Genomic DNA, 144179 nt, shown 5'->3' with positions numbered 1-144179 from the left:
GCGGGAGAAGGTAAAAAGAAGGCAGCACTCACCAAAATTTCGAGCTTCCTTGCGTTCTGCTGAAGACCCATTTTCTTCGTGAAGCTGTTTCTACTCATCCCAGGGTCGTCGGCTGATCGAACTATGTGATCCTACCTCTGGTAGGATTTATATTTTTTAATTCTCGTGAAGCTGTTTCTACTCATCCCAGGGTCGTCGGCTGATCGAACTATGTGATCCTACCTCTGGTAAAATTTATATTTGTTGATTTTGGGCTTCCTTTGCCTCTTCACTACACTCTGGTTGCTGTACTACACGTGTGCAAGTAGTGTTAGTATGCGTTTATACCAATTCAGTAGTTATGCAGTAACCAATGCATCATAGCCCTATGGAGCGCCACCTCCCAGGCACAGCTCATACAATGTCCTGGGGAGTGCATCCGCGGGACATTTATGTTTGCTATTACAGGGTGGGAGCATTGCTTCCACCCTGTGATAGTAAATTCTTGTTTGCCTCGTTGAAGCGAGCGGAGGAAAACTTTGTATCGCTTCAATAAAGCGGATCCGGATGGTAAAAATGGAGAAAAAAAAAATGAAGTGGGGTCTCACCCGTTCATTTAAATGAGCCCACTGGTGGGTAATGTTCCGGGGCCAATCCTATTCTTATATTGCAGGGTCTCTGCAGCACTGGGGACCTTAATCCCATATGTAAATTAGGCGCGGGAGGGCACAGAGACGTTTCACAGCCTAGGGGATCGACACCTCCCCGGGTATTGTTTATGAATTGTTCGGGGGGCTTCGAGGCCAACTCAAGACCGGGGATCGGCAACCCCCGGGGCTTTACTTAAATATGCAGGGTGGGCCTCGCCAGTCCTTGAAGCCTCGGTGGCCCTAGGCACTGCCTTATTGGTTCTGAAAACACACGGGCAGTACTCATGGTGTTATAAAGTGATACACTCAAAGAACCCTTGTCGTTGTAGAATTACCCAGGCTTCATTTATGTAATAGTCTGTTGGTTCATATTTGGTAGGTGCACCGCAAAATTAAAAATGTTTTCCCTCATAACCTACTATCAACTGCCGATTTTTAGAATAAACTACAGACAAGTGTTGTCAGAAAAAGAAGACCCATACACTCACTTATTTATGGTTAAAAAAAATAACTTTTATTAAAACAACACAAATAAATGGAAACGTAACTTTATTCGAACAACAGTAAAACATGAAAGAAGTGAGTGGGACTCCTCCGGAAGCAGCGTACAAAACCTGCAAGAGAAAAAAGAAACATAAGTATGTGTGCCATGTCCAAGAGAACAAGCATTTACAATGCAATAGGTCTCGCATTAACGCGAGTTTAAGCTATTGGCATTGTAAATGACTATGCCTTTTATTGATGTTTTAAAAACGAAAGCAAAAATAAGGCATTGTTATTTGCATTGTCAATAGCTCAAACTCGCGTAAATGAGAGACCTATTGTATTGCAAATGCTTGTTAATTGCTGGCAGGTCTACGACCAGGAGGGACCCGGCCTACGTAAAGCCCTGCGCACTGTACGTTTCAAGCAAGCGCCCTCTGCACGAGACTAAAGGCTCCTTGCCCTTTGACCCAAGGCACCCTGCCCAGTGACACTGGCTCCTGCTCACAGTATGAGGTTCCTATCCCTAAAACTCACCACCATTGGCTCACCGCATGAGACCAGAGGCAGCCTTAAGCCGCGCTCATGAGCAGGCATCAGAAAAGAGGCAACGCACGCGCTCTGAAGTTCTCGTAAGGCACCACTTAGGCGCTCTATAAATGTCAAAATAAATACAATGAAATAACAAGCCCGGGAGTTGTGTGTGTGCGCGCTAAAAGAGAATTTTAAAAAAGCAAGCGAGTGGTGCTCAGAGGCGTTTGAGTGAGTGCGCTGGCAATGAGCAGGTGCGTGATCGCGCATCCTGCTCTTTTTCAAAGCACATACTCGTGCTTGTGGCACGTGGCTGCGCAATCCCGCAAGCCGTATGCCGCCACAAGCACGAGTATGTGCTTTGTAAAAAGAGCTGCACGACGACTAAAGGTCTCGTATGCAGTGCATGCGCACTGCATAGGCGAGACCTAAAAAGAAAGGTAGTCAGAATGAAAGTGAGAATGGGACAGAGAGCGAGTGGGTGGAAGGGAGAAGGGGAGGGAGAGCCAAAAGAACAGAGGGAGGAGGAGAGAGAGTGTCGGCCTACTGCACCCAGCCCTCACTGTTCAACTCCTGTCACCCGTGTGTCTGGGACGCTGGGGTCCGCGAGAAAGAGTGCAGTCCAGCAAGTCTTTCAAATGAAACAGAGATATAAATGAGGCCAGAGATTATATTGTTATCTCCGGCAACATCGCTTGTCTGCACCTGTGCACGCAGGCTGCTGCTCACCTGCCACAACCGGTGTGTCCGACGTGCCGGTGGAGCTCCAACTCCAAGGTGCCACTCTTAGGGTGGCGGAGCAAGTCTCCGGTCGGGGAAGGTATCTTGATACCACGATGGAAGGCGTCAGAATGTCCAGGGTCTCATCAGGGCCCGAGCATCCGCTCCTCCGATTATGGTGCCACTAACTCAGTGTCTGAAAAGGGAGAAATAATATAATGGTGGAAACGTCTTAAGGTAAATGAAGGTTTATTTCAATCTTAAGCGAGAACACCAGTTGAGTGCATCCTTCCTTCTTGAAGTACGATCTACCAACTGTTAGTGGTAATCGTGGTTCAAATAGGAGTTGGAGTGCACGAGAATACACAAGGGTAAATAATAATATGTTATGCCAACGTTCACATACAAAGGAACAGAGCGCATGCGAGAAGCTTAATGTGCGCGTGCAATGCAGTTGGGGAAGTCTGTGTTCATGTACACTTAGTAATCAGCCCACTACAGTGCCCCAAAAGCCAACGACACGTGTTTGTAGGGCGGTGCAGCCCACTGGCTCAGGCCTACAGTACGGTCCAGCAGGTCCTTAAAATGAGACAGAGATGTGACTGAATGAGGTCAGAGATCACACCATTACGCACGGTAAGATCGCTTGTTTGTACCTGTGCACCCAGGCTGATGCACCCCATCCCTCCCACCGCAACGTGCTCAATTGCAGCCCCTGTGCACCCAGGCCCCACTGCTCACCTGCTGTCATTAGTTTGTGTCCAAACATGACGTCCAGCAGGGTTCACAATTCAGATGGAGTTTTGATTGCCAGGATAATGTACACCTCATGGATCCCTTTTTTTTATTGCGCATTCTGATATGCGAGGTGGATGCGGCCATATCTCCTGAAGCAGTGTGGAAGAACTGGGACATGTGGCGTCGTCGTTATCCTATTTATACGTACACAAAGTGGGCTGGGCTTGCGTACGGCAGGCCAGCGTAGGGGTGTGAATAATTATTCCGGGGACCTGGGCGTTGTTCAGTTCCTGCCTGGCCAGGAAGTGTACTTGTGTGTCTGTCCCTGTTGCAGTTTTGACATCGCACAATCCGTAATTTACATTAATGTAGCATGTACCGGGAGGGTGGCAACTATCGCTAATGAGATGCTGTCCGAAAACATTGAATGGACAACATCACAGGTTGTGGATATGCGCAGACACACATGTCAATGGTGTGCAGTATTATTGAAAATGTTGCTATCGCGAAGCGCACACATGTGAATGTGCTCGGATGGAGGGAGGATCAGCAGTGAGGCTACGTCATACACAGTGATAACGCTCATTACAGTTAAGCAATGCATGTAAAACGTGAATCTGAAAGTCTCACATATGACACACTACTATACTGATAAAGCCTGACAACAGAGCATACTGCAACACAAATCTACACATTTCTCTTTACTGCTTGTCACATGTGATCTAGGATGTGCACTCTGCCCGTGGCTGATGATACCCCTTCGAGCCACCAATACCCAGGCCGAAAGGCATCACAATAATGCGCGCACACACACACCAGGGGCATCGCGTAACACACATTTGTTTTTTATGTAACGTTTCAGATGCATGGGTATCACACATGGAAGGCTAGTGTACAGAGCATGATTATTGATCAAGATGATCGTTGCATGTTGTGTGTACTATAAGATATGTGTACACAGCAAAAACGTTTTCAAAAAAGCTCTGTAAGCAGAAGAGGTGTCTCTCATCAAACGGTGTAGAGAGAATGACTAAAATGGTTGGGGTCCTCCAGTTACAATGGGAAATGTTATGAACCAATCAAAAGCTTTTTTTTAAGGTCACATGGCAAGTGCACACCGAGCGCGCAAGGAGGCCGCACCCGACGCGATTTTGAGACAATTTATTTATCATAATATAAGTTTATTACAGTTAGAAATATATAAAGGTGGAAAATATTTTAGATTATCGCTTGCTCTCATATACACTTTGAACTTATTTAGATATAGTTTTAAGACAAAAAAATAAATGAGGGAATGGCGTACCCGGTGAGATACCAATACGTCTATGACGTAACACAGGACCTGGCAGCGTGCACTCGTCGCATACGGAACGCGCAGCCGGCGCGACCCTATACGTAGATGACGTAACGCGCGTATTGGTACCACGCAGCCATCGCATACAAAACTAGGAGCTGGCGCGACCTTATACGTATATGATGTGGGACACGGTGCTATGAAGCCGTCGGATACGAAATGCGCATTCTTAACGAGTTTCGCAATATCGCGGATAGGATTTGCGTGGTGATGGAGCTTGGTACATTACCGGTACGGGAGTCTAGTTTTCTAAAAAAAAAAATATATACATATATATATATATCAAGGCTCGTTGGGGTGACCAAAGGGCAAGCAGCCCTCGAACACGACACTCTTTTCCCCAGTAAAAGCATTTATTTGGTATGCTCAGCTTCGCTTCTCAGTCTATTAGCATACGACTGCCACCTGATGCGTTTCGTAGTTCACTTCCTCAGAGGCACCGCAGTCGAAGGAAGCAAGCCGGGCCACATCCTCCTTTTTAATCCAATCGTCCGCTGATATGCAGCTGCTCTGGATGAGACAAAACGCAATGATTAATGGGAGATGCACCACCCCGGAAGTCTTGGGGGCCACGAAAGTGGAACAGCAGCTGTACATAGGATCGAGGACGGGCCCACTTGCAGGGTCCATACAGGACTTGATTATGTGCTTTCCGCACTTCACTTCCCATAATGCACAGTCTCATTTGAGCCTCCCATTGGTGGGTGTGTCATATGTTAAATGGCGAAGTGGGTTAGCGGTTGTGCACACCGTTTCCGTTAAAGCCTCTGAAGAGAAGCATATGGAGCTTCGAAACGCGTCAGGCAAATCCACTACGGAGCGGCTCCTACAAGCGGATCCCCGTCCCTACCTACACATAAATCAAGCTGCTGGTCGAGTGCTACTTACAGGTGGACAACTTTGGAGCAGAATATAACACGCGGCCGTCCAGCCGCGGAGTATGCACCACCCCGGAAGTCTTGGGGGCCACGAAATTCACTGAAAAAACCATAGGTTTTACAGATGTTATAGTTAGGAATTAACATTTAAAAAACCTTAGAAATTCACTGAAAAACCATAGGTTTCAAGGACGTTATAGTTAGTTGGACATTTGACTCATATAAAACCAGAGAAATTCGCCGGTTATAGTTAGTTGAGCTAACTATAACTCGCACGCCCGCAATGCACTGATGATGATGTCACATATTACATCACTCATGACACGGTCAGTGACATGACTGATGACATCACTGATGCCAGATACTACATACCACCCACTATTTCTTAGGTCTTCACTCACAACCACTCACTTATACATGCAGTTACTCATCAATACAGTCCTATAATATGCACTCATACACCTATACATACAGTCACAGTCTGCCACTCATTCATACAGTTACTCACACACCTAGTCAGTCATGCACAGAATCATTCACCTAGGCATTTACTCATGTATACAGTTATACACACCAACTGTGTTATTTAACACCACATCACTTATTTATGCAGATACTAACACATACTTACTGTCTTATAAAATCACTGACAGAAGCAGACACTCTTTTATACACCCACTCTTCAAATAACTAACGCTCAGGTATAGTCATTTATATACTCCAATACTCACTGCCTTAAAACATATGTAGTTACTCACACATATACCAGTGAGACATTCATTCAATCACCAACTCACCCATAGACACACTAACTCACCCATACAGCCCTTCCCCAGATGCAGTTTTTAATCCATACATCCAGTGAATCACTCACTCAGACATGTATGCACAGAGTCACACACCCCCTGCACCCACCCATACAGACACTCAGGCACCCTTACAGACACTCAGAGAACAAATCAATAACCCATATAGACACTCATGTAGCTACTCACCAACACATGGAGCCGCTTATACACCAACTGAGACACTAATACAGACTTTCACACAGTTTAGTCACTAACCCATACATTCAGTTACGTCATGTTCAATCACTCACTTATACAGTCAGTCACGCACCTACTAAATAATCCATTCAGGGACTTGTAAATTCACTCTTTCTTCAATACACCTTGGCATAGATATATATGAAAAATATTTAAACTTTACAGAAACACACCTTCACACCTTCACTGGATGATGTCATCGGTGATGTCATTTGAGATGTCATCAGAGATGTCATCAGTGATGTCACTATGTTTTTTTCAGTGAATATATATACATATATATATATATATATATATATATATATATATATATATATATATTATCTACTGGCGGTTGCCAGTAGATAGTTATAGTTAGGATCGTGTTTCCATAGGAAATCCGCAACATTCTATTTGGAATAACTTTGGTGCTGATTGACGAATCCTCGCGAAATTTTCAAAATAGGTGGGGCGTTCCGCTCCTTCCCTGAAAGTCACGGGGGGATTCGTCAAGCGGGGGCTGAGAAAAAGGGGGGGTCCCAAAACGCGTTTTCCCCATGCCTTTTTCCATAGGACCTTTAGTCCAAGCTACAGCCCGAACGGCTGAACAGAATTACTTGAAATTTGGCAGAGAGGTAGTCCTCAGGTCAGGGATGTGCCTTTTGCAGGTCTGGTGTAAATCTGTTCAGTATTTCCTGAGAAAATAGCATTTAAAAGCATATATATATCTATAAGCGTGCACCGTGCGCGTACGGTAAAACTTACCGTACGCGCACGCTGCCGTGCGCGAGCGCGATTCTGATTGGTTGTTAGATCTTAGTAAACATTCGAATCGGTCGAAACCAGGAAGTGTCGGCCGCCATTTTGTCTCTCGCAGTCTGAGGGGGTGAAAAACATAGGTGGAGAATGTGAAAAGGGGGCAGGGTGGACAGTTCCTGACCCCTTAGCCTTTGTCAGGGGGTCCCAGAAGGACGCCCAAGGGCCAAAATTTCCTTTAATTTTTTTGCGAAAAATCATGGAGTACGCGTAGCATGCGCGTACGGTAGAAACGGAAAAATTCCGCGAACAGCGTAACGTGCCCACAGCGCGCGCACCGTTCGCGTACGGTACGCGAAGCGCACCGTGCGCGTACGGTACGCGCACGGTGAAAAACCTTAAAATAAAAAATACATAACTTAGCATTTAAAAAAACGTACAAATTCACTGAAAAAACCATAGGTTTCACACACGTTATAGTTAGCTGGACATTTCACTCGTGAAAAACCATTGAAATTCCCCCGTTATAGTTAGTGCAGGCAACTATAACTCACGCGACCGCAATCCTCTGCTGATGACGTCAGATATTACATCACTGATGACATATGTGTCTTTCTGAAAAAAAAATATTTGTAATATATGTATAGCTAAAAATTAATAGAAGAAGACATGGGTAAATAAGTGTCTAAATACAGTGATGTAATATCTGACGTCATCAGCAGAGAATTGCGATCGCGTGAGTTATAGTTGCCTGCACTAACTATAACGGGGGAATTTCAATGGTTTTTCACGAGTGAAATGTCCAGCTAACTATAACATGTGTGAAACCTATGGTTTTTTAAGTGAATATATATATATATATATATATATATATACACACACACACACACATATACATATATATACAGCTCCCCCATTACCTCGACATTCCGGTAAGTAATTTGTTCGCCCTACGCGTTTCAAGGCCGTTTTGCCTCTCATCAGGGGCTGGCTGCTTTCTTCACTGGCGCTTAAAAGTCTCTTATTTGCATGCATAATTGATTGATTGCACCCAGTGTGCCGCGCTGCAAGACTGATGCACGCTGGGACATGTAGTCCTTAGAGAGTCAATCTTTACCTTTAGTGGGTTCCAAGCGCCAGTTTTCTAGCATATTTATTCCTTTAGTAGGAAGGTAATCTCAAGGCAGTATCCTTGGTAGGTACTGGGCTCGCTGTGCTGTCCAGGTTGGGCATGGTCCCGACCTTCAGCCTCGTTTGTATTCACGGTGGTGCTCTCCCACACGCTGGGACAGGCGTCTCGAATTATTTTGAAACAATGGTCCGTGCCTTCAGGAGGCACTCCACAGCTCCCCCATTTCCTCGACATTCCGGTATGTAATTTGTTCGCCCTACGCGTTTTGAGGCCATTTTGCCTCTCATCAGGGGATGGCTGCTTTCTTCTCTGGCACTTCAAGTCTCTTATTTGCATGCATAATTGATTGATTTCACCCGGTGTGCCGCGCTGCGCGCGCTGTAAGGTTGATGCACGCTGGGATATGTGGTCCTTAGAGAGTCAATCTTTACCTTTAGTGGGTTCCAAGCGCCAGTCTGTCAGTTGGTGTGTAAGCGGCTGCATGGGTTGGTGAGTAGCTGCATGAGTGTCTATATGGGTTATTGATTGGTTGTATACGTATCTGTATGGGTGCCTGAGTGTCTCTGTGGGTGGGTGGGGGTGTGTGACTGTGCATAGATGTGTGAGTGGGTGATTCACTGGGTGTATGGGTTCAAGAGTGCATCTGTGAAGGGCTATATGGGTGGGTGAGTGTGTATATGGGTGTGTTGGTGATTGAATGGATGTCTCGGTGGTACATGTGTGAGTAACTACTTATGTAAAAGGCAGTATATGTGAGTGTTGGAGTATATAAATGACTATATGTGAGAGTGAGTGATTGTGAGAGTGGCTGTATGGAGGAGTGTGTGCTTGTATCAGTGATTGTATAAGAGACTAAGTCTGTGTTAGTATCTGTATGAATGAGTGAGGTTGTGTGTGTATAACTATAGGTGAATAAATGGGAGTGTGATTGATTCTTTGCATGACTGACTAGGTGTGTGAGTAACTATGGATGTGTGGTGGTGTGCAAGTGTATGTATAGGTGTATGAGTGCATATGATAGTGCTGTATTGATGAGTGACTGCAAGTATGAGTGACTGTATGGGTGAATGAGTGGGTGTGTGTGTAGATCTAGGAATCAGTGAGTGGGTATGTAGTAACTGGTGTTGGTGTGTCTATGGTTTCGAAAATGGCAGTCTGTATTTTAGCGTGGATGTATCAAGAGGTTATATTAGGGTATGAGGAGGGGCATCAGATTATTACGTGGATGATGTAATCCGTGATGTCATTTGAGATGTCATCAGTGATGTCACTGACCATGTCATAAATGATGTAATATGTGACGTCATCAGCAGTGCATTGCGGGGGCGCGAGTTATAGTTAGCTCCACTAACTATAATGGCTGAATTTCTCTGGTTTTGTATGAGTGAAATGTCCAACTAACTATAACGTCTCGAAAGCAGTGGTTTTTTTCAGTTAATTTCCAAAGTTTTTTAAATGCTAATTTTTAACTATAACGTCCCTGAAACCTATGTTTTTTTTCAGTGAATTTCAGAGGTTTTTTAAATGCTAATTTCTAACTATAACGTCCCTGAAACATATGGTTTTTTCAGTGAATTTCTAAGGTTTTTTGAATGCTAATTTCTAACTAAAAGGTAGTAGTCATGTATGCAGAGTGGTGCAGAAAGGGGCCTGGGCCTCTGACCAGCACTCAGGAATTCCACAGCGTAGGACTTACAGGAGGTACCAGGAGGGCTACTTGGCCGCGAAAGTCCCTCAGGAGTAAAGTGGACTTCATCCCCCAACCAGTACTGTGCCAGGAGGCGCGTTTGCAGAGTGGTGGAGAAAGGTGAGCGTGGCCTCCGAAGACCCCTTAGCAATCCCACTATGTGGGACTTACTGGAGGTAACAGGATGGGTAGTTGGACCTCAAGGTCAACCTTGGGGGCCAACTACCCCTCCTATTACCTCCAGTAAGTCCCATACAGCAGGATTGCCAAGTTGTCATAGCAGGCCACACCCCCTTACACCACCACTCTGCAAACGTACTACCTGGCACGCTCTTGGATGGGGATTAAAGTCCCCTTCGCTGCTGGGGGTCCTTAGGGGCCAATTAGCCTACCTGATACCTCCAGTATGCCCCAGATAGTGGGATTGCTGATAGGTGGTCACAGGACACGCCCCCTTTGTCCACCATCTCTGCTAAAACGCCTCCTGGAGCGCTCTTAGTTGGGGGATGAAGTCCCCCTGCCTCCTGAGGGTCCCCGGGGGCCAACTAGCCCACCAGGTAACTCCAGTAAGCCCCACACAGATGGATTGCTGAGAGTGGTCTGAGGCCATGCCCCCTTTTTAGACCACTCTGCAAACGCGCCTCCTGGCGTACTGCTGCTCGGGGGATGAAGTCCACTTGTGTCCTGAGGATGAAGTCCACTTGTGTCCTGAGGTCCTCAGGACACAAGAGGACCGCATCGCCCCACCAGCAGTGCGCCAAGAGGCGCGTTTGCAGAGTGGGGCATGGCCTTGGACCGCCACTCAGCAATTCCACTCTGTGGGGCTTACTGGTGGTACCTGGTGGGCTAGTTGGCCCCCAGGGACCCTCAGGAATGAAGGAGACATAATCCCCCAACTTCGAACGCGCCAGGGGGTGCGTTTGCAGTGGTGCAGGGAGGGGGCGGGGCCTCAGGCGAGATGCCGGCTTTTCTTTAAAAAAAATATTTTTAGAAGGGGGCTGTGTGGCCCCCCTTCTGGTAATATTTTTTGGGCCCTGAGGACCCCATCCCCCAGGGCCTTAGCATTTTTTTCATTTTATTTTTTTATTTTAAATGTGAAGAGGGCGCGAGGCCTCCCTTCCCTGGGCCACTATTCGCCCCGGGGACCCCATCCCCGGGCCTGGCTTGTTTTTTTTTCTTCCCCGAGGGTGTGGCCATGTAGCCCCCCTCCCCTGGGCCACTTCTGGCCCCGGGGAGCCCATCCCCTGGGCCGACCCTCAAATAGTGGACCATTGGGGTAGCCCCAATGCCCCCACGGTCCCTGCCGGATCCCCGCCTCTTGCGGGAGCCGGCATTGCTTATGGGCAAGGAGAGCTGCTAACATGCAACTCCCCTTGCCCAAAAGCAATTCTGCTTTGCTTCGTTGAAGCAAGAGCAGGTTTCCTGCTCTTGCTTCAACAAAGCAAAGCAGTGTTTGCTATGGCAGGAGCTTTGTTCCGCCCTGCCATAGCAAACGGCAATGTCACGGGGGTGGGCACCCCGGGACATTTTAAGAGCCGGCCCGGGGGGTGGCGGTCCCCAGAGCCATCGAGGGCTCAAGCAGGGGGGCAGCACGGTCCCCCTCCCAACTAATTTAAGCCCCGGGGAGGTGGTGGTCCCTGGGGCCCGGGGGTCCACAACGGAAACCCGCATTTTAATAAAGAGTGCCCCGGGGAGGTGGTGGTCCCCGGGGAAGTGTGAGGGGGCTCAGGCCCCCCCACACTTTATTATTGAAAGTAGACCTGGGGAGGTGGTGGTCCCAGAGGCTTAGGGGGGCCAAGTGGCCCCTCTGCATTTCAATCCTATAGCCCCGGGAGGTGGTGGTCCCCAGGGCTGTGTGGGGGGCTGGAGCCCCCCACCCACACTTTTTTTTTTTAAATCAGAGCTCCGGGGAAGTGGCGGTCCCCGGGACTGCGGAGGGGGGGAGCGCGCCCCCGAGTTTAATTATTAAAGCCATGGGGAGGCGGCGGCCCCCGGGGCTGCTTGGGGGGAGGCATAAGCCCCCCCATGCCTTTTCATTTTAATAAAGCCCCGGGGAGGTGGCGGTGCCAGGCGCTGCATGCCCCCTGCATATAATCAACATGGCTCTGGGGAGGAGGCGGTACCCGGAGCTGCGGGGGCCCCGCTATATAATTATACATTGCCCCCAGGACCTGGCCCACCCAGGGGCTTAATTAAACGAAGCACGGGAGACCGCGCTTCGTTTTCTTTTATTTTCGGCTGGATTCGTACACCCAGCGTGAATTCAGACAATTCTTTTTTTGTTTTATGCTTTTTTGGCCCTGGGGGTCTTTGTGGGACCCCCTGAGCAGGCCTAGGGGGTCAGGGTGTTTCTACCCTGCCTCCTTTTCTTGTTTTTCATCTTTTTTTTTACTGTTTTCTTGTGACTCGGTTACCGAGTCACAAGATGGCTGCCAACACATTCTGGTTTGGCATGTTGGCAGCCAATCAGAATGAAGCTCGGAGGAGTCGTGATTCCTCCTCGGTGCTCAGATATCGATATTTTAATTTGTTTTATTTCTCAGGAACTACTAAATGGATTTACACCATTTAAACAAAAAGTCGCTTTCTGAACCAAGAGCTACCTTTTTGCCAAATTTGGTGTAATTTCGTTCAGCAGTTCAGGCTCTAACCTGTTCCAAAATTCAAATGGAAAATAACATGGGCAAAAAAGTATTTTGGGACCCCCCCTTTTTTCTCGGTCCCCGCTTGACGAATCACCCCGAAACTTTCAAGACACGAGCTGACCTGAGCTGGTCATTAGTTTGGAAAATGTTCTCACCATTTCAGAGGACAAGGCACCAAATCACATGTGCTTGCATCCACTAGTATGTGTGACGATTGGGAAAGGGTGGGATCTATGCCTGTGAATGATGGATGGTTGTACTCACGCAGGGACGGAGTCTCCGACGCCTGAAACTATGACGCTAAAAGTGTCACTGGCCTATAGTGGATACTACCATAGACTACAATGGCAATGAAGTGCTTTAGAACGGTAAGCCCTGCGTCGTGTTTCCCAGTTCAGTAAGTTGATTTATTGCCTGGCTTCCGTCTCCTGCTGCAGAGCGGAGCGGGCAAACAGCTTGGGGCAGACAGCCCAGACTTAACTACATTGATTTGTCTACAGGTGCGATGGTATCTCTAAATAAATAAATCTTTTTAATATTTGTACAAGAATGTGTAGGAATTTCAGTGGGGCGCAGCCCCAGAGCCCTAATGAAGAACCTGCCCCTGCTTGCTGCATTACATGGCATAGCTAAAAAGAGGATACACTAAGTTGGAGAACCTGGATTTTCATAACTAGACTGAGTTATGAAAAGCCTTGATTTCATTAAACTAGCAGAGGTGAGAATTATTCTACCAGATTTGCTTTTATTAAATAAGCCAATCATTAATATATAGGCAGAAAAAATAATCTACGGGGGCAGCAAGGCCCCGAGGACCAATCAAAGACATTAACACAACACATAGACCCTGTTTGCACTGTCTACATCCATTATACAGCCTCAGAATATCATTTTGCTAATGTAATTGACAGATATGCTTTTAAAAGGATAACTGAATGTCTGACCTAAACTTGAAGGCAACACAATTGGGAACCTACATACCCGTCCTTTCAGTATATGTTACTAAACTTAGTTAAACTACTAGATACCAGGCAACATTGATTTTTTCATTTATAAAGTCACATACGCGGCCGAACTCACAAAGGACCTCCTAGGAAAGAACATACTTTGTTGCACTTACCTGCAAAGGCAGCAATGGAACATTCCCACACCAAGGTTACAAAACTGCTTTTGCAGATCTGGCTTGCCACTCGTCTGGCTCCGACTGAGTACTCTAGCTTGACAAAAGAGGTCATAAGAGTTGAAGATGAAAGAACTTTGGGTAGAGTCCTTGATAGTCCTTATTATATGGCACATGAACAGGGCCAAACTGGAAACCAAAATCAGCCCTGGCAAATCTGTTCAAACCATTCCAAAACGACACAAGGATGCAACTAAAGTATGGAATTGGGACACGGTTGGGTCAAAGCAGTACATCCTACTCTGTAAGAAGCCCCCAGCCTATGACCTACAGGGAAATGCTTGAGTGGCACAGTGGCCAGTGTCGTGGATTACACCAGCATGCATACTTTTACTACCTTGATAGAGGAGGAGCTACTAAGTCTAAAGTCTAACAGGGTCAATCTAATGAACAAATGTGTCTGCTCAGTTCAAGGAGAGAAGTAAAAGAAATGGAAAATGTTGAGTTTGACCTGGCCCCTGTTCAGCAGGAGCACCTCGTGGTCGCATATATTCTGCGGGGAGATTTAACTGCCAAAATTACCTTTAATTATGGGGAACATGAGCCTGAATCCCTTGTATAATCTTATGTGTACACTTAAACTATTAGCAGTAAATGGCCATGGAAATCATCCGGCACTAATGCTTAGGATTCCTAGAGAGTAATTAGTTCTAGGTCAATGATTAGACTTAGTAAGATCTAGGTTAAATATTTTTTTTATCAGTTCTTACTAGCACACCGCTCTGTAAAGCCGCGAAACGAGAGCAAGAACAGGTGAAAAAGTAATTTATGTAACAAGGAGCTGCTAAAAGTGATTATAGTGAATAACTTATATATATTCTATTCTCCTGACAGAAGAAAGAGTGCCCATCGGTCCTTACCCTCTTCACTCTCAGCATACTTGGTAAGGCATTATTCGATGACTGGAAATTCCGGGCAGGGCTGCAGAAATGAATTCGACAAGCCAAGTAACGTGGACCAATGATATGTAGAGTGTGAAAAGTCAGCAGTAGTGTTTTGAACAGAATTCTCTTCCTTACAAGGAGCCAGTGCAAAGAATGAAGGTGCTTAGAAACCCTGGCTCTCTGAGGAAGATGAAATAAAAGTTGAGCTGCAGCATTCTATTCCACCTAAAGCTTACGAATGGCGAGGTTCAAGATATAACGTATTGGCATAATCCAAGCAGGAGGTAATGAGAGCCTGGATAACCATTTTTCTGGCAGGAAAATACAGAAAAAAATACAACTTTTTCAATGTCCACAGGAGCCCAAAACAGATTCCAACCACTAAGCTGATCTGAGGTTGGAAAGTTAATCAATTATAAAACTTAACTCCTAAGTTCTTGGCCACCCTTGTATAAGAAGCTGGCGAAGAGACTTCTTCCAGCTAGCATGCCAACCAGTTGGTAGGAGGTAAGGTGTGAATAAAGAGTATTTCGTCTTATCGGTGTCATACATCAGCTGTTTCTGATGCAGCTAGTCAAACATAGCAGTTTGGCAAGGCTTGATTGAATCAAAGACAAGATCTTCACCATCTTCAAAGGAGAAGAGAATGTGGGTATCATCTGCATATATGATGTGATCTTGGCACCAAATGACTCGACCAAAGAGGTGAGCGGGGTAAGATAGACATTGAACAAAGTATGGCTAGGAGTGGAGCCTTGAGGAACCCCGACTGAATTTGCCTATTACCAGAACCAAAAGGAGGTAGCCATACTGCCTGTTCTTTATTGTCTAAAAAGGAGGTCAGCCACCTAAGTGCCAGCCCCTTTACTCCAATTCTGAGGAGGCCGTCCAACAGAGAGGGATGAGATATTGTGTCTTTGAAGGACTGTGTTAGAAGGGGGAACGTGGCATGCCACAGTCATCAGTTATCAGCGCTATTCGTACAGCTTGAAGAGCATTTGGGTTCGAGCTGAAGCAACCACAACAAATTTTCTGGTAAAGGTTGATGAGCAAGAATTACAATCAATTGTCAGTGCTTGGCTAAATAGTGGAAGGGTATACATTCGTAGTGTCTGGCTTTGAGACAGATAGGTCGCTTTAAGTTGTAAATATAAAGCTAACATCCTGCAGAGGAGAGGTCTTGTCTCTTAGCTTAGGTAAAAGTCAATTTTAAAAGGCAATCCTTTCTCTCTCTCTCTCAAGGTGGATAAAATCCATGGCAGCATTGGGCCTTCATTCTAAGCACACAGAAGAACAGAGCATTCCTTCTTCTTTGTTTATATCTGATGATGGACAAATGCTGCTAAGACTTTGGAGATTCCAATTAAGGAATGTTCCAATCCAATGCCTGCAGAGGGAATGGTTCGATGATTTGGATAACAGAAGATGAAATTGTGGTCTGTACCTGCTTTCATACACCATTAACTGGCCCGATACAGCGCAGAGCAAATAATGTTCTTGAATCCAGTATTTTGGGATAAGCAACGTAGCCTAGTTTCAGAAGCCCTTGATGTACTATTAGAATGGAGACAGTGGAAGTTGCTCTGATGCAAGGGCAAATTTGGGGAATGGTTATGGCCTCAAAATAGTGCTCCCATTTTGACTGAGGTCCTGTTCTTGCCAACAGTGGCAGGGGTATCTGTTCCAGAGTAGAAATTAACTCTCCATGATGGTAACTTGACGCTCCTCTGTGATGGTGTCAGGAGTAATTTATATGTGGATTGTATGCGTCAATTGTGAATAATTAATAGGTCATAACAGTGTTACATTTTTAAGCACATTCGTATTGGGTGTTTAAAGATGTGTATGCAGGTTTCATGTCTGGTAAACGCTTAAATTACTAAAACTAGTTTTAACAGTAGAAAAGTATTAGAGGCAGTGCCTAGTGAGAAGCAAATATTACTGAATAATGTATGCACTTATCAATGTTCAACCTATCGTAATAGAAGAAAACACATATTGGACACATGCTCTAATGCACAGGTAACCCAACCTCCAGCTTTTATTGAAAAAAAAGTGAAAGGTGCTGCCCAAGTAGGTGCCAGGCATATCTCATCCTCCAGTAGAAAGCTACTAGATTAGTCTCAGACGAAATCTATCCATCAATGTGTACACTATTGAGAATACAGACTGACCCACCTGCTGCTCGGTTACTTTGCCTTAAACGGAATTACACCCTTTCAGAATACCTGCTTATGGTGAAGAACTGTACAGAATGACAGCTAGCAAATGCCCAATTACCACTGCCTGGCGAGACGTGCAGAACTGCCCAGCTGAACTTTGACTGCAGAGTCAGACCACATCTTTCCGAATTCTGACCTTGGCCTAGGTGAAACCAACGTTCTCATACTTTGGACCGAATAGGAATTACTGATATTCAGAGGGGGTGGGAGTTTGTGGAGTGGTGCGGGTGGATGTATTTATGAGGGGGTCACTTATTTCATACGGTTCTAAAAAAATAATCTTAAAATCCGGAATAACCTAGACGAAAATACAGAAATGGCAGAAAGTACAGTTGAAACTATAGGGCTGTAGTTAGGCCTCTGCAGTCTTTTGGGAGATCTTACACAGGCCAAGCCCCTTTGCATCTCATCCGGGATGCCACAGTGCTAATTAATATATTTTATGGACTACCCATCTACTGGGGGGGGGGTCATTTTGCGTTGCAGCACTGCAGTCCAACAAGCGGCAGGGTCCCATACTGAAGGACCTGTGCAAAGCAAAACCGTGACGATACTTTGGAATCTCCGTAACGCTCTGGCGAAACGTGCCATCCATATATCATGCAAATACACCCTTCTTAAATTAAAATAAATTGAGAGACAGCGCCAGAAAAGAAGCAGGCTGGTTTCCGTTTCAAGCAGAGAGAAAGGCGCATGGCGGAGAACTCTGCCGTATGATTGACAGTTAATGGTCGCGCGACAGATTTTTCTCAATTAGCACCGTATTATAGGCTGCACATTCAGCCTCCCACGTGCATAGTTGGTAACGTCCTGTAATCAGATCCGCCCACGTGCCCGCCTAAGCTCCACGGCAGAGCGCCTCGCGCTCAGCTATTCTTGAGCAACTGCCAGCGTGCTCTCCTGAGGGTTTAAAAATCAGAGTTCGGGGGAGCAGTCAGGGCCAAAGGCTGCACGTTTTGAGTACTGCATTTTCTAATTAAAAAATCGAATGTCAAAAATAAACAGATGCAAATTAGTAAATGGTATACCATTTTTTTTAATTGGCAGTCACGTTATGACCAACCAAAACGAGTTGTTCTATATGAAAAACAGTTTTATGCCACTAAAACTATCTGAAACGTGTTGTATGGACTAGACGTCATTAATGCAATAACAACCAATATTTGTGAACCATCTTCAAGTCACACATACTTGCTGTTGAAACTGTGTGCAAAATGTTTTATATGCGAAGGTCAAGAAGTTATGTGAAATGTGTAAGTATTTTGTACGCAGGTGTGATTTGAGGTACCTTTCGTCATGAGTGTAGTACTGTAGAGCTACCCCCGAGAAAAAGCCAAGTTATGTACTTGTGTACAAAATGCTTGAGTGTTGCCAGCGCAACAGGGCTTCAGAGAACTTGCCAGCAAAAGATTAACAAGGTATGTATTTCACACCCAACACGCTCACGGGTTACAACACTGTTTCACAGCATTGGCGAGAATAGACGAAGCAAGCTAGGGATTAGGGTACAAAACGCTCGCAAATCCCCCGCACGAATTAAAACTTCAAAGAGAAAAAAAAACACGAATTGTGGGCACTGGAGAATGGCAATGAACTACATGAAAGCCAATTACGGAACAACGTGAAACTTCGTTTGTATTAAGAACTTATTAAGATCTTCGCACATACCTATGGTGTCTTTTAGTAGCATGTTTGTTAAAAGCACAACTTTTTTTCTCTTGCGACGACGCACGTTAGGGCCGCTCCAGAGTGCTATGCGAATTAAACATATATAGAAATATAGGGGACCAGGCAGAACCCAAATTCTTCAAATAATGCTGTTTCACGTGAAATCACTGACAAAGGGTAGGGGTCGTACAGGGTCTAATTTATGTACAAAAAATATGTATTGCATGATCATGCCGCGAACTGTAACGTAGAATGGCCATCTAGTACTAAAGCCCGTTTCTCTGCACAAATGCGCCTGAAGGTTATGATGATTCGGTGACAGGCCCCCAGAAGCAATCCGATGCAGCAGGAGGGCTGGAAGTGAGAGCAGAAAAAAGGGTGTCGCTATGACAGGCGCCCAAGTAATGAACACGCCTTTCATAAAGGAACACTTGAAAAGGGAGTACAATGCAGTGCAATGCTTGAAACTATTCTCACAGGGCATAGTGACAGGATTTCGCAGGATATTGTCTACCTTTGCCAAGGATTTGCAATCGTGCATCAGGCCTGTGTGCAGAAGTTTCTGGTGTGCCTCATGAGGATCTGGTGACATAAGCTATGTCAATAAAGAAGGGACTGGATTCCATGATAGAAGCTCTAGCTCCCTCACTCCAGTCTCATTCATCGACCTCCAGTTCCCAGTGGCGGCTCCTCTGCTAAGGCAGAATAATACAAAAAAGAAAATGATAATAACGTTTGTTATTATCATTTTGTTATCTGTATTCAGCCAGCAGCTGAAGCAAGGGGGGCGGGGCTGGGGTCTCCGCGTCACAGAGGGAGGAGTGGTGGCAGCACCTAGACTGCGCATGATGGTTTGGCCGGCCGTCTCGTACCAGCCAAAGCATCATGCGCACTCTGCATGTTCTCCATGAAGGCTGGAGAACATGCCCAGCGTGCCAGCCCTGTCTGAGCGCCGAACCACGGCGTTCAGACATATCACAACGCTGCCTTAGCAGCCTTGTGATTCGTCAGGGGATTCTGGGAGGCTGTGTGCTTCCTGCGGAAGAAGGACGGAGGAAGAAGAGTTGGCGGACGGCGGTATAGGTAAGTGCTTTATTTTTTATTATTTTCCACCCCCTTCCTCCGCTACTGATTTAAGTGTACATTGAATTTCCTCGACTTAGCTGTAAAATGCCACCCCCTTTCATGAGAATGACTCTCAAGCAGTATTATTTTTTCAGCCAACAGCAGTAAGCTTGCTTGGACTTTTAGGCCGTGTCTCAGTGTTTTTATGCAGTTGAATTAAAAAACGACGACTCACATAAACTATTCAATCAAATAGAATGCATGCAGGCCATCATGTCTCCGAGTAACCCTGAAACCATAATAGGTGCCTAGGCTCTGAAAGCACTAATGGTCCATGCAAAAAACCAGAAGTGCACTATACAAATTCAAAATATAAAACAAGTAAGGCATCTTAAAAACTGGGGTCTTTAACGTCCTTCTGGGCAAGTTCAATCAATTTTGCAAAGTCCACGGCCTTGAAATAAACAAGTCTAAAACTAAATACATGATTTTCACACACAGCAAGAAAGCTAAAGGTGATGTGGCTTTAGATGTAGTTAAATTAGATAGATAGGGTGGCAGAATTCAACTACCTAGGGGTGAGATTGCCAGACTCCATCAATTGGTCAGCACACATAGAATAAAGCTCTCTAACCCTTAAGCATAAAGCTGGGTCTATTGTTACATTTGCAAATAAAGCCTCTTTCTACCCTATCTCACCAGCACTGAAAATGTATAGGGCCCACGTCTGCAGTGCCACTCTTTATGGTTCAGATATGTGGGAATATTGCAATCTGGATGTGCTAGATAAAGGTGAAAACTCCTTTTTAAGATCCCTACTGAAGATACCAAAAGGTACACCATTACTTCCTTTAAGGTTTGATCTAAATGTTTGGCTAGTTTCAGACATAGCCCATCTTAAGCCTATTTTCTTCTAGTCAAGGATAGGGACATCTGAGCAACTTGCGCCATACAGATAGTGCCATGTCGAAAGTTTAGCACACTAACTGTCCCTTAGGATTCTGTGGACAGCCCATGTTAAATTATGGCTGGTTAAGCTGAGATTGCCCGAATTTTGGCTTCAACCAACATCAATGACCAGTAGCTCCAGAGGCATTAAAGATCTGGAATGTTGTCCTTGGCTCTAACATTTCTGCTGTTCCCGCGGGCACTCTAACGGACCAGTATCTGTCTTTTAAATGTGGTCCTATGAAGATTTTATGGACTATGTGAATAAGCCAATGTCATGGTCTCTTTATATTAAATTTAGACTGGGGATCTGACCAACTGCTTATTTTACTTCCTCCTGGAGGAGTAATGCTAACCCCTTCAATTCTTGGCCCATGGGTTGTCGGGCAGTGGAAAATGACGAGCACCTGTTGTTCTTCTATGGTGCATACACAAAACCGCGTGCTCACTGGATTATCCCTCTGTGCCGCCCTCTTGGGCTTGACGATAGGCATAATGCCGCAAGAATATGCAGAGCAGATACTAGGAGGTGTGTAGTTTATTCGGTTGTCAGCTATTTAAAGTCTATATGGCACCTCAGAAAAAGAGGGAGCAATAACCTAATGCATCATGCACAGTAAGCTAAATTGGGTGTAAGGCCCCTTTGAAGTGATTTTAAGTGATCTTTAGCTTTTGCTCAAGAACAGTTCTAGATAATAGGGTCTTATCCAAAGTTCTTGTTCTTTGGAATGAGAAATGTTATTTTTATTGCTGTATATTGAATAGAAATGTTTATACTCTGCTATGTTTTTATATGTATGCTGTTATGTGTACTTTTATGTTTTTTTTTACAACAGAAATAAAGTCGATGACGATGATAAGCCTGCCTAGAGAAGCAATCTAATGCAGCAGGAGGGCTGGGAGTGAATGCCGAAAAGGGGTATCACAAATGACAGGATTCCAAGTAATGAAACCACCTTTCATAAAGGATCACTTGAAAAATTAGTACAGTGCAGTGCTTGAAAATAATCTCACAGGACACAGTGACAGAATTTTGCAGGGTATTGTCTCCCTTGGCCAAGAATTTGCAATTGCGCTTCTAAAGAGGTGGCCCTGAAAGGAATCTATCAGGCCGATGCGCTGAAGTTTCTGATGTGGCTCATGAGGAACTGGTGTCATAAACAATGTTAAAGAAGAAGTAATAGGATTCCATGATAGAAGCCCTAGCTCCCTCCCTGCAGTCTCATACTGTGGAAATATGGATTTTTCTGGTCAGTTATGTCCCCTATCTTGGACCCCAACAGTTCTATGTGCATATCACAAGTACATGTATGTTCCCTCCAGTTCCAGTTATGAAGACGCAAATACATGTGCGTCCAACGTCAACATGTCCTCTGTCAGATCCGCCATGAATATTCCTAAATATGAAAGGTCACCGGCTTTATATGGTTCACTTATGCCATTTTACAGTCCAGGCAAGTAGGCCCTGATTCTGTCATCAAAACTCTTCTTGCTTTCTGCCTCTGAAAGCTCCAGTCTGAGCCTGCATCTGTGACCATGAACTTTGTCTCATTCTCTGCGCGGCTCACGAAGCCTGACATCAGCCTATTCTCTGCCAAGAACTGTATTTCACCTTCGAATTATCTGCTTCCCCCTCAGCCGATGCATTCCTGCCTAGTAGTTTAAGTAAACATTCTTCCAGTTACCGAGCAAAAGGCCCGGCTTCTCTGCCCTTATGCAAGTAATTCATAGCCCTGTCACCATGGAATATTCCTACCCCCTCGCATTCAGTGTAGACACTTAGACGCTTGTACACGCACGCACAGTCAGTATAGAATAGATTCTGTCCGAGAGTCCTTCTTTCTTGGATAACATAGTTCTTTAAACATAGGATGTTAGATATGATTTGGGATTAGGTTGACTTGACCCCCCAGACTTTTTGTCTCCACATGTAGAGCTAAATGTCAAGTCCCCTTCACCCCCTAGTTACACGTCAATTACACGTCATACTGCTGCGCGCGCATCTAGGCCAAGTATTATCTTATAGATCCACCTATATATGACATCATAACCAATTATGTTCCTTTTTACTCTTTATTACACCCATTTCTGGTTACGCAGAACAAATCGTCATTTTCCTTATCAATTGTTACGCCTACTGCATTCGCTTCATTGTAATGTATGTACTATAAAAGTTACTTCTTGTCAATAAAGTATGTACTTCACTTCCTGAACCCCCGTGGTGATGGAACTTGGAGCAACCGATTATAATCGATCACTGGAATAAAGCCCATTCCGAAACTCTAATATCACGGATTCTGCCTCTCATTTTACTGAGCTATTTTATAATGTTTCTGTATCAAATTCAGTCCCGGTAAAGGAATTTTATTTACCACATGATGGCGCCCGAACAGGGACACTTTCTCATCTCACGCGCCGGCGGTGAGTTGCAGGCCCGGTCTCCTGCCACAGCTGGACGGACAATAACGCGTACCAGCAGGATTTCCTGTATCTCCCTCCGGTCAAGCGGGGGCGACTGAGACTGCGATCAACACCCAGACGAGGCGGTGAGAAGTGCGAAGTATCCCGACCAGAGCCTAGCTGAGAGAGCAAGATCCGAGGTATACAGAGACCCACCAGTTCGAAGTCAAGCCCAGTGTCCGACGAGTCAAGTCCAGTCCAGTCCGGTTCAAGTTCAAGTTACCGAGGCCTTCCGTTTCCGAAGCTACCCGGTGAGTACCATTACTGGGGAGGCATTTCTGACGTGCACATAGGTTGTGCCGGTCAAGACGGGTTTGGGTACACAAATCCGGTCTGCACTGTTTTAGCAGTGTATCTGTACTGTTTAGCAGTATATCAAGTATTCCGAAGTATCTAGTTAGTGTCAAGAGTTATGCTTGGTGATTAGTTATGCAGACGATCATCATTGTTGTTTATTTTAAAAGTTAAAAAATGTTTAATGTTTAATGTTTAATGTGTTAAACGTCCTGCATAGTGTGGTATGAATGGTTGTTCATTATTGTGCTTTTGTATTAAGTGTGTTCAAGATTAAGTGTCAGATCAGTTGTCAATATGCCGCTCTTTTCGAAATTAAGACAGATCACTACTAGAAAAGGGGTACTCGAAGAAGCCGTCCCTATTCCTCCTAGGGATACTCCAGGGCACTTCATGTATCACAAACATGGCTTAGACGCTATATTATTTCTTGATTTATGGGTAGACTATACCAAGGGATTACCAGAAAGTCAGAGGTGGCCCGCAGCGGGGACCTGGGATGCAGAGTGCATCATGAAAGTCGAGGAAGAGTTATGGAAAAGGAAAGTCAGACAGTCACAGAAGGACGCCGTTGAGTTATGGCGTAAAGAATCTCATAGACGTACAGAAAAAGCACGTAGACAGGAAGAAAGGAATAAAGAAAGTTCAAATAAAGTTCAAGGAAATCTATTAATTGAGGAAGGTATCCGAGTGAAATCAGAACAAGTAGACAGACAAAGAAATGCCCTTATGAATGGTATGTATCCCCTTCTGGCCGAAGGATTACCTAAGGCTACTCCAGAGATACCGAAAGACTTGCCACCCCCATTATTCCCAATCAAGGTACATCCTAAGGGGCATCCTAGAACCGCAGAAGATGTTTTTCTTTCCTCATATTTAGATGACGCAGCTCCCGAGTATGCTAATTCCGCTCCACATAGACCGCATATCAGGGAGGTCCTACGCCAAGATCCAGCACCCGTATCCCTACAGCAACAAATCGAGTCACAAGTTCCGGCAAGCACATCTGTTTCTGTATCTGTTCCTACAGCTACTTCTATAGCTGTGTCCACACCTATAGTTGCTGTGTCACGTTCAACGAATCCTTTCACACCCGACGCCCCAGATGGGGCCACGGGAGGTGCTACCAATATCTTTTCTACGCCACCCAGAATAAATAAACTTACTTTTCAAGAGTCAGCGCATTCACGTACACCCAAATTCGTAAGTGCCCGTGCACTTAAAGAGCTTCTCGTAGATTGTAGATATGACCCGGTGCCCGGTATAGAGGACGAAATGATCCTGGCATCATTGCGTATCAGACGAGCCGCAGTGTATTTAGCGAAGTTACCAGGAATGACTGCGCATCTAGACGAAATATATCATTTTGTCCAAACAGGGCGAGATCCAGAATGTATTAACAGAGCTATGGAATACCAGAAAGTAGAGATACAGGGGGAACTGTTACGTTTCCTCATAAACTGTGTGATCAGAAATGTAGACCGACCGGGGGTAGACCCGGAAGCAATGCAAATTCTTACCAGATGGAGTCAGAATATATCAGAAGGGAGACATGACAAGCAAAATTGTATAATAGCCATGTGCCGAAAAATCCGTAAAGAAATAGAACGCCTACACGAAGAGAGATTAGAGGCAGACGAGTTCGAACAAAGCGAGGAAGAAGGGTCAGGACTGCCCGCAGGACAGTCGGACACCATAGCCTATGTAGGTAGAGGAAGATCTTGTAATAAGAATCAGACTAGATGTCTTACTGACTCGATACGTCCGATATGTCCAGATAATAACAGGAATTTCCAAATACCTATAATTAATATAAGGTCTAACGAGCATTCGTTCCAAACCGCCGACAAACTACTCCGAGAACGAAGGGGTTATCATTTTCTCGATTCTATGGACGAACAAGATTTAGCCAGGGCAGCTGTCCATTGGGTGGACAGTCCCGGAAAATATAGTGATGATACAGTAGTACGCACATTTTTGAATCTCACCCCAGATGAACAGAGGTTAGCTGGGATTTATATGATTCAACAACTCATTATACTATATCGGAGTCAGCATTCGGACCCTGGTCCCTTACCTGACATACTGACTGAATTGCTTATGAATAAATGGAGAGGTCCAGGTACTAAATTAATTAAAGAAATTCTAGAATCAAGAAAGCAGTATATTCTTTTTGTATGCTCAGAGCAGGTCTCAGTGCCCGTCAAGGAAAGAACCACGTATCACATGGATAGACAGAATCCGTTACGAGAAGTGCACCCAATAAAAGGCGAGGACAACGAGTTTAAGCGCGTATTTGTATATACGCCCATATCAAAAATAGAATTGTTACAAATGAAGAAAGTGGTACCCAGTCATGACAAAGATCCAGCGGGTTTTCACCGAGAAATTAAAGACATGTTACTCATGGGAGAGTATACCTATCCCGACATTATGACAATATTAAAGGTATTGATGCCTGCTGGCATTTATGAAAAACTCAAGGAAAAAGAGTGGGAGGTAGGAGACCAAAAGATAGAGTGGTCAGTGTTAGAAGCGGAAGAAAAGGCCCGAACTGCAGGAGCAGGACTTGGGGATAAAACTAAAGCATTACCAGGTTTACTAGTACAGGTACTGCCACGTTTATTAACTACGAAAAAGGAAGATTGGGGAACGATTTCAGCCTGTAAGCAGAAGCAAGATGAAGACACTAGTGATTACTATGCCCGATTTGAAAAATGTTTTGGTATAAATAGTGGCATAAAAGCCAGTAGCGAATCATACCCGCATCTGTTTGTAACAAAATTAGTAGAAAATGCCCTGCCCCCAGTAAAGAATAGAGTATTAAAATTCGAGAGTACCTGGCAAGGTAACACTCCATCACAAATGTTACAAATGCTACAGTACCATCACAATAGAATTAGAGAGGAACAAGAACATGAACACAGACGCATGAAAGACACGAAAATGAAAATGCTAGTTTCCCAGACAGTTCCAGCGGAAGGACATAAAAAGGGTATGACACATTCCGATTCAGCAGGACCTGTAAAAGGGACATGCAATTATTGTAAAAAGCCAGGTCATTACGTACACGATTGTCCAGTTTTAAAACATAATATCGCCATAGGTAAAACACAAGAAAGATCACGGCCACTCAGACAAGATCAGAATGAACAAGGAGCTATGCAGCATGCCCAGGCCATGCCAGCCGCACAACAGCCAATACAGTTTGTGCCAGCTGCACCACCGTTGCCTGCTGCTGCCACACAGACAACAACACGACAAATGTATCAGACCGCACAGTATGAATATCCTGAGTATCAGCGTTACGCATGAACTAGCCTAGAGAGGGAAATTGACTTACCCCTTATCGAGATTCCTGTAGATCAAGAAGGACCTTATGTACATAGTGAATTATTAGGCCAAGATAGGAAATTTTTACTCGATACAGGGGCAAGTCGAACAACTATAAAACGTAGTGAAGTTCCAGGGGCACCCCTCTCAGGCTCTCAGAATATTTCCCTTGGTTTTTCAGGAAAACCTATTGTTAATGAAGTGTCACAACCACTGCCACTTACGATAGGACCTCTGACCCGAACTACAGATTTATTGCTTACTAAATCATGTCCAGAAAATCTGTTAGGAATTAAAACCCTGAAAGCTCTAGGAGCCATAATATGTTGTTCTCCGGAAGGTGTAAGGTTGTTTTTGCGTGATTTTAAAGGTCACTATGTGTCTAGAGACATGGATCCCCGACTGCAGATTTTACCTACACATCTATGGGCACAAGGCCCTACTGATGTTGGTTGCATGAATATTACACCATATCGAGTCACATTAAAGGCAGGAGTGGTGCTACCACGAATGCGACAATACAAGTTACCACCAGATGCTGTAGTGGCTTTACTACAAATCATTGACGAGCTCATTGCCCAAGGAGTAGTTGTGGAAACAGACTCCAATGTATGTAATTCACCGATAATTCCGATTCTTAAACGAACGGATCCAAAGGCCCCGCCAGTATATCGATTGGTTATTGATCTGCGCGAATTAAACAAGTGCATTGTGCCACAATTTCCTGTGGTCCCAGATATCTCGTCATTACTGACAGCCATTGATTCCGAAGCAACATTCTTTACTGTAATTGATCTCAAGAATGCCTTTTTCAGCGTCCCAATAGATCCGGAAAGCCAATATTTGTTCGGATTTAGTTTAAATGGACGTAGCTTTAAATTCTCACGCACACCTCAAGGATTTACAGAAAGCCCCAGCATCTATAGCCAAGCACTGAAACGAGAACTCGATAGTATCCACATGCCAGTTAACACTGCTCTGCTTCAATACGTCGATGATCTGCTGATCACCGCAAGAAGCGAACCGGAATGTGAAAAAGCATCACTGACAGTTTTACAATTTCTAGCCGAAAAGGGGCACAAGGTGTCCCCTTCTAAGCTGCAATTCTGTGTCCAGCGAGTTGTTTATCTTGGACACTCGCTGTCCAAGGAGGGAAGGCAGCTTACACCCGACCGCATTCAGTTAATAGCTAACATGCCTATACCTAAGACACAAAAGGAGGTATGAGCTTTCATAGGCCTCACTTCATATTGTAGGCAGTGGATCCCTCAGTATGCATTTCTAGCAAAACCACTCATTCAGTTAACCACACAGGAGGCAGCCACATCGACTGTTCTCCCTTGGACTCAAGAACATACACAAGTTTTTGAAAGCCTAAAGAAAGCTTTATGCCAAGCACCTGTTTTAGCAACACCATGTTACAGAAAACAGTTTACACTCTTTGTTACAGAACGCGAAGGTACTGCCTTGTCAGTACTCACACAGGATCAAGCAGGAGCACACAAACCATGTGCTTATTTTTCTAGTACATTAGATCCCGTAGCTCAGGCTTTGCCTGCATGCCTGAAATCAGTGGCAGTGACAGCTTTAGCAATCAGACAAAGCGATGCCATAGTGTTAGGACATGCATTGACAGTTCAAGTACCACACGCAGTAGAGGTTCTTGTAAATAGAACACAAACACAACACTTGACTATAGCGCGACTTACAGGGTACGAACTTACATTGTTTCAGCCACATATAGAAATCAGACGCTGTAACACATTGAATCCTGCCACACTTTTGCCAGTAACCGGAACAGACCCACTAGCTCATGACTGTATTGAAGTTATTACTATAACGACAAAACCCAGACAAGACCTGACAGATGTTCCATTGTCCGATCCAGACCTGACGTTGTATGTAGATGGTTCATGTATGAGAACAAGTACAGGAGAGTTAGTGGCTGCTTACGCAGTCACCACAGATACTGAAGTCATTGAAACTAATCGTATAAATACTTTGTCAGCTCAAGCCGCAGAGCTCATCGCTCTGACACAAGCCTGTATTCAAGCCACAGATAAAAAAGTCAACATATACACTGATTCACGTTATGCATTCGGAGTTGTACACGACTTCGGCGTACTGTGGCGAGAGAGAGGTTATTTAACTTCCCACGGTGCCCACATTCAGAACGGACCCCTCATTCATGCCTTATTAGATGCGATACATCTACCCACTGCAATATCTATTATGAAATGTAAGGCTCATACAAAGATTACTGATATCATTTCCCAAGGCAATGATCTAGCCGACAGAACAGCTAAACAGACTGCTCAAACTCAAACCCCCGACATGACAAAGACAATAGTCCCGATACCGACACATTGTATGACAGTTAAAGATCCTACCCTTGACGTAATTGACATACAGACACATGCTACACCAGACGAAATAAAGACATGGACTGAATTAGGAGGGATCCAAACGGACCAAGGATGGATGATGAAGGAAAAGTCTGTGTGGTTCCTTCCTGATTCAATGGTCCAAGTTATAATTAACACTATACATAGTCCAGCACATCTAGGAGAAAAAGCTATGCTAGACAGCATTCAACACATTTGGTTCAATAAACATTTACGAGCAGCAGCCAAACAAAAGGTCCGTACCTGTATGATCTGTTGCCAGTTTAACCCAGGAAAAAGCGTTCCCGTAGAACAGGGTGGATTTCATCCTCCTAATAATCCTTTTGAAGTACTCCAGATGGACTATATCCAGATGGAACGATGTCGAGGATTCAAATATGTTCTCGTAGTTGTCTGCGCTCTGTCCCGTTGGACAGAGGCGTACCCGGTTTCAGATTACACTGCCCCGACTACTGCCAAACAGTTGGTTCGAGAATTCTTCCCACGATACGGTTTACCACGTGTTGTTCACTCAGATAACGGCCAGCCGTTCTCATCCGAATTAATGAAACACGTTTCACTTCTGTTAGGTTATCAGTGGAAATTCCACTGTGTCCGACACCCCGAGGCAGCAGGTCTCGTAGAAAGACATAATCAGATACTGAAAATCAGATTGTCCAAAATATGCAGAGAGAAAGGTGTCGACTGGATAGTAGCGTTACCAGTTGCACTCTTTTACATGAGAATGGTAGCACACTCTCGAACAGGGCTATCCCCGTATGAGGTGATCTTCGGTAGACCACCAAATATGTGGGGGACGCCCGTACCACGCAAAATAACTGATATTGACTGTAATATGCTGACAGATTACTTGGCTTCCTTGATGTCTGCACTACAATCTTGTCGTTCACAGGTAGCTGCAGCCTTTCCCGACAACACCGAGGTGAAACCCCATGACGTGGTTCCGGGGGACCTGGTCTTTGTGAGGAATTTCGACCGAAAGACTCAGCTGGAGCCCAGGTGGAAAGCACCCAAGTTGGTCCTGCTGACCACAAGGACAGCCGTGAAGATCGAGGGCCGCAAGGGCTGGATTCATTCAAGTCATATCAAGAAATTTCATGGACTATCCTCGGATATAGACATTGTGCCCTGCACTCCCTCACAGACTGATTCAAAACTTCCTTTGGTTGAAAAGACTGAAACCGAACTTTACAAACTAAAGCTTAGGCCCAACAAGTCGAGCAATTTGATTGTTTAAGTCCTCTCCAAGGTGAAGCGGTTGAATTGTCTCTGACATGTATCCCTTGGACCTGAGTAGAGAAAATACCCGGAAAATGTTGAAACGACAGGCGTATTGTAAATCACTGCGTAGCCACTGCATAGTGACATTATTAATTCTGCTTTTATTAAGTCTTTTAATAATTATTACAAGTATGTTGTTGCACATATATTACCCTATTTCTAGACATGTTTATAATGTTGCTGCTGAACATTCTTTTAGTGACTTACCTCCACATGAATTGTCTTATAGACTTGCGCTGCGCAATAACACTTTCATTAGTATGTTACATCATTCCCATCAGACTAGTAATGCTACTAATTGTTGGGTGTGTGGTCGGCTCCCTCCCTATCAGAATTATGAAGGAGTCCTGCCATTCTTTCCACACCCATTTACACACAATGGCTCCTGTGGAGCATGGTTTAGTTTAATCAATTCCATAGACTCAGACACAGCAGTTTACCAAGATCATTGGGTATGGGGAAACCTGAACCTAGTTTTACTCAAGGTCTGTTACCGCGACAAGGAGGGTCGCCCCAAAAGAACAGGAACTGATCTAGAAAATGAAGTATATGGATTAGGTAATTTTACACCTAATCTCATGATTCTAAATGTCGTATCCGAAATTGAACTAGTCTTGCCCACCATGTCAGTATTCCCAGCGAAGGGTGAATTATGTGTAAGAAAAGTTGGTTCCATACATATGGGCCATAGTAAATGCACCACTACAGTAGAATTCAGTGATCAAGGCAAATCTTTATTTAGAGCTTCTCGCCATTCCTACTTTGTATGTGGTCAGACTGCATATATGCGTTTACCTCTAGATTGGGATGGTACCTGCTACATTGCATTCCTTTTGCCACCTGTTTTCCTAGCTCCTCCTGATTATTACAGAAATATTCATTTAGTACACAACAGAGAGCGGAGAGATCTCCCCATTGTCGATTACACTGAGACGGCATGGGACAAGTATGTAGATTTTAATAAAGGCATCTTTCCCTACATAGGTACCGTTACTAATAGTAAGCTGATACGTAGATTAACTAGAACCCTTGAAGCAGTAGTGAATGAGACTATTTCCGCCTTAGGCAATTTAACAGAAGAGCAGTCTGCTATGCGGATTGTTGTGCTTCAAAATCGTCTTGTCCTTGACGTCATCCTGGCTGATAGGGGCGGAGCTTGTAGGGTCATCGGATCAAGCTGCTGCGTATTCATACCAGAAAATTCGCCATCTGTATATAAAGCCATCACTCGCCTTCATAAGATTGTAAGCCAGATACACCAGAACCCAGGCACTTGGACTTGGTCCAGTTGGTTTTGGAATGTGATATCAGCCTGGGGATGGAGAGTTTTATCCTTCCTAGGTATTGGCCTTCTCATACTATTCAGTTGCTGTCTATGTCTACAATGTGGACCAGCGATCTGTGGTCTGTGTGCCACATCGTGTATTCCACCACCAAGATTTCATTCGTCACGGAAGAAGAAAGAAGAACAAATGATGCTATATGAACAGATCAATGGATTAATGAAGATTGATATCTCTTGAAGGGCAAGTAGGGGACAAGGAGGGAATGTGGAAATATGGATTTTTCTGGTCAGTTATGTCCCCTATCTTGGACCCCAACAGTTCTATGTGCATATCACAAGTACATGTATGTTCCCTCCAGTTCCAGTTATGAAGACGCAAATACATGTGCGTCCAACGTCAACATGTCCTCTGTCAGATCCGCCATGAATAGGCCGGATATTCCATTCCTAAATATGAAAGGTCACCGGCTTTATATGGTTCACTTATGCCATTTTACAGTCCAGGCAAGTAGGCCCTGATTCTGTCATCAAAACTCTTCTTGCTTTCTGCCTCTGAAAGCTCCAGTCTGAGCCTGCATCTGTGACCATGAACTTTGTCTCATTCTCTGCGCGGCTCACGAAGCCTGACATCAGCCTATTCTCTGCCAAGAACTGTATTTCACCTTCGAATTATCTGCTTCCCCCTCAGCCGATGCATTCCTGCCTAGTAGTTTAAGTAAACATTCTTCCAGTTACCGAGCGAAAGGCCCGGCTTCTCTGCCCTTATGCAAGTAATTCATAGCCCTGTCACCATGGAATATTCCTACCCCCTCGCATTCAGTGTAGACACTTAGACGCTTGTACACGCACGCACAGTCAGTATAGAATAGATTCTGTCCGAGAGTCCTTCTTTCTTGGATAACATAGTTCTTTAAACATAGGATGTTAGATATGATTTGGGATTAGGTTGACTTGACCCCCCAGACTTTTTGTCTCCACATGTAGAGCTAAATGTCAAGTCCCCTTCACCCCCTAGTTACACGTCAATTACACGTCATACTGCTGCGCGCGCATCTAGGCCAAGTATTATCTTATAGATCCACCTATATATGACATCATAACCAATTATGTTCCTTTTTACTCTTTATTACACCCATTTCTGGTTACGCAGAACAAATCGTCATTTTCCTTATCAATTGTTACGCCTACTGCATTCGCTTCATTGTAATGTATGTACTATAAAAGTTACTTCTTGTCAATAAAGTATGTACTTCACTTCCTGAACCCCCGTGGTGATGGAACTTGGAGCAACCGATTATAATCGATCACTGGAATAAAGCCCATTCCGAAACTCTAATATCACGGATTCTGCCTCTCATTTTACTGAGCTATTTTATAATGTTTCTGTATCAAATTCAGTCCCGGTAAAGGAATTTTATTTACCACAATACATCGACCCCCAGTTAGGCGTACATTGAATTTCTTCTCCGTAGCTGTAAAATGGCCGCCCCCTTTCATGAGAAAGACTCTCAAGCAGTATTGTTTTGTCAGTCAACAGCAGTAAGCTTGCTTGGACTTATGGGCCATGTCTCAATGTTTTTATGCAGTTGAATTAAAAGCCAGGACTAACTTGAACTATTCAATCAAATAGAATGCATCCAGGCCATCATGTCCCAGATTAGCCCTGAAAGCATAATAGGTGCCTAGGCTCTGAAAGCACTAATGGTCCATGCAGAAACCACAGAAGTGCGCTATACAAATTCAAAATGTAAAACATGTTAAGCACCTTAAAAAAAGCGACGACTCCAAAGAGGTATACAAGCTCAAAAAGGAAGTTTCCGCTGTTCCTCAAAGTGGAAAGAAGGGAGAAGAGTCAGGTGGAAGGCTAGAACCAATTGTATCCACTTTGTATTGGAAATTGGTAATCCATTTGTCCGATAATAATGCCCTCACACACCCTTGCAGGTGTCATGCTTCATCATATGGGCTGCTCCTCGTCGGGCCGGCGGTGCAATGCCCGACGGGCTCCCTTTATAAGGGGCACTTTGTCGGAGATCTTCAATCCGACTGCCGTATGGTGAAGTGCGGGTGAGGGGGCCTAAGTGGTGTAGATGTGGCTAAGTGGTATAAAACAGGGTAAGAGTGCCTGCTGGGAATCAATTTTATTCTTGGGGCCTCCTTCCCTGATTAAAAACGTGAAAATGTGGCACTCAACGGAGTATAATGTCTCATGTGTGAGTGACCTTAGAAAAACACTATCTACAAAGGAAAAGAAATAATAACAGTATTCTAAACTGGATCGTGTCACGTCAGTTGGTGACTCTTAATAAAGTACCTGTCAGTGTCTGGTATTACCCTATTTGGTATCAGTTAAGACAGCAGCAGTACTGGGTGGGTGTACATAGAGCTAGAATTTCTCATAAAGTAGAAATTTCATGCCGCTCATGTCAGCCGTATTGACCTACCCTCTCCACCAGGGTAGGTCAATACGGCTGACATGAGCGGCATGAAATTTCTACTTTATGAGAAATTCTAGCTCTATGTACACCCACCCAGTACTGCTGCTGTCTTAACTGATACCAAATAGGGTAATACCAGACACTGACAGGTACTTTATTAAGAGTCACCAACTGACGTGACACGATCCAGTTTAGAATACTGTTATTATTTCTTTTCCTTTGTAGATAGTGTTTTTCTAAGGTCCTGAAGAATCGCGAGTACACACACTCATAGCGAGAAACATGTTGACCATTTTTTAGTTCACTCACACATGAGACATTATACTCCGTTGAGTGCCACATTTTCACGTTTTTAATCAGGGAAGGAGGCCCCAAGAATAAAATTGATTCCCAGCTGGCACTCTTACCCTGTTTTATACCACTTAGCCACATCTACACCACTTAGGCCCCCTCACCCGCACTTCACCATACGGCAGTCGGATTGAAGATCTCCGACAAAGTGCCCCTTATAAAGGGAGCCCGTCGGGCATTGCACCGCCGGCCCGACGAGGAGCAGCCCATATGATGAAGCATGACACCTGCAAGGGTGTGTGAGGGCATTATTATCGGACAAATGGATTACCAATTTCCAATACAAAGTGGATACAATTGGTTCTAGCCTTCCACCTGACTCTTCTCCCTTCTTTCCACTTTGAGGAACAGCGGAAACTTCCTTTTTGAGCTTGTATACCCCAGGGGCATCTTCTCCTGCTGGACCTCCCGCTCCCCTGAGAACGGAAATAGCCCCAATTTGTCCCCCCTTTTTGTAATTCAGACTCCAAAGAGGTACCAGACACTAAAAGTATCAAGTTGGACAAGCCGGTCTTATGTATGACTACGGAAATTCAGGATACTTCACAGAAATTATGCCTGCCCACACAACAACTCTGCATACTGTTGATTCGCCATGAAGTCACCCATGTGTGAATGGTAATGTTTTACCCTGGTAAATAAGCCTTCCACTTCTAAAACGCTTTGACCCAGGAAACTTTCCTGAGCATATGAAAACCTGTTAAGTGTATACTATACCGACTCCTCTTGAAAGTGTAGTATAGCTAATAAAGACAGACATATTGTCTGCGCTGGAACTATATGGACCCCTACTAGCGGCTGACACTGCCTGCTCCATCAGGACTATCATAAAAGGAGCCTCTACCTGTTTCTGTTGCATAGAAGTACGTTTAGAAGTGACTGCGCGGAGTCTTTCAATCAGCGAGGCCCAGGGCAAGTTTTCAATGATCTGCATGTTCAAGTCAAGGATTTACTTTTGTAAGTCACTGTTTCTGCTAGGTAGTTCAATTTATTCAGTTTAAATGAACCAAGACTGCAACTCCCAGAATGCATTTGTTTGCTAAAGGAAAGGACAGGGTTGGCAAATATCGTCCCTGGTAAAACGGAGTCATCTGGTAACCTTAACTGCCTAGGTGCCAGTATTGAAAACTCATTACGCCCCTCAAAGATATACAAAGGCGCGTGCACTCCTAGAGAAGAGCAGGCTTGCACCCCAGGGGGTCACCTTACGCTACTGGCAGGAATATATGTAAATAATAACGATATATTCCCACACTTCAGGAGAGAGCGCTTTCTATTTTTCTTCTCCGGCGTGTATGAGACATCTCCATATAAAAAAAACTTCCACTTGTCTCCGTTTTAAAGAGACACGATTACCTCATTTTCCAACTCATTTTTTGCAACAGAAAGCTTTCCTGCAACGTCGCAGCTCACGCCACGCGGGTCTTGTGCCAATATAACCGTTATCATTTTTCCAGTTATTTGCATGCCCGCCACAGGCACGAGGGACTTCCGTCTCTGAGGGGGCCACAGAGGCTGGAAACGCAGCATGAATGGTTTTCTTGTGATCGCTGAGCACGCCTGGAATTTCCTGCTGCACTGCGCCCTGGGCGGGTCCGACTCGTGGGAAGAGATGGTCTGATCTCCCAGCTACATAGCTTTCTAAGGACTCTCCGCGGAGATACTCCTCTATGCAGTAGTATTATTAGGCCAAAATTACTGTTTTCCCGCTGTGACTCTCTAAAATTATAATAATTAGGCCCAACGTCGTTCAATAGGAATTTGATATTGGACCTGCGTTTAAGAATTATGTGGCTAAATTAAATGTAAATCATACTATCTTACTTATAATACTTTCCAGGCTTGTTTTTTTTATACCGCGCTCAATACGGAAGCTGTTGTTTCTAAGCGCTGCAAATAAAAGGTATGATTCCTACCGAATTTATGGACATTCGAGTTACCTACTTAAGAATCGACATCGAGCGCCTGGTCTCAATCTGTGCGTTAAAAAGCCTTGGAATGTGTCCATAAATGTTTTTTGAGACAAACATGTATTCCTGAATCAGACCCCAGGGCCCAGCGTATAGTAGTTGTTTAGCTCTTCAATCCTTGGAGACACAGCAACCACGCACATCCTGGACTCATCACTGTCAATGACTCAGAAAGTCAACGCCGCCTCCTCCTCCTGCTTCAACACCCTCCGCATGCTTCGCAAGATCTACAAATGGATCCCCACCGGAACCAGAAGACGGTCACCCAGGCCCTCGCCACCAGCGTGATGGACTACGGCAACACCCTCTACGTGGGAACCACAACCAAATTCCAGAAAAGCCTTCATCGCATACAGAACGGCTCCGCACGCCTCCTTCTCGACCTCGACATCCCCCGCCACAGCCACATCACTGCCCACCTGAGAGACGTGCACTGGCTCCTCGTCAACAAGAGGATCACCTTCAAGCTCCTCACCCACACTCACAAAGCATTCCACGACACTGGACCTACATACCTCAACAAACGACTCGTCTTCTACACTCTCAACCACCAGCTTCGCTCCGCAGACCTCGCCCTCACCACAGTCCCACGCATACACCGAACGACCACCGGCGGCAGATCCTTCTCCCACCTTGCCGCCAAGACATGGAACACCCTCCCCAACCACTTGCGACAGACCCAGGACCTGCTGACCTTCAGGAGACTTCTCAAGACCTGGCTGTTCGAGCAGTAGCAGCTCCCCCCACCCCCTTAGCGCCTTGAGACCCTCGTGGGTGAGTAGTGCGCTCTACAAATGCTTGATTGATTTATTGATTGTTTAAATGTTGTGCACTTACAGTTGTAGCATTCATACACACATGCTTCCGACACGCACTGCACGTTTTGGAAAATAACCTTCAATAAAAGCGAACAAAAGAAGGCCATGCACAGGTATAAAAAAATTGTAGAGACAGCAGCCACAGATTGGCGAAAACCCTTTATCGTGGATAATGTAGAAATTCAGGAAGAAACTGCGCAAAGAGCCTCTATCAAACTTCCAGAACAGGACATGCTCAAGAGACCCAAAGACCCTCTATGAAACTTCCAGAACAGGACATGCTCAAGACACCCAAAGAGCTGGGGCGGATCCTCCACTAGGGCGGAGGAGCGTCACCTCCACTCCTTTCTCACAGTGCGAGAAAAGCCAAAACATAAAATGGTAATTTACCATTTTATGTTTGCATTGTGGGCGGGTGGGGCTGCTCTGCTCTTTGAGCAGGGCAGGGGAGGAGTGGTTTGCCCACTCCTGAGTGTGCAAAGAATGTTTGCATTGCAGCCTGCATGGAGAACATGCTCACCCCACTAGCCCTTGACAAGGCCCCGTCCCTACCAATCACAACACTGCATGCAGGGTTGTGATAGGCTCAGAGGAGGGAGCCTGGCTGCCTGCTTCCAGTTCCTGTCGGAGGCAGGAGAGCATTTTTATTTCCCTGCGACACCCCCGCGAATCTCCCCCCGTGACCCCTCACGGCCACGAGCAATGCCGGCCGCTACTGCCATATGTATGTACACAAACCAGGCTGGTCTCGGGGGAACACCACATGTAGGCTCCACAGTATTGTGAGTACAGCAGCCCCGTCCTTGTGCCTTGAGCACAGCGGGCTGCTGACTAGTCTCAATGCAGCAGCAGCAGCTTTACCACATCTCACGCGCCACCATCATCAGCTGGAGATGCTGCTGTGTGTCCTGAGGCGCCAGGAATGGTGCATGAGATCTGACCATTCTCTCAGCAGCACAGTAGTTCTGTCACAGAGTGACATCCTAAGGATTTTTGAGCCCCTGGGCCAAACGTATTTTGGGGGGCGCCTGTTAAACAGCTTTGAATTTATGAACCAATGTTAGCTCTTTCATGCCCTTTTTGGCCAGGCCACTTACAGTGCACAGGCACACACCTTCAAATTCTAAATGTATTTACATCTAATATTCAGGGATAGTGGCATGCATTTTCAACATTTTAACACAGCAGCAGCTCACTAATATTACTACAAAGAATCTTTGTGCCACACTTCTATTTCTCATATGTGAGGTCCTGTATTTTATCTAAAAGAAACCATTTTTGTGCAATTTGCAAGAAACACAAAGAAAACATTTCTCTGCAAACTGTCTGTAAAAGACTCTCCCACATCACCTACATTAAACATAGATTAAATTAAAATTGTATAAAAAACAATCTGTTTAAGAATTATTCAAGGTTATCAGTGCAAGATTCTGCAGAACAAAGTTGGCTCTATCAGGGCCCCCCTTAAAGGCTAGGACCCTGGGCCAGAGCCCACTTTGCCCATCCCTTAAAACGTCTCTTGTGTCACAAGGAGGCACGGGCCACTGTGGGCGTAATGAGATATTATTCCATCTAGCTTCCCTCTTCCTCTTGGGCATGTGGTAGCACAAATATGTAGTGTTTAGACGCGGTCCTTCCGGTGCAGCATAATGATGCAGCATGGCACAAAATTGTTACATGAAAGTTTCTTTATTTTGGCCCATACAGGTGTACGGACACCTCTGCGGGATCAGTAGATGTTAACAGCCAAAGGCCTGCCTTCAGCTGCCACACACACAGAAACTCACATGTGATCACATTCCACAGAGACTAGGGCTAGGTAGACAGACACGAGATGGGAAGAGACAAGTTCAAGACAGGTCAGTCTCCAGGGCCAATGCTCCTGATCCCACCACTCCAGTGTGAAGCAGCCCAGCCGAGAGGCTCAGCCCCCGCTGGCAGTGAAGACAGGGGCATAATGCATCCCCTGGGCACCACGGCCACCAGCAGAGCAGCAGGCTTGAATGGCACCGAGACTGGTCCTTGGATCAGGTTTCCCAGTCATGAGTCAGGCCACTGGAGTGTAATGGATAGTTCCACTTCTGAGAGACTGTTCACACTGGGATCCCAAGCAGCCAGACTCCCAGCTGCCCCTGGCTAGGCTCCACTGCAAACCCACTTGCTATGCTGACTCGGACATACCAATTGGAGTGCACAGAAGCTTTCCATTTTCTAAAACAACCGCATCGCCAGCTTCGGAAGACTGACTGATGACCATCTACAGCTGAGGACTCCTGTATCCCACTCCCAGGTCTAATATTGTTTGCCTCTGGGACTAGGGATATTCATATGCTCTTCACGAGGGAGAGGGTTATATACTATAGCTCCACATCTTAATAATGGCATATGGACCATGACCCCAAATCGAAACCTTAACAAACAATCGTAGAACTAATACTCAGACAAGATAATGATCTATTACCATGGCCACTGGAATTAAGGGCAGAGGAGAACCAAAATTATGTGGCAGGGTTCACTAAATTATGCTGCATGAAAAGGTAAATTATGTGTAATAACGTGGCACATTTTGTGATATTATTACTTCATTATTTTGCCATTTTTATATATGGTGACACTATATGGGCAAATATTTCACCTAATTGATACTGTTTAACAACTAAAATACAACAATAAACAACTGAAAGCTGACTAGTTAACCTTTGTGAAGAGTCTTCCACTTCGCCATGACACATCGCCACATTTTAGTATCTTTGGATCCATCTTGATTCGATCCCTAAGAAGCTCCAATAATCTATTGCTGAAACCACAACTATTCAATGAGAAGAGAACTTCTAATCAAGCCTTCTCCGGTCTTGCTCTGAGAATTTGGAACGCCCTTCCTCCCGAAATCAGAACTAACCCTGCGATTGCCACATTCATAAAAGTAGTCAAAGGGTTGCTAAGCTACCTGCAATAATAAACTTGAAGCCACCCAAAAGAACTTTTACTTCTTGTTTACAGCACTGATTTTAACGTTCAACAATGCATTTTGTACTGCTTTATATCGTCTTTTACCTGGGTTTTTTTTCTCCCGTTTCTACTTACATGACTACATACATGTATATATACTACCTTTTCCTATTTATCTTGCATGCTTTGTGTACAGCACTTTGATACCCTGTTGGGTCATGTTTGCGCTATATAAAACCTTTCAAATAAATAAATAAATCTTAGCAAGAAAAGATAATTTTTTTGTTAAAATCTACAGATTATGTAGCAGATGATGAGTAATGTGGCGAATCCATAATAATGCGGCAAACGCAGCGGCCAAAAAATTGCATAATTCCAGTGATCATACATATTACTCTCCGACATTCATGATATTTTCTTTTGATAGATACTCTCGTGACCAACACTAAGCTATTAGCATGTTATATTTTTCACCCAGGTAACTAAAATTAAATCAACAAATTGTACGTTTGTGTTTTCTCTAAATGTTACTTTGGGTACAAGTCTATTTTTGTACATACAGACTTCTTTGACTCATTTTATTGATTAGATTGTAGGCCTGGGCGGTAAATGCCATTCCGCTTGCGGAATTTGTGGAATTTGGGTAATTTCATGCTCCGCGGAGAACGCGGAATGGCACAAAATTCTGTGTTCCGCCGTTTCGCGAAATTTTTTGCTTGTTCGCGTTCGCAAAATGCGTGTTTGCGAGATATTTCCCCCCGAGCACGCAAACAGCAATCGCGAACAGGATAAAAGCATCGCGAACAAGCAATTCCACGTGTTCGCGGAATCTTTGCGTGTTCGTGGAGATTTTTTACCGTTTCGCGGACCTTTGCGTAGCGTGACTACGCAAATTCCGCCCACCCCTGTTAGATTGTTCCAAATCATTAATTGTTTGGAGAAATTATCTAGGAGTCGGGACATTTCCTAGGGACCATTGTTCTTTATAAATATCCACATTGTAGGCAGGTTTTACAGCATGCCCCCATATCGTTTAGTATTTCTACTGGTTGAACTGTGATAATTACAGCATGAGAGGGTCTGATAACAAGGGTACTGACTACCTTTGTTCCTCACCACTGTGGTGAGAGATTTTCACTTACCCATAAGGAGAAATTGTGATCCAGTGTAAATCACCAGAGATAGGAAAGCATAGCACGCTTGCGTGGGTCTGGTCTATCTCAAAACCCTAATAAATGTGAAAGAATGCCCCCACATCACAGTATGTATCTAGGTGCATTAAGAGGGGCAAGGAAGGGATTCACCTGGACTGCATAATGAATGTATTTTGGTGCTGCAAGTAATTTCTCACAATCATTTAATAAAACTTCAAATACACTCTCCAGTTGATGCAGAGTTTATTTGAACTCTTCTTTTTCATTCTACAGATTATACCCAAAGTCGGACCTGTGGATGAAATTACTGCTAGCTGAACAATAAGGCATGCCAAGAAGCAGGAAGGGTGAGAAGTGGAATGTAATGGACCTGTCTCCGAATGAAGAAGGATTTTGGGCGACGATCTATGTACAGAATTTAAATAATTGTTCAAAACGCATGAACGCCTGGGATATCAAGAAGGGAATAATTAGAGAGGTTATGTTAACGGAAGAATACATGAAACTCTTTTTTTATATAGATAGATTATGAGAATGGGGTAAAGTGGAGAGGATGGGTTTTTCCCTTCGTGCATATAGCCCCGGGAAAGGGTGATTAACAAGGTCTTATTAAAAAAAATCAGTTATTTGGTCTCTAAGGGTCTAGGGAAATGTGTAAGCAACGGGTAACAGAGAGAAAACCCGAATGACCCTCAATGAGATAGGACTGCCTAAAATAACCTGAAAAACAAGAGAGGTACTGCAGGAGTAATAAGTCTGAATGAGAAAAAAATAGTAATTAAAATATACCATCAGGCAAGGCTACTGGGGTTATACCCATCTGGTTGTTTCCAACTGAATCCATAATGGACTCCTGATGAAAGCAGTAGGTAGGTAGATATGAACAATGCTGTATTTGGAAGGTGAAACGGCCTCATCAATGCTCTTAACTGCGCTGATGAAGGGTATTCCTGGAGAAGAGAAACCCACTTCAGTGCTCTTTGCCAGCCTATCACTCTTCTTAAAACTGATATAAGGATTTTGGACTTTGCGAGCTGCAAGCGGGAAGCAAACAGGAACTGCATAATCCAGAATTTTACCTGCCGTGCACAACAGGGGGAGAACTTAGTTGTAATATCACTGCATGCAGAAAAGGGTTTCAACCACGTGGAATTGGCTTTTCTAGAAGCATGTTACAAGGCTTTTGGCTATAGAAATGGAGATATCTATGGTGAGTGGAAGCCATGTGTATAAATCTTAAAATCAAAGTCCTAGTAAATGGAGAGTCAAGGGGGATTTATGGCCTTGGTGTGGGGCACGTGGCATGGATACCGCATTCTACCTTGCTATTTGCACCACTAATGAATCAATGATTCTATGCAAAAGAAGAATAGTCACATTAGAAGCCCTCAGGCATTGGAGGGGAATATAATCTTCTCCTTTTCACACATGACCTCTTGTTGCGCATATTAAACACCCCAAAAACTCTAGGGAAAATACTAAGTGGGGTGGAGACATATAGGCACCTTTTGAGCTTCCAGGTTATGACAGTTAAATCTATTCCCATGATCTGGGTCTATACGCACAGGTGATTGGTAAGAATTTAGGAGAGCTGTAATAACCTAAAGTACGTGTAAGTCAAGCTTTTGAAAAGTCTCTCTGGCTAAAACTTGCTTTGCTCCTCTAAAGTTATAACTGAAAACTACCCTCAGTAGAGGGAAGCCTTCCTGTTTCTAGGAAAACTCAATTCATTAATAATAAATGTCTAACCCTCTCCCCTTTAAAAATAATTAATAACAACTTGTTTTTCAGTGCTAACACAGCAAGATAATGGACGAAGAGCTGAAACTTTTCAAACACTCAGCCCCAATCTAGAGATCTGGGTTAAATCCATCATTCTTTTGCTTAACATGCCCCCCCCCCCAGTTTGCACCCAGCCATATGCAAATCACTCTTGACTCTGCTCCCCATGGGAACAGTCCAGCCCAAACTGCCAGGCCAGGTCCTCCGTGGATCGGAAACAAGCATCCTGGGACCGGTTTTGGGGTATGACCGGTCATCAGCCAGACTAGCTTGAATCCAGTGGCACAGTGAGCAAGGGACAAATGTCTGGGCATACCCTTGGTGACATAGTGCGAACATTGCAAACACAACAAGATGATGGACAGAGTGCTGAAACTTTTCAAACACTCAACCCCAGTCAAGAGATCTGGGTTAAATCCATCATTCTTTTGCTCACCACGCCACCCTAGTTTAGACCCAGCCATATGCCAATCAGTCTTGACCCTGCTACCCTGGGCACAGTCCAGTCTGAATGCCAGGCCAGGTCCTTCCTGGAATGGAAACAAGCATCCTGGGACCAGTTATGGGCCATCACCCCTCATCAGCCAGGCTAGCTTGAATCCAGTGGTACAACAAGCAAGGAACCCAGGTATGGGCATACCCCTAGTCGCTTAGGGCAAACACAGCAAACACAACAAGATGATGGACGGAGTGCTGAAAAACAATGGATTTAACCCAGATCTGTGACTGAGGGTGAATGTTTGACAATGTTCAGCATTCCGTCCATCATGTTTTTGTGTTATAACAGAGCTGCGTCCTAAGCTCCTGGGTGTGATCTTTGAGGAGTAGGCTTGAATAACAACCTCCTTGTTCTGCAATCATAAAAATCACAAGGATGGCTTGAGTGGTTGTGGACTCAATGGAAGATAAGACCAAGAACCCTTTACCACCCGGTAAAGGCCACAATTAAAAGGAGCGGTTGAATGTTAAATATAGCAGAGTTTGTTCCTGGTGACAATGACCAGTGTGGTTGGGGGTGACCCGAGAAGTGGGTGATCAGTTTAATGTGACAAGTTCCTCTAATAGCTTGTACAAGTTACCTCTCCCTCGAGTTTGATGTGTGAGGTGATTGTGCTCGTCCTCGCTGCCACAACTGGGATAGGGCAACTCCAACTGACTCAGATAATTTGTGAGAAGGCGATGAAAAGAAGATAATTGAATCATTTGAAATTCGATTGAAAAAATATAAATACAAGTGGGGTGAGTGGGAAGGAGGATATTGGGGAGGTTGCGCGGCTCAAAAAACACAGTGGAGGGGCAACTCAATTCTGATTTATGCGCCCTTAAAAACAAGGTATTTTCGCATTTGAAGAAAAGGCAATTCTATATTATCCAATATTTCAACATAGAAAGGTGTGCCTGACTTACTCTCTCTGTTCTCCACCTTTTGCCAGCTAAGACTTTGAAGTGACTCGAGGCATCAACAGCACAGTGTAAATTCAGAAGAAAAATGTAAAAGAGCCATAAGTGGTAGTGTAGGGCAGAGTTAATTACAGAAGGTTAGGATGATAAATAAATTAGAAAATAAAAGGTTAGGGAAGATCCTAGAGGGAAAAAAGGTATATTTCTCCTTCAGGGGTAGGAAGCGCTATATAAATGCAAACCCTTCCCTCTTCTATCCCTCCACTATCCTTTTTTTCAATTCAAATAACAAACTAACATGTCCACCGCTCAAATTAATTTCATATTTCCCTATACTAATTCACCACTAATCCTTTTGGGGTTCCAGAATAGCGTGTTACTCGCTTCAACACCTCATCAGAGGTAGCAAGCTCTATATAAATGCAAACCCTTCCCTCTTCAATCCCTTCATTATCCTTTTCAATTAAAATAACAATCTAACATGACCACCGCTCAAATTAATTTCATATTTCACCATACTAATTCACCATTAATCCTTTATGGTTCCTAGAGTAGCGTGCTACTTGCCCAAAAAGCGCTTTGAAGCCTCGTCAGGGGAAGTAAGCGCTATATAATACAATTACAATATTTAGACCGCAGACATTTAACTAATTCAGTGGTGAAATTGGAAGATGGCCCTATATTTACATATAGTCTACAGTGACCTCTGTGTTCAAGACATGCGTCCGTTTCCTACATTCAGAGCTCCTACGTTTTCCCATTACAGGCAAGAGGACTGTGAGAAGTTGGCCTGGTATATGATGTTCACTAGTTAAAGTGACCACCTTGTACCATGCCAAGCAACCCTTATGGTGTGGTTGTAAGTCAACCTTTTCGGACTAGCTGCCCTAGTGGTAGCGTAGGCTAAGCAGTCTTTGAGGCTAAACTCGTGAAACGTGTTAAGCCAGCTGTTTTACCAAATGTAACATCCTTTTATACCAATGAAAGGACACCACACAGATATATATTCAAAATATATTTATTTCTCAAAGTAACCCCTAGTCTCTTTATGAGCACAGGAGCACAAATCGTCAAACAAGATTACAGTAGAATACACAGAAGTTGCACTTTATATGGATAGGCCCTGGTGGCCGCTCAAACCATATACTGAAATAGTGGTATAAGTACCACGAACAGAAAAGGGAAAAGGCCTAGGGCCTCTAGAATCGCTGGGCCTACAAGGAGCTAACTTCAGTTAGTGACCAGGAGGTCCACGGGTTGCGTGTGCAGAGCAAATAGTCACACGCGTGCTCCCATAGGTTTTCAATGGGTGCGTAAAAGTTACAAAGTTACTGCAAAAAGGATCTTCCGGGTGGACTATGAACTCAAGATTGGAAACACAGACACTAGAGATGATACTCTACACTGGGGCACCGGAGTGCCAGCTTTACCTCACCGACAGGAAGCGGGTGCGTAGGTGTCGAAGTGCGTCGGGTTTCTTCTATCTGTTCAATGGAGCCTGTGGACAAAGATGCTGCAGGCGGTCGGTCCGGAAGGGATGCGGTGGATCCAAGGGTGGATCGGAGTTGTAGAAGACCTGTAAGCAGAGGGGACAGTGTTCACAGTCACTAGCCAGTGACCAGCGTGGCACCAGGTGGGTACCAAGCGATGTCAGGTGCAAACAGGAAGAAAGGTGTAGCTTGTCTCTGCAGCCACGTGGTCCCTGAAGGTCGACGACATCCAGGAGTCGGTTCACGAGCTGTCCCACGCAGGCTCTCGCTGTCGGCGGTGTCGGCGACTTGATCGAAGCAAACAAGCCTTGGCAAAAGCAATTGTTGTGGAAAACGAAATAAGCTGGTGGTTCTGACCAGCAAGGTCAGAGGGACTGCTCCTTTGGAGGGGAGCAAGGGCCAGTCTGGAGCAACCAGACCAGTGGTGTATTTCTTGGAGTTCGTCGCCAAGATGGCCACTAGCCAGCGGGCCAGCAACCGGTTAGGCGCGTCGAGTGGCAAAATGCAGAAGGGCCCCACGCAGATCGTGGAGATGCTGGAGGGCTCACCTTTGGTGCAGATGCTGCTCGAGGGTTGGGCTTCTCAGATCCCAAAGCACAACGTGGAGGGAGCCTCGGTTGTTGCACTTGCAGCTTGTCGTGGTCGTTTCAAGATGGCTGGCTCCACGTGTCTCGTTGCCTCCACGGGTCTCCTCTTTTCAGGGACTGTGGATCGGGCGGTGAGAGGTCTGGAGGTCCAGGTCTTGTCAGTCTCTGGGCTCGGGCTCCGGCGGGAGGCGGCGGCAAAGCAGACGTTGATTCGCTGGATGGTGCTTGCGTTAGCAAGGTGGTCACTCCCTGACCACAGGGGAGATTGGCTTCAGTCCTCTGTGCGGCAGAGCGTCGAAGTTCCCGTCTTCTTCTTAGTTTCAAGTTGATTCCAGGATGTCTGAAGTCTTAGGACACAGCTCCTACCTTTAAGCGGATTCTAGGGGCCGGACTACCTGCTAGGTCCCTCCCTAAGGGTGGGACCAGGAAGGGGGGTGGTTACACCCCCAATCCTTTGTCCAGCTCGCCCCAGGCCCGGGACTGGTGTGCCCCAGGACCGGTTTGAACTGGCATATGCACCGAGGCTCCTTGTGAGCCTCAGGCATGTCTGGTTTCTTTCAAGCCCTACCTGACCAATACACAAAATCCTGTCTGGGGTGGTGCACGCACCTCCCCTGGCAGGAAACCCTTTGTCCACACCTCCCAAGCTGGAAGGACTCCCAGCAGCAGGAGGGCAGACTTGTGTCTGTGGTGGCAGCATCCATTTTGTGGAGCTGAGGCTATGTCTGATTTTACCCGGGTTTCAGGTACTGTACATGTCGTGTCCCTCTAGAAGGGTGGAATGCTAACCCCGTCGCCAGAATTGGCGAGGGGTTAGTATTCCAATTCGTATGACACCTTACTCGACATGTTTTGATAAAGCCAAACCAAAGATAGCATTTAACCGCGAGGTTCATAATGCACTTAAGAGTATATGGTATGACGATATCTGGAAACAGTAGAAGGAAGTTGTTCCGACCACTGCAGACAGGCTCAGCTCATGCCAGAGCACCATCTCACATGGAACCAAGCACTCTGCCTTCAGGATTGTTAAGGCCTGCCATAGGAGTGACTTATAGGTTAACATGTGTCCCATTTAAGGTTAGGTATACGTATACTACACCTAAGTAAGAGGTGGTTACACCAACTTACCCCAGCTGAGTGATCAGCCAGTTGTGTCAAATTTGTTAGGCCAGGCCAGGGGTGGCACAATACATGCTTCAGCCCCTGGTAGGCCTTAGATACACCAATGCCCTGGGTACCTAGTGTACACTGGTACAGGGGCTCACAGGGTGATCCACTTCCAATTGGTTATGCACCTAGGGTGCATAGTGTAAATTTAGTAGAGAGAACAGCAGGCTGGGGGTCGGATTGGCAGGCCCACAGCCTCAATATGTCAAAAACCAGTGAAGCAAAAAGCAAAAATTTGGGGTGACCATAGGATAGCAGACCCTACTCTCCTACAAGGACTTTATCCTGTACAGTTTTTTGTTTGCTTCGCATTCTGTTACAAAGTACACTTCGATGTAAATGGGCTGACTACAAACATTATTCACGCATGCAAGTTGAATTTACGTGCGCCTAATTTTGCTTCTGCGAAAACAAACCACAGATCCTGGTTCACTGAATGAAGGTCTGTGCATTTTTACAGTCTCAGCATCACTGACCGCTGGATTTGCTGTAGTCGTCGATTGGTTCGTGGGACAGGAATAGGAGTATTCAAGAGGAGAACCGGGGGAGCTTGCATGGCCGATGACGTGAACACACACTCAGTCCTACCTTTGTGCCTATTTATAAAGTTTTGCAAAGCCTTTTCTCACACTCTTTGCACTTCTTGATGTAGACCTACAGGAAGTAGGCGGGCTAGTGTAAAAATGCAACTATTTTTCAGGGGGCGTAGAGGAAGAGAATTCTTCAAATAGAATTTGTTTTCCACGTGAATAAAACAAGAGAAAAAAATAAGAGCACTACACACATACACGTCTTTTTTTGAGGATCACAATAAATGTCCAAAACTACACAAACTGTAGCATAGACCTATTCAAATATAATTGTAGTCATATACACACACAAAACTTTACTGTTCAATTAATTGAAATCATTACACATTCTCATTTTTTGCACTTCTATAATATAATAAAACAAATTAAAAAATTGATAAAACCGTGACTAAAACTTTGTACATAACGTATCCTTTCAGTAGTACTAATAGAACTGCTGCAATATATGAGCTGAGTCAAAGACGTAAATAGATATTCGTCAAACAGTTCTACATCTATTGGCAATTGGTCCATTAAAACCAGCGTGGCTGTTGCTAAGCACATCAATTTAACAAATCGACAATTTAGCTCAGCAGTATTACTGCTCGGGCAAGGGATTAATGCTCTTCTATATGTGCGGACCTTCAAAGCTAAAAGGCATGGCCTTAGCAGATATTTAAGAGGTACAATACATTCGGACAGGTGCATAGATTATGCAAAGTGGATTCGTTTTGGTACCCACAAAGTCTACAGGCTTTTCTTGGCTAGGTCTGGTCCCATTTCGGAGTTAAATGTTTGGCCCGGAAGTCACCCATTCTGCAATTTAGAAAGTTCAGTTTGAGATATTCAGAAAAATGAACGCCCAGATATCCTTGTTGCATATTCCGATTATATGTATTTATCATCATCCATGGGTGAGATTTTTTGGGAAACGACTCTTTGTCCTGTAGATATGAGATACATTTAACTGGCTTATTCACTTCTCGCTTGAATTCGGATGGTGTATCTGCAGAAGCACATACAGTATGTAATTGGAGACTTTCCAAGGCTATGTTCAAAAGGTTATGCTATGAGTGGTTTGATTTAGCTCTAGTGATTCCTTGCCAGTCTATATTACCTAACAAATCCTTTGAGGTGTTTTTAGTTTTCTACTGAGTTTGAGGAGCTCCCCTTGTTGAGCAAATTTCTGTTTGATCAACCCGAATTGTGTTTTTACGCAGCTTGAACAAAGATCTATATACATTCACTTACATCACATCTAGTGTACTAGCTTTTTTCCACATATGATCTCTGTCCTATATGTAGCCGTAGGCACCGTGTGTAGCTGTAGGCAATATCATTTTACTAATTCCTTCTACATAAGGCCCACAATAGCAGGGGCAACATGACTATAGTAATAGAATGCTTAAAAAAAAAGAAAAACGTCCACTGTTGAACTACCTACCCTACCCCTGAGCTGTAACAACTGAACATCCCTTGTACACTTTAAACTGGCGATGGGGTGTCGCACTCTCCAAGAGATGATGATGGAGTAGGCTTCCCCCAGTTGTCCTGTTCTAAATGAGTGGAGCGGAAACCCCACTGCCAGTGAGGTGCTGAAGCTCTGGATAATTTCTAAACTGCTCGAGTAATACAATAAGTGTGGCCGGTGAGAGTGTCACTGTATATGACTGGCCGGTTGCATGTTACTCTATTGAGGTTGACTATATCGAACTGCTAAAATTTGAAACCCACTACATGACCTACAGCTGCATCACCATGGAAAGCATTTATTTACTATTCTTAACTCCAAATCTACTTACCTAGACTCATCTTGCAATGCAGTGGTTAGATCCTTGTAGTAGATCCAATATGTTTGTCATGTGCTATATTGTAGGCGATATAGTGAGAACATACCACCTGATCAAAGCTGGACCTACTTTTAAGGTCATACATTGAAGTTCATGGGGTCTTATTGACGTAGGGTGTGACGGAAAAAACAATGTTGGCTCGAGTGAAGGGGCCCCCATGTTACTTTGTGGATGGTGTCTTTGCTTCAGTGCCTGACATTCCTTAACTCTTGTACACTCCAGCATGGCAAGCTAAAGTGAGCTGATGAGGCAAATCAGTTTGCTGCGATGATCTTTGATACCCATCACCCTTCTATCTATCCATTCATTCATTCGTCACTCACCTGTTCACCCGCCTTGCCCATCCATGTTATCAGCGCCATATGCTTACTCATCCACCTTCCCACCTATATGCCACCCACCATACATCTACTCATTCTCTCACCATTCACAGCCTCACCATCCTTCACTGTATCACCCACCATCTATTTGCTCATTCACTTACTTATCTTTCAGTGGCGGTGCACCAATATGGTAGTCGGATGAAGCACCAGTCGAAATTGAGGCCAACACTCTGAGGGTTTCGAGTAAAGTCATGCTGCCTCATAAGAGACTGCACAGCACACCTCCAGCCGCTCAAGAGACAGAATCCTTCAATTCAAACTGCTTATTTGTGTGATGAGACAAAGGAATTATCAGACCTGTATTATTTTGTCTATTGGAGTGAGAGTGGGTGAATCAGGTGCCCTTGTTAGCCAGATGGAGCCAAAACTGCAGCCCCCCAGCTCTCTAGCAGAGCACTGTCCAACTTTCCTCCCAAACTGCTACCAGGTAGTGGCAGTGCCCTGCACTGACTCTCAGCGTGAGGCACAGGGACTGCAACACAGTCGCACACCATGCAGCATTAGGTGCACAGTGATTAGCTATGTTGTCAATCCTGACTTTTCAGTCTCTATGATTGTTAGAGGGGTTGGGTAGTTGTACCAAACCGGAGGCTGAGCAGCAGGCTCAGAAGCCACGATAATGCCTAACAAAAAAACTGTGCCTAACAAAACAAAAAACACAAAACAAAAGAATGTGTCCTCATGTAACACAACTGGTGCTATGTAAAGCGCTCTGATACCCGATTCGGGTCAAGTTCGCGCTATATAAAACTCTGTTAAATAAAAAATAAAAGAATCAAAAATGGGTGGCAACAGGAGCCACAGCAGAGACCTAAAGGTGCAAGGAAGACACGGTGTACATGTGTCTGTGTGGCTGGTGTGGGATGTATGGGTCCCTCTGTCCTGGCTCGATTCGTGCCCACCCATTGCAAATTGGTGGCCCTTCTTGGCCTTTAACACATATCATTTGGCATAATGGAGCCCACTCTTGGCATAATTCTGGCCTTTGCACATGATGGCCACTTTGGGAATATTATGGGTAGCCTTTAGCATTATAAAGTTCACTTCTGACATTATGCAGAGGCCCTAGCATCATGGTGGCCACCGTGAGCAAATTGTGGGCATCCTTTGGCATTATGGGACTCGCACTGTATTTTATTATACTGTAGCATTTATAGAACACTTCATACCCCTCACAGGTTTAGGAATCACTTTGCATTGTGATATCGGTCATCCTTTTTGCAGGGCAAGGTTGAGCAGGCAGTTTGGTGCACAGTGCCCCATATGGGAATGTGTTCGGTAAGGTGCTTGAAATTTGGAGACATTCTCTTAATACATTGCGGTGGCAATGGTGTACTTAAGCATGAGGGGTTTAAGAATAGTAAGAGAAGAGATTCATCCAAGCATGAGTATATCCATCCAAAAAGGCTTAATTGGTAACATAATAGTTTTAAGTGCGAGAAGAGCCAGTTTTTAAGTGTTCTTCAGAATCCAAGATGGCTGCAAATTACTCTCATTCTTGCCTGGAGGAAATTCCATAACTTAGGCCCGGGGACCGAGAAGGGGTTCCTACTGCTGCACGATTTGTTGAGGAGGACACAAAGAGTAATGGAGCAAGCACAGATCTGAGAGGTCTGAACTGGTGGTAGGTACAGAGGTTTTGTTGAAGGATGCGGAGACCTGAGCCATCATTAGCAATGCATACTTCTTTTCTTGAACGTGTATGTCTGTAGGTGAAATGCATGATCAGATGTTAAGGTTTAGGATGCATCTCAAAGCTTGGCTCTCAATTCTTTGTAGCTACCAAATTACTTGGTGGGATGCTCCTTGGTATATACTGTTGGCACAGTCTAGACAGGAGAGTACTAAGTAGATGGTGGCGGTGTCTTGCGTGTCTTGGTAGAATTCTAAGTGAGGGATAAATTGACTTAAGTATCTCCTCATGTTAAAAGCTTCCTTTGCAATTTGGTTCACTTGAAACAGGATGAAGTTCATGCCCTTGTTCACGCCTAGGTTTCTTCCTTTGAGTGATTCGTTCAGAGGTAAGCCAAGTCTTTTTTGGAAAGATGGTGGATCGGTGGTCCATTTACCAGAGGTGAGTATCTCTGTTTTTAATGAGTCTAGTTTGAGTCAATTTGTTCACATCCAATGCTCTATCATCAAGTAGCACTGACCAATGACAAAAGAACTAACTCCGATTGGCTTCTTCAGGTTTCTAGTATAATGTATGTTTCGTCCTCATGGTTTTAGCACTTGAGTTTGAAGGAGGAGATTGGCTCTGCTAGTGGTTTGAACTTTAAATTGGGGTGGGTGGATCCTTCGGGGACTCCTGCAGTCAAGGCACAATGGTTGGAGCAAAATAGAGGTATTATTAGAATGTGGGATCTGTTATCTGTATTTGTAAAGTGAACTATCACCCACCTGGGAATGCTGGAGCTGAGCATGTGTGATTAACCCTGCCTATGGTAGGTTGGTTGATGAAAAGCCAGGTCTCCAACTTCTTGTGGAATTAAAGAAGGAAGAACAAGTCTCTGATGTGGTGTCGAAGGCCTTGCCATGCTTTAGGAGCGATGTAAGAGAATGCTTATCCTCCTAATCTAGTTCTGTGTATGCGTGGAATGTGTGCAAGTAGAAGTCCTGCAGAGCGGAGGTTGTGTGTGATTGATGGAAGGGGATGTGAATGTTCAGGTAGGTGGGGCCTTAGTTGTGTAATGCCTTAAATGTGTGTGCGAGGAGTATGAAATGTACGTATTTGCATATTGGGAGCCAGTGATGCTCCCTGAGGTGTGGTGTGATGCAAGTTGTGTGTGGGAGGATGAGGATGAATCTGGCTGCTGAGTTCTGGATGGTTTGTAGTCGTTTAGTGAGTTGCTTTGTGATACTGGCGTACAAGGTGTTTCCGTAGCCCAACTGGCTGGCTGGTGACTAAGACGTGGGTGACAGTTTTCCTAGTGTTGCTTAGGAGCAATTTGAAGATCTTCCAAGCGTTGACTTGAGCGGTCATGTCCAGTTTGCTGTTAATGATTATTCTGAGGTTCCTAGCATGGGTTCTGGGTATGGGTCCAAGTTCGGCCAGCCAGCGCCTTGAGACCCTCACGGTTGAGTAACGTGCTTACAATTCCCTGATTGATTGATTGATCAGTTGGAGTCTCATGGTGAGGTGAGTCATGGTGAGTTGTTCTTGCCAAAGATCACTACTTTTGTCTTGTTGGTGTTGAGCTGGAGAGAAGTGACTTTCATCCAGTTAGTGATTTCAGTCATGTAGGTGGTGAACTTGTTTCTTGTATTGTGGGTCTTGTCCGAAAGGGAGAGTACAAGGTGTGTGTTGTTGGTGTAGGGTAGGATGTTGATTTCATGTGCGTGGATGACAGTTGTATCACAAAATAACCTGAGCTAGTCAAGTAAAAGAACCTAATCTTAAGGGGGAAGGAAGGTATCAGAAGCCAAATAGGTTCTAAAATACCAAATGTAGAAAAAGGAAAAGATTGTCCTTTTCTTGAGTCCCCTCACTCACCAGGGTTTCCCCACGGTGACATGCTTCATCATTGGGGTCCTCCCAGTCCTCTACGGACTGAGACGTGGATGACAGTTGCCAGAGGAATCACGTATGCTTTGAAAGGGAAGGGGTTGTCTGATTAACCTTGAGACACTCCGCAGAGGCATTTGTGGACTTACAATGAGTAATGTGCCAGCCTGACAGCTTGTGTTCTATCCATAAGGAAGGAGCAGATGCAGCTGATTCTGGGCTTTTGGATTCCAATCTCGGGCAGGTGCCTGATGAGAATGGAGTATAAGACTGTGTCAAATGCTGAGGAGGAGGAAAATGATCTAACAGAGGATGGTGCCTAGTTTCCCTGTAAATTTCTCTGTGAACCAGAAAGGAGCATAATTTGGCACTAAATTAATGTTCTCTAAAGTATAATTACGGGACCCATAAATGTCACATACATATAAGTGAGCCGTGCTTTCCTTGGTGTGTTGCAGTTGGACCCTAAAATAACTTGCACATGTTAATTTAGTCTCCATCTGAGACACAATGGCTATCAGGACATGTTAGACACAATATGGGGGGACCAGGGGCAAGAAAGGTCCAGCATACGTCCCCAAGGGTTAACTGTGAAGTGAGAGGTATGCAGTTCCTATGAAGATGAGAGGTGGGTTCTTACCAGGAAAGTACTAGTGGGGAGTGCTCCAATTAGGAGCAAGCTCTCTCACACACCCCGGAAGATGTCATGCTTCATCATCGGGCAGCTCCTCATTGGACCTGCAGTGCAATGCCCAACGGGCCAATGATGAATATGGGGTGTGATAAGTGTGGTGTGTGTGGATGGTGAGGAGAGTGTAGGGGACGTGCTGTATATTAATAGCTATAGGAGCCCAATAAAACTAATTCAATTGTTGGGTTCTTATGTTATGTTTGAAAACCTTCAATATCGCAAGAAATGGATATAATGATCCTTTCTAGCGTTTGTTTAGTAAGGGTGTGGGGCTACATGTTTAATGCCTCTTGTCGTCTTAGTGATTGTGGCATTTCCTCGGGACTGGTAAATCTTTAACTACTCACCAAGGTGTGGTTGGTGCAAGTGTGTTAACCATACCCCCTCAAACGTCACACAGAGATCGGTAGTGTAACTTCAGGGTAAAAACCCAGATACTCAGATCAACAGGGGCCAGTTGCCCCGGTGTGAACTGACTCTCTATGGCGTTGCGGCAGTTTGAGTCGATGTGCGCAATTTGCGACCAGCATACCCTCCATTCATGCCATAGCAGGGGCTATAGCATTAACGGGAACGTACCACAAGCTACCCAGTGCATGTGTTTTAAACCCGTCTGGTACACATTCCCGGGCTAAAATACACACAAAGTACTGCTACATCTGCGTTTTTCATGCTGTGCTACACTATGAGTCTGGCCCTAAGGATCTGGGCCTCTGTATTCTAAGTTCTTATGAATGGCTTTGTCTGACAGTGCTCATTTACAACTGAAATCTGACATTTTGGCGTCAGACGTTGCAAATACATAGCATGCCATGCCACTCTACAAAAGGTACTATTAAAAACATTCTTAACCTTTCTCGGAAACATGGCCCTGTCATTACTAAAATTCCTCCACTGGTGAAAAGGCCCCGAGGCACAACAGGTGGCCAACAGATAGCCCGTGATGAGTCAATGTTCTTTTCTGTGGAATAGTAGAAAGACCAGTTGGGAAGGGCCTTTCACTAGAAATGCTGATGCTTTTCTCATTTTGAGGGCCTGTCATAAAGCAGACTGCTTGTTTAAAAAAAACAAAAAACACCACCTATTTATTGTTCAAATATGGCAGGTCAGTGTGTCCCCTGTTACTTTTTTCTCCAAAGTTCACAGAAGGAAGGCAGAGGGCAAAGGCGGGGGTGGCTAGTTAAATGAATCAGCAAGGATAATGGGTGTGCTAGAGTAATTTTTTTGTTTTTGAATAAACTGTTCAAGTTTTGCTCGATGGTTAACATTTACTTTCCCAGTTGCACCCCTGGAATTGCAAACCTTGGAACAATGTAGGTGACCAAATATATTACTCTAACGTCCTCATTACAAGTGACCTTTACATTCCAATTGACACGGTAATAGGATTTAGTGACCACATTGGAATAACAAAATAACAAGATAAGCCATAACTCCGCAAATCTGAGGTGTTTCCCCTGCAGACTCCACTTTCTGGAGGCAGGTGGAGAGTCCGTGAAGACAGTGGAGTCTTCGGCTTAAATACCAGGAAAAAGTAAGGAATTTCCCCAACATTTTCCTTGGACGTTAAGGGCTGCACTTGTAATCAACAGGCCACAACCACTAGCCCTCAGGAGACAAAAATCCCAAAATGGTTTGACAGGGACTGCTCAAACACTGCGCCATCTGAAGGCAGCCTTGAAGCAGTCCCCGGGGGATGGGCAACTACAAGTTGGTTCTCAAGGAGTGTAGATATAATTTTACAGGAGTCAGCCTGGGAGGAGATATGTCAAGCCTGTGAAAAGGGGATAGTTGTCTTTTCTGGAGTGTTATAAATAGGCCTTGTTTCTATGAAGGTTCTGGCTCGCTTTCATGTCATCATATCCCGGAGCAATAGTGTGTGGCTCATTTTGAGAGTATTAATAATCATGGGGATGGGTTGGGAGATACAATCCCCAGGGCATCTGTTAAAACCAGCGACCGGGTGGTGTTCACATTAGATGAAAATCATCAAGGAATTCTTGCGTGGTCTAGAAATAAGGCCCCTTGCCCAGATAATATACCTCCAGATCTGTTTAAAGCTAATATTGATGTTTGGGCCCTGCTTTGAACTCAGGTCTTAAATGCAGCTGCACAGAAGGGGTTGCTACCCTCCTGGTCTACCAATGTGATTGTCCCCATATTTAAGAAGGGGGACAAAGAGAACCCACAATGGTATCGGCCAATTTTATTATTGGATGCTACAGTTAAGGTTCTGGGGAGGGCGGTTCTAAATAGGCTGTGTGACTGGGCCGAAGAGAATAACATCTTGAGCAACGCTCAGTATGGATTCAGGGCAGAGAGATCAACAGCAGACCAATGCCTCAACTTCCATCCAATTATTAATAAATGTACTGTGGCTCGGCCTGAATCCCTACATCTTGTGTTTATGGATTTGACGTCTGCTTTTGACAAGGTTAACTGAGCTAAACTGTGGGCAATGCTTAGCGAGCTGGGAGTTGATCCTAGTATTGTGGCACTATTATCTGACCTTCACTCAATGACCTCAGCTTTGGTGCGCTTCTCCCAGAGAGCAGCATGCACTCGTTCATATTCCACAAGATCTGTGGTCCGCCAGGGGTGGATACTTGCACCTTTTTTGTTCACTGTGTATGTGAACGGGTTAGAGTCCGCGCTCCTATCGTTGACAGCCAACTGCCCTAAAATTAGGAATAGATTTCTCCCCGTTCTGCTATACGTGGACAATGAGGTCCTGACGGCTCGGACCACACAGGGGATGGACTTATTGTTGGCCAAGTATGTGTCTTTTATGGGACTTCTGGACCTCTTGGTCAATTTCTCGCAGTCCTATGTAATGGTAGTGGGCCCCAAATCTACCAGTAAGACCTTTAAGGTATCTAATTTTACTTCTTCCAAAGTTAATGCCTTCCCTTATTTGGGAGTTTTATTTGATGCCAAAATTCTTGGAAACCCCTGGTGGATGCGAAAAGATAAGAGGCCGTAAAAATGACGGGGGCAGTTTTTAATCTATAGGCTTGGGTCTAGGGTACCAAGGGAACTTCTAAAAGTCTATCAAGCTGAGTGCATTGCACAGCTGCGATATGGTAGCAAGGTTTGGGGTACACTAAAATGGATCAGATTATGGAGAATAACTTTCTGCGTAAGATGGTCCATGTCCCTCAGTCCACCCCGGCATTTTCTGTGCGCGCGGAATTAGGTCTTAACTATGTTTCTGACCTAATCGCCCTAAGTCCGTTACTGTGCTGGATAAAGGTTTGGAGTAGGGAGGAGCTGAAGCTAAGTCGGCTGATTATTGAGGACTGTGTCTCTGGATCGGGGACTGAGTATTCCATGATTTGCCCATGTCAAGGCATCTTTTCTTTCCTTAGGTTGGCCCAACATTTTTATGAATCCAACTGACCTCTCCGCCCATGAGCTCGGGTGTGTTAAAAAGATTGTTTCTGGAACGCTCCACCTTGGAGAAAGAAAGCTTAGAACTTCAGAAACCAATAGATAGTAAGGAGCCATATGCTCTTAAAGACTGCACAGGGGTTGGAGTCATACCTGGGCTTGGTACGTTCACAACATGACAGGTTCTTACTGGGAAGGTTTAGATTTAATTAATTGCACTATTTTTTGGCTTCCTCGCGTGGGTGAGTTCAGCCTGAGGAAAGGGCACACCCTGTGGCTGCGACAATGCATCTCCAGAGGATTTGCTTCATTTTACAATGTTTTGCTCATATTTTAGCTGGCAGAGGAAGAATTTTCTAATCCCTTTACAGAAACCATTATAGTTTAAACAAGTTAGGCCTGCCTTGATGTACTTAAAGATTTTCCCCACGGTCCAGGTGATATTTAGTGTTTTATCGTTTTTACGAGCTGTCTGGACGTCGAGGGAATCGAGACCTAACTGTTTTATGTGTTCCTTGTTTTAGAATTAATTGTATTCTTTGTTTTTATTGCCATCTCATGAATTTGATTTCATCTTCATGGGTTTGTATTCGTTTGTGGTGATTTTATCTACTGAATAAAGACTTACTGAACTGGTAATTTCTCCCCACCAGAGTTACCATAGTCCCAGTATTAGTAAGTTTAGGAGGTGGTGTTACTAAAGGCATTATTGGGGTACTGGTTACAGGACCTCAGGTAGAAACACTGGGAGGGGCTAGGCTAGAACAGACAGCGATATAGGACAGGAAAGCCAGAACTGCTTCAGTGGGTTACTGGCAAAGCAGAAGCCCCCTACACCATCCTAGGTGCTGAAAAGTGATAGACCCCCCTCCAACCCGAGCTCTCAGGTACAGGATGATGTTCCTCAGGGGGTTAATAATCGGGTTCCTCAAACTAAAATGTGGAAAGTGAGTGGGTGTACATCGCCTAGTAACAACATAAGTGAGAGACAAAGAAAGATAGGTGGCGAGCCAGAGAAACACAGAGAGAGAGAAAGAGAGAGAGAGAGAGAGAGAGAGAGAGAGAGAGAGAGAGAGAGGGAGAGAGAGAGAGATAGAGAGAGATAGAGAGAGAGAGACCGTGATAGAAAGAGAAAGTTGAAAGATTATGAGAACGTGAAATAGAGAAGAGAGTTAGACAGACAAACATTTAGACAAGGCGGTGGGCAGAGAATCCGTAAAAGTTACGATGACCATTTACCTGTTAAATTAGCCAAGTAATACACATTATCAACACTGGAGGACAACACAGGGACACCAGTTTATGCGAAATAAACCCTCTTTGTAGAGAGAAGTCAAAATAACTATGTATGTCTACACCTTCTAAAGGGAAAATAAAAGATAGTCAGATATGCTCAAACATGCCTTCTGAGATTACTGGTTAAATGTAAGTGTTACTAGAAACTATCAGAGCTGAAGTGCATTCTAGGAAAGTCTGTAGGTCGAGACCTTTGTGCCATGTGAAAACCTGTACTGGCCTCAACAGCCTGCAACACGGGCCCAAAACTCTTACTAGAGGGGTCGGATCTTGCAACGAAAGCCAGCTAGGACTTGCAAATTCTGGTGTGCAATGTTGAACCGAACCAAAGGGTTGTAACCTCTAAGTGGGAAATCTTGATTAGGGCATTTTGAGCCAACAGCATTGAGTTTCACATTGACCACGTACATAATATGCCTCAGCTATCAGTAATTTAGCATCTCTGCTATGAACCTTCGCCTACTCCTCAACAGGCACCCCCGCCATGCCAATCCGTCCTACCGGTACAATCATAGCCCCAAGCATGCGTTTAACATTTCTAGTTTCACTTTCCTGATATTGACTTTGAAATGTCATCTAGAACTTGGCAGCCTGCCCACAGGTGTGCCAGAGGGCCTCACCTCCACACACCAACCAATGACAGCACGCCTTCATCAGAGCTCCTGGTCACGATGGCAGGTATTGTTTTAGTGAAAGCACTCCCACCAATACAGCTGGAACACTTCTGTCACACGCTCGGCAGGTGACATGTCATGGCGCTCAGTCTGCACTGTCTTTGTTTTCCACAAACAACCTCCCAAGGTGAGTGTTTATTTTTACAAAACAAAACATCAATGGACCTGATGCACTGTGAGCTTTCTCTAGTATTGTATGGCATAATGTCAAGGTCAAGAATATTGACCTGCACATATATCAACTCCAAAATATCGACTCCCAAAATATCTTCAGTGTAAGCATATATAGGAAAGTATAGAGCTGCTATTCCTAATTTCACATCTGCTTTCCTCGATTATATTTTGGTAGCCAATTCTGTTGAGTCAATACAAGTGTAGAGGGAGATTGTAGTAGAACACATTTACTGTACATGAGGGCCACTGCTTACTTTTCCTGTCTGGGATCATCATGCCTCGTGTGACAGACTTGGGCAGGGTTAATATACATTGGAAGCACTACCCTAAATATGGCAATTATACATATGTCTAAAACCTAGCCGCAAGTCAGGGTAGTGCTGTACAGTTTCAAAGAAGCAGTCAGTGTGTGATTTATCGGCAAAGGGGAAGCTATTTTCTATGAGAGAAAAAAAGGATTGTTACTGAATCATGATGTATGGTTCCTTAAGACTTGTGGTTTCAACCCTTTTCTAAATTGGAGTAGGGTTGCGGCAATCCTCATGGATATGGGAATAGGGTTCCAGATCCTAGGTGCATAGAAGGAGAACTGTTTTCTTTTTTGCAATTATTCGTCTTACATCTGAGAGTGCCCGGGCAGTGGGTGTGCCGTGAGCCACTGTAGATGATGAGCTTGTCTGTCAGATAGGCAGGGGTGTCGGGCGTGATGGCTTTGTAGACAATTCACCTGGTTTTGAAGATGGTGCAACCCAGCAAAGGGAGCAAGTGGAGTTTAATCATAGTGGGGCACATATAGTCCTATTACTTCTGGCTATGGAAGAGGCATGCTGCAGCATATAGGATGCCCCTTACAGGGTGCAAGTGTTGAGTCTAGGAGGCCATGGAGCAATGCCACTATCCAGATGCGAGCGTATGAGGCCCCCAACTGTAGTTCTGAAGTTTTTTTCCAGGAAGATATAGTTTCGCTTTAATAGAGAAAGCGGATATCTTGTCATCTTGGTTTTCTTGGCGATGTGTTCTTTGAGAGGGAGATAGGTGTCAAGGGTGAATTTAAGTGACTTAGCACTGCATGAAAGTTGGGGTTTGAATCCATCTAGGTAAATGTTCTTGCGCAGGGCTTGGACTATTTGTTGCTTGCTGTACTTAACAAATAGTAGGATTTTTGTTTTGGTGAGGTCAAGCGTCAGGTAGATGCTGGATATTCTAGGACTGGATGAGTGTCAATCAGTGTTTGGAGTGTCTGGAGTGGAGGCACTGAATGTCCGGAGCGGAGGCATTGAATATCCGGAGCGGATGAGGCTTTCAAAGCCCCCTCCGCTCTGGACATTCAACGCCAGCTGTGACTCTTTACCATATTGGTGGCCTTTTATGCTTTTGTTGAGTAGGTCATGAGGGTCTCCAATGTAAAGGTTGAAGTTTACCTAGAACAAGATGGAACAGTGGGGAACTCGGCAGGTAATCAGAATCTTCTGGGATTTGAAGGTGCCTACGTGAACAAACTGGCATCAGCTGGATACGTAAGGATTTTTCCAGTGAATCTCAATCAAGACTTCAAGGTTTGGATGAGGGGGGGATGTACTTCCGAAGCATTAACCTGACAGCCCTGCGGTTGATGAGCTTGCCTGATAGGATTCGGACAGCTCAGCCAACTAAAACTCCACTATTGGAAACCTACAAGTTCCCTACATCTAAATGGTACGGGGTGACACCAGTTTGGCAGAGCCGGAGCTCTGCCAATTCACAGCCAGGCTCCAGCTCCATCAAATGCTAAATAAGCCCCTTACTCCTAACAGCTGACAAATCAGGATGGTAGAACGTCACTCTAATGACATGTGTGCAGGTGACAGCTATGCATTGTGGCAGAGGCCAGCATCACTTGCACTGATTATGTGCTTATTGCTGATTGCCCTATATTACAGTTCAACAAACACCGACAGAGTGCATTCAGCATAGTGCATTAGGGCATTCCTCAATTAATTTATCTGACAAAATTGAGATTTCTTAAAAGCCAAGTAGCCTGCGATAACATTATACCTTTTTGTCCTATCTTAGAAAAAGCCAAAATATTCAACTCCCCTGCCGTAGCCTCAGCCTTGGACACATAAATGGCCTTCAATAAAGGATTGTGGTCTTTCTTGAAGGCCGTTCTTAATAAATTTGCCCTGGGAGACAATTTTATCAAAATTACATCGGCCCTCTACTCTAATCTAGAAGCCTCAGATAGACTTAATGTATACTTGTCTAACCCTTTTAAATTAAAACCGGGCACAAGGTAGGGTTGCCCCCTCTCCCTTTTCTATCAACCATTGAACTCCTCTTGGCCTACTTTAGAACCTTGATAACATAAAAGGTATCCCCTTCTTTGCTGGTCCAAAGTCCAAACAAACTGCTGCAAAAGCAAATGATGTCCTTTTATTAACCGAAGAGGCAGATAGGGTAGTTATCACACATTATGAAGTTGATCAGAGATATTTTAGAGGCTTCAGGTTATTCCATTAACAAAAAAACTGAAGTTTTCCCCTTAAATATTTACAGTTTCCCTGAAGTTATACAACGACTGGACTGAAATGGCAAAGTAACAACCATCAAATATCTTGGTATCTGGATCGGGAAAGATCCTAAGGACCCACTGTCCACTAATGAAAATAAAACTATATCTGAGGGTAAAGAACTCGTATCTCAATGGTGGCCATAATTCATCTCATGGTGGATTAGGCTGGAGGCCATCAAGATGATGCTTCCTTCCATGATTCACATTTTACTTAGCATGCTCCTTCAATTCTCTGAGCCCTTCTATAAAATAATTGACAAACTAATATCTGAATTTCTTTGGTCCAATAAAAGAAAAACGAGAATCTCCCTAAAAAAACTTTGGTTGGATAAAACCAAAGGTGGTGTTACACTACCCGACTACACAAGATACCAATCTGCCTTCCTGGCCAGCCAAGGAGCATGGTGGTTTTCTTCCGATGTACAGCGGTTTCGAGGATGGCTCCCTATTAAGTCTGATCTCTACCCCCACAAACAATGTTAACAACTAAATGTTTATCTCTCTTAAAAATTGAACACCCCTATACTATTATCAATAGTACACTGGAACCTCTTGAGATAGACAAAAAGCTCCAGTACAAATGCCTAAATGTATTCTAGCTTCCCTGTGGCACAACAAACATATAAAGATTGAAAGGAACACAATCTTATGGGAAAACTAGGCCTCTCAAGGCCTAAATCAAATTAAAGATCTAGGCACCAAAGACAACCCAGCACCCTTTGCATCACTTAAGTCTTTTCAACATACATTTTTTACAATTTTATAAAAATGAAGGCTGTGCTAAGGAAACTGGGGTCAGCTCATATACCTAGATATACTGCTGCTATATTGCTAGACAGGCTTACAAGCTCGGGCCATCTAGCTTTCAAATATATACTCAATTATCTTACCCTTACCATGGCTTTACACAATTTGTTCGGTCCAGATCCCCCTCTCATTTATATTATTTTACTTCTCCTATCCCTTCTCTCACCATGCTGATACGCCTCTCTTCTCCTTTTCCTTAATAGCCATAAATGGCACTCTAGTTTGCTCTTTGGAAAACAAGTATGTGTCTGATACATGCATCACTATATTTAGTGGAAACATCTATAGCTATTACTTTTATACTTTGCATCCAGTTTGTTCATGACTGATCTTATTTCGCATAATTCCCATGTGCCTATTTAACATCAATGCATACTTGCTCCTCTGTTATCTATGTTACGGACTAATAAAGCTTCTGAATAAAAAAAAAGTGTGAATCATATAGGTAGACCATAAGTTTTAAAGTTGATGTTTGAAAAGCCATTAGTTTGAAAGCAAAACAAAGGAGGGCCAGTTTCGCAAACATTTCCATTTTAACATATTTGTAAGTTTAATTGTAGTTAGCAAAGGTTAAGTGTAAGGGTTGGGGCATGGCTCAGTGTCCGGTTGATGTTTAGAGAATGGTTAGCGCAAGGGTAGGATGAAAGTTAAGACTTGTGGTAGTGCGAGGCATAGAGTTAAGCTTCGTGTCAGGGACATTGGATAGTGAAAGAGTTTCAATTAAGGTCAGAGGGATGGTGTATAGTTTGGGTGGCCATATAAAGAGTTAGATGAGAAATTCGAAGGGTGGTGAGTGAGACAATAAGATGGCATGCATACAGTGACCACCTCACTCGAGGTCACTACGGGTCTGTTCTGTAGTCTTTAACATTTCACCTTAAAATCAGTGATTTCAGATGTGTTATTCTAATTAGCATAATGGAAATTAAAGAAGACCACAACACCTAAAATGCATTAAGCTGTCTTTAAAAATTCCAGGACTGGAAATAAGGAAAGTGTTGATCACCCTAGACATACATCACATATTCCAGTCCACACACCTAATGATTATATGTAGAGGTACTTTTAACATCAAAGGGTAAGGTATACAAACCATTTTTCATTTGCAAACACTTTGATTCAGGGTTTGCGACTGTAATTTGTTTTAAATAAATGTACTAATCCCATTTTGGGAATCGGTAAACTTTTACCGACTGCTAAAATGAAATTACAACCCCACACAGATTCGGTATTTGGAAGTGGGGTGTTGTAGGCATCCTTTCCAAATACCAATTAGTATGCAATGTATCAATATTTCGTGACTGGAACCAGTTTGCAAAACATTGAAAAATGAACAACTCCTGAGTTGGGAAGGTAATGCACTCACAAAGGGAAGGGGGTGCTTTAAACACTTTGCAGGTTGTAAACATATGATGGTAAACTGCATCCAGATTTGATTTTTGTGACCAGTAACTAGTACATCATGCCCAAAATGTATTTCTGGAAAATAGAAACATTTGGGGTTACTAATTGACAATCACATAGACTGCAATCTTGTTTAGCTGTATTTTCCAACTTTCTGTTTCGAACTTTTTAATTTTCAAACTTATTATTTGAAACTTTCAATTTAGTTTCACATTAGGGGCCATTCGAGGCTCCTGAAAACGGAGCTCACGCAGGGAGCCTCGTGTGCAAGACCTGACATGTGATGATTCCTCTGAAACGTATCTTTTGTTTTTATTCTGTTTTGGCGAAGTTTCCAGGTTACACTCTTTGGAATGTGGAGGAGGAGCCCTGAGGCAGGAGAACGACCGAATATCCTCACCTTTCATGCAGGCAGATTTGCAAAGCGCTTGTAGTAGAAACAATGTTGGCACAGCTCCTGGCAGATGTGAATGAGCGACTCAAAATACGGGAGAGTAAATTAAATATAAATAAGGAACGAATTTATCATCACATAGTCTAAAATGGTCCCTCCCCTCGGAGATTTGTGTGTAAATTCTGCAGGGGAGTCCAAGGGTAATGTCCCATTGGCAATAATGCAATCATTTCTCAGTTGGTCAAATAAAAACATTTCTTTCTTGTCAGTTCTTATCTTACCTGGAAAAAAACATAAAGGAATATCAGTTGTAAAGACATTTGTTGTAAAAGACTTTCATGGCAAAAGCATTTTTTTCGATGTAAAATCATTTGCTGTAATGGCAGTCGTTGTTCTGATATACAACCAGGAGGACTCATGGAGGCTATGGCGGGTTGAACTTGAAGTGCTGTGAGCTTTTTGTGGAGTGTAACAACTAGGTTAGTGGTGATTCATATATACTCCAATGTTTGGTTTTAGATTTAAGGTCCTAGGCAGATTACAGCCTTTAGTTGCAGGTACCTCTAGAATTAGACATTCTTCCCCGCTTAGGCTTCCAGATATGTGCCGTTTATCCTTTAGATATTATTGAAGCACTGCGTGGAGGCTTGGTGTGTTGTACAGGTCATTTTGAAGGTGATGTGTGTTTGTAATGAGAGCCAACATAGTAGATTTATAACTGGCAAAACATATCCTAGCATTTGTTACCAACCAAGCTGTGGCGTGGAGGGTGGCTTTGAGGGTTGAGATTGGTGGTTTAGGCAGACTAGCTAGAATAGCATTCCCACTGTCAATATATGAGATAACTAGGGCTAGTGCCACATATCTGATGTCTTCTGGTGGAATGGAGTTCTTCATTTTCTTGACAAGGTGCAGATGGTAAGTTGCCACTTTTATAATATTTTTGATGTAACTGGTAACGTTCAGAGAGCCACCAGGTGAACACCCAAGAGGTTTGTTTACTCGCAAGAGATTGGGTGTTCTACCTAAGGCAGCTAAATAATTCAACCATCTCCGTATTGATGGGTGAGGATTGGCTGGAAGTATGAGTTCCGTCTTTCTGGGTTCAATTTCAGGGAGAAAGCAGAAGCACAATATATGATCTGCTCAATGGAGTTTTTCAGTGTGCTGATGTTTGAGGGGTTAGACAGCAACATTCTGTTTTGCCTCATAGTGGGGTTGACTACGGTCTCTCAATCTCTCTCCACAACTAGTCCTGTTTAGTAGCCATACATCTTTGGAAAGAAGCCTATTATCGTTACTATAATGGCAATAAACATGAGGACCTGATGTGTAGTGGGTAAAATAGAGTTGTGGACATCAGAGTCCTGCCCTGATGTGCTTGGGAGTCAGCATCCCTCCCAGCCCACAACAGACAAGGTTGTTTGCAATCTGTGATTCCAACTTGCTGAAGATTACTCTTTATAGGTCAAGACTGATGGTCTCCAAATCACATCCTAGTCAATTGAAAATACTTCAAAAGCCCCACCTCTAGTTCCCGATTCACAACATATCACAGGGAAATTATCTCTCAATTCACAATGTTCATATTTTTGCAACAGCTTCTATTTAGGCTTGCTAATACTTCTGAGCAGTCAACTGCAAAGGCTTCAGACTTCGGAAGCATGACTGGGGACTACGGCTGGATTTCATCAGCATTTGTCTGTAAAGCTGTGCCGACTCATGATTCATCACTGCATTGAGTTCAGGTCTCTTGTGTCGAAATATAGTAAAGTTGCTTGCCCACCCAACTCAATTTAGCCGTATTCATGCAGGTCTTTCCAGCTTTTCAGAGGCAAATAAATAGACGCTATCTTTTGCGTTTTGTTACATTGTGCAGGCATTCGTACACAACTTTAGGAAATGTGGGCCTGAGTTTTGTGCTCAAGGCCATCTAGGATGTTGGCCCAAGCATCCATATGTACTGATTGTTTTCATATATTCACTCCAGCACATACACTACATTCCATAACATTCAATATTACGAGTGATTCCTCATTTTTAAAGAGGAATAACGTTCCTCAATGCTCCTTCCTAAAAGCACCACCACCCTAATGTTCTACCTACTGCTGCCTTACAGACACACTGTACTCGTTTATCTACTCATTCAATCGCTCATTTATTCACTCACTTAAATACTCCTCTATCCTCTGCCCTATGGGTACTTCCGCAACACTGTGCCTTTCCTTACTGCCCACCAAAAATACATATCACTCTTTCACCCACTCCTTTAATAGTCCAAGATCCAGTCATCGTAGAGTGGGCATAATTCTACAACCTGAGTTCTTCCTTGTATCTCATGCATGCCTAACTGCGAACTGAAGCCAACTTCAGGCCAAGAATAGAGGGGCTTCACTATGGAAGTCATTTGGCAATCTAGGGTGTGGTCTTAAGTTCTAGTTGCTGAGTCCAGGCGAATGTTGGCTAGGTAAGTGCCAGGGCATTATCTTTAGCTCCCTGAGGAGCACTCTGCCTTAAACCCTGGAACACAAACAATCTAGGACTGGTTTTCACCTGCAATGGCCAAGCATTCCTCCCATCACCTTTTGTGTGTTTCATGTACTGCCCTAAGTGGCACAGGTATGTCCGGAAGTTGGTCCCATGCTCACTGCATCATTGGAACCAAACTAAATGCCCCAATCAGGAAGGACTTGGCCTGGCAGTTAGGGCTGGAATGTATCTATTGGATCAGGATCAAGACTGATTAGCATGTGGTTGGGTCCAATCTTAAGGTAGCATAGTGGGCAAAAAAACTGTTTTGGAATGCTACCCCAAGCGATTGCCAGTGGTTAGACTTATAGCAAGCATTCCAGCATTCCTACCATCACCTTTTGGATGTTTACACTGTCAGAGGGGAAAGAGGTTTCAGTTTCCAATTTCCCCTTGGCTTCTCCAGAGCCCACACTTTTAAAGAGGTGAGTTGGGCGCCAATATTCAGAAAAGCATGCAGAGCTGTCTGCCTTAAGGTAATGTATGCAGCAGTCTCCCTCTGATCTCATTCCAGTGATTCAATCTTTTTTTTCTACACGCTGCGGGTGCTGTTTAGAGCACCCCATCAAACCTTTTTTCGCCTCTTTTTTCCCCTCAAACCCCTCTCACCCCTGTGCACACCTCACCAACAACTTGGCACCCGCATGAGGGAGCCAAGATGTGGGTGATTCAGGCAAGTTGGGGAGGATAAGAAATGTTTGTGTTCAAAGACTAGTCACTAGAACCACATTGTGACCTGTGAACACAAAAGGGACCCTCTCTTATCTGATCTTACTCGCCAGCAGTAGCAAAAGTGCTCTTCACTAATCCACTACTAGAGACATAGAAAGGCAAACAAACATACAAACAAGTTACTTATCTTTGGCAACACTTTTCTGCTTAAGACTCTATACAACTTCAGATTCCTCAATCACTTGCCTAGATGATGTTATGGTGAATGTTGTCTTGATGGTAAGAAGACAGACAGAACTGTGCATTGACTTGAAAGGAGTGAACATGAAGTATGTGACTATCAAATTAAAGCCGCATTCACTGCAGAATGAAAACATGGGCCAACCCCTTCAAAAAATGCATCATAACAGGTGACTTGAAGAGGGATGGCTGGTCAGGTAAAGGCCGAAAAGGCTGAGAGGTAACCTTTAACTTTTGCCATAGCAGGGCCTTGCTGGTCCAATGACAAACATAACAGGAGAACATCTGATAACTATGCATTCAGTGGTAGTATGTTTTGGGAAAAGCAGAAGACAACAAACTCCTCCCAGTGTTCTGCATAAATTGATTTGGTTCATGAATACCTAGTTGCTGGGATGAAACCAACCACTTTTAGAGTAAGATCAAAAGGCATAAATTTTTGTTGCTGAGTTTCTATGCATGGAGGTGTATATTGTGGAGGCTCGAGTGCAAAACTCAACTCTTCTGCAGCGACAGGAGTGTTTCCCGAAAGGGCAGTCAGAGTGGAGGACATATGCTCAAGGTCAGAAGTTCCTGGTACCACACTCTCTTTGCCCAGGCCTGTGCCACTACAATGACTGGGCACTGGTCTCTTCTGGTCTTCTTGAGTACTCTGGGCAGAAGAGGGAGGGGGCGGAAAAGAGTACAGGAGTCCCAGTCCCCAATGCATCTCCAAGGGACGACTGCCTTCAGAATTCAAACACCCAAAAGGTTTAACATTGAGTGGTTTTTCTAATTTGACAAGTGGATGGAGTCTGAAAAGCTGCCTTGGTGCTAAACCCACTGGAAATTCAGATCCCATTGCAGTGCCTGCATGTGCTACCTGGCATGGTCCACAAGCAGGATGCAGAAGGTCAAGAGACCCAGAAGCCTCAGAGCCACTCTCACTGAGACTCAGGTCAATCAATCAATCATTCATCATTCGTAAACTGCACTACATACCCATGAGGGTCTCAAGGCGCTGGGGGGGGGGGGTGGGGGGGGGGGGGAGCTGCTACTGATCGAACAGCCAAGTCTTGAGTGTTCTCCTGAAGGTCGGCAGGTCTTGGGTCTGTCGTAGGCTCAGTGGGAGGGTGTTCCATGTTTTGGCGGCGAGGTGGGAGAAGGATCTCCCGCCGGTGGTAGTTCTTCGGATGCGCGGAACGGTGGCTAGTGAGAGGTCGGCGGAGCGTAGCTGGCGGTTGGGGATGTAGAAGGAGAGACGACTGTTGAGGGAGGCGGGGTCGGTCTTGTGGAGTGCCTTGTGTGCGTGGATGAGGAGCTTGAAGGATATCCTCTTGTTGACGGGGAGCCAGTGCAGGTTTCTCAGGTGGGGGGTGATGTGGCTGTGGCGAGGTACGTCGAGGATCAGTCGTGCCGAGGCGTTTTGGATGCGTTGCAGTTGTTTGATGAGCTTGGCCGGGGCTCCCGCATAGAGGGTGTTTCCGTAGTCGAGTCTGCTGCTGACGAGGGCCTGGGTGACTGTCTTTCTTGTATCTGTTGGGATCCATTTGTAGATCTTGCGGAGCATGCAGAGGGGGTTGAAGCAGGAGGAGGAGACGGCGTTGACTTGCTTGGTCACTGAGAGCATTGAGTCTAGGGTGATTTCCAGGTTGCGTGCATGATCTGTGGGTGTCCCCAGTGCCGTTGGCCACCAGGAGTCGTCTCAGGCTGAAGGGTTGGAGGTCAAATATTGAAACATTGAGATCATAGCCTGAATGTCCTCAACTTGCTGAGGTGGAAGGATGGCTTGGAAAAGTACAGTGTATAAGATGGCTCTGATAAAAAAAGCTTTTTTAAAGGAGTCAGGTGTGACTTTGGTACATTGATGGAGAAAACCAATGATGTCAACAGGTCGGCCATCATTTGGAGGTGGCTTACTACTGTTTGTGGTGAGCCCACCTTCAGTAGCCCGTCTTTGAGGTATGGGAAGACTGGTATTCACATCCTCCGCAGATAAGCTGCGACAGCCACCAATACCTTTGTGAACATCTGAGGTGTACTGTTAAGGCCAAAGGAGAGCACAGAGAACTGAAAGTGCTCATGGCCTACCTGAGACTACAGGTAAAGCCTGTGGGACTGCAGGATGGGAATGTATTAGTATGAGTTGTCCAAGCCCTGTGCTACCATCCATTCTCCTGGATCTGGGGCAGACAGGACTTGGGCCAGGATAAGCATTTTGAACTTGTCCTTCAGGAGAAAGACGTTCAGAGGTTGAAGATCTCCATCCTTTTTCAGCACCAGAAAATAACAGGAGTAACAACCAGTCACCTCTTTGATGCCGGCACCCTGTCTATTGCTCCTTTGGCCAAGAGAGTCTGAACCTCTCCGCGGAGTGTGAACAAGTGGTCCTCCAGGAAGAGTTGAAGTTTGGGTGGTATGTCTGGGGATAGGATAAGGAATATCTATGTTTCACAATCTTAAGCACTCATTGGTCTGATGTGTTCTCTGCCATCTGGTGAGGGGAAAGGTAACACGACCTCCTACTGGATGATTGTGTGCCGTCAAGTACAATTTAAAGCGTTTTTGTCGTGGCTGCAGGGGGCGTTGCGATTGAGGTAGAGCATTGCTCCTGGGGCCTGAACGCATATGGCCAGCTCCTTAGCCTCACACTCGAAAGGGATGGGAGGCCTACCACAGCTGAGGCCTGTATAGTCATTTCCTCTGCAGATATACCCTACCGAAGCCTTAAAAGAGGCATTAATGTTAAAAGAACTGCTAAACATGCTGAGAAAGGGCTAGAGAGTGAGCGGTGGCTTTGCTCTCTTTAGATTTCTCAAGGGCCAAGTCAGCCTTCACTCCGAAAACTTTGGAGCCATCAAAGGGCATGTCGAAAGGGACTGCTGCAGTTCTGATGAAAAGCCCATGGAGCGAGTCCTGGCATGGCGCTTAAGCAACACACAGGTCCTGACTGCCCTACCCAGGCAGTCTGTTGTCTTCAGGCTGAAATGGATGGTTTATTTTGCAGCATCTTGGCCATCGAGGATCAAACTTTGCATTGGGTGTCTGACAACGTCTGGGACACCTGGCACGATGTCCGCCACTCTGTCCCACAAGGTGTGCAAACACCATCCCAGAAGGCAGGAGGTATGAACGATCATTTTTTGCGAAATTTTCCCTTTTCTTGGATTCACTGGCAGGCTGGCGAATATGTTCGGGTTGGGGTGGCAGGCTGATGCCTGACCCACCAGACTCTCTGAGGTAGGGTGTTGGAGTAAGACATCTGGGTACCTGAGAGCAGGAATATGTTGCCTTGCCATCTGTCTGTTTACTGGGTGGAACAAGATCCTGGCTATGCCCAGGTGCCCACCAGAATATCAGTGAGAGCCTCATTAAAAGGGAGCAGAGGTTCCTTGGTCATGGCTGCAGGGCCGAGGAATTCAGTCAGTAGGTTGGTTTTGATTTCCTGTATAGGTAGAGTTAGATCAAGAACTTCTGCTGTCCTTCTCATGATATTTGCAAATCAAGCAGATTCTACAGTAGCCATTGGGTTTGGAGAATTCAGGCCAATGTCAGGGGAGGTGTCCAACCCACTGCCATCTTGTAGGTCCTCAAAAATACTAGATTCTTCATTAATGTCATCATCGTCATCATCATCATAAGCATAACATCGTCTGGGTCTGAGAAACTGTAACATTGTTGTTCAGGAATGGGTTGAGCTTCCAAATCCGATAAAACGATTGGATGTGGGTCCGACGTCTGTGACGGAGTCAAGGCTCAGGCCTGTGGCATTGGTTGTAGTGCCGCAGACTGCATAGGACATTGCGGCTGGTCAGGAGCCAGTGGCCCTGGGCTCATTGCTAGGGGTGACCTCGGGTGGAGGTCAAGGGCCATGGTTGGCATTGGGGAAGTATTTGCTGACGGGCCTCAGACAGGCTGCCACCTCAAGGCCTTGGGGCTCGAAAGCACTCCAGTGGGATTCGGTGGGGTACTAAAAATAACAGCTACCGCGCATACAGCCTCCTTCAGACATAGCATTTCATCTGCTGCGGCTGTCGGTTCAGGCAGGAAGTCAAGCAGAGTCACTTTGGGAGCCGTCTCTGTGGCCAGGAGATACCTGGGGCATTGTGTGACTCCGAGCGGTGCAAGTGTGTGTACCTCGATGACCCCTGTTTGGACTTCTTGTGTTTCTTGTGCAACTTTTGTGACTTACCTGAACTCCTGGACTATGTGGAGCAGTATTGAGATCGGACTCCAGGAATGGGAGCGTATTTGCACTCAAAGTTTGGAACCAATACCGGTTCTGTGACTGCATCTAGAGTTTGCCATTATCAAGTGTAGCTTTCTGGTCTTGAATCACTTTTTTGTGTTTGGTCGCACAACAAGAGCACTGCACATTTGCGTTGTGCGAGGTGCTGAAGCACCAGAGGCAGATGTTGTGTGTGTCCTTCACCGACATCTGTCAGTGACAGTCACTACAAGGCTTGACACCTGTCGTTCTAGGGTCCATAATTGCACAATTAAGAAAATGTGGATGTTTTTTCCTGAGGGAAAACGGTCTGTCAAAGACAACACTGCTAGCTCCAGATCCATGTTGGAAGATGCAGAAAGAAAGGAACTGACACCAGTGCGGAGAGATGGCATTTATATGAAGGCCCCGAAGTCATATCAGGAGTGGACAGATCAGACACGAAGCTGCACAACACCACCTGTCCATGCATGAGGGAATTGAAGAAAGAATAAATCCAGTCTGGCGCTTAGGGGAAATTCACTGGGTGAGGAATCTGTGGCCAGAAGTCTCTATCAGAAGCACACATACATTCTTAGTCTCACCACCCGACTACCACATTTTGCTCCATATCTGGCTCTGGTCTCCTTCTCAAGCAATGACTCCCTCCACCCCATGCTTCTAACATTTTCCCTATCGCACCACTGTTAAATAGGTGTTTATTATCAATTTAATTTTAATGTTTCAACCTCTATTGCATCACTTAGCTCCAAGGATCCATCGACAATCAAGAGCTTGCCAAGCGCATTAGCATACCATACTTACCCGCTATGTAGCATTTACAACCTATAATGGATGGGAATATATCATCATTCGTACAAAACTAGAAGTGGACAAGCCATTGAAAGCTCGAGCCAGATGCCTGGCTCTGGCTCAGCTCAACCTCTTGGACCTTTACGCCAAAAACAAGGTGAGCTTGAATGTGGCTTCTACTTGCCAACACACTGTCATCTCATGTCCAAAAATTGAAGATAAAATATTAACCTTTGATATAAAACTGGTGACTGAAAAAGACTGGATTAAGTACACAATGTCAAACAAGAAATTCTGTGATCAACCCAAGCTGCCCAGATCGCAAATTGTGTGATCCTTGGCAAATATTTTATTTCACCAAGCCTTCTTTTTCCTCATTATCACACCTTAAAATCCATGAGTACCAGATGAGCGCGGTACAAAAACCTCTGGTGGTTGATTTATTAGAATTTAATGTTGCTCCAGCTGTAATAAGAATCTATGCCTCTTAGTTCACAAAGAGCATTGTTGTACGGGGAGGGAAATGTCTCTTACGGTCATGTTTAAAAAGAATGGCTTTTAATCAATACCTCTCAGTCCAGTGACATTATCTGATGGTACTAAAGTGAAACGCTTAAATAAATACACTTTCTTGAAGGTTGAAGAGACTTTATGATAATTTCACATTATATTTTTTTCATAAATTACATGTGAAATATTTTAAGGTTCGGCTTGTGCTCTTAGAGCCAAGCCAGACTCTCTTGGCTCGCTTCTCCTTGTTAATTTGTTGCCTCGCCCACCTCTGTTAACAAAACTGCACAAAATAGGCGTTGAAATGAAGAGTTTCAGTCCGACCAGCCTGTCGTCACGTGGTTTGTCATCCCTGCGGCAAACACATTCGCGTACAATGCTCTTCTCTATCGATTTTACGGAAGTAAAAAAGGTGATGCATATTTAACTTGAGGCCACTTTGACGCATTTGTCCAAAAATAGAGTCGGCGGGTATTCAATATTCCTTTTTAGGAAGCTCGTCGCGGGCACTCTTTTCTACAGTTCCCACGGAGTGAACGGTGCCTCGCCTCTTGGTCTGCCAAACGGCTGCGAACCACGTTACCTCATTTCCTGCCTCGGGGAAATGGAATGTGTCAGAGGGCAGGGCACCGCGCAAGCAAGACACCAATGAAAACAACCCGAGAATACAGCGTTTTCTTTCGTAATCTAGAGATTCCTAGATGGGTACGTTGTTATTTTAGTGGGAGCTGCCATATTTGTTTTACACGCTATGTATTTTTTTATTAATCCAGAAATATTTCATTTTCTGAGCATATTCACGCGTGCCAAGTTGCTTCATATCATAACATCCAGCCAGTCTCCATGCTATTTTTTAATGCTTTGCTCACAACCTTAAAAGTGAAACTACACATAATAGAATGCAACATACGTTTATCTAAGAAGACAAAGCCAGAAACTGCACCACACATGACAGGGGATCGATCACAAGGCACCAGTCGCGTATTTAATTGTTTTATAAAGTGGGTAAGATGTGTCTGAAGCGCGTGGGGAAAACACAACATCGTCAGGCCCCAAACTATTTATCAGAAGAAGAGTTCCCCAGGGCTCCTCCCTCTTGACCCCCCCCCCCTCCCATGTTCAATCAAAACATGGAGACCCTGAGACTCTATACACTGATAACATCAAATTCACCAATACCCTTGCAGTGTCCTACTGGACACGTTCCAGTGTCTCCGCAGACACTGAGTTTGTTAACCAGTCCTTTGGGGGAGTGGGCACACATGCACCCCACACCCATCCATCACAGGCGTCACGAGTGACGTGAGCCTGTTAATAAAAGGGCCCAGGTGCACGTGCTCGTGGCCAGTTCCAGTAACCCACTATCGTGTCTGCGTGGTCATTAACCCTGAATGTGGGCCTAGGGCCCAGGACATAACAACCCTGAGGAGACACTTCTTTACTTGAAAGTCTCTTCCATTCCAGACATCTAGCGCCTCAAATACTGTTTGCACCTCGTTCAGATGCGGATGTTCAGCACCCTCCTGCAGCAGTGTACCACCCTGTCTCCTCAACAGCAGCAGATACGTATTTTCCTCTGTCCTGTAGTAATATATTACTTACTGCTCAAGAAGTTCCTCTGGTCTTTGCCTTTCTATAGTAAGATGTGCAGAACTACTTGAGTAAAAGCTCAGCAATGGATCATCATAAAGGGCCAGCTAGAGCCTGGTCTTGGGACCGCCGGCCTGAATCTAAGCGTCGCAGTGGTGGCTCCTTCGCTAAGGCGGGGAAGAGTCGCCCCACTGCTCACAGAGCAGTGTGAAATAAAAAATAAAATGATAATAACATAAGTTATCATCATTGTATTTTTAGTATCCGCCAGGTTCCTCATGTGACAAGGGAGGAGCAGTGCTTGCTGCACTCTCAAAGAGCGTATGATGGTTTTGCCGGCTGCCTTGGCCTGGCCAAACCATCATGTGCACTTTACATGTTCTCTGACACTTATACGCAATACTGGTGGCGATCGGAGCACTCTCCCGTTTCTTTCGATTTTTGATACGTTAACCTCCCCCTTCAACTGATATTTTGATTGGGATTGAGAAAGTGCCTTAAGCCCTGAGGAAGTCGCCGGGCAACTTACCCGAGACGAAACACGTGTTGGCTATTGTCCTTATCTTGGTGCTGCTAATAAGAACACAGAAGACTAAAGAAATAAAAGAAGAAATCTGTTTGTGTGATTCACTGGACTCTGGATTATTCTTGTTACTCCTATTGAGAACTGTTGTTTACTGGCTTAACTGCCTTGTTCTTGCTCGGGAACGTCTATTTGGTTTTCAGTGTTTTCTTCTTTTCACCTGTGTGACGGAGGAATATTGGGGCATAGGTGGCTGTCCCTCTTGATGTTTCCCTAGAGCATTTCTCTAATTTAGAATCATACCACTGATAGGATCTTGGATGTGCGCGAGGGTGTAACCTTGCCATGGTTCAAAGTTATATTGTAATATATTACTTACTGCTCAAGAAGTTCCTCTGGTCTTTGCCTTTCTATAGTAAGATGTGCAGAACTACTTGAGTAAAAGCTCAGCAATGGATCATCATAAAGGGCCAGCTAGAGCCTGGTCTTGGGACAGCCGGCCTGAATCTAAATGTAGCAGTGGCAGCTCCTCCGCTAAGGCGGGGAAGCGTCGCCCCACTGCTCACAGAGCAGTGTGAAATAAAAAATAAAATGATAATAACATAAGTTATCATCATTGTATTTTTAGTATCCGCCAGGTTCCTCATGTGACAAGGGAGGAGCAGTGCTTGCTGCACTCTCAAAGTGCGCATGATGGTTTTGCCGGCTGCCTTGGCCTGGCCAAACCGTCATGTGCACTTTGCATGTCCTCCAGCGAGGCTGCAATACAGCCTGGGTGAAGAACGTGCCCAGAGTTCGATTCCTCATCTGAGCGCCGAGCCGTGGTGCTCAGACCAATCACAATGCTGCATTGCAGCGCTGTGACTGGCTCAGAAGAGTCTGGGTGCTTCTTTCGTCCGGTCAGAGTGCAGGGACGACGTGGGAGACGTGGCAATCAGGCAAGTGAAATTATTATTTAAATCCTCCCCACACCTCTTCACGCCAACCCTATACCGTATCGGCTGCCACTGATAGGTAGACTTCTACTAAAACCTAGCCCCAGGTCTTTGAAGTAAATCAATCCTTACAAATTGCATCTTCTTTTCAGGCATGTCGTAGCTGCATGAAACCCAAGCCTAGAGTTGCTGTCGCTCTCTTTATGTGCTGCTGTTAGGGTCTTCTGCCTGACAGAACACTTAATGTACGGTTGAGCAGTCAGCTCACCTCCTGTGTATTCTATATGCTGACCTGCACATACCGTTAGTCAGTTCAGAGTTCAGGAGTTGTACTTGTTATATCACAGGACGACTTACTGGAACTGGCTTCGTCCATGACCAGCAAGCAAAAAAAAAAAAAAGATCCCCTTGCTCCTTTAACTGTGTCTGTATCCAAACCTACACACAGGTGTCTTCACACTGAATTGTACATGATGGGGGGAAATAAAAGGATCAGTGCAAAGGGACCTGCAGGGAAAAGTAAAGGTAGCAGTCCTCACTACCACTGAACCATATAGAGCACCGCACAACCTTAAAGGCAATATACTTCAAGGGCCCCCAATGCAATGCATACAGCGTGAACATGGAGTACATTTCTTCTTTCTGTCCCTAAAGCTCGCCGTCTAATTTTTGGAGGTTAGGGGCGTTCTCAGCGATAGCTGGACAGGAATTCAATTCCTTACCGCTCCAGCTTAAACAATTTCTGACTTCTGACATTTTAAGAAGGAATTTAACAACTTATTTAAAAGTTATCTGTAGCGCTCTTTTCCTACTGCACTTAGCAGAACATGTGAATGGAGTGGTCTCCTTATGAGGATCACAGGTAGAAGAAATAAACCACAATGGTAAAAAATGTTCATGGCATCAGCGGGTGATTGTATTTGCAGTAGAGGTAATTCTTAGCGCCATGATAGCCCCTTGGGGGTGTGCATTGTGCTTTACAAACCCCCAAACAAGCTAATAGCACCGGGCTTCGCTCAGCTCAGACACCTGAGCCTATCAAAGGCCAAATGGTCCTGTTTGGGCTGATTCTTGGAAGTGAAAACCTCACTGGAACAATTATGCTGTCATAAATCTCCATAAAATTGAGGTGATGCTCCACAAGTCCAACAAAAGGCCCTCCCCTGGGTCTGCCTTAGGCGAACCTTCCACTTCAAGTTAGCATTGACTTTGACCTCTACATGACTGAACTCCCCTCTGCCTACCTGGTGCTAAGATAGATCACTAACCTGTGCCGAATCTGGTACTTGCTTGCTTCACCGCCAACTTAGCTCTCTGCATTACCTGCAGAACCTTGTTTAGATGTTTCAGGTCATCCTTACAGATAGTGCTGAAGAGTATTATGTTGTATATGTAGGCAACATATGTTTGCCAACACGGTTGTGATGTCACTCTTTACATTTTGGCAAAGACTGTATCCCTGGTACTGGTACAATCTAAGGCTAAAGGGCATAAACAGCCAGTAGAATTACTTGGGGGGGAAAGTCAGGTATCCGGAGCCTTCCTAAAACACAGTAAATCGGTAGATGCTCTAACTGCGGCTGTCAGCGTATTTCACAGTTGAGCCACCTTCACTGTGAAAGCTTGCCTGCCTTAAGTCTTGCAAATGTTTGCAATGCAAAGGAGGTTGGCTGAGGCGGATCACTGCACGCAAGCATCTCCTTGAGGGCTCATATTCCCTCGCAGTTGCTCCTGGGGGGCAGGAGGGTGGAGTGGCAGGGGCGGGGGTGCGGTAATTGAGCTCTCAGCCTCTATTAAATACCAAACTCCAAGTTAATTTCCCAACAAGCAATCCTTAACGAGGTCTTCCCTTAATCTAACCAGGACATCTCTAATGCCTCCTGCCTGAAGCGCTTTTATGGCAACTGGGTACTAAAAACAGCTCAAGCGCTCTCATGACAGTAGACTGCAGGAAGGACCTTGGATGGATCTACTACAGGAGCATCAACCAGCATCTAAGCAGCACTGGTGTCCTGCATGGTAGTGAATTTAGTGCCATCCACACAGACCGGCTCCACATAGGCCTGACTGCCGGGGGGATTTTCGGTTTGATTCCCCTCCTGTTCTCCTGCCTATCCACAGACGTCTACCACTAGGATCTACCCGGACTGAAACGTTATAAGAAGAGCCTTGTGTGTCTGCCTTTCTCCTTGTTCTACTTCTCTTGAGGTTGTGACTACAATAGTGATGTCTATCGCTGTGCCACCTCTGTAGAGAAACCCTCAGGGTGACCTCTGTTTCTCCTGCTTGGATGCTTTCTCTTCTGCATTTCCCACCTCTGGCATTTGCCACTGCTGGGCCTGCTTAAAGTGCTGTAGGCAACTCTCACCTGCCAGGAAGGGGACGCCCACAGCTGCCATGCTTCTACTTTTGCTGTAACTGTTTTGTGCGTGTGATAGAATCTTGCACTAGCGCAAAACTGGCTGTACCTGTTTTGGTGAGGAAAACTTGTAGGGTTTCTGCATCTGTTATGCCTGTCATGTCTCCCTCTCCTCTGTGTGTGAATCTTGCATTGCTGCGCCAGCCCATGTTGCACCTCCAGTGAAAGTACATGACAGATCATGGTAGAATAAGAAAAATGCTTTTGAGCGGGAAAGATGGTACAAGATTAAGCAATGGGCAGATCTATGTAGGTTTTGGGGATTAGCATGGTCATTACAATATACCAAGGTTGACTCTAATAGCACTGATGCTGAAACGTGAATTAAGTTCATATCCAAGCTCTATTACAATAAACATCTGACTCACCCCGACAAATGTAATTCTCGTCGGATCACTAAACTTCACTGCGAAGAAGATCGAGGAGGAAAGCAGAGGCAATATTGCCGCTGGCCCAAATGCCCTCCTCAGTTCAATATTCCAATCGAATCAGGATTTCTGAGAATGTCCCCTCTGCCTTCTGTACAATGATATTTTGGAAGAAAATACAATCCCCGATTCTGAGAGGGGCTAAAGTTTACACCCGCTGCCTAAAAAGGGAAACCTACAAGACCCAAAAAATGATGGAACCATTGATCTAATTGACAGCCAGGCAAAAACCTTTGCCCGCGTTTTGCTCTCTTACCTAGCGGAATGGGCAGAAGTGGTGGATCTGTGGCCAATCTTCCAGACTGTATTTCAGAAGAGCTCTGAAACTCTAGACAATGTGTTGGCGACCAATCTAATGGAAAAAAAGGCAACTGACAGTGGATCTAACCTCTACGTGTGCTGCTTAAACTTCAATGCCACTTTCGTTGAAGTAAACAGAAATGTACTCTCAGGAGAACTAAGTACATGGGGCTTTTCCGACCGCTCTTATCTGCCATTGCCCTGATGTACAAGGACAAATGGGAGCGGCTGAAGATAGGAGACTGCACCAAAGAATCCAGGAAGATTCCTACTAGCCGTAGGCTGAAACATCTGTTTACTGGCCTCACTAATTCTTAAAGTTAGAAACTGCTGATTTAATACCAGTACTAAAACAAGTCAGGGGCATTCTTTCTCAAACTGGATACTGTACATGTTCCAGCTCTACAGTGCGCAAATGACATGGTCCTTCTGGACCATACCCCCATCGGTCCGTCGCGCACCCTTGCATGTCTATACAACTACATTGCCAGCAACGATTTAAAACTAAATGTGTCCAAAACTAAAATCATCTCCTTTGGTACATTTAAAAGCTCATACAAATGTCCGATTGGCGCGGACCGCATAGAAGAAGTCAAGACATGTAAATACTTGGGGGTCTGGCAAGATGAAAATCTGTGTCACAGAACTCAGTACAAGGCAATGATAAACAAGGAATGCCACCTGCGGTACCAACTAGGTCAGCTGTATCTAATATTAAACAGCCCATCGGGAGATTCTATCCTGGCATTATTCAGAGCAAAATTATTTCTGGCTAGTTTATATGGGTTCTCTTCATATGGCTCTAAACTACATAAGGATCTGTAGGCTATCTTGTTCACTTCAATCAGAATCGTTTTTGGGCTTTTTGGAGAAATGCTTAAAGAAATGGATGAGATATGTGGGTGCAGGGTGAGGAGTAAAGGAGGGATTGGAGACCAGAGAGAATGACAAATGAGCCTTGTGGATGGAATGCTCTTCCTTAAGACAGAATAAACAGTGCTTCATGGGTATCTGGCCTTAGGCATTTAACCAACAAGTAGGAAGGACAGGTAAATGAGGAACAATGGAGAGCAGGAGAGTGCAGGAAGACGAAGAGAGAAATAGGTAGATGTGTGGGGTGACTGTGAGAAAGATCAGAGGATGAGAGAGATTTAGAAATCGGTTCAAGAAGGCATAGAGAGTCACAAGAAGGTAAACTACTCCACAGTGTCAACAGTGAGACTTCTCATGATTCCGTCCATGAAGTACATTGTGCTGTGTGCCTACAACTGAGAAAGGTTAAGTAGGGAGAACAAAAAGGAGGGTGGGAAGGAAATCTGAGGTATTGGAAAGACAGAGACCAGCAGGCAGGGGCGGCTCCTCCTTGGGAGCGGAGGGGAGTTATCCCATTTAAGTTACCCCGCACAGAATGAAAAATAAAACGGTAAAACATTACCATTTTATTTTTCATCCCCCGCTGCTAAATGACAGCAGCAGGGAGGAGGGAGGGCTGTGTTTGCACTTTTCAAAGTGTGCATGTCTTTTTGGACAGTCGTCTTATGACGGCCATCCACACATGCGCACTTTGAAACCTCTAACCTAGTTGTCTTAAGATAGATGGGTCAGAGTAAGTGCAGGTATCCAGTGCTCGCGGGAGCGGCGAGTGAGGCGACTCCCTCCAATCAGGGCGCTGCTCTCACAGCGTGAGAGCAGCACCAGGATTGGTGGCCTGCACTGTAGCATCTGGTTGTGGTTGAGAAGAGGTCCGGAGCTGAAGAAGCCAGAGGACGCCGGTTAAGGTAGTCTTTTTTTTTTAATTAAAATGTTTGCACGTGCCTGCCTCCTCCCTCCCCGTAGATGCCAGCCACCACTGCCAGCAAGGTTGATAATATCAGGTCTTTAAACATGGTTTAAGGGCTTATTGGGAGCAGGTAAAGGTAGCAAGAGAGTGGTGCCGTAAATAGAAAATACTAAGCACAGCTTTTTACTGTCTTGGAGTACCTCCTCCCTGCACAGAAGAAACAGTCCTCTACAGCTACAAATTAAACAAGATTTTATTTTGGATTGTTGGGCACATTTGTTGCACCCACTCCCCTGCATACTGCAACATGGTAGACCATAGTAGGACTTCAACTTCTTTTTCCACACATTATATTACTCCTGTTTAGCCAAAATCTTTTTCAATTATTTTTGTTACTTAGTTCCACCTCTCCTATTAGAAGGCAGCTTTATGCATTTACCATTTTGTTCTGTAAGAAGTTTGTTAAGCCACAATTCATCATTCCAAGACTCAAACTAAAACACACTTACAATGCAATCAGCGGACAGAAACATTTGTAAAACATCCACAGATTTAAGTTGTACCTTGGGTATTCTTCATGTGACAGTGGAGGATACTTTCACAAAGGTTGTTACGACTTTATGATCTGCTGCTAGCAGTGCAAGTGGGTATATGGCAAATTTGGGGCATCTGTTCATTGTTTAGCCAGCATCACTGATACTCACGCGTGGTGCTTGATTTCAGTGGTCCATGTTATTGTCCAACATCTTGTCCAATGTGAGTTGCTTTGCGGGCTATGGGAGTATCCAGTGTGTATCAAAACCAAGAACATTGGCTGCAAGCTTGAACCCATGGTTACTATGTATGATCAGGGACGCAGATTCAGCACCTTATGAGTCATAATGGCCATGAGGCATCACAGCAAGAGAGATGTCTTGTGTACTAACATCCTCTCCTGCAAATACAGTAAAGGTATTCCATGATAAACCCAGTATGAGCAACTAATCAGATGTGCTTAAGCTATACCATGAGCCACTAATTTTCGAAAGCATCGTCTCTTAACTTGTGGTCCGTGAAGCCCGTTTAGGAGGTCCGCGAACCCATATGACCTTAACCATTATTTTCTGTCAATAATCATCAGCATTTTGAGCTAAATACCTGTATACACAGGTAGACAGTCGAAAAGGCTCCTCTAGGCTGCATGGTCTCTCATTCACTGCTTTACATGGGCAGACACTTACAAACTCCAAGAACTGATACCTCATGTATAGGAAAGGGGGCATGTCTGCATTTTTAAGCTCAAATACTCCCACTCTGGCAGACCAGGAAGAGGGTAGCTTCCCAATAGGCCACATGTATTCTGACATAATGGGCACCTGGTCTTCGAGCTTTGATGCGATCACAGTCTTTGTCACCGTTTGACACAAAAACCCTACATTATCTATAGCGTTGTCTATACCAAGCTTGATTGCTTCCCTCTGCCTGTCCGAGACAATTGTACATCAGGGTGCTATCTCTGTCCAACCACTAGTGCCAAGAGCTCTGATTTCACATCACTATGTATTGATTTGTGAAATCAACCTGGGTCTTATAACAAGTTGTAGTAGTTCTCATATTCAAATGCACAAACACTTGTTTGTATATTTTTTGCACATTGTTCTTGCAGATCAAATTGTAAAAATATCTTGGGGGTCCCTGGCTTCCAGTTGTGATTCTTTAGGGTGCGCAGAAGTCCAAAGGTTAAGAACAGCTGTCTAAAGCATTGTGATGCGAAGAGGATGAGCCAAATAGCTTGCAAAATAATTGTAAGCCTTATTATGATGAGACCTTTCAACTGGGTACAGCATGGCTGAGACTACTCCATTTGTCACTGATTATCCCAGACACTGGAACATGAAATTCAGCATCCTGCATCGTCTACTTCCCAAATGTGTATTACAATGCTGCATTTTAAATGCAGCAGTTAACAGTGCTAAACTTGAGCCTCCAATGAGTAGTTTTGACCCGGGCACTGAAAATAACTCAAATTCCCAAAAAAGTGGCACCTCCCTTCCCCAGAAGTTGAGTCTGGCTGCGCTCCTGCCTGCGGCCATTGTCTGCTGTAACTATGCAGTGCTACCAGCATGAAGACTGTTTCCTGGAACCAAGGAATGCCTCAGCCCTCTTGCACGTGCCTTGGAACGCAGCTGGCCCAGGATGAAGGGCAGCAGCCGTCACTCTACTTTAAACACATATAGGGCTGACTCGACACCTTGCAGCTGCATCTTTCCGACTTAGTTCAAAAAAGGAAAGCGAACTCCCCGTGGAAAGCAAGCTGGCATCTCTTAGAGGACACTGTTTGCCTTACTCTTGACAGATGAGTATTATCTCTTCCAATGCTCTGCTTGACTGGCCCCACCCTTTTCTTTCGCCAGTTTTCGAACTGCAGCCCGCAAATAACCAAGGCGGATGTTGAGGCAATAATGCGAATTACTACTGTGGCAAGGGCTCGCTGCAACACCAAACAAGCATTGAATATGCAATAGGTCTCGCCTTTGATTAAGTTAAAGCCATTTGCTTTGCTAATGGTATTGTATAGCAAAGCAAATGGCTTTAACTTAATAAAAGGCGAGACCTATTGCATTTTCAATGCTTGTTTCAGAATGTTAGGAGTGAACTGAAAGGTTGTATTTTTCTCAAGCAAAGTGAAAAAGTGAAGGAAGAGAGCGGGGGTAGTCGGAAACAAGGCAGAGAGTGACACACGGGGCTGTCAGGCGTCGAGCGAGAGAGCGAGGGGAGACAGAAACAAGGCAGAGGAAGAGAGTGACACACGTGGGTCAGGCGTCGAGGGAGGGGAAAGAGAACCTAGAGGAGAGAGACGTACACACACATAGAAGTGGAGCGGAATAGAGGGTGAGATGGAAACTAGGGCAGCGGGAGGGAGATATACACAAGGGGTCAGAAGTGGAGCGAGATAGTGAGGGGAGAAGGAAACAAGGGCAGAGGGAGAGAGACACCGCTGGAGGTCAGAAAGGAGGCGAGAGAGAGGGGGAGATGGGTACAAAGGCAGAGAGAGACACACACAAGGATTAGAAGGGGAGCGAGCGAGAGAGAGAAGGAAACAAGGGCAAAGAGAGACACACGGGGAAGTGGAGCGAGATAGTGAGTGGGAGGGGAACAAGGGCAGATGAAGAGACACGCATGGAGGTCAGAGGGGGAGAGAGAGACAGGGCAGAGAGAGATACACAGGTATTCAGAAGTGGGGGAAGAAAGCGAGGGGGAGATGGAAACAAGAGCAGAGAGAGTGACACGCACGGGGGAACGAGATAGAGAGGGGTGAAGGAAGCAAGGGCAGGGGGCAAGAGATACACATACAGGGGGCTCAGAAGGGGAGCAAGAGAGGCGGGGGAAACAAGGGCAGAGATAGCAAGAAGCCGGCAGGAAGGGCAGATGTGGCTAGCGAGATGGGCGAGGAGGTGCAGGGGGTGCATGCCAGGCGCGGTGCGTCCATTGGGGGCGTAGCCCAGGGCTCGAGTCGGGGTACCACGCGGGTGGACGGCGTCCCCCCACTTATTTTACCGGGTGGACGCCGTCCCCCCTGCCCAAAAGCTGGCCGCATTGAGGGCTTCACCAACGTGAAGGAGCTATATGGAAAGATTGCAGAGGCTTTCAAGATTCCCCTCTCAGAGGTGCGTATACTTTTACCACCAAGTATGGTGGGTCATGGATTACACTGGGAAGGAGCATGGCAGCTGCCAGGGGGCACATGGTGGTAGCGGGTGTACTAGGCTACAAGAAGGCCCCTTAGGAAAGAGTGAAATGTGGCCAATGGCCAGCGCCTGATCTGGTGAATGTACTGTAGATTTTGAGAGAGCTGAATTGTAGCTGAATTGTACCTGCCCCCATTGCCGTATAAACTTGCCGGGTCGATTCACAGAGCTTTTCACAGAATCGCTCCCCAAAACACAGAGAATGACGCTACATTCCACAGTGTGTTAGTGGGTCTCCCTGTAATAAGAGGGGACTACCTTTTGTGACGTCACTTCCTGTCGTGATGTCACTTCCTCTGACCACCTAACTTGGAGCTTCCCCCCACTTCTTTTTTTAGGACTTGTGCTCTGGCGTAGCCCCACTAAGCCACATGGACGCACCGTTAATGACCCGCAATCTCGCTGATTATTATTATAGGCGTGTCCCGGTACCTAGTAGTACCGGGACACGCCCGACTGAAAATGCGCTGCGGCTGCTGAAGCCAGGGGGTGGGGCAGGGACTGGGCTGCACTGCGCAGCAGCTGAGCCTGAGTGACAGTCCAGACCAGCTGCCTGCAGCAGTAGAGACAGTGCGCATGTACATTTTTGGGCTAGGACCAGCCCAAACATGCGCGCAACAATCTTCCATTATCAGGGAGTCAGCGGCCCAAGGGGGTGCTGCTTCAAACAGCAGTGCCAGGGCCGCAGCCCCCGGGTCTCATTTGGGCGAATAGTAACTGTGCCCCTCTAGCCAATCCGGGCGCTGCATGCAGCGCCAGGATTGACTGGTCCACCGCGCAGAAGGGCAGGCAACATGAGGCAATCCATTTATTGGGTGCCGCGGGGTGGTGGCACTGCTGCAGCCGCACTTATGTATGGCCAATCACTGTGTGACTTCATGTGAAGCCATGCAGTGATTGGCCTTTTTCGGGTGGTGACGTCACGTCCAGGCTGAGGCTCGCAGCAGCAGGCCGACTCGACGTTGACGATTCCCTCACGTGTTTGCCGCCAGTAGTGAGTGTCGTGATTGAATCCCTGCTTGTTGCCTCCGAAATTCGAATCGGATTTCCAGCTTGTGTCTCCTCGGACCTCCGCTCATGTAGCAGCCTAGCAGGTAATCTGTTGTTGCTGTGTTTTTGTTTTAACTGAACTCCCGACCGAGTCCCGCAAACTTTTTATAAAGTTAAGTTCATGTTGTTCCCCATCCAGGACTGTCCCCATCCCCAGTCTGCCCCAAGTTAAGCCGGTCGGGTCTTTACCCCAGCTACCAGGGGGGACCGGGGGAGTTGAGCGTGTGATGTCACGAGGTCCGCACTAGCACCAGCTGCAGAATCCTGTGAATGGAACACCTATGACAGGCCAGGCCCTACAATGTGATGTCACGAGGTCCACGCTAGCACCAGCTGCAGAATCCTGTGTATGGAACCCCTGAGACAGGCAAGGCACTCCAATGTGATGTCACGAGGTCCGCGCTAGCACCAGCTGCAGAATCCTGTGAATGGAACCCTGATGTCATCTTTACATATTAATTCAGCAGGCGAAAAAAATGACAGGAGTACAGATACCAGCCTCGGAAACCCTTTCACTCTTCGGTAACCAAATCCATTGTTGAGAAGCCGCATATTGAATTGTTGGTAACATGACTTACAAGATGCTACACAAAATCAATGAGATGAAGGGAAGGGATGGAATGTGAAATAAAAAATAGGCATTCTTCTGTAAGAGCGATGGTTTATGTTAGACTGCACTCACGATTTGCTGTGTACCAGTGGATATGAGAGCCTACGCATTTGGATAACGTTGAATATATGAATATACATACATATTGCATCAAATTGTGCCGATGCTTATAGGTATGTTTTAAAACTTGTAAAACAAGAGGGTGTAAAACAACTCAAAACAGGGCCTCCTTTTATCCCCTCCTCTTGTCTCCAGTTAGCGGCGGGATTCTGAATTCCACTGTGCTTCTGCTGTGACAGGCCGGGCCCTCCAATGTGATGTCACGAGGTCCGCGCTAGCACCAACTGCAGAATCCTGTGAATGGAACACGGTGTTCCATTCACAGGATTCTGCAGTTGGTGCTAGCACGGGCCTCGTCCTGGCCTGTCATAGGTGTTCCGAACACCTATGACAGGCCAGGCCCTCCAATGTGATGTCATATCCCGCGGCTCTTCGCAGCTCTGCGTACCTGTAGGGCTCTATGCACACGGGTCCCAAAGAGGCGCGCTATTAGCACTGCCAGAACCTTTTCGCCCGGTTCCCTAAATCAGGCAACCAGCTAGCCTTACCACTCTGCTAAATTATTACATTGTCAATAAATTACTGTGACACGTTACGTAATTTCCAGGGATGAGCATTGGCAGTTGGAGGTAGCCAGAATAAGCAAAGAAAAAGCCATAATGCAAACAAAGGTGAAACCTTTTTACCACACGCTTTCCTTATGTTTAATGAACATTTTCTATATCCTAGAATTGGCTGAACGTAATTTGTGCATTACCACTGCACGTCTGTGCAGCAGTATTTACAGGAATGCATCTAGTTAGGACATAAGGGCCTCATAGTCATAGAGGTGTTGAACACTTCCAACATAGGGTGAGGTGTGCATGCGGCACTCACATGAACACTGCACACATAAGGTGCTAAGTGCACGTGGCATTGCTGCACTTTTCGCCACAGCCATCTCCCTTGAAGGCTGCGATTTGTTGCACCTGCACACACGAGATTTAATTCCACAGTGAATGCAGCCCGCACAGAGCTGCTGAATTAATTCACGCAAACACATTTTAATGCGTAAGAGGCAGAGCGAGCAGAGTATCAGACCTGGCATAATACACGACCTCTTGGAATCACTGATCATATGTATGATATTTTCTTATGTATGTATAATTTTATGGAATTATTTGATTATATATTGTATTATACACAATAATCGTGTATTATTTTATTAATAATGTAATCGTACAAAATGTGTTATACTGAGTCTGGACTGTCATAATCATATTATATGAAAATCACTGATATGATGAAAATCATACATATGCATTACACACTTCCACATGGCACGTTGAAAAGTCTCTATTGTGAAGGTCGGACTTACGCACCGGTCAACACACAGACCGTGCCTGGGCATGTCTGGCCAGACAGAGGCACTTCCGCCTTCTGCTCTGACAAGCACAGTGTCCACTTCTCCTCATCTGCCGCTGTGAACTGCCCCCATCATTTTTCCTCTTCGTCCCTCTCTTCTGTCTCGCTCCTCCTCACTTGCTGAATGAAAGTGATGTGTCCTTGGTATAAAAGGCTGTCAGGCAGCCGCAGCACTGCACTCATGAGCACCGGACAGAGAGGACCACTGCTGGCAGCTGGAGCTGAGGCCCGCGAGAGGCGGAAGCAGCAGGGGCCTATCAGGCTCCAAAAAAGAAGTGGGTGGAGATGGGTCTAAAGGGACACGGCGAGTATATAAACCAAACGAAAACCGAACTTGAAACCAAACTGAAACCAAACTTGAAATTGACTTGAAACTGGTTTGAAACTCAATTTTCCTTCCCTTCTCTTCCTTCACTTGCGATCAACTTCCGTTCCGTTCCCTTCGCTTCCATCCCTCTTCATTTTCTTCCCTGATCTTCTCCCCTACCCTTCCCTTCTCACCTCTCCCTCCTAATCTTCCATCCCTTCTCGCCTCCCTGCTCTCTCTCCCCTCCCCTTCTCTTCCCTCTCCCTTCTTCCCCCCACCCCCTCCTCCCTCCGCCCTTCTCCCTTTTCCCCCTTACCCTTTCCTTACCCCCACCCTTCCCCTACCCTCTCTTCCCCTTCCCTCTCTACCCCCACCATGTACCCTGACCCTCCTCGTTCCCCTCCCCCTCGACCCTCCACCTTCCAATCTCCCATCCCCCTCCACCTTCCCCTCTAAATCCCTCACCCTTGCCCTCTTACTCTCCCCCCCTTCATCCTCAACCTCTCCCTTCCCTTTCCCTCACCCTCACCCTCTCCCTTCCCCTCTGCCGCACCCTCACCCTCTTCCATTCCCTCACCCTCTCTCTTCCCCTCTCCCTCACCCTCTCCCTTTTCCTCACCCTCTTCCTTTCCCCTCTCCCTCCACCTCTCTCCCTCTGAACCCCCTCTCCCTTCCCCCTTTTCCTTCCCCTCTCCCTTTCTGCTTCACCTCTCCATTTCAGCTTCCCCTCTCCCTCTCCCTCACCCCTTCCCCCTATCCCATCTCCTTTCCCCTCTCCCAAGTTAAGCCGGTCGGGTCTTTACCCCAGCTACCAGTGAGGGTGGTCTGGATGCTGGATGTTTTGTCAGAGAGGGAAAGTATGAGCTAAGTTTCATTGGCATAGGAGATGATGTTGCTTCTTTGGATCTGGGTGATGTTAGCGAGAGATGCCATGTGGCGTTGAACAGTGTGGGGCTGAGGGAAGCAAAGCGCTTTAGCAAGCGGCCTCCTAACGAGAGACAATAAAAATTTTATGATAATGCTGATGGTTAATGTTCTTCCTAGAGAGAGATCGGAGTTTTGTCTAGTGGAAGTTTTGACTCATGGAAAGGTAGCACAGAAGGTTAATGTGCCTGCTGCAAAGACCATGTACCTGATGCAGATCACAAAATGCACATGATGTAAATAGGTCAATGAGTCACTGCTTTTGTTAAAGAGATCCTTTTGTTACTTGCAGTTTGTAAGTTAAAATCCTAACATACAACAGTGAGCTATTAACTGTCATCTAAGAGCTGCATGCAAACTGCAAGGAAAAAATTGGAGCATTATGTTTTTTCCCCCAGTCTCAGATTACCCTAGTGTTTCAAAAATAAATTGTTACCTTTTTGTTTTCAGCACCTGGTAAATCCTGACAACCTGAAACATTACCAAATTTTGGGGCAATTTTTCGGCGAAGAACAAGAGGCCCCAACCTCCTTTGCTGCTCTTTCACCCCGGCTACGACCCAGCAAACACCAGTGTTAAAGGTAAGGAAACTGATGCTATATTTTTTTACATGGGAGTTAGGGCTATGTATGTGGTCACTCTCAAGGCTTTCAAGCAGTGTCTGTTTCAGTGCCTCCAGCAACCACTATGGCACAGAGAGGCAGCAGGCAGTAAGACTGTATTTTTAGCAGTCATGTTGTGCAAAGGGGAGCTGTTGGAGATTTATTGCGGTACTGCACAAGATATATGTATTTATACTGAAATTTGATATTATTGCACCGCAGCTTATACATTGTACTTTGATTATTGACAGGTTTCTTTAATATATATTGGTAAGGCCAGCATCGACATCATGAATACAGTACAAGAGCTGATTACAAGGTCATTCCAAGCACGGCCACTTGAAGAGAAACTACATTTAAAGCAATTAGGACCTCATCAGCCTGACATAAACCTACAGAAAACTTCCCAGGACAGAGGAAAAATGTCCAAACGTACATTCTCAAACGCCTGGTACACAAAAGCTGATTGGCTTACAGGGTGCCCTTAAAGAAATTCTCTGTTCTGCTTCCCCTGCTTGCTGTTTGGTGGTGAGTTTTCTTGGACAAATCAAGGAATAACAGACTTGAAGCATTTGTCGGAAAAAATAAAGAAGCATGCATACACAAGAAAGTATATGGAAAACCTGACGAGACTGGGAATGTTGGGGGAAGACGCACCGATTGAGCAGCAGATAAATGATGCATACCGCAAAACAATACAGAAACACAATGAAGCCGTTGATAGGAACAGACAGATTCTATCCAAAATAATTGATTGCATTAGTTTCTGTGGTGCTTTCGAACTGGCATTGCGAGGCCATGATGAATCAGAAAGAACCTCAAAACCTGGGATCTTCAGAGGCCTAGTGGATTTAATGGCAAGCATAGACAAGGAATTGGAAACATATTTAGCAAGTGCTACAGTGTTTAAGGGCACCTCTAAAACGATACAAAATGAACTCCTTGAGTGTATGCTCAAAATTATGAGAAGCCATATTGTGCAAGAGTTGCAAAACACGGACTTTGTGGCTATTCAGGCTGATGACACCACTGATGTGGCCACTAAAACACAGTCCGTATTAGTGTTTCGGTACATTGACAATGACAGAGAAGTTGTGGAGAGGTTCTATGGTTTCACACATTTAAGAGACTCTAGTGCAGAAACCATTACTGCAGCTATACTGTGTCAACTAAACTTAATTTTTCCAGAGCTGCCTCAAAAACAAAAACGTATCGCACAATGCTATGATGGTGCGTCCGTAATGAGTGGAAGCCTTAGTGGAGTACAGAAAAGAATTCGAGATGTGTACCCTAATGCTCATTATGTGCACTGTTATGCCCACCAACTTAATCTTATTATGCAACAGGCAGTATCAAAGATTACCAAGACACACATTTTCTTTCAGGATGTAGGAGGCATGGCAGCATTCTTCTCACGTTCCCCCAAAAGAACAGAAGCACTTCATGAGATTGCAGACAAAAGCGTTCCAAGGGGATCCTCAACTCGTTGGAACTTTAACATCCGTACAGTCAACCTAATCTATGAATATAGGGAGGACCTTGAGAAATGTTTTGCCGCCATAGATGCCAATAATGAGTTTGATTACAAAAGTCAGACTGAAGCCCGTGGCTTTGCTAGAACACTACAAGACAGAGAGTTTCAGTTCTTACTGTTTTTATTTCATGATAGAATGGTTGCTGTCGACCTGTTATACCATCAGTTACAAGCACAAGAGATAGATACTGTCAAAGTGCAAGTATATACCACTATGTTTGTACTAAGCATAAGCAAAGTGAGAGATGGGGTTGACAATTTAGACAGCAAACCACTCTGGTCCGAATTGCAAAGGAGATATGTGACATTGTAATTGTGCAGGCACAAGAACGTTTTACTTTCACTAAACATTTGGTGAGTGCCACATTATTGCAAACTGAAGAGTTTGCAAAATATGATGAATCCTTCACAGAGCATGCTCTGAATGAGGCTGTGGAAGCTTATCCTATGCTCAAAAAAGATCAGCTGAGAACCGAGTTGACTGTACTGTACGCAATGCCTGTGTACCAGAGGGCCACAAGTGCCTTGACTTTGCTGGCTTTAATACATAAACTTCATATGGAAAAGTCACTTACAGAGACAGTGACTTTACTCAAAATTGTCATTACCACTCCTATGACAACATCCGAGTTTGAACAATGTTTTTCAGCCTTAAAGAGGATTAAGACATTCCTCAGGAACACCATGCTTGAGGAAAGACTCAATGCTTTGGCAATGCTCTCTGTAGAGAGCAAGCTAGTTAAGAAAATCCCGGACTTTAACATCAAAGTTATTGACAAGTTTGCTGCTCTTAAAGAGAGACGTGCTGATTTCATTTACATAAAGTAAACAATGTTGAATTCTGCTACTTTGCGACCAGTTTAGTTGTTTGTTAAATAAAAAACATCTGTGAGTGAGGTACTCAAATACATTGTATCTCGAAGTCTGTTATGAAGCTCTGTGGTTATACTGAATAAGCAGCTACCTATGTTATATGACATCTCTTTATTAATGTAATAACTGCACTTTCACAATTGCTTTATTAACCTTCCTGCTTTCTTAAATTTGCATGAAAATGCACCATTTTTCTTCTCTTTTTCCAAAAGTTCCTCGGGGGGAGAACCCCCCCCGAACCCCTCATATGGTGGTTCGGGCTCAGTCGCTACGCTCGCTTGCAACGGTGCAGTATGCTAATCATTTTACGCCCCACAACTTTCAAATGTCACCAGCCGCCCCTGGTGCATGCTAGTGGGAGAGGGCACAGAAGGAGAGGCCGCGGCGGGTGACCTTCCCGCAGTGGCAACGATGCCACCCCTCTGGCAGGGGTGCCCTTATTAACAACCTTCCCTCCAGCTGCTAAGAGCGTCCATGATCTCGGCGTCTGGGAGGGGTGTTTTCTGTTCTTTATTTAAAGGGACTCCATGTGCCTTGCTTATGCCAGAGCACTCACACACCCCCCGTGGTGGTATAATGTATTCGAATGTTCCGAAATGCACGCGCTCTCTCTTGGCTGCACTGAAACCCGCCAGCGGGGCTGCGGAACCTCATCTGCATAATCAAGCTTCCGGCTGCGGGGCTGCTCCAGTGACGGGCCGCTTTAGATCCATACTTCCAGAGCGTTTCTTAAAATGTCTGCAGCTTTGGGGCCCGTCTGGGGACCAACCTCGGCATCACGCAAGGAGAGGCGAGCCAGTGACGGAGGGACGGAGATAATGAGAGAACGAAATGGAGGATGAAAACCAAATAGTCGCACATATAAACATGTACTGAGGACAGAGCAACCAACGCACTGACGAGCGCAACTCTGGGAAGTTTGATTTTGGGTGGGGGGGAAGGAAAGCAGGTTTGGACTGGAAACAGAAACCGGCCCTGGCAAACTGCTCAGCTGCCCCTCCCCCCCTCCGGGGTGAGGGAGAGTGCAGCTGAGTAGTTTTGCGAGGGCCGGTTTCAGCCGATTTTGTTACTGGGGGCAGATATTGCCGACCCCCGGTAACAAAAACGGCCCCACAGGGGCCCAAAACCGGCCTCCAACCTGGCGGCCTACCAGGAACACACCCGGTGCCTGCTATGGCCAGTCCGGCCCTGAAGGAAAGGGAGGAGCAGGTACAATTGCCAATGAGGAGTCAGCTTGTAGCACACCCACTTTTCTTATCTGCTTGTTAAATAAACAAGCAGATAAGAAAAGTAGAAGCAAGTTTGGGAAGAAAAAAAAGATCCGAAGGAACCCGCTTAGCGTGAGAGAGTTGTGTTAGATCTAAATCTTGAAACAGGTAAGCTGGGTTCTAAAACTATGACTTTCTGCATTGACACTGCTTGAGCCCTCTCAAGAACTAGGCCTTCCACATTTTGCAGTAGAGTAATACTGTTTCTTAAATGAAAAAAAAAATCAACAATTTGCTTGGCACCGTCCGGTCAAGGGCGTCACTACAGCCAGTTTAATGTGCACAGAAGCTCCTGCCTCAGACATTTCCAAAGGAGTAATGGCAAACCGAGCAGCTCTGATGTCGTTTGCCAAAATTAATGATCGAGTCGCATTCATCTACTGAAGCGCTGATGCTAGTATTGTGCTTGCAGGGTTCGCTTCTGCTCTGTGTTTATATTAAGCATGTTCTGAGCATTATTAGTTCCACAGGACCGCCATACCGCTGTCGGTGGATTTAAGTTTGACACGTCCCGGCTCTTAACAATTTACCAATAGAGGGATACTGGGGCAGAATAACCGCTTCTTTCTCCTGCCGCTCTACGACTTCCTTTAGCCCCCCGGTTGCAGGAACAGGGTGGCCTGGCAAGTAAGGACACAGCCCTGTCAGCTACCGACAAGCTGGCTATCTGCCCGACGTGCGATCAGACGCGGCGTTTCCATCCCAGGCAGCTGCCAAACACGGAAGAGGAGCTGTAAACCCCAGCACATCGGCCTCCAGAGCCGAGTCCTGGGCACTGGCGGCACCCTGAAGAGCAGAGATGTGCCCACCTCCGTTCAGCCCAGCTCCAAGTCAACCTGTTTGTTAGACCTGGCACCTTGGCGTGAGTCTCCCTTCCACTTTTTGTCGCTGTGCCTCATGTGTTTTGCTGGTGTTAGCTGCTCAGAGCACTGTGCCACTGCCAACCAGTGCCACAGTGCAAGTGCTCCCTATTTAAAATGTATATGTTGGTTGGATTCCATGATTGTCTTATTTGGTTTACTGTCAGACCCCAGTAAAGTGCACCAGGAGTACCCAGGGCTTGTAAATACAAATGCTGCTGGTGGGCTTTCAGCACTGGTTGTGCCACCCACAGAAGCGGCCTAGTAAAATGTGTCTAAGGTCTGCCATTGCAGAACCTGCGTGCAGTCTGGTACTGTCAGGCTGACTGGGCAAGTGCACCCACTTGCCAGTCCCTAAACCTTCCCTTAACTTCATATTAGTCACTCCTATGGTAGGCCCAAGGGCAGGGTGCATTGCATAAGGTAGGACAAGCTCTGATGTGTGTGGCATGTCCTAATAGTGAATTACAGCCATTTTCGTTTTTAACTATTGCAAGGCTACCTGTTCCCATAGGCCAGAATGGGCTGTTAGAATTGTTACATCCTATGATCCTAACAGACCCAGGGAACATGGTAGAAAATCGAGTTTAGTATGCCTGAACTCAGAATAATAAAATACATCTTTTAGTAAAGTTTATTTTAATATTCTGTGTTTGCAAATACCACTTTTAGAAAGTTGGTATTTGCTTGCCTAACCATTTCAGCCCGCCTCTGCTATGATGTGTATCTGCCTGTCTGGTTTGTGTGAGTGACAGGGCTGGGGAAACCCAGAGGGGCATGGCTAGGTAGCCTGGTGGTGAATAGAGAGATTAACATCCAGATGGGTGGGAGGAGTGCACCTGGACTCTGAATAGGGCTGTGCTCTGCCACCACAATGCTGGCTCCACCTCCTGTGGAGCGGCTGATGTCTCTGCCCTGCACCCTGAATAGAAAGTCAGAGTCATGTCAACAAAGTGCTCAGGAACTGGTTTGGACTGGGCAAAGGCCCTTCTACCCCAGAGTAACAAAGGAATTAGGGGTATAAGTATTGGGACCCTGCTCCCAAGAAATTAGATCCTGCTTGACAAGAAGAACCTCTGCCTGAAGAGAAGGAAACGGGAAAGCTGTAAGGAGGAGTACTGTCCCTGACCTGGGGGATTGGCCTGCAGTGGTTGCCTTGCTGCTGAAAGGAGAGGAGAAAGACTACAAAGACTTTATTTCAACTTGTGCTTCAAAAGATCTCCAGGGGCTTGGAATAGAGCTTGCCTCCTGCTGAAGTCTCAGGAACAACAGACTTCACCCCCCAGCTCCCCAAAGTTCTTTGGAAGTGCCTGCTGCTGTTGTTGGGCCTTCTGAGGGACTGCGTGTCGCAAGGAGCTGGAAGCACGACTGAAGAAGGAGAAGCGTGCCGCCGTCGGAACTGCTGTCGTCGCATCTCGTAAAGTGTGTCGCCGCTGCAGCATCGCATCGAGCGGAAGCGTCTCGCATCATCCAAGAAGTGTCTCGCAACGCCGAAGAAGCGTGTCGCCATCGCAGCCATCGTAGCTGACGCATCGCACCGCATCAAGAGAAGAGTCTCGCATCGAGGAAGAAGCGTGTTGCCATCGCAGCTGTCGCATTGCACCGCATCAAGAAAAGCGCCGCGCATCCACGGAGAAGCATGCCGCCGTCGGAGCTGCTGTCGTCGCATCGAGTAAAGAGGTGTCACCGCTGCAACATCGCATCGAGCGGAAGCATCTCGCAAACGTCGGAGAAGAGTGCCGCTGCCAAGGCCGCTGTCGTCGCATCGCGTAAAGGGTGACGCCGCTGTAGCTGACGCATCGAGTCGAGTCTTCTCGCAACATCGGAGAAGCGTAACGCATCTGGAAGATCTTCACGTCTTTATTTCTTTGCACCAAAAACTTCATTGCATCAACATCGTTGCAACACTTTCGTTGCCCTGCGTGTCGCATCTAAAAGGTACATTGACTTAAAGTGTTGCAGTTAAGATTTTAAGAGAACTAAGCAACCTTCTACCATCTAAAGTAACAGTATTGTGTATTTTTGTCGTGTAATGGTCTTGTGGTAACTCTATATAAAGAATCCTTATTTTTAATATAAAACCTGTGTGGTGTCCATTTGTAATGTTGTCACTTGGTTACTGTATGTGTTCACAAATGCTTAACCTATAACGCTCTGAGATAATCCTTGTCTGCTCGCGCCAAGCTACCTAAGGGTGAGCAGGGGTTATTTTAGGAGTGTAACCCCTTACCCTGACTAGAGGAAAGGTCCCCTGCTTGTCACAAGTACCTACCTGTGCCAACCAGAGAACCCGGGTTCTAACACCGTTCAAACGCGTCTGACACCCTTGGGCACTGCGAAGTGATGCAGAAATCAGAGTTTGCCTTTGTTAAGCACCAATATACCACCCTCTCCGAAAACAGCTCGACACAACTGCACGGCCCTCCCCATCCTCGCTTCCCCTTGCACCGCTAAGGGCACTGCAAATAGCCGGCACAGCTCGCATCGCAACGTCACACGATCCCAACCCCCAAAATAAACGCCGCGCTGCTGCACCGGGATATTCCTGCAGGACTGTCAGCATGAGGGAGATGAGCAAGGGGGGTGGTGTGTGGGAGCCGGGGAGGGGCACTGCAGACTGGAGTTAAAAGGCAAAAAAAATGAAAGGGTTCAGAGCTTTAATGCAGATTTAAGTATGAGCTGGAGTTCTGAACAACTGATGACTATTAAAAACAAGCATTGGCATAGCCAATAGGTCTCGCTTTTGGGACCTTATAAGTATTTAGTTTTGCAGCACAATATCCTTGGTGCAACAACATCAGCTGTTGCATGGCTAAACCTTGTACCTTATAAGTGTTTAGCCATGCAACAGTTGATGTTGTTGCACCAAGGATATTGTACTGGATAACTAAATACTTAATGTCCCAAAGGCGAGACCTATTGGCTATGCCAATGCTTGTTTAGCGATGTTGTGCAGCATGGATAAAGAGGAACCCCCAATTAAAAAAAAAAAAAAGATGCTATTATGCAGTCGCAGCAGCTGTGTCATTTTGTAGGTAAAAGCACAACACGTGAACGCACCTACAGCGTGTGTGTGAAGTTTTCTTTTTTTTTTTTATTTACTGATCCAAGTTGTACTGGTAAATAAAGACAAATAAAGCAGTGCCAAAGCTTTTTTTTTTTCTTTTTTTTTTAAGGCGGGTGGAGGGAAATAACGAAAGCAGGGCCCAGAAGCAACACGGAGAGTACTGGTGCGGGAAAGATTACAGAGGATGGAGTATGCGTGTGTGTGTGCGAGAGAGCATGCATCTGTGCCTGTGTGTGTGTGTGTCAGCTCAGTTTGTCCTCAGGATTGGGTTGTGCTCAGGAGGGTCCACCTCTTGATATACCCTAGCCTTGATGGCCAAGGTCAAAGGGAGGATCGAGCGATGGAAGGAAAGGATGGGAACAGCAGGGAGGGAGACCTGTAATGACAACAACAATAGTAAATACCGTATGGTACTCTCTACCTAACCTAACCAGTATAGAGCACCCCAAACCAATACACAGACCATATACCTGTAACAAATAAAAAGGACACTTTTGATTTCAGAACCTCCTATCTAGTATGCGTTGAGCAGTATTAGCACCAATTGCTCCGTTAGGTCTGTAGTGAGGGAAACATAGAGAAAACCAATCATTGTACACATAACACAGATTCACAATGACCTATACTCTTGTACCATACAAACATATATGAGTATTTCCTGAAGCTACCCTCTATAAGACTCCACTACACTTCACAGAGATAGAGCGTAGTCCCATACCACTCTGTGTACCCCTGTTAAATAGAGCCAGAAAAGACAAGTAGAACATTAAGGATTATCGCTGCACACACACTGATATTCATGTAGCTGAGTAATGTTATCAATCAGTTCTGAGATTCAGCCAAGAGCAGGTTATGTCACCAACATTTCCAGATGTAGATAATCATAAGAAAGTATACGTGTTCTGTAGTGCTTGGATCAAACCAAAGATACACAAAACACCACAGAGAGCGTCTATGATCCAAGCGTGCAAAAATCCAAGAATCCCAATGTGACCGTAGGACAGCCACAGCTAGGAGGCAAGAACGCAGGAACCTGCCTGCTGCAAAGCTGGTTTACGTCAGTTAACACCACTGACAAGCCCACACACTGTATGAGCCAGGAGAGGTTCTCCAACCATAGAATGCCCAAACAATATCCTGAACACGGGGCCCAAATCCTGTATGAAGAGATTGGTGGTGCTCAGCACCCTTACCCTACCGCTACAACGGCTGGACACTCCCGACTGCAGGACAAAGAATTTCCGACGCTCTCGCGGATGCCGCCACTTCCTATATGGGCGGTTCCGCGCGGCGTCATACGTAAAGCCTTAGGCCCCATGGGTATTGTAGTTCGCGGCAGCGCTTCCGTTTTCAAGCGCCGCGGACCGAACTACATAATGGCCTCAGTGTCGCCGGCAGTAGCGCGCTTGAGACAGTGCTCATAACAGTGTGAGAGAGAGAGCGTGCATGTGTGCGTGCCTGTGTGTGTGCGTGAGAGAGAGGGGGAGAGGGAGAGAGAGAGCGTGCATGTGTGCGTGCATGCATGTGTGAGAGAGGGAGAGAGAGAGAGCTTTTGTGCGTGAAAGAGAGAGAGAGAGTTATAGGGAGAGCGGGTATATCCAATCAATGAGAGGAAAGGCGCCCCGCAGCACCGGTTCTCATGCAATCTTTTCGTGTTTTTAGGTATTTCAAATGCTGTGTTTTTCGGACCTCTGTAATATACACACGAGGGACAAGCGGGGAGCGTGGAGTAGAGCAGGAAAAGGAGTGAGGGAACGCACACACACCACCCTAGCCTTTCACAACCGCACCCACTGCTGACTCCACAGCTGCAGGAGAATCATTAACAGGCACCAGCCCTGAGCAGCTGGAATGAATGATGCACCACCACTGCTGGAGACTTGACAGGGAGCAGAGGCCTGTCTGCTGTCAAGCCATGGCCCTATTGAAAGCAGTGAGCACCAATGAATTCCTTACCATGCATAGCAGAAGTCAAAAGTGCTTTGGCACTGCACACTGCCGCCACCAGTGCTGGAGGCCTGAAAGGGAGCAAAGGGGTCCTTGTATCATAACACAGTCAAGCTGAAAGCACCAGTGAAGGTCTTACTGTAACTACCCCCACCATGCCACCAGTGCTGGAGGCCTGGCAGGGAGCAAGGGGTCCTTGTATCATAATAAAAGCACCAATGAATGACTTAAGGAATCAATGGTGCTTCGGCTCTACACAACAAAGAAAAAGAGAATGCATGTGTGCGTGAGTGCCTGTGTGTGTGCGTGAGAGAGAGGGAGAGAGAGAAAGAGCGTGCGTGGGTGTGTGTATGTGTGTGTGTGAGAGAGGGAGAGAGTGTGCATGTGTGTGTGCATGAGAGCGAGAGCACGTATGTGTCCGTGCGTGGGTGTGTGTGAGAGAAAGAGAGAGAGAGAGTGCATGTGTTTGTGTGTGTGAGTGAGAGAATGTGCATGTGTGCGTGCCTGTGTGTGTGTGAGAGAGAGAGAGAGCGTGCATGTGTGCGTGCATGTGTGTGAGAGAGGGAGAGAGAGAAAGAGAGCAGAGAGCCTGCATGTGTGAGTATGCGTGTGTGTGAGTGCGAGAGAGCGTGCATGTGTGCCTGTGTGTGTGTGTGTGTGAGAAAGAGAGAGAGAGCATGCATGTGTGCGTGCCTGTGTGTGTGTGAGAGAGGGGGAGAGAGAGAGAGCGTGCATGTGTGCGTGCATGCGTGTCTGAGAGAGGGAGAGAGAGAGCTTGCGTGCGTGAAAGAGAGAGAGAGTTGATGCTGTATGGCAGAGCATGTTGGGGATCCCACAGCAACCCTCAAAACCCTGTAGGCATGTGTTTCGTGGAAAACATGAATATGACTCCAACTCGAGGTTTGTAGGCGTGTGTAGGGCACCCTGCCATCCCAGAACAGTAGACTGTGTGTTAACTCTGCTAATTAAAAACACAATTAATACAATGCACACATTGAAGCACAGAAGTTTCGAATCGGATGAAGGTCTACGTTGGTTTTGATTAGATGAATCGGGTGGCTCTGTATCATAGGTCATTAGACTTGGATTCCTGTACTGGCTTCATGTATTGAACTTTTATGAAGCTGTCTTGTTACGCATGATTTAATTACGAGATGTAAATATGCACACTAGTTAATTACAATCTTAACTTTAGTAATATTAAACTGTTTAGCACATTGGGGGTTGTCATGGCTTGACAAAGGGATTGGTTTCCGAGAAGAATCCGATCTGCACATAGTTTTTGTAAAATGTTTATTATTGCATAATATCAATGTTTATTATTGCATAATATCACTGAATTACACAACCGGTACCTGCAAGCCTTTAAATACAGGAGATGCCGTTGCTATTTAAGGCCACGGGCTGGCAGTGGTAGTCTCTCGAGTGGTGCGCGTGCGGCCGACGCGCGACACGAAAGTGAAAGTGATCACGATCAAGCGAGCGATGCGTCTAATGAGCATGAGGAATGCCATATGGCGCCTCTGCTCAAGCGCGCGCACATGCACTGCAAGCTGTAGCCGGCGGTAGCATTTTTTGAAGCCCTTACTTAAAGTTTCGCCAGACCAGCGCACGCGCTGGGTCGGGCGAGACCTAACAAGCATTTGCGATGCATTACGTCTCGCATTTTTTTTTAGAGTTTGCGCTATTGGCATTGTAATGTAAATGTTTATAACTTATGTGTTTTGGACTGAAGTGGATGTCTGTGATGGCAATTGTGTGTTTTTTCAATGCATCTAAAAGGTAGAACATTTAAACTGAACCTGTGCATTTGTAAAAAGAAAAAAAAAATGTTCAATCCTGAGAAGCCTCTTGGCGCAATATAACAGCCGTTAGTTGTTATCCTATTCAATGGTACCCATTTACTAAAAGGTGAGAGGACACACCAGAATTCAAACCTTTGCCCTCAGGGTAAAACACTGATGATGGATGCAGGTATATTTAGTCGATTTAGCGGCCATGCCCAGTGAACGTGCAACCCCCCAAAAGAAAAAAAGGTACATGGATAAAAATACGCCCACATCATATTTCCCAGTATTCACAAACCATCAAGTCGTGTGTTGCTAAATGTATGTGATAGGCTTTTATATTTTAAATGTGGGCAGTCTACGATTGTGTATGCATCATAATGTGGAACAATATATCTTCAAAAAACGTTGTTTTAAGTTGCACTTGTATGTTGGTCACAAATTTCAAAATTACTAATTGTCACATAATATTTTCCCTTACTCGTGTGTAGCCCATCAAGTTCAGTTTGTTTTTAATTTGCATTCTGAGATTGTAGAGCTGATTAATCCGTAGTGAGATCAGGAGTACAGGTCCCATAACGCAAAGACGAAAGCTGGGTCGACGATAGATCTATAAAAATTGAGCAATGTGAAAGTGAATTGTTTGTAAGTGGGGCTATCCACTTATTCTCAATACTGATAAAGGCTGAAAAGATAGATGCAATACTTAACAGGATTGACTGGGCCTCTGGACCTCTGTGCTCCAGCGAAACTACAACTGCCGCACCATTGATTGGTATTTACGGAATTCGTGTGCTTTTCCTCCAAACTGTCTTACGTTGTTCATCACCACTGGCATGCCCATACTCATTTAACAATGGATGGAACTTGAATAAAAATAAAACCCATAATATAAGCAGACTCCAATAACAATAATATCACGGTTAACGGGGAGAGCATGTGGCCTAACGGTGAGAGTGGCGGAACGAGTTTTGGCATTGGCTCAACATCTTGTAATTCTGGACAAATCACTTAATCTCCCCGTGCCTACCCAAAAATGTATGTTTCCCTGGTTAATGTAACTGGTGCTCATGTAAAGCACTTCTATAGCTTCTGGTTGAGTTATCGCAATAAACAAAAAAAAGCAAAAATAAAACGGCCTTGCTCCTCTTGGAACGGAGCAGGGTGACCGTTAGAAATGTGTTATTTTTATTCATAGGAACAGAACCCTACACAACATAAAGGCATCTTTAGTTCTAAATAACAAACACAATGAATTCAAGTTTTTATTTTACCTTTAACTGCTTTTTCTTCTTCTGAAACGGGTCTCTGTTCTGCTCAATTGTGGTGTAGCAACGTAAATAAAACCGAAACTGAGCGAGAGACGGAGCATGCAGACCATCACGGCTGGCAAATGTTAACCTTTAGATCGCAGAGAGGCGGCTTAGAACTATGCACTGTGTTGAGCATGAGAGCCTATACACCCATGGATCTGTTTGCAAAGGTGTAAATAAATAAAACAAGCATTGGCAATTGCAAACGGCTGCACACGACCCTTTACTGAAGCGAGCCCTCGCTGCCAGGTCCGTCCAGAGCAGGCTGCACGAGGACTCCTCACCGCCTGCTGAAGAACAGGGCGAGCGAGGAGGTGCCTGCCTCCACCCCAGCAGGAACATCTGTGACATCCGGAGGATCGAGGCGATCTATGACTTACACGATTTCCAGCAGGGGAACGACACAGATTACCCAGACCCTCTTTGCGAATTTATAATCGGCAAAAATGGAAAAGTGGAATGTAAAAACTATTACCCCAACACAGCTCTTCCTCCGAAAGGTACGGACCAGATGTTCTATGCCAATCATCACCTTTACATGTTGTCTAACTGCTGTGGCATTGTGTGGTTTCTGTCAACGAACAGTTTGAAAGTAGGAAGACACATGTTGTGTGCGGTTTTATAAAGTGGCATTTCATGCTCCAGTGGGTGGACAGAAGCGTGACGGGGAAATGGCTAAAATTAAGACACCCATACACAGTCATTACCTCAAACTGGCATGCAACTGTTGTTGTTAATGCACTGGCGGACGGGTGAAAAAGAAAACTGCACTAGAGAGAAAGGAGCGAGGGATATAGGGACAGAAGAAGGCATGAACTAGAGGGGAAAAGAGGGAAAGAAAACAAAAAAGACTAGTGCTAAACCACAAGCGCGGCCCCGCGGCTGCGAAAGTTAATTGTTGTGAGAGAGAGGGGGAGCAGGAGGTGAGCCCGTGAGTGGTGCGTGCGTGTGCATGCAGTCTGCTCATTTTCAAGCACTGCACTAGTGCTTGTGGTATGCCCCTGCTTGCTCCCTCAAGGTGGATGCCGCCACAAGCATGAGTGTGTGCTTAAAAATGAGCAGAGCTACGGCTAAAGGCCCTCCTATGCAGCGCATGCGCACTGCGTAGGTGAGACCTAACAAGGCGCTGTATAAGGAGAGGTGGGGGCCAGAGATGAGTGTGCGCCTGTTAGTGCACGGCACAAGCCTGGCGTGTCTCAAAGCAAACGCAGCCAAGGCGAAAGATTAACAAGTGGGAGAGGAGGGGGAAGTGCTGGGAACAGGCGCCCTCGGAATGCCTGTGCATCGTGGCTCGTCTGCTTCACAGCCGTCGTGAAGACTTTTCTTATTTGCTTGTTACATAAGCAAGCAGATAAGAAAAGTCTTCACAACAGCCGTGAAGCAGGCGAGCCAGTCCGGATGGGCCGTCCCAAAAGGACCAAGGGCGGTAACATAGAAGCCTCATTTTCAATGGGAAGCCACCGTTTACCATAAATGGCGACGCTACCCAATAGAAAATGAGGGGCGGGGCTTCAAGCCCCCTTCTGAAATATACTCACCCACAATATGTCTCACAGACGCGAGCAGCGCATGTGCGCTGCAACGCAGGTCTGCGAGACCTAAAAAAAGAAACACCAAAAAGAAATCCACACATCTCCTCTGATATGTTGGTTGTCCAAGCTCACGGTTTGGAGTTGTGTTCGTTTGGTCCAGCCTATACTTTCGGGAAAAGACAAATGGGCAGATTCACAAACTATCCTGGCTCCTACTACATCCCTGGCAGGTAACGTCCAGGCAGCTTTAGGCGCAGGCCACACAGGAGAGGAGGGCGCTAAAAATAGTTCTACTTGCATTGCCCAGCCCATCTCAACAGTGTGCCTGCCCAGGACACAATCAGGCCCGCCAAGGAAGTCTGTTAATGGTCTTGAGCTTTCTCCTAAAATGTGCGCTGCCGTCGTAAACAATCAAGTAGTAATCGCAAGACATCAAAGAACTCTGCAGCCCCCCAACCGGAGGCAACACCGTTAGTAATAGTTTTAAAAAACGTCCCTCCCGTCCCCCAAGTTGAAGAACAATGCCAATTAAAAAACAAGGTGATCCACTGGTTTCTTAAAACCATAAAGGGTTTCAGCTGTGAAGATCTCTATGGGAGCATAAACAACGTTCAACGTGTGTCTTGGGTTGGCCTTCATCTAAAAGAGACACCTGGTGACTGTATAGTGGTTAACTTCAGGAACAAGCATATAGTGGGTTGCCTCCTGGATAGAACATTCCATTTGCCCACGTTGGGAGGGAGGAATCGTGGCAGTACCCTTGGATTACTTCTATAGGCCCACTATGCAAACTCCTCCTCCGCAGTTGTTTTTTGGGCGGGGGGTGGGGTTTGGAGCGTCCGCTAATTCCAACTTATAACCTTTCTCATCCCTTGAGCTAACTGACTGACTGTACAATCTGGGGACTGCCTTGGTTGAAGCTTATGTTAACAAATATGGGAGTGCAACAAAACAAGCATATGTGGTCAATCCTGTGCCCTTGGCTTCCCCCTGTATGGTTACAGACAACACAAAAGGAAAAGTTATACAGGCTGCAACCAATTGCATGAATAGTACTAAGGTTAATGATGCTGGTCCGTTCACGCAAGGGGGTAAAAAGTTCAGTTGCATGTTCTGGAATGTAGCTTGTCTTGCATCTAAAGTGAATAATGTTGGTTAGATTTTCTAAAAGGCAACAACATTATCTTTCTTCAAGAGACGTGGGCCCGTGAGAAGACATATATAGATGGTTTTATATCATTCGACACACCTGCTGTCTGCTCCCATGGAGGACATGACAGAGGTTGTAATAACTGCAACTTGGGGTGACAAAATACATATTTTTAACCTGGATACTCCGTATTTTCATTTTATAAATGTCGCATATGAACTAAATGTCACACTTATAATTTTTAATTTTTATCATAATAATTTTTCTTCTGTGAATACAGAAATAGTGGCCAGCCTGGATACACTACCAAGTAAACACATTATGGACCTGAACACAGATTATATAATATTATGGGGTGGGGATTTTAATTGCAGACTTTGTACACTATTACAGGTACCTCCTTGTACCCACATGGAAGATCTTCATGAGGGCCAAAGTCACTTTGAACATACCCCCTGTGGAAATGCTTTTAATTCCATTGTATCTAAATTTTCTCTTTTTTTAACTATTGATTTGACCCTGGGGTCAGGACAGGATGAGATTACCTATACTAGTCGCGGACGGGGCAGTCATATTGATTTTTTTCCCCTTTCCGATTATTACATTGTTAGGGTTTGTGCACAGCAAAGAGCATGTCCCCTCTCATTGCACTAGTGGTCTTAGTAAAAGCTCTTTTGTAAACATACTTTTGAAAGCCTTTCTTGTTATCTCAGCCTAGGCTTCTGTGTGTATGTTGCTTAAAGTATTCACAAGTTTGGATTTGCTGTTTGATTGCACATTGGACTTTGCATTTACCAAGGCTTATTTAGAAAACCCCGCCCTAGGCCATGTGTTACTTCAACTCATTGGCTTAAGAGCTGAAGCTCTGCACCCCTTTCTAGAACATGGGCAGCACGTGTTAATTCTACTCATTAGCATAATAACAGAAGCTCTGCACACCGGCATGTGAGAACCACACCCAGCTCTTCGAACCACACCCAGTCCGGTCTATAAAAGACAGCCCCTGAGCCTCATCCAGTGCTTGTGCTCGTCTACCTCCTGCTTACCTGAGGACGTGTCCTTCGGGGCTGGCATTCCTGCTCTCTCCTGACCTTCATTGGCTTCAACGGGCGTGATTGCTGGCTCTTCCTTCTTCCGGATTCCGGCTCCTGCCTCAGTCCCTCTTCGGCCCACTGCAATCAACCTGCAAAAGAGAAAGAGGACAAGGTTAGACTGATCAGTACCCCTTTCCAGCAACAAGTAAGTGCAAACCTTTTATTACCTGAAAGAACTTTGACGGCGATTTCTGGATTCACGTATAGACAGTTTGGAACAGGATAGCTCCCATGAACTTGTGGAAGAATACTTTGTGGAACTTAGTGAAATAAACACTGTTTTTCTTGGAACGTTTGAAAATCGAACAAAGGAAATCATTGGCAGCAAGGCCAACAGTAAAGCAAGGACTTGCACTACTTACCTGCGTAATCTTGATGTAAAAGTACAGTTTTTTTCTTTTTGTTTTTAAAAGTCTGGAAATGTGTGAAAAGTGAGATTGCAATTAAGAACTTTGGCTTTAGTTATAGTAAGGTGAATGTTGGATGTTGATAACTCTGATACTGAGATTCGTTTGATTTTAGAAGTTTTACGGTCATAGAAAACACATCCCAGAACAGAAACACATACCAAACCTGGAAGCTAAAGACCAGGATCCAAGAGGTACTTGTAGAAGGGAATTACTAATAGATTAAGGTTTAGTCAGGAACACATGTAGGGATAGGTTGCATTTATCTGTTCTTTGTTTATATTCCAATAGGCACCCGTTTCTACAGAAATCAGAGAGGGCCGCAGATTGTTACGGTACTTCAACAGCGGAAACGCAAGAACGGTGTTGTCTCTCTCTTTTTTTATTTGATCCACTTCCCCCCTTCCCTGGAGCTTCTGGTTCTTAGTGCACTGTTTACACTAGTGTGCTGGAACAAGCGGTTTCAGGGTGGGGTCGGACTGTCTTCAACCTCCATCAGAACTGAACAGAAACTCAGGTGAGCTGGGCTTTGACAGAAGCACAAGCCTTTAAAAATATTCAGTTCTGTTGGACGATGAACGCCGGGGAAGAACTAGAGGGCATTGACGCCACAGGTATGGCGCAGGCCCTAAACGAGGACTTGACCCATAATGAATCTGTGTCTGGCATCTTACGACACATGCAAGAGGAAATAGAGAAATTAAAGTTGGAGATCACCTTTTTAAAACAGGATTTAAGCAGGTATAAACCTAGGGAATCTCAGTGGAACACAGCTTTTGCGCCGTCGTTTAAACCACCCTCTGAGACAGGGGCGCAATCTAGACATACAACTTTCCCTCCCCCAGTTGAGGTTACAGTTAATGTCCCTAATGATGTGCCTTTAGCAGCACCTGAGCGTTTTCATGGAGATAGTAACAAATTCCATGTTTTTATCAATCAATGTCAATTACACTTCGTTTGTAAACCACAACAGTTCCCCACAGACGCTACGAAAGTGGCTTTCGTCTTGTCTTATTTGGGTGGTACAGCAGCCAATTGGTCAATTCCTTTTGTGGATAGAGATGATCCCATCCTTCATAATTGGAATCAATTTAAACGTACTATGACCGGCCTTTTTGCAAAACACACTTTTATGCAGGCAAGTGATAATGAGCTTTTAAATCTTAAGCAAGGTAACAAAGATTTATTGACCTATCTCACAAGTTTTAATCGTTTACTCACCGAGACACAGTGGCCAGAAGAAAAGCGTGTCTCCCTTTTTTATAAAGATTTGAGAGACGAGTTAAAAGACGCGTTGGCCCATATCGTTGATTTGCCAGAAGACTATTCTGACTTTGTAGATTTAGTCGTGAAATTGGAACACTGACTAGGAGAAAGAAAAGGAGATAAATCTAAATTGGAATCATGGTTAACTTTTATTAGACATGAGAAGAAAGACACAGATAATAAACTCCCTGAACCTGAGCCTATGCAAATAGGAACACTCAGAGGACCACTCACGTCAGAGGAAAAAGAAAGAAGGAGAAAACTTCAATTATGTTTGTATTGTGGCAAGGCAGGACATTTTGCCAGAGAATGTCCAGTAAAACCTAAAATTTCACGCAGGGGTATTGCTTCCTCTATCTCCTCAACTGAGTCGGGAAACGATTAACTCGACAAGCGGGGAGGTTACTTGGTCGAGTAAGCATCCTACTCAAACCTCTAATTCTGCCGCCTTCATGGTTCCACACATACCCAGACATTTCATAATTCAGATCATTTTTATCGTAACTACCTAAGTTAGACATTCTCTCCCTGTCCTACTGGACTCAGGAGCAACAGTAAATTTTGTGGTTAATAAGTTAGCTAAAACATTAGGTCTTCCTATTTGTTTAAAGCATTGTCCCGAAGCAGTATGTGCAGTGGATGGGTCAGAATTGACCTCAGGATTAATCACAAAACAAACAAGTCCACTTGTCATGGTCTGTCAAAACGGACATACAGAAACGATTAACTTTGATCTAATAGATACCCCTAATTTTGGCCTGATTCTTGGGGTACCCTGGTTAACAACTCATAACCCAAGAATTGACTGGGTTAACCGAACAGTTACTTTGGATTCCTCATTCTGTAGAACCAATTGCTATCAAGAAGCAGGTACAGCACAAAGCACGGTAATACACTGTGCTAGTGTTTCACAAGATGAACCATGTCTCCCTCTTGAATATACTGACTTTAAAGACGTTTTTGATCCAGTGAAGGCTAATGTATTGCCCCCACATCGGTCATATGACTGTCGTATAGATCTCAACCCAGGGGCCCCTTTACCTAATAACAGAGTATATGCTTTGACTGACGAAGAGACCAAATATTTAAGAACCTATCTAGATGACCTACTGCTGTCTGGGTTCATCCGACATTCCACATTTCCAGTGTCATCTCCACTTTTTTTTTATCCCAAAGCCGGATAAATCTTTGCGAGCGTGTATCGACTATAGAGGATTAAATAGGGCTACAATAAAAAATAAATATCCTCTTCCACTAATACCTGTGTTGTTGGATCAATTAAGACATTCTACTGTATACACTAAACTTGATCTACGGGGAGCTTACCACCTGGTTCTGTTATGCCGGCCGGTCCTCAGGAGCGGGTTGAAGAATGAGGGGTCCACCTCTTGATCTAACCAAGCCTGAATGCTGTTACAGCGCAGGTCAGCGGAAGGATCAAGTGAGGGAAGGAAAGGAAGGGAACACCGGGGAGGGAGATCTGAAATGAGAAAAGAACAGAGCACACAACAGTAAGAATCACCTTAACATATACAACCCTTAAAACTGTGTACCGTATGTGGTATTGCCCCTGGCCCTTGTACCTGTAAAGGAAAATAATAGCCATTCATAACATGACGTAGGTAACGTAAGAAGGCAGGTTTGAGAGGTGGGCTGGCAATGCTTGAGGCAGAATGTTGGACTGTATAAATGACAAAATGAACAAGGATCAGCCCCTATGCTAACCTCCTACTCTGATCTGTTTATGCAACGTAGCATGACATAGCACCTACCCTCCTATTGACTCCACCGCACTTCACAGGGGTAGAGTGCAGCCCTCTACCACTCGTGATAACCCCTGTTAAGATAGAGTCAACGGAACAAACAGTTAGACAATACATCACAGTACTGCACCCATCACTGTAATCCTCTGCACGCAGTCACCACACTCTCCCTTCGTGTTCACTTCACACTTCAATCTTTATGGAGATGAGCAAAACAAATATTGCTGATAGGGCCCCGCACTTGCGAGCTTCCTCGGAGCTCTAGGAGTGCCAATGAACCCTGCAAGCCCAGTCGTGAGGCCACCACCCCGCCGGCCGACAATGCTGGCCGAACAAGATCCGGGGAGAGGCTCTCTCTCGCTCCGCCTGCCGAAAATGCAGGCCGGACAAATCCTCTGGATACCGAGTGTAATCCTTCGTAGGAGCAGCCGCTCTACCACGAAGGTTCAGACGAATCTTTGGTGCAAGCACCCTTACCGTACAGTAAAGGCCACGGACTGTGGAACGCGGATCGGACGGGAACGGGAACAAGCCACTGGAATTTCCGACAACCGGAGGCGAGGAGACTTCCTGTTTTAAGCCTCAAGCGCGTCTTCTCGCGAGACGCGCTATGCCCTCTGGGGGCTGTAGTTCCGGACGTCTCGGGACGCGGAAGTCTGTGGATCGCCGCTAGCGCTTGCCTCGGGGGGAATCCTGACAGGTACGAATAAAAGAGGGGGATGAGTGGAAGACAGCTTTTAAAACAAAGTTTGGTCTATTTGAGTACACAGTAATGCCCTTTGGGTTGTGTAATGCCCCTGCGGCTTTTCAATTCTTTATAAATGAGGTCCTACACAAATTTGTGGATGTTTGTGTCATAGTATACATAGACGACATCCTCATTTACTCTAAGAGCCCGGAAGAACATACCCAACATGTTCGCGCAGTATTATCAAAGTTAAAAGAAAATCACCTCTTTGCAAAATTAGAAAAATGTACTTTTAATGTCAGCAAAGTGGACTTTTTAGGATACTGCCTGTCACCTCAAGGAATAACTATGGATGTAAAAAAAATTACTGCTATCACTGATTGGCTAGAACCATCATCTGTGAAAGATGTTCAGAAATTTCTGGGTTTCGCCAATTTTTATAGGAGATTTATTTCTCATTTTGCGGACATTGCGGCCCCAATAACCACCTTGTTGCGGAAAGGGCAACGATTTCTTTGGTCTGATGAGGCAGCACACGCCTTTCAACTCCTGAAGCAAAAGTTCACTTCAGCCCCAATTCTGACACATCCTGATCCTGACTTGCCATTTTTTGTTGAAGCGGATGCTTCACAAGTAGCTTTAGGAGGAGTTCTCTCTCAACGGAATGCTTTAGACGGCCAATTACATCATATAGCATTCTATTCCAAAAAGTTATTACCAGCTGAACAAAATTACACTGTGGCTGAAAGAGAATTATTAGCTATCAAAGTAGCTTTTTCGGAGTGGAGACACCATTTAATGGGAGCTAAATACCCTATTACCATCTTTTCTGACCATAAGAACCTACAGTTTTTCGGATCACTAAAAGCACTAACTCCACGGCAGATGCGCTGGTTAAATTTGTTTAGTACTTTTGACTTCGTTATAACCTATAGACCAGGTGCACAACAAGTTCAATCTGATGTGCTATCCAGATACGGACATACCTCAGACATGAAACAAGACAAAATAGAAGAACCCATTATTCCACCCCAAAAGCTTTTGGCACCAGTACAACAGAAGGATTTCATCACGGATCTATATAATGCACACATGCAAATAGCACCTCAAGATTGGTTAAAGGATTCCCATAACACAATACAACGAGGTTTATTGTATCACGACAACATGCTGTTAGTGCCCACCACAGAATTACATACACAGGTGATAATTTGGCATCACGCCTCACCATTGGCAGGTCATCCTGGCTGGGTAAAAACTCTGGAAAATGTGCGAAAACACTTTTGGTGGGATAATATGAGTAAGGACATTTAGCAATTTGTCACTACCTGTCCAGTTTGTGCAAGGCATAAATCTTCTCATAAGGCCCCTGACGGTTTGTTAATACCAATGCCATCACCCAAACAACCGTGGCACACTGTGAGTGTAGACTTTATTGTAGGTTTACCATTAGTAAAATCCTTCACAACAGTGTTAGTGATAGTGGATTTTTTGTCTAAAATGGCACATTTTGTACCATTACGGAAATTGCCAACTGCGGCAGAATTTGCCGATATTTTTATAAGAGACATTGTGCGTTTACATGGTTTGCCAAGTAAAGTGGTGTCAGACCGAGGTAGCCAGATCAACTCTAGATTTTGGAAAACCATATGCAAAAAACTGAAAATAGATGTGGCTTTGTCCACTGCTTTCCATCCGGACACAGATGGACAAGCCGAACGACTGAACCAAACCTTACTTCAAACGCTACGTTGTTTATTGGCTGATTATTCTAGTGAATGGTTGGAAGGTCTCCCAGTAGCGGAATTTGTTTATAATAATACTGAACATGCAGCTCTACTTTGTTCACCATTCTATTTCATGCAGGGTATAATCCAAGAGCTATACCCATTTTGTTCGAAGATTCCCTGTTGCCTACAGTCACAGATAGACTAACGAGATTAAGTGACATACAAGACAAGGCTAGGAATCATTTATTAAAATACAAAGAAAACATGAAAAAACAAACAGACAAACACAGATCTGAGGCCCCAATGTATAAAATCGGTGACAAAGTATGGCTCTCCACAAAGAACCTAAATATAGAGGGATCCCGAAAGCTGCAACCACGTTTCATAGGACCCTTTAGTGTTACTGCTATAGTAAACCCGGTAACAGTAAAATTGGATTTAGCAAAAGAATACCCAGTACATGCTACTTTCCATGTGTCCTTGCTTAAGCCGTACAACCCAAGAACCCGACCTGAACCACCACCTCCACCCATACCAATTAAAGGAAATCTAGAATATGAAGTAAAAAGCATAAAAGACGCAAAAATAATTTGGGGACGTCTGTTTTATTTAGTAGAATGGAAAGGTTATGATGAAACTGAGAATTCATGGGAACCAGCATCCTATGTACATGCCCCGCAGTTGATTAGACAGTTTTATCTAAAAAATCCAGGGAAACCCCGTCCAGTAGGAGGGCCTTTGAGGAGGGCGACTGTTAGGGTTTGTGCACAGCAAAGAGCATGTCCCCTCTCATTGCACTAGTGGTCTTAGTAAAAGCTCTTTTGTAAACATACTTTTGAAAGCCTTTCTTGTTATCTCAGCCCCCTCCCTAGGCTTCTGTGTGTATGTTGCTTAAAGTATTCACAAGTTTGGATTTGCTGTTTGATTGCACATTGGACTTTGCATTAACCAAGGCTTATTTAGAAAACCCCGCCCTAGGCCATGTGTTACTTCAACTCATTTGCTTAATAACTGAAGCTCTGCACCCCTTTCTAGAACATGGGCAGCACGTGTTAATTCTACTCATTAGCATAATAACAGAAGCTCTGCACACCGGCATGTGAGAACCACACCCAGCTCTTCGAACCACACCCAGTCCTGTCTATAAAAAACAGCCCCTGAGCCTCATCCAGTGCTTGTGCTCGTCTACCTCCTGCTTACCTGAGGACGTATCCTACGGCGCTGGCATTCCTGCTCTTTCCTGACCTTCATTGGCTTCAACGGGCGTGATTGCTGGCTCTTCCTTCTTCCGGATTCCGGCTCCTGCCTCAGTCCCTCTTCGGCCCACTGCAATCAACCTGCAAAAGAGAAAGAGGACAAGGTTAGACTGATCAGTACCCCTTTCCAGCAACAAGTAAGTGCAAACCTTTTATTACCTGAAAGAACTTTGACGGCGATTTCTGGATTCACGTATAGACAATTTGGAACAGGATAGCTCCCACGAACTTGTGGAAGAATACTTTGTGGAACTTAGTGAAATAAACATTGTTTTTCTTGGAACGTTTGAAAATCGAACAAAGGAAATCATTGGCAGCAAGGCCAACAGTAAAGCAAGGACTTGCACTACTTACCTGCGTTATCTTGATGTAAAAGTACAGTTTTTTTCTTTTTGTTTTTAAAAGTCTGGAAATGTGTGAAAAGTGAGTTTGCAATTAAGAACTTCGGCTTTAGTTATAGTAAGGTGAATGTTGGATGTTGATAACTCTGATACTGAGATTCGTTTGATTTTAGAAATTTTACGGTCATAGAAAACACATCCCAGAACAGAAACACATACCAAACCTGGAAGCTAAAGACCAGGATCCAAGAGGTACTTGTAGAAGGGAATTACTAATAGATTAAGGTTTAGTCAGGAATACATGTAGGGATAGGTTGCATTTATCTGTTTATATTCCAATAGGCACCCGTTTCTACAGAAATCAGAGAGGGCCGCAGATTGTTACGGTACTTCAACAGCGGAAACGCAAGAACGGTGTTGTCTCTCTCTTTTTTTATTTTATCCACTTCCCCCCTTCCCTTGAGCTTCTGGTTCTTAGTGCACTGTTTACACTAGTGTGTTGGAACAAGCGGTTTCAGGGTGGGGTCGGACTGTCTTCAACCTCCATCAGAACTGAACAGAAACTCAGGTGAGCTGGGCTTTGACATACATACCCAAGTCTGTAAATTTTGTAATTTTAAAAGTCCCCTTTAGCGACCATTTTCCACTAGAAATCAAATTTGAAACTCAAAACAAGATTTTGCCTTCACCAGTAGCACCACCTGTAACCCACCAAAAAAATAATGGTCTCTTGTGCAAATGGGCTTCGATAAACTATGAGTTTGTTCTGGGAAAACTTGTGGGAAAAAATAGGTCACAAATTCTGACCTGCCTTGAAGATGAAGTAAATCCAAAGACCATGCTAGCAGCGTTCACAGGTATTTCCCTGACCTTAAATAAAATCCTAGAATGTAACAGAAGACAGTCGGTCCGCAAACAGTTTAAGTGCTTCAATAACGATTGCTCAAAGAGTCAATTAAGGAAGTCACAAAGGCCCTAGATTTAACAAAGAAAAATTAGACGGCATGTCCCGACGGTATACCGGCGGACCTCTTCCTGGCCAAACCTGCCCTCTGGCTCCCAATTTTAATTCACATTCTAGGCTGTGTCACAGTTATGGGCACCCCGCCGCGTGGTCAACAGCAATAATAATTCCCATTTTTAAAAAGGGAGATAGGTCGTCCCCCAAATGCTACTGCCCAATGTCACTAATTGACACAACATGCAAGCTGATAGGCAGGGTTTTACCCCACCGACTTGAAAGTTGGATTGCAGAAAAGGGGAAATTTGTGGCTATTCAATATGGTTTTAGAAGGGGCCTTGGCACGGTGGAACATGCCTTAACCTTCATTTGGTGATTGGCAAGTACACCATAGCAAAAACCACCAACCTTTATCTGGGATTCATGGACCCGACATCGGCCTTCGATTGTGTCATGAGAGGTAAATTATGGCAAAAGATGCTAGGAATGGGGATAGATGCCCCCTTGGTCCATTTTCTATCACAAATGCATCACGATGTTACGGGCAGAGTTAGATACGGGCGGATGGGGAACTCTCAGCCCCGATCAGAATGAATAGTGGCGTCCGACAGGGGTGCGTGCTAGCCCCCTTTTTGTTTTGTTTATATATAAACGATTTGGAAAGTTCTCTGAATGTGGGGGCGATTAAATGTTCCACGAGTGTGGTGGAGAGATCTCCGTGCACTACTGTATGCAGATTACTGTGTATTGATCTCACAAACAGGTGTGGGTCTGCAGACCCTTTTAAACAGATTCATTGATTTTATGAGTGGGTTGGGTTTGCAGACCAACACCGCTAAGTCACAGTTCATGGTGGTGGGGTGAGCCAAATGCAAAATGAGAACCTGTTTTATTAAAAATTAAAAATTAGTTCAGGTGTCAACATTTTGCTATTTAGGCATTCCATTTGAGCAAAAAGGTTCTTGGACCCACCTCGTAGATGTCAAGAAGAGGAGTTTCGATAGAATGCTTGAGGCCCTATTTAGGTTCCCCAGGAAACTTGGTGGCAGACCAACTGAGTCCCTCATTAACATCTATAATGCCCGATGCTCTGCTGTGATTCTCTACGGTGCTGGTGTGTGGGGTTTCTGCAATTCGTCCATCCTACAAAGAACTGAAAATGTATTCCTTAGAAGATTACTGGTGCACCCCCACCCTCCAGCTTGCCTTCCATTATTTGTTTTCGGAATTAGGGCTAACCCCCCTGGTGGATCGCATATAAAGCGCTCCCGTCATGCTATGGCACTCAATCTGGGTTAATGAAGAACCGTCCCTTAACCGGGAGATAATTCAGGATTGCTTAAACTGCGACCATGCTTATAAAATACCATGGCTGAGCTATGTGAAGACCCAGCTGACCCGTATGGGGAGGCAGGATTTCTTTGAAAATCTTCAGTTTATAAGTTCTGTTACAAAAACCCAACTAAAAAGAGATTTCCTGAAGATCTTAAAAGATCACAGAGATCACAAAGAGCGCAGTAAAAAGCATGTAGCTGAGTATTTACCCCTGATTACAAACAAAGGAATTGAGCCATATCTTTTGTATCCTTTTAGTCATTCTAAAATTCTAAAAAATGTTACCTCACAAGATTTAGGTTTGGCTCTGCTCCCTTACTGGTCTCGTATCCGAACCAAACTTATCATGAGACCCTTCTGGATCCTTGCCCCTGTGATTGCAAAACAAGCCAGAACCTGTTGCATTTTATCTTTTGTCTGCGAATTATATATTAAACCACACAGGGAATATATCCTACCACTTTTGAGGGTCCTGAATATCACAAAATGTAGGCCAGCGTTGTTTTATCTCTGACTACTCCAATCAGAATATATTTGCGAAATGATATATAGATTTATCTCTGCTGCCATTCGCTTAAGGAGGTTATTTGGAAAATAGGATTTTGCTGTACCTCTTATTGATGAACTAATATCAGGCCAGTGTCCACCCATTGTTTGAATTTAAACATTTTCTTGAAAGACACAGAAAATGAGAAAATAAATTCTTATTGATTGGAAATCTAAGATTCAATGGCAAGCCACCATGTACTTTAACTTTTTAATGTTTGAAACTGGTATTTTTAATGGAACACTTTATGCACTTTATCTAATGTTTATATGCTTTAGTTTGCACATTGCTGTTCAGTCAAGAAAGTCTGCACTGAATAATGGCACTATGTACTTTTGAAAAACAACGATTATTGTATGTTACTGATAAGGTCCGGTGCTTCTGAAAATCGAGAATCGAAAATGTTCTATATATGTTTTACCTGGGTCAGTTGTTCGTGGTTGGTCTTATGTTCTTTTGTTCATTTAACCTGTCTTTTAAATATTCTGTATTTCTGTGTGTATATGTGACTTTTATGGTTAATCAAAAAAACCGAATAAAGCTTATAATTGAAAAATTGAATTGTATCCTTGTTAGACTTTTCACATATGTGCAGAATACAGGAATAGCTTAATAGTGTTTCTAAATCTTAAAATGGACATACAGAAATAGTCAAACCCAAATCCCTGATTCAGGATTGGGTGTGTGAAGTTGTAAAGCCTCACAAATTCGAGTTAAACTGTATGTGTATCTATCTATCTATCTATCTATCTATCTATCTATCTATGATGCATTCTGGGAGTTGGATGCCAGAATCAGTCAGGTGACCAGAAACTTTATAAATTTGTAGGCACAGACACTATGGTTGTTATTTCCTGCCCGTGACCAAGGCTCAAGGTGCCGAAACTAGTTGGGACTACAGGAATGCTGTGCTAAAAAGCTCGATTTAATGCTTTCTGTTTTCGGAAATGGGCCTCTTGTGTGGTGCTTCATAGTTGTGGAATTGCCGGAAACTACGTGCCCGGTTGAAGAGGCCGCCCTGCTGGGTCGGGGGCTCCTTAGTCGGAGGTGTTTCTGTGGAGATATATATATATATAATTTGTTTCTGTGGAGATATATATATATATATATATATATATATATATATATATATATATATAAAAAAAAATTTTGGGGGGGGGACAAAGGTTCCAGGGACGTTATAGTTAGGCTCAGATTTCACTCGTACAAAACCAAGGAAATTCAGCATATAGTGAGAGAACTATAACTTATGTCCCCGCAATGCACTGCTTATGACCTCACATATTACATCACTCATAACATGGTTACATCAGTGATGACATCAATGACGACATCAATGACGACATCATCCAGTGAGTGTTTTCTAAAAGTTTATGAGTGTTAAAAATATATACCAAGGTACCACAAAGGTTAAAATCGTATATTTTGTGTACACTGAGTGATACTATTTCTAACATATATTATGTGGGTGGCTGTGTGACTGTATGTATCCGTGTGTGAGTGGGTGTCTGAGTGGCTGTATGGGTGTCTGAGTGGCTGTATGGGTGTGTAAGTGGCTGTATAGGTATATAAGTGGGTGTGCGTGTGGTTATGTGAGTGGCTGTATTGGTGAGTGAGTGGGTGTGTCAGTGGCTGTATGGGTGAGCGAGTGGTTGTGTGAGTGGCTCTATGGATGGGTAAGTGGGTTTGTGAGTGAGTGACTGAATTGCTGAAAGAATGAGTGCCTGGGTGTGTGAATGGCTGTATGGATGAGTGAGCAGATGTGTGAGTGCTTGTATGGAAGTGTGAATGGGTATGTGGTTGTATGTATATGTAAGTGGTTGTATGGGTGTGTGAGTGCTTGTATGGATGAGTGGCTGTATAGGTGAATAAGTGGGTGTGTGAGTAGCTGCATCTGTGAGTGTGTGGCTGTGTGAGTGGCTGTATGGGTGAGTGAGTGATTGTGGGAGTGGCTATATGAGTTAGTGAGTGGGTGTGCGAGTAGCTCTATGGATGGGTGAGTAGTTGTATGGGCCTGTGAATGGGTATGTGAGTGGTTGTGTGGGTGTATTAGATGTTGTATAGGGGAGTGAGTCAGTGTGTGAGTGGTTATGTGGATGATGTCATGAGTGAAGTCATTTGAGATGGCATTAGTGATGTCACTGACCATGTCATGAGTGATGTAATGTGTGTGGCCATAAGCAGTGCATTGCGGGGGCTTATGCTATAGTTAGCTCAGGTAACTATGATATGCAAAATGTCTCTGGTTTGTAGCAGTGATATGTGAACCCAACTATAACGTCTCTGTAACCTTTTGTTTTTCCAGTGAATTTCTACGTTTTTAAAATTCTATTTTCTAACTATAATATTCTTGTAACCTTAGTTTTTCCTGTGAATTTCTAAGGTTTTAACATTTTAATTTCTGTTACCTGTAACGTTTGAGAGTGTGTGTGTGAGTAATTGCATGAGTGGGTGTGGGAGTGGGTGTTTAGAGTGTCTGAGGGGGCCTGGGAGTGGCTGTAGAAGTGTTTCACTGGGAGCGTGAGTGGGTGCATGACTGAGTGGGTTTGTGAGTATTTGAGTAGGTGTCTAAGTGGGTTCATGAGTGTTTAAGTGAGTGTCTGAGTAGGTGTATGACTGAGTGGATGTGTACGAGTACATGAGTCTCTCAGTGATCTGGTCTCTGAGTGCGTCTGTGAGTGGGTGCTTTAGTCTCTGAGTGGGTGTGTGAGTGGGTGCGTGAGTGGATCTGTGAGTGGGTGCATGAGTGCCTGTGCGGTTTTGTGAGTGGGTGCTTGAGTCTATGTAGAATGAACATGACCATCTGATTCAAGTCTTCATTTTTAAGAAAAGCCTACAGTTTATTTTTTATTGTGTATTCATCAAATTAGTTACTATTCTGTCATTGTGGAAAATTGTACTGCATATTTTATAATACACCAGCATAATAGGCATCTTATTTTATTATTTCTCTGTGTCACTACTTGTCATTTATTTAATGCATTACCTGTGTTTTTTAATAAAATGTTTTTGATGCTTGCAAATTTATCCAGAAACATTGCAATGGGCATGCTCCAGTTTCGCGGAAAGGTTGGATAGATCATATGTACACCTTATGTAATTATTGTTTGTGAACAGCTGTTTACTATTATAGTGTTTTAACTTTAATGTATAGTACTTTGAAATTACATTTTGCGTCAGCGTGATGACGTTGGTAATTGTGAAGATCATGTGTTCTAGAAACAAAGAAATATGATTGGAGGAGACACTTTTCATTAAGCTGGATAAGAAGTTCCCACTGGTTTCTTTTTCCTTGAAGCTTCCAGTGGGTTCTTACTTCTCCTTTGGAGGTGTGCTGTGCGGTTAGTACAGATTTTTCCAGTACTGATTTTTTGTGTGATTTCCTACTACAAAAATGGCCACAGGAGGAAATGATGAAGACCAGCTCCCACAGCAATTAGAGAAGCAGTGGGTAGAGGTGCAAAGAGAAGAGGCTGAAGATGATGCACCCCTGAGCAAAAGGTCTTCACTATTTCATGGGGAGGGGGTACAAAACTGTGGCAAAGTTTGTGAACTGCAGCCTCTGTGATAAGACCATTTGAAGGGAGATGGTAAAGAAATATTCATGCAGCACTACCAGCATGCTATATCAACTTAAAGCTTACCACCGAACGGCTCTGAAGAGGGCACAATAGAGCAGAAATGGAGAGCAACCATCTACCTCCAAGGCTGCATTACCTGCTCCTGGAGAGAGAGTGCCATCAGAAGTTGAAAGACAATGCCCTCAAATCTGTCCAGAAGTATGCTGTGTTGGATCTTACTGCTTAGATTGCAGTACTAGTCTGACAGCTTGAGAGCGGAGTGTTGAAGTTATTTTGGAGGCAGAAAGAAAACACACTTGCTAGTTTCTTGTTTCTTTTTAACTTTTGTGCAGTATGTGCACAGTTTTCTGTTATTAATTAGACTTATTGTCTCCTCTTGTTGCCAATTTGTTTAAAAAAAATACAAAATGTTAGCAAACTAATTGAAAACCACCTCCAGAAAAAAGAAGGGAAAAACGTTTTTTTGTCAGAGCCGCCTTTCATGGTTAAAAAAAGATAACGTGTATGTCTGTGTTTATATAAAGAGGAGTGGCTATATAAGTGTTTCACTGAGTGGGTTAGTGGCTGCATGGGTGACTGAGTGCCTGTGGGAGGGGCTGTTTGGTTGAGTGAGTGGCTTCATGAGCGGCCATATAGGAGAGGGAGTGGTTCTGTGAGTGGATGTATGGTAGTGTGAGTGATTGTATGTGTAAGTGATTACCTGTGTAAGTGGCTGTATGGGTGAGTAGGTTTCTGTGTGACAGGCCTTATGGAAAAATGAGTGGTTGTGCTAGGTACTGTATGGGTGAGTGTATGATTGTTTGAGTGACTGTATTGGTGAGTGAATCGTGTGAGGGGAACTATAGGTGAGTGAGTGCCTATGCAAGTGCTGGTGTGGGTGAGTGAATGGGTGTGTAAGTAGCTCTGTGGGTGTGTGAGTGGCTGTATTGGTCAGTGAGTGCCTGTGTGAGAGGCTGTATGAGTGAGTCAGTTTTAGCGTGAGTGCTTGTATGGATGACTGAGTGGTTATGTGAGTGGTTGAATGAGCGAGTGAGTGGTTCTAGGAGTGGCTGTATGGGAGAGTGCCTGGTTGTGTGCGTGTCTGTAAGGGTGAGTGAAGAGATGCATGGGTGAGTGACTGTATGTGTAAGTGACTGTATGAGTGACTGAATAGCTTTTTGAGTGAGTGTTTGATTAACTGGCTGGTTGTGTGAATGGCTCTTTTGGAAAGTGAGTATCTATGCGAGTAGATGTATGGGTGAGTGAGTACATGTGTGAGTGCTTGGGTGGGTGACTAAGTGGGCCTATAAGTGTCTTTATGGGCGAGTGCCTGTGTTAATAGCTGTATGGGAAGTAACTGGCTCTGTGAGTGCTTTATGGGTTAGAGTGTGTGTGTAAGTGCCAGTATGGGTGAGTGAGTGGGTGTAGAACTAGCTCTATGGGTTAGTGAATGGGTGTGTCAGTGGGTCTACTTAATGACTGAGAAGGCTGATGAGTGACTATGAGTGAGTGGGTGTGTGTGTGTGGGGGTGTGTGTGTGTGTGTGTGTGGATGCGTGGGTGTGAGTGGCTGAAAGCATAAATAAGTGAGTGTGTGAGTAGCAGTATAGGTGAGTCACTGCTAGGACCAGTGGCTGTATGACTGAGAATGGATGTGTGAGTAGCTGTATAAGTGAGTGAGTACATGTATAAGTGGCTGTATGGGTGAGTGAGTGGTAGTGTCAGTAGCTGTGTGGGTCAGAAAGTAGCAGTGTGGGTGGCTGTTTAGGAGACTGAGCACTACTATGAGTGGGTGTATTGGTCAGTGACTCCTAGTGTGAGTGGTTGTATGAAATAGTGAGAGGGTGTTTGAGTGACTATGAGTGAGTGGGTGTGTGTGTGTGTGTGGGTGTGTGTGTGTGTGTGTGTGTGTGTGGATGCGTGGGTGTGAGTGGCTGAAAGCATAAATAAGTGAGTGTGTGAGTAGCAGTATAGGTGAGTCACTGCTAGGACCAGTGGCTGTATGACTGAGAATGGATGTGTGAGTAGCTGTATAAGTGAGTGAGTACATGTATAAGTGGCTGTATGGGTGAGTGAGTGGTAGTGTCAGTAGCTGTGTGGGTCAGAAAGTAGCAGTGTGGGTGGCTGTTTAGGAGACTGAGCACTACTATGAGTGGGTGTATTGGTCAGTGACTCCTAGTGTGAGTGGTTGTATGAAATAGTGAGAGGGTGTTTGAGTAGCTGTATGAATAAGTGAGTGGTAGTAATAGTAGTTGTATGGATGACTGAATGTGTGTATGACTGACTGTATGAATGAATAAGTGGGTGTGTGAATAGTTGTATGGGCGAGTCAGTGGCTATGTGAATGTCTGTAAGGATGACTGAGTGGCTGTGAAAATACATTTCTATTATAAAATAGGCAAAACAAAGTAATACAAATTTAACAAAAGAGCACTTTACATTTGAAATCATTTACCATGGTTATGTATAAGCAAAATGTCTGTGGTAGGAAAAATGTTTTGAGACATCTATGGACATTCAACAGCACCTGGTTTGGAAAAAGGAAAATGACATAAAGTAAATTAGTTTCTGATCTTCATTATTACAGAATCACACCAACATACATTACTTATATTGTAACATTGTATTACAACATAGTGAAAATATCATTTCCCCTTTTTTGCTGTTCTCAGCTTTCATACTTTTTCACCATAAACAGTGATCTGTAGGAAGCATCATCTTCAAACAGTGAGAACATAATCAATGGATTGAAGAAAAAAGCAAACATGCACAGTACAACACTAAAATTAAGTGAAGCCTTGCATTGCAGTCACTACAATTCTTTTATTAAGTGTTTTTCTACAGTTACTTAAGTAATATAAACAAACATAAGTTAAAAATATTTCTAAAATTATTATATCTGGTACCATATTACAAATAAATACAAACTAGTGTTCCATTTTAGAGATCCTTTTGAAAACATAATCCCTGGTAGGCCAAATGATGTTTAAGAAATGGTCATCCATATAGACAACATCCCATAGTGTAGTTTTAATTCCAGAAATAGTATGTAGATGTTTGGCTGATGAAACAAAAAGGGTCATTTTTTTTGTTACAAAGACAGTTTCTACTTTCAAGTTAAAGCTGTTGTAATTAGGTCATGTCCATTCAGTTTCTGACTTCAATTATACAGTGTAGTATTTAGATGTGGTATTAACTCCTTTGTTGAAGATACAACAACTGTTGAATTTTGAAGAAGACTATAAAGACATTACCTCCAATAGGCCAAATAATGTCTAATAGACTGATGAACCACATAAAAGAAACGCCTTACAGAACTTTTTTATCCACAATTTCTCCTTAGAACTTTGGTTAAAGAAAGAAAGATAAGAGTTTGGTAATTTTTATGTCATTACATACCGTCCATCCAGTTTCACTCTTGAAATAGACAGTGTAGTGTCCAGAGCTTGTATTAATTCCTTCATGAAAGATGACAGCTGAACTTGTAAAAGTTCTTCCCAAAATGGATATTTGTACAGCTTTGAAGTTTGTAATTTGAGTTTCCAATTTGGAACCATCTGCTCTGCATCACTGCAGCATTACTATAAGGTATTTTTCAGTTCTTCCTAGGATTAACGTAGAGATAACATCTGATCTGCAGTTTGGGCAGGTCATATTTTGGTTAGCATTCTTCAACAATTTGTCAAAAGGCACAGTTTTGGAATCTGGTAATGTTAAATTAAGAAAACGCTCAAAATGTGAGTGGTAGATGAATAATTATAATCTTCCCAGTTATGGTTCCATGTGTAACTCCGTCCGAATAAATCACCAGTATTTACATCATCTTCTTTTAAAACTCCAAACATAACCATAAATAATTCTTGTGCGTCTTGTTAGCTTTTGAAAGTAAACATTACTGATCCACCACATATATCTAAAAGGTATTAAATACCTGAAGCAGAATGTGTCACAGTTACGTCAGTTGTTAAACGTTGGAGCAAGTGATACAGTGGAGCACACAATCTCTTATCTGTTTTTTTGATGAATTTGGTTCACTAGGCGTAGTAAATGGAACAGTATGCTGAGAACAACATTTCCATAACAGTTGAAACCTGAACTATTTTCCAACTGGTAACCTACAATATCTCTGTCATTTTCCAGTTTTCTCTTTTTGACAGCTTCTACTTTGTCCTTCTGTCCTTTCTTTTCTAAAATATCTGTACACTCTTTTGTAATCTTCCATTTTGGACGGACTAGCCGTTTCTCATAAACAGGGATTGGCCTAATTGAAGAAAATATACACTTCTTAACAGATTATATTGTCTTATATTCTTTAGCATCAGCACTAACTTTCTTATCATCAAAATCAATTAACCCTTTCACTAGGCTAGGAAGCCACGCAGCCACTTGTTTTCTAGTGTTTGATTGTACTCTGGGACATGTTTACCAATGCTGTTTTTCATCACATTTCTCCTAGTAGCCCAGCAAGGTGCGGGCGTCTCACGCTCTCAGCAATTGGAACAACTCTCGGTTAGTCGGGAGGTAAGATTTCTCTCGATAGAGCCCTACCCACAGATGTGATGTGAGAGACCATGATATTGTGGGGACCATTGTGTTTAGGGGTTCTGTCATCCGCGACTATGTAGAGCATGATGACTATGGAAGCAGGATGTTGTGAATCTGGGCTTTCTGATTACTCTGACCAACATTCTGATTTCCGGTAACGTTATATGTCCGTAGTCTATTAAGGGGAGTTCTTATTTCCATTTGGTCTCGTGTCTTTTCACTTGCCTTTTACACAGGTCTGTTGTGCACACGATTGTGGCACGCTATGTAGCATTAAGCTAGTCTAATGCACATCCTGTATTTGTGTCTTTTCTTTTCTGTTCTAGGTTATGATCAGGAGCAGCACATTGGCCCGCCCTGACATGCAATTTGGGTATTTATTACTTTTTAATCACTGTCCCGTGCACTTCACAACTATTCCATAATCCTGGTCCTGAAGAAGCGCCATTGACCTTTTGCGGCAACAGAGGCGCGAAACATGTTGACCGTTTTGTGACAACAAGGCATAATTATGCCCTTTTGGGATTATACTCTACTTCAGAGTCTTTTACTCTGTCAAAGGGGGAAATTACCTGTTCTGACCTTTTTTAGGTCACCCCTTGCCAGTCTATGCACGCACAATTCATATTACCCCTATATAGGACCCACACACCCCACACACCCTCATGCACCATCCGGCATGCCTCAAAAGATCTCCGATAAAGCGACCCTTCGGGGGACCCGTTGGGTATTGCAGCGCCGGTCCCAACGAGGAGCAATCGCCCGATGATGAAGCATGACACCCCTAGGGGTGTGTGAGGGCAACAAGAGGCAAGATATGTTCTTTCCCTTGGTTGATGGGACCACCCCACCTAGAACTTCAGTGTCTTCCTCTATTCTTGAAGGTATATGGATGAACACTTACATCCAACCTTTGGAACAGTGTCCTTTATTTGTTATGAGGTGTTACTGCAACTACCTTGGAGTGTGCTGCATGTATAACTACTTTCTGGTAAGTGACTGATTGCATAAGTGCTTCTGTAGCTGCCTCAGTAGGTGAGAGAGCGACTCTATGATTTTGTGAACATGTATGTCAGTTGCCTTAGGGGTGGCATACTCTATGTAGTACTTGGGATAAGGGCCTGCAACTGCACAAGTAACTTAATGAACTCAAAAGTAAATCTCTCCTCTTTTAAATACAAAGCACCAGGCTTTATCACGTACCTATAGCACATCTCAGAGGTGTGTTATGTGTACTAAAATGTGGGGTTGACACTTGAGAAACATTACCACATGCCAAGTAAAGCTTGCAATGAGACTGCACATACAAGTTGTGCACTAGTAGGCATCACTCATGTTTGAAGGGCTGTCTCCATAGATGAGAAGTCTCTTTCAAAACTTGCCTACATATCTGAGTGAGTGTAGGAGTACACCTGTAGCAGTGCCATGAGATGTTTAAATAAATGTGTAACTATGCAACTGTCTGTGGAGAGGTGTGGTGCAGCGGCCAGGGCAGCTGACTTAGGAGCACAGGGCTCATGGTTCAATTCCCGGCTCCGGCAGCAGCTCAGCTCAGCACCATGTGACTCTGGGCAATAACTCACTTAATTTCCACAACGGCCTCCGGCGCCTTGAGACCCGTAAGGGTGAGTAGTTCGCGCTTTACAAATACAGATTTACATATTACTGTTTTACTACCTTTACGGCTCTCTAGATGCATATGTAGGTGGCTGAACAAATACGCTAGTGCCATTATAATTGTTAGGAAATAGAGGGCTATGTAGGTGTGTCTGCACCTGCCTTGGAGTCTCCTGCATACATAAATCGTTTCTACTAAGTGACTAAATGTATATGTGCTTCTGTAGTTGCTTGACTAGGTGACAGAGAGACTCTGTGCTTTTGAAAAAAAACTGTCACATGCCAAGTGAAGCTTGCAGTGAGACTGCACAGTAAAGGTGTGCATTAGTAGGTATCCCTCATGTTTGAAAGACTATCAGTCTCCATGGATAATATGTGCTTCTGTAGCTGTCTGACTAGGTGATAGAGAGAGACTATCCTTTTGTGAATGTGTAGGTCAGTTGCTTTAGGGGTCGCATACTGTATAGAGTACTTGGCATGGGGCCTGCAAGTGCACAAGTAACTTATTGAACTGAAAAAGACATCTTATCTTTTAAACACAAACCATCATGCTTTATACCATACCTACACCACATCTCAGAAGTGACTTGAGTGCACTAAAAACATGGGTTAGTCTTGTAAAACAGCTTTTAATGTCTTAACATTCTCACATACACCGTTCAAATCTTTTTGTTCCGCAAAATGTCATTCATATAGCTAAAAATTTAGTTCATCGATCAAATATTTATTCTTGCTGTTATCATATAGATTCAATACTCTCAGAAAATGTGAAAACAGAGCATAAGAATGGCACACCACTCTTATACAAAGGAACCATTAATGGCAACCTTTCCAACTTTACACTCTCTGATAGTGAGGAAGGTATCAAATAAAAACATGCCTTTCATATTTTACTTTGAAAGTCCAATTCTGAATTGTTAGAATGTGTTAACCCTCTCAAGCACTTCTATAAAGAGGCCTGATATGGTAGGGTATTTGTGCATATTCGCAAATTAATCGCGATCGTCATGACGACCTAGCAAAAAAAACAAAAAACGGGAGGTCAAAAACATATTTAGATTGATAGTTTTATGACTTTAAGAGTACTGCACACTTTATTAGCAAGTCCTCACTAGGACATCAAACCCATCTTACACAACAATCAGTCTAAAGACATCTAATTTCTTAAATCAGACAACTCTCTCTTTAATACTCTTCCCCCAATACACTCTTAGTACAGTATCCATAGCAACCCATTAGAAACAGTGGGTCACGAGTTCATTGTACATTCTAGGAGGGCCATATTAGTTACAGAATGAGCTGCAGCAGGTGCGGTGTATAGTACAGAATGAAAAACATATCCAAGTCTGCATTAAACTTTTTTATTTTTCCTGCAGCCAATGACTGATCTAGTTACTTATACTTTCAAGACACTACCTAATTTTATTCACGTCCATATTCACAGCATTCAATCAAGTATGTTTCTTTTAAAACTGGGAGCACACCTTCATTTTAACTGCCTTTCATTTTGAAAACTTTCTCATTCAGCTCCAGCCTTCTCCCGTCTGCTATTTCTGCTTCACTTCAAAATGGTTAGAGTGTGGATTGTGGGCCACAGCTATGTTTTTGAGCCAGAGAGTGACATTGACAGGGACTTAGGTTTGCCTAATGTGGCAATTATGTGGGTTAGTCAGAGAGGGCCATATTGCCATTAATTGCTGCCTTTCGTTAAAAACATTGTGGATTCCCAACCCCCTGACCTCATGATTGTGGAATGTGGTGGCAATGACCTAGGTACACTGACTGGTGTTGGACTGGAAATCCTAATGAAGAATACCTTTGCACAATTAATGACACTTTTCCCTTATACTGTCTTGTTGTACTCCAACATATGCCAAAGGCAGAAATGGAAGTGGTCTAATCAATTCTGTCCACAATTTGACATAGCCAGGAAGCATGTTCATAAAACTGTTTCTGTATTCCTCGGAGAACATAACATGGGCTATATCTATAACAACCACCTATGTTTTGACATGCATGGAATCTATAGAAGTGATGGAGTTCACTTTACAGACTAAGTCAACAGGGTGTTTCTCAGCAACCTGAAACTCTGCATCTGGTCTATGTGTAGCTGTCATATACACACAAAGGCTTTTCTTAAAACCACCCTAGTACCAAAAACATACTTTCTTTTTTTAAATAAATATATTTTTTAATTTTTTCAAATATTCGTGACGATTTCAAAACGCAAAACAAAAGCAGACATTCAATAGCCACTAGTACATTAAAAAATGTATAACTATTATATTTGATTCTAACCATCACACTAGAAACATCAATATGTAACTCTATAAAAACATGTAGGAGTCTCTGAATGTGTCTGTGACAGCTTGTTTGAGTGTTTGACTGGAACCTGTGACTGGGTGAGTGAGTGGGTCAGGGGGTGTCTGCATGAGTCTGTGAGTGGTCTGCGAGTGGGTGCATGAGTGTCTGAGGGGAGTCTGTGAGTGGGTGCATGAGTATCTCAGTGGGTTTAAGAGTGGGTACATGAGTGTCTGAGTGGGTCTTTGAGTAGGTGCATGAGTCGGCCTTTTAAAAAAAAATATTTAACGGGTGTCAAGCTGCCCTGTTTCCGGGCCTTTTTCGGGCCAGAGAAACCCATCCCCGAGGCCTGCCCCTTTTTTAATTTAATTTGTTTTGTTTTTTTAAAAGGGAGAGGGGCTGCGCGGCCACCCTCCCGGGCCACTTTCAACCCCAGGAACCCCATCCCCTGGGGCCCGGCCCCAAGTCTGGATGCCCTGGGTACCCAGACACTGTTGGGGACCGCAGGGGGAGCCTGAAGGCCCCTGCAGTCCTTGCCGTCTCCCTGCGTCCTGCAGGATTGGAGTAGCTCTTAGACTGAGGGAGCTGCTGAAAATGCAGCTTAGTCTGTCCAAAAGGAATTTTGCTCTGCTTTGAGTAAGCGAGGGCATTCTACATGCTCTCGCTTACTCGAAGTAGAGCACAGTTTGCTATGGCTTAGCGGGAGCAGTGCTCCTGTCAAGCCGTAGCAAAATGCAATGTCCCGGGGTGGGCACCCTGAGACACTGCAGGAGTGGCGATCCCCAAGGCCATTATTGGCTGCAGGAGCCCCCACCTTTTACTTAGAAGAGAGGTGGTGGTCCCTGAGGCTGTGAAGGCCCGGGATGGGGGCTGCGCAGCCCCTGCACATTTTGGTATTTTGGCCTCGGAGAAGTTGTGGTCCCCGGGCCGGGTCCTTGAGGCCCCCCAATACAAATATTCAAGCCCCGGGGAGGTGGTGGTCCCCAGAGTACGGGGAATACATGAGTCCCCCTGAATTAATTAAAAGCGGCCCTGGTGAGGTGGTGGCCCTGGGGCCCGAGGGGGGGCAGTGATGCCCCCTCATTTCCTACAAATTGCTCCCGGGGCGGTGGCGGTCCCTGAGATATATAAATACCCTAGGAGGGGGGCCCATGTGCCCCCCTCCTTTAATGTAATTTGACCATGCCACCGGGATTTGGCTTACCCAGGGGCGATTACAAATGATGTGCGGGAGCCTGCGCTCTATTTTTATTAACATTGCCTGAATGCTTTTAGAATTTTTAAAACCAGTACATCGAGCCCTATTGTTTTTGCACTTTCAACATTTTTGCTAGCTATGTGGTGCAAGCGGCGTAAATTAATCGATATTGATTGCTACCCTTAATGTTTATGAAATGAGTGTTTGGAACCTGACGTATTTTTAAATATTTTACAGATGAGAGGGTATTTTTGCCTGCATCAAAATATTGCCATGTGTATATAAATGTATTTTAAATGTTACTTGCCTTCCCTTCCCCCTTCTTCCCCTTTGTGTTTTACTCTGTACTCTTTTATGGCCAAATTGGCCGAAATAAAGATTTTTTGAATTTGAATTTTTATTAACATTTTTGGCAGGGGTAACAGACGGGTTACTGTGTGAAACTCCCCCCAAGAGGAGTGTTTCTACCCTGTTCCCTTTTCCTTTTTGTAAATGTTTTTTCTGTGACTCGGTTCAAACGAGTCACAAGATTACTGCCAACACTTCCTGATTTGAAGTGTTGGCAGCCAATCAGATCTCAACACGAGATTGGGAGGGGTCGCAGATCCACCGCGTACCTATATATACAACTGGAACGTTCTTTAAATAACTCCAAAACTACGGAACGGATTAAAACCAAATAACAAAAAGGCACATCCCTGAACCAAAATCTATCTTCCTGCCAAATGTGGTGTAATACCATTCAGCAGTTCAGGCTGTAGCCATGTCTAAAGGTCCTATGGGAATTAACATGGGGAAAGCGAGCTTTTAAGCACCCCCTGGTTCTCGGCCCCTGCTAGACGGATCACCACGAAACTTTCAAGACAGCAGCTAAAGTGAACGTCATATCAGTTTTGAATATTTCATGAAGATTCGTCAAACTGCACCCAAGTTATTGGCAAATGAAACAAGCATTTGCAATGTAATCAGTCTCGCCTTTGGGACCTTGTATGTATTTAGCTATGCAGCAGATTAGCCTGGGTGCTGAAACATCTACTGTTCTAGCAGTACCACCCTGCACTGCCCTTGATGCAACTTCAAAGAGACTCGATTTAGTTTTTTCAGAGTATCATCTTGTCAGACCTAAAGCATTTTTAATGTTATATATAACAAAGCCATATATGGTGTTTATTTGTCATATGCAACTAACAACCATTGACAAAGCAAATAATCTAAACAACCTAACAAGCTCCCACACTTGTTCTCCGCCTTCCTAACCCTGCTCAGCTTTCTACTTGCTTTTCATTTCCGAGCATGCTTTCCCAGGTCAGGGGCCTCCCCTTTTTAGCCATGGGGACTAAGGGCTTTAAAGCGTCACTTTTTCTTTAACTGTGAGCCAGCAGAGGAATTTCAGGGCTATTGTGAAGCTACTGTATCATTTCAGACCAAACAAAATGTGAACTGAAGGGTTTGGCAGTGTCTCTAGCTGTGCCAGAGATATACAGTTGAGACCAGGGTAGAGTGTTGGTGCATTTATTAAAAAGCTAGCTATATAAGATCTCAAACATATTTCCGAAACTACACACAACCAAGCTTTTGTGCAAGGTAAAAGTGACTTTTAAAACTAATGCTCTAAGTTAGACTTTACATTACGTCAGGCCCTGATCTAACTCAAAAATGCAAATGGGAAAGCACATAATGCGATTTGCCAAAAGTAGCATGATATTGGATTTAACATCAGGGAATAACGGCGTGCCATTCAGTCTTTTGAGGTCTTGAATGAGTGGCCAAGTTAGGGCTGTATCATTAAAAAGAGTGCAGAGATCTGGCTACAAACTGACTTTGAGAGACGTAAGCAAGCCTAAAGATAAGGTGTTCTCAAAGTCTACGATAATATCAAGCACAGTGAGGCTAAAAGAAAACCTTCTGCACCCATACTACGAAAAATATATATATGTTCATAAATTACTACATTATCATCGTTAGATCAGAGCTTGGCAGGTATTTAACGGTGAATGTTTTTCTTTTCACACTGCCTTGTTAGTAATAAAAGATCCCCGGTTCTGGAAGCATTACATTCTGCCACTGGAACTCTCCGAAAAAGAGTAAGGCACGCCGAGCGCAATTCTAACAGTTTGCTTAGTACGTTTGTTTCAGTCAATTAAAACCATTTCGTTTTTCTGAAACAAAATATAGAAATATAGAAAACCATAGCAACTTAGAGAAGTTCCATACGTCATTATTAAAACTGAATTAATAAACAATATAAAAATACAGCAGTCCAACAGCAGGGGCTGAATAGCGTTGGATTGTCATTTAAGTAATCTCAGGAGGAAAGCTAAAATTGTACAAGACCACGCTCCAATATGTTAAAATACTTCCAGCCACACTCTGGATAATACTTCATTATAAGGCAACTCCTAAAAGCTGAAATAAATGATATGGCTTATTGATCTTGGAGTCAGTTCCAGTTGCTGAAAACGTCAGAGAAAGAGGGAGATGTATACAAGGCCCTCTACTGTTACTTAATATTGAAGAATGTGGCTTAGTTTTCCTTGAATGGGCCAATTGTAACACTTTAAGCCAAGGTTAAAGAGAGCTGCGAACTATAGCATTTTTTCGGCAACATCCTACATGGGACGTGTGATCAACCAACTATTCACACCAAGAACAATTTATGTGTTGAGCCGATGTACGAGATAAGCGTCTCAGCTGCTCGCAGCACTTCGGGACGGATAGCACACTGAAGAAGATAGTGATCTAAATGAGAATAAAAGGGGCGGGGCGAGCCACGGGAGTGGCTACGATGTGCCCCATGAATACTTTCTTTCACTTGTTGATGGTGTGTAGCTTTGTGATGGAGCAGTGGCACAGACAGACCACTACCACTGCAGGTGGCAGGTGGGGGCTTTTCTTCTTCCGTGGCCAGTGGTGGGAGCGAAGGTACAAGTGACAGCCCAACAGGTTCAGGACAGGAGTTAACAAGCCCCAACGCCTTTCAAAAGAGGCCTGAACAGAACTGGCGCCCATACAAAGATGTAGATGAAGTTACCTTCTCACATGGAGGACAAACAAGCTACCGAAACAAAAATGGCGCGGGCCAGTCGCCAAGGGCCGTCCCAAAAGGCGAAAGGGTGGTAAAAACAAAGCCCGATATCCAATCACGCGCCACCGTTTACCATAACGGATTATGCAAGCCAATCGGAAAGAGGGGCGGGGATTCAAGTCCCTTTCTAAATCTTGTTTACTATAGCTCTCGCAGGCAAGGAGCGCAGGCAAGGAGCGCATGCGCGCTCCAACGTCAGGCGAGACCTAAAAATGCTCTTTCTATGGAAACTAGGTCCTAACTACAACTACCTATAGGCAACATATATAGGTAATATATATATCATAACAGATTTTAGTTACAATATAAATCATTTGTTGATGGTACCATACTAATTTTAGTAATTGTGGTGTGTTCTAAGGTAATTTAACCCTGTGATAAAGCTTTCTGCTGGGATTTCATGAATCATGTTTGAGAGAAAACAGTTTTCTCATGATTTTCCCATAGAGGTTAAGGCAGGTGCTCCAGAGCTAAAATGAGAGCATATTTTCTGTAAATTCACACTATCTTTCTCAGCCATATGAGAATTAAGTCTGACATTCTCAGTTAAACATTTACTTCCAACAGGCGCAGCCTGTCAGTTGATTCCCTTGCATTCTACGGCAACCTCTCCGAGAGATCTAAAGAACAACTAGAATGCTAACAGTCTTACTTATGACAAACATGGGGCATGCCTGAAGCCATCTTGATTGAATCAAGCTGGTAAAACTTAAAACATTTAATTTGGAAAGGTATAAAATGAGGGGGTTTACTTTGTCACAGAAATTATGGTTCGTGCTGTGGAAAGAAAAATTAGGGCACGTTTTAGATGAGTTTTCAAATATCTTCCTATCTATTTCATCAAAACTTTCTGACATGCAGACTGAAACATGCACTTTCAACACCACCAGCAGACTGCCAGTTAACTCCCTGGTGATCAGCAGCTTTACTCCAGTGTTCTAATGAGCAAATAGAGTGCTAACATTCTGAATTTATGCCAAAAGTGTGGCACATCTGAACATCATCTTGATGGAATTGAAGTGAAAAACTGAAAGCATTTTCTACTGAGGCTACTGCAGTAAATGAGAAAATGTAGATTTTCCTAGTAATTTATTCAGTCTTAATTTCATTAAAGACACGGAGGCGAGTATTATGCTTCTCTAATCTTGCTTTTATTTCTATAGCAACAGTCAAGAACAGTTGAACTACAAATCCCAAGAGGCTTAGCAACAGACTAGCCAATAGAAATGAAAAATGCAATCATCGCAACAACTAATAGTACACCAGTTACATATATAATGACATACTTGACTACGACCAGCCCTCTTTTCCTGTGCGAGAAGTTAAATAGAACCAGAAAATAAAGGAAAAATAGACACCACAATAGAAAATGGCAAAGTAAAAGTAAAATGTTCCTGGCAAACATTCATGAAAACGTAACTCCGAGAAGGATCCAACGGAACAGAAAGAATTCCATGGAGATGCGCTGAAGCAAACGAGGAAGCTGAGAATTCTGCTGAAACTGTGACATCTTTAGGAGGAAGCAGGCGGCAATGCTGGAGCCGCTGTCAGAGAGGGAAACAAACTCAATTTACCAAGCGTTGAGGTGGGATTATATTCGCCTCTGTGTCTTTAATAAAATTAAGACTTTCCTTCATAAATTACTAGGAAAATCTACATTTTATGTCAAAGACTGGAGGCTCCTATTATGCTTGTTTAAAGAATGCTAATTACCATAGAGGCATTAGTATGAACAGGTTTACAATAAAATGTCCTAAAGACATTATCGTTAGACCAGTCAAGTGATCTCAGAATGTCCTCTAGTCTGGAACCCACCCAAAAAGCTTTAGAAGCCATGGCACCCTTGGAAGAATGAGCCCTAAAAACAGAGGTATCAATGCCTGCTAAAGACATAACCCATCTGACCCAACAACCCAGGGTGGCTGAAGAAACTGGATTGTGGGGTTTCCCAAAGGAAATGAGGAGTTGGGAATCAGAGGAGGGTCTGAGATCAAAAGTCTATTGTTCGTATAATTTAAGGCATTGACCAACACAAAGTTTGTGCTGATCCAGAAAACTGTGAACATCACTCCAGTAGGAGTGGATTGGCGAGAGGAACCATCCAAAGCCTTTACATCTGACAAACGTTTAAAAGAGATAAGGCATAACAATAAGTTTTTCAGAAAGCATTTTTAAAGAATGATTCACATTGTAAGGCAGGAAATAAACAAATTGAGTACAACATTAACATCCCACAATTTGCTATACTTGGGAAGAGGAAGATTAGAAAATTTTACTCCCGATAAAAGGCGAGAGACGAGCGAATGCGCTCCCACTGGCTTGCCATTGATATAGGGATGGGTCATGGAGATCGCCGATCTGCACAAGTTGATGGTCCTATATGACTTGCCACTAATGGCTTCAGCTGCCAAGAAATGAACAATGTAAATTATACCGGCTGAAAAAGGATTGAGACATTTCCCAAACACCAGCTTGACCATAAAGCCCAAGCAGGCATGTAAGCTTTGGTGATTTCTGGGGCCCAGGCCCTGCTAATGAATTCTGGCAAAATGAAATCGATAGATTGGTTGGGCCTGCAATTTTCCAAGAAGAGAGTGAGGGAATTGTCGAGAACTAGATTGTGAGGATTGCCCAACGGATCCAGAAGAAGATTGGGAAAAGACTGGAGAAGAACAGGGAAGTTGATTGATAGTTCGAGAAAGGGAGGAAAGCATACCTGTGATTGTCAGACAGGACCACTATGATCAGAGGAGCTTGTTGACGTCTGGCCTGAGTTGAACTCTGATGATCATAAGAAAAGGAAGAAAAGCATGGTTGACTGAAAGGGACCAGTCCTGTAAGAAAGCATCTGTAGCTAAGGCTAGAGGGTCTGAACGCCAGCTGAAAAAACAAGGTAACTGAGAGTTGAGGCAAAAAGATCGATGCTGAAAGGACCCCACTTGTGAAACAGAGACTGGAACACTGATCGGTGAAGTCTCCAATCACTAGAGTTCCAATAATGACGGAAGTGCCAGCCTGCTATAGAAATGAGTGTCAGGTAATTATTCTGCTTGAAATGAAATGAAATGAAATGAAATGAAAAGAGGATTTATTGAGCGCGATAGCTACCCTGAGGCGTCCCAGCGCCAACGGACAAGGCGTGTGGGTAAGAATTGAGACACTTAGTCTAGTTTATTAAAGAGCAAGGTTTTTAGCTGTTTACGGAAGGAGAGCAGGTTGGGCTCTGATCGGAGATGGAGGGGGAGGGCTTTCCATAGTTTGGCCGAGTTATAGGAGAATGAGCGGCCCCCACATCTAACTCTTTTGATCCTGGGGACAGTGGTAAGGAAAGAGGAGATTGATCTGAGATGTCTGTTCGGTATGTAGGGGATGGCCAGTGATTGATTAATGAGAGCGCCGGTTTTCCAAAAGGCTCGATGGATGATGCATAGGCTCTTGAATTCAATTCTTTGCCTTACTGGTAGCCAATGAAGGTTCTTCAGTCCGGATTTGATGGAGAGTCGACGAGGGATCTGGAGGAGGGTTCGGGCTGTGCAATTTTGGATGACCTGGAGCTTGTGTAGAGTGGCCTGAGGGGCCCCCAGGTAAAGGGCATTCCCAAAGTCAAGGCGCGACAGGATTAGACCTTGGATCATAATTTGTCTTGCCTGGAAGGGTAAAAGAGGAAGGATTTTCCGAATGAGCCTGAGCAGACCAAAGCATGTCGTGGAGAGTTTGGCTGCTTGGCAACTAAAGTTAAGAGATTTGTCCAGCCAGATGCCTAGGCTCTTGATTGTATCCTTGGTTGTGGGGGCAGATCCGAGGCAGGTGGGCCATAGGTGATCGATGGTGGGATTGGGGGAGTTACCTAGGAGCATCATCTCGGTCTTGTCTCCATTTAATTTGATAAATAATCAAAAGAGGATGGATCACTTGTTGCTGGCACCAGGGTTCAGGTGGTTGTATCCGATATAGGTAAAAAACCCTCAATCACGTCAAGATATGTATGGGCGGTATATCTTGGTTCTCCGCCTTTAGATACGTGATAGCATCATCATTGGGTTTATTCCATGCATCCTCCAACCCGGAGGGAACCACTGAATTCTCCAGTAGTGATCAGGGAAAAAAATGATAAAATAAAAAAGTGAGGAGTGCTCAAGTGTGTGATTAAAAAGAGTTGTTCCTCATGCTACCTATAAAAAAAGTCTTTATTCTGATAGGTGCTGGGGAAACGTTAAAAAAGGTCAAGTTGCAGGTAGGATGTATGATGAATCCTCTGCGACATTAAACGTGGTGATTGGTCGACATGTTTCAGCTCATGTAAAGCCCATGGGAGGGTCAGGGAGCTTTCTTCAGGACCACAGGTGAATAAAGTGAATTGAAAATTTTTTTGTCAATTACATGTAGAAGTTCCAATGTCGATTCAGATGAACTTCGTCAGGACTAGTACCTATATACAGAGAAAAACGGGGGAAACTCCTTGATTATAAGGGGTAGAAGGGTAAAAAGTGCCAAAGGAGCTGCAAATTGAACAATATGAAAGCATCTAAAAATGGCAAGTCTTTATATACTTTTGGTATACATTTTGATCAGCAAGTGAAGTTTTGAACCATCGCTCTTACTTTGGAGAACTCAAAACGCAATGCCCTAAGGAGACAACGACTGGTAGAAGAATGTTCGACATACAACAGATATTTAGACATACAACGAATATTATGGCATTCAACAAAGAAATTTTGCAGCGGAGGTGGTTAAGACTGCTCGTAATGTATAATGTTAATGGTTGCGTGTTGGTCCGCAAGGAAACTACTGTTGAGCCATACCAAGGGCGAGTTGGGGTTAAACTGTCTGCATTGGTCTAAAATTGCGGCTGTTAATATAAGAAAAAATCAATAGCGAAGTATAGCGCGCTTTTCAGAAGGAAACATAATCAAGTGTGCCTCTCGTTCAGAATAGGTGTGCAATTTTAACTAAAGGAAAAATACCTGATAGTTTCAAAGTACGAGCTCCGTACGAGGATACAGGCAGCGTTAATACTAAACAAATGGAAACAAGAAGAATCGCACATTACAAGGGGGATTCCCCAGGTTAACGTTACGTGTCTTCCAGATGGTGTTGAGGTAGAGGGCTCCGTACCGCAATGGTCTGCTACGACTTGTGCTGACTCTGGTTTCCTGTATACACACGTAGGCTTGAGGTGTGTCTTAAATAGTGAGTTACGTTGAAATAGAGAAGGGACTGGTGCGGGCCGTGTCAAAGCCTGGAAAACTTTATTAAATGATAAGGTTGGGGAAGTGTAAAAGGAACCGTAATCTTGGTATGTAGAGCACTGGTTTGCGCAATTGCTAAATATCGTGGAGAAAAGGGGGGGGCAGCGGCAGGGTTGGAGTTTCAACCCTGGTCCTAGAAGGTGAAATGTAGTGCCTTAGCAACTTAGATGGACACAGATGTTTAAATAGCCAATATTGTAGTAATAACTCGTTGGGTACAGAGAGTCTAATGAAGGTGGGCTCTGGGTATCATATGAAGTGTGGAATGGCCCTGATATTATAAATACCATGGAGAGTATGGGGCTAGTGAAGATTCTTTACTTAGCCTAGTTGGAATGTAAAATAAACCACATCTCTATTTACAATGACATGCTCAGCCATGGAATATCATCATTCAGTCCTATGATGTTAGTTTGGAGGCGGTGGACCCATCTTTGTTCTTTCTGGAAGAGTAATTTCTCAGCATTGGGTGTTTTGGATACAAGTGTTTCAAGAACTATCCATCTTAGCTCGTTGACAGTGTGTGGATGTTCAATGTAATGTGAACTCAATTTGGTCGTTCCTCTTCCACATTTGACGTTGCTTCGGTGTTCACATATTCTTTGTTTAATCTTCCGGCAAGTCATTCCAATGTACCGGAGAGCACATGGGCAGGTTATCATCTAGATTACATGTGTCGTGTTGCAGTTGGTATGTCGTCTCATCGTCCAGGTCAATTTTGGTGATAAGATGACACTTTTGGTAATTTCAGTCAAGGAACACACAGAGCAATTGCCACATGGAAAGTGGCCAGTGACTGGGGGTAGGGACCACAAGGTGCTCTGACTTGGATTCGGTTTTACGTCAGGTGGACGTGTGTGTACCAAGATGTCTTTGTAGTTTCGAGTTCGTCTATTGGCAAACATGGGTTTGGGCCAAGTGAGGTTTCCAGACGTAATGATACGCCAGTTTTTATTGATGATTTTCTTGACAGAGTTTGTAACAGTACTGTAGGTAGTGACACAGGTCAATTTTTCGGTAGATGTGATTTGCGGTGTTAGTTCTAGAAGGCTTTCTCTAGGCTGGTTACGAGCCCGCTTCTGGCATTTTTTGATTATTTTTTCAGGGTAGTTCCTTTTCTTGAGTTTATTTGAAAGGTCTTGTGCTTGTTTTTTATACTCACTGAGTTCACTGCAATTCCTTTTGAGACGAAGGAATTGGCTGTAAGGTAGATTTTCTCGTAGTGGACGCGGGTGAAAGCTATTGAAAGAAAGCAGGCTGTTCTTAGCCGTAGTCTTGAAGAAGGTCTTAGTTTTAATGGTGTCATTTTCAACGTAGATGGTAAGGTCTAAGAAGTCCAAATGTTCCTTATCTGCGTCAAAGGTAAACTTGAGGCAAGGGTCTTGGATATTCATCCAGTCATGAAATGTTTGTAAGTTGGTTTTGGTACCTTCCCAGAGCATGATGACATCATCTATATACCTTTTCCAGAAAAGGATTCTTGGGAGGAAGGGATTGGTGTCATTCAAAATGTATGTACTCTCAAAATTGCTCACGTAGAGCCCTGCCACGCTTGGAGCAAAGGTACTTCCCATGGAAGTACCGTGGCGTTGTTGGTAGAGAGTACCTTCGTATTCGAAAAAGTTTTCAGTCAGGGCCAGTCTGCAGCATTCTAAGACAAAGTGTCTAGGCGTATGGTATAGCCATTCTTCTTGGAACAGTAGATCTTCCAGGGTGTCTAAGGTGGCTTGTTGTGGTAGGCTCGTATAAAGACTTTCTATATCGAGTCCTACCAAAAGCATTGTTTCACTGGAGAAACTTTTGTCTGTTAGATAATTCAGAAGATCACGTGCATCTTTGAGGTAGGTGGGTGTCCGTTGGACCATGGGTTTAAGAAATTGGTCAGCAAACTGGGACAGGGGTTCCAAAACTGAGCCGATCCCAGATACTATAGGACGACCAGGTGGAGGTTTTCTTGCTTTGTGCACTTTTGGAAGAGAATAAAAGTATGGCGTTCGTGGGAGAGTGGTACGTAAAAAAGAAGCTTCGTTCTTTGAGATCCACCTATTTGTCTCTGCTTCCTCAACCATTAGATTGATAGTTCGTTGTAATCTAGGTGTGGGATCTTCTGTTATTATTTTGTAGAATTTCTCATCAGATAGGAGCTCTTGACATTGTGCGTGGTAACCTTCTTTATTGAGGATGACAATGCCTCCGCCTTTATCGGCGGGTTTGATGATGATGTTAGGGTGTGATTTTAATTCTTCCAATGCTTTTTTCTCCTTGTTTGTAGTGTTCATAAATGGTTTTCTGACTGTCTCGCCAAGTTGATTGATTTCCTTCATGACTGCTTGCTCAAAAGTTTGAATCTCAACTGGGACTTGATGTTGTGCTGGACAGAAAGTTGACTTGGGTCTCAAAGAGGTGTCTCCTCTGTTGGTGTTATCTTCTTTACCCTGAAAGAAGGCTTTCAGTTTTAATGTTCTGCAAAAATGGGCCACTTCACTTTGTAGTTTGAAAATGTCCAGTGGTGGGGTGGGGACGAAGCCAAGACCTTTGTTTAGTACAGATTCTTGTTCTTCTGTAAGTAGAATATCGGAGATGTTGAAGATTAGTGAGTCGTGCTTGTGCTCGGTTTGTCTTTGTTCAAGTTGGACATGCTCCTTGTTAGTATTTGCCTTTCTTGGTCTAACCATGTCACACCTCTCCTCCTTCCTCTCTGGTTGGACCGGCCTCTCCCTAAAAAAGACGGTGGTTGTTGAGGGAAGGGTCCCATATAGGGACCTAATGGAGGTGGTACTGTTTGGTAAGGATTCATCCATCCTTGGTAGTTTTGAACAAATGGGTGAAAAAGAGGAGGTGGATGTTCACCAAAGGTTGGGTTACGCCAGGTGTTTGGTCTTCGTCTCTGTTGACGTCTGTTGGAACCTCTAAAGTTACGTTGTTGTGTGGTATCTTCTCCACTGTAATCTGAATTGTTGGAAGAGTTGGCACTGGATTCGTTGTCAGATTGGTAGTTGGGTGCTACAAAATCGTCTCTACTGTATGGATGCATTTTCTCTGTGGAAAAGCGTTTCAGATCTTTACTCAGTTTTTGAATTTTGTTTTGTGTCAGATATTCCTTCGTCTCGTTCATCTCACGGTTAATCTCTTCTAGTTTCTTTTTGTACACAGTAATATGTACCATATTTTTGAGTTTCGCCTCACTCAGTTGGATCTTGATCGTGAGGGCTTCAGTTAGTCTTGTCGCGGTCTTAATTATGAGGACGAGGTAATCTCTGGTGCACTTCCATGAGATGGCCGACCAGTCTTTTCTAAAGGCCAAATCTTGCAGAAAATTTTTTGGAGCATTGTGAACCCAGAGGCCTCTGGGTGCAGCGTTTGCGCGCAAGTACTCTGTCATGATGACACCATGGATAGCAGTTTTTACCTGTTCTTTCTTGTCTTCTGATAATGTTTCCCAGTCGTTGTTTTGGGCTAGGGTTTGCGTTAGGTCTCCATCTTGTAAGAAAGATGAGGGGGCAGCAAGGATGGCGTTGATTTCATCCAGAGAGTAACTTAAGCCTAAGTTCTCTGCCATCTTCGGTGGAAGGGAGGGGTTCGGTAAGATCGAGGTGAATAGTAACCGAGATCTGGTTATTCCTTGTGAATACAGGAATAGAGGAAAGATTCCCACAGCTGTGCGCTGCTAAATATGATACAATCAAAGTTGGGAAAGAGAAGCTGTGATCCAACCGGCTTCCAGCTAGTCATAAATAATCAAAAGAGGATGGATCACTTGTTGCTGGCACCAGGGTTCAGGTGGTTGTATCCGATATAGGTAAAAAACCCTCAATCACGTCAAGATATGTATGGGCGGTATATCTTGGTTCTCCGCCTTTAGATACGTGATAGCATCATCATTGGGTTTATTCCATGCATCCTCCAACCCGGAGGGAACCACTGAATTCTCCAGTAGTGATCAGGGAAAAAAATGATAAAATAAAAAAGTGAGGAGTGCTCAAGTGTGTGATTAAAAAGAGTTGTTCCTCATGCTACCTATAAAAAAAGTCTTTATTCTGATAGGTGCTGGGGAAACGTTAAAAAAGGTCAAGTTGCAGGTAGGATGTATGATGAATCCTCTGCGACATTAAACGTGGTGATTGGTCGACATGTTTCAGCTCATGTAAAGCCCATGGGAGGGTCAGGGAGCTTTCTTTAGGACCACAGGTGAATAAAGTGAATTGAAATTTTTTTTGTCAATTACATGTAGAAGTTCCAATGTCGATTCAGATGAACTTCGTCAGGACTAGTACCTATATACAGAGAAAAACGGGGGAAACTCCTTGATTATAAGGGGTAGAAGGGTAAAAAGTGCCAAAGGAGCTGCAAATTGAACAATATGAAAGCAACTAAAAATGGCAAGTCTTTATATACTTTTGGTATACATTTTGATCAGCAAGTGAAGTTTTGAACCATCGCTCTTACTTTGGAGAACTCAAAACGCAATGCCCTAAGGAGACAACGACTGGTAGAAGAATGTTCGACATACAACAGCTCCTTTGGCACTTTTTACCCTTCTACCCCTTATAATCAAGGATTTTTTCAATTCACTTTATTCACCTGTGGTCCTGAAGAAAGCTCCCTGACCCTCCCATGGGCTTTACATGAGCTGAAACATGTCGACCAATCACCACGTTTAATGTCGCAGAGGATTCATCATACATCCTACCTGCAACTTGACCTTTTTTAACGTTTCCCCAGCACCTATCAGAATAAAGACTTTTTTTATAGGTAGCATGAGGAACAACTCTTTTTAATCACACACTTGAGCACTCCTCACTTTTTTATTTTATCATTTTTTTCCCTGATCACTACTGGAGAATTCAGTGGTTCCCTCCGGGTTGGAGGATGCATGGAATAAACCCAATGATGAT

General features: G+C 44.5%; 1 protein-coding gene across 1 annotated transcript; it reads left to right on the top strand.

The window, feature by feature from the left end:
- The first annotated feature begins 60085 nt into the window (after window positions 1–60085).
- LOC146799117 (zinc finger MYM-type protein 1-like) lies at window positions 60086–93449 on the top strand. The gene is made up of 3 exons (XM_085628047.1): window positions 60086–60198; window positions 90860–90990; window positions 91263–93449. The coding sequence occupies exon 3, from the start codon at window positions 91626–91628 to the stop codon at window positions 92856–92858; it is 1233 nt and encodes a 410-aa protein (XP_085484173.1). The 5' UTR covers window positions 60086–60198; window positions 90860–90990; window positions 91263–91625; the 3' UTR covers window positions 92859–93449.
- Window positions 93450–144179: the final 50730 nt, after the last annotated feature.

This window comes from Triturus cristatus, chromosome 9, assembly GCF_964204655.1.
Source record: "Triturus cristatus chromosome 9, aTriCri1.1, whole genome shotgun sequence".
Classification (NCBI taxonomy): Eukaryota; Metazoa; Chordata; class Amphibia; order Caudata; family Salamandridae; genus Triturus; species Triturus cristatus.
Note: the sequence above shows the minus strand (reverse complement) of the source record. Positions and strands in the feature narration are given on the sequence as shown.

Bases quoted from the DNA above. Each gene is read 5' to 3' on its own strand.
- LOC146799117 (XM_085628047.1), top strand. From the start codon at position 91,626: ATGGAAAACCTGACGAGACTGGGAATGTTGGGGGAAGACGCACCGATT.